This window comes from Ranitomeya imitator, chromosome 1, assembly GCF_032444005.1.
Source record: "Ranitomeya imitator isolate aRanImi1 chromosome 1, aRanImi1.pri, whole genome shotgun sequence".
NCBI classification, from domain to species: Eukaryota; Metazoa; Chordata; class Amphibia; order Anura; family Dendrobatidae; genus Ranitomeya; species Ranitomeya imitator.
The window spans coordinates 1,063,475,194-1,063,619,372 of NC_091282.1; the positions used below are offsets into that span (position 1 = coordinate 1,063,475,194).

The 144,179-nt window shown below is 43.8% G+C and overlaps 1 protein-coding gene across 1 annotated transcript; it reads right to left on the minus strand.

Moving 5' to 3' along the window:
• Window positions 1–20,211: 20,211 nt before the first annotated feature.
• NAF1 (nuclear assembly factor 1 ribonucleoprotein) lies at window positions 20,212–102,278 on the minus strand. Its single transcript, XM_069744173.1, has 9 exons — window positions 102,154–102,278; window positions 97,100–97,542; window positions 75,611–75,749; window positions 66,722–66,815; window positions 61,916–61,998; window positions 51,968–52,128; window positions 25,943–25,994; window positions 21,859–21,961; window positions 20,212–21,135 (listed from the first exon to the last, which is right to left on the minus strand). The coding sequence occupies exons 2-9, from the start codon at window positions 97,534–97,536 to the stop codon at window positions 20,669–20,671; spliced, it is 1,536 nt and encodes a 511-aa protein (XP_069600274.1). The 5' UTR covers window positions 97,537–97,542; window positions 102,154–102,278; the 3' UTR covers window positions 20,212–20,668.
• Window positions 102,279–144,179: the final 41,901 nt, after the last annotated feature.

The window sequence follows — 144,179 nt, forward strand, 5'->3', positions numbered from 1 at the left end:
CATCAGCGTACTCGGGATAAATTGGACAACAACTATTGCAGTCCAATTTCTCCTGTTACCCTTGTGAAAATAAAAACTTGGGGGCTACAATATCTTTTTTGTGGAAAAAAATAATATTTTTTATTTTCACGACTCTGCATTCTAAACTTCTGTGAAGCACTTGGGCATTCAAAGTTCTCACCACACATCTAGATAAGTTCCTTGGGGGGTCTAGTTTCCAAAATGGGGTCACTTGTGGAGGGTTTCTACTGGTTAGGTACATCAGGGGCTCTGCAAACGCAACATAATACCCGCAGACCATTCTATCAAAGTCTGCATTCCAAAACGGCGCTCCTTCCTTCCGAGCTCTGCCGTGCGCCCAAACAGTGGTTTACCCCCACATATGGGGTACCAGCATACTCAGGACAAATTGGACAACAACTTTTGCAGTCCAATTTCTCTTGTTACCCTTGTGAAAATAAAAATTTGGTGGCTAAAAAATCTTTTTTGTGGAAAAAAAAAATATTTTTTATTTTCACGGCTCTGCATTATAAACTTCTGTGAAGCACTTGGGCATTCAAGGTTCTCACCACACATCTAGATAAGTTCCATGGGGGGTCTAGTTTCCAAAATGGGGTCACTTGTGGGGGATTTCTACTGTTTAGGCACATCAGGGGCTCTCCAAACGCGACATGGCGTCCGATCTCAATTCCAGCCAATTCTACATTGAAAAAGTAAAACGGCACTCTTTCTCTTCCAAGCTCTGCGGTGCGCCCAAACAGTGGTTTACCCCCACATATTGGGTATCGACGTACTCAGGAGAAATTGCACAACAACTTTAGTGATCTAATTTCTCCTGTTACCCTTGTGAAAATAAAAATTTGTGGGCAAAAAGATCATTTTTGTAGAAAAAATGTAATTTTTTTTTTCACGGCTCTACGTTATAAACTTCTGTGAAGCACATGGGGGTTCAAAGTGCTCGCCACACATCTAGATAAGTTCCTTAAGGGGTCTAGTTTTCAAAATGGTGTCACTTGTGGGGGGTTTCCACTGTTTAGGCACATCAGGGGCTCTCCAAACGCGACATGGCGTCCAATCTCAATTCCAGCCAATTCTACATTGAAAAAGTAAAACGGCACTCCTTCTCTTCCAAGCTCTGCGGTGCGCCCTAACAGTTGTTTACCCCCACATATTGGGTATCAGCGTACTCAGGAGAAATTGTTCAACAACTTTTGTGGTCTAATTTCTCCTGTTACCCTTGTGAAAATAAGAATTTGTGGGCGAAAAGATCATTTTTATGTAAACAAAAGCGATTTTTTATTTTCACGGCTCTACGTTATAAACTTCTGTGAAGCACTTGGGGGTTCAAAGTGCTCACCACACATCTAGATAAGTTCCTTAAGGGGTCTAGTTTCCAAAATGGTGTCACTTGTGGGGAGTTTCCACTGTTTAGGTACATCAGGGGCTCTCTAAATGTGACATGGTGTCCGATCTCAATTCCAGCCAATTCTGCATTGAAAAAGTCAAACGGCGCTCCTTCACTTCTAAGTTCTGCGGTGCGCCCTAACAGTGGTTTACCCCCACATATGGGGTATTGGCGTATTCAGGAGAAATTGCATAACAAAATTTATGGTTACATTTCTGTTTTTACACTTGTGAAAATAAAAAAAATGGTTCTGAATTAAGATGTTTGCAAAAAAAAGTTAAATGTTCATTTTTTCCTTCCACATTGTTTCAGTTCCTGTGAAGCACGTAAAGGGTTAATAAACTTCTTGAATGTGGTTTTGAGAACCTTGAGGGGTGTAGTTTTTAGAATGGTGTCACACTTCATTATTTTCTATCATATAGACCCCTCAAAATGACTTCAAATGTGATGTGGTCCCTAAAAAAAAATGGTGTTGGAAAAATGAGAAATTGCTGGTCAACTTTTAACCCTTATAACTCCCTAACAAAAAAAAATTTTGTTTCCAAAATTGTGCTGATGTAAAGTAGACATGTGGGAAATGTTATTTATTAACTATTTTTCATGACATATCTCTCTGATTTAAGGGCATAAATATACAAAATTTGAAAATTGCAAAATTTTAAAAATTTTCGCCATATTTCCGTTTTTTTCATAAATAATCGCAAGTAATATCGAAGAAATGTTACCACTAACATGAAGTACAATATGTCATGAAAAAACAATCTCTGAATCAGCGGGATCCGTTGAAGCGTTCCAGAGTTATAACCTCATAAAGTGACAGTGGTCAGAATTGCAAAAATTGGCCTGGTCATTAAGTACCAAATTGGCTCTGTCACTAAGGTGTTAAGGGTCACCAATCTAACCCAAGAAGAGGTGCGAAACCGGCTAAATAAGATTAAAATAGATAAATCTCCGGGTCCGGATGGCATACACCCACGAGTACTAAGAGAACTAAGTAATGTAATAGATAAACCATTATTTCTTATTTTTAGGGACTCTATAGCGACAGGGTCTGTTCCGCAGGACTGGCGCATAGCAAATGTGGTGCCAATATTCAAAAAGGGCTCTAAAAGTGAACCTGGAAATTATAGGCCAGTAAGTCTAACCTCTATTGTTGGTAAAATATTTGAAGGGTTTCTGAGGGATGTTATTCTGGATTATCTCAATGAGAATAACTGTTTAACTCCATATCAGCATGGGTTTATGAGAAATCGCTCCTGTCAAACCAATCTAATCAGTTTTTATGAAGAGGTAAGCTATAGGCTGGACCACGGTGAGTCATTGGACGTGGTATATCTCGATTTTTCCAAAGCGTTTGATACCGTGCCGCACAAGAGGTTGGTACACAAAATGAGAATGCTTGGTCTGGGGGAAAATGTGTGTAAATGGGTTAGTAACTGGCTTAGTGATAGAAAGCAGAGGGTGGTTATAAATGGTATAGTCTCTAACTGGGTCGCTGTGACCAGTGGGGTACCGCAGGGGTCAGTATTGGAACCTGTTCGCTTCAACATATTCATTAATGATCTGGTAGAAGGTTTACACAGTAAAATATCGATATTTGCAGATGATACAAAACTATGTAAAGCAGTTAATACAAGAGAAGATAGTATTCTGCTACAGATGGATCTGGATAAGTTGGAAACTTGGGCTGAAAGGTGGCAGATGAGGTTTAACAATGATAAATGTAAGGTTATACACATGGGAAGAAGGAATCAATATCACCATTACACACTGAACGGGAAACCACTGGGTAAATCTGACAGGGAGAAGGACTTGGGGATCCTAGTTAATGATAAACTTACCTGGAGCAGCCAGTGCCAGGCAGCAGCTGCCAAGGCAAACAGGATCATGGGGTGCATTAAAAGAGGTCTGGATACACATGATGAGAGCATTATACTGCCTCTGTACAAATCCCTAGTTAGACCGCACATGGAGTACTGTGTCCAGTTTTGGGCACCGGTGCTCAGGAAGGATATAATGGAACTAGAGAGAGTACAAAGGAGGGCAACAAAATTAATAAAGGGGATGGGAGAACTACAATACCCAGATAGATTAGCGAAATTAGGATTATTTAGTCTAGAAAAAAGACGACTGAGGGGCGATCTAATAACCATGTATAAGTATATAAGGGGACAATACAAATATCTCGCTGAGGATCTGTTTATACCAAGGAAGGTGACGGGCACAAGGGGGCATTCTTTGCGTCTGGAGGAGAGGTTTTTCCACCAACATAGAAGAGGATTCTTTACTGTTAGGGCAGTGAGAATCTGGAATTGCTTGCCTGAGGAGGTGGTGATGGTGAACTCAGTCGAGGGGTTCAAGAGAGGCCTGGATGTCTTCCTGGAGCAGAACAATATTGTATCATACAATTATTAGGTTCTGTAGAAGGACGTAGATCTGGGGATTTATTATGATGGAATATAGGCTGAACTGGATGGACAAATGTCTTTTTTCGGCCTTACTAACTATGTTACTATGTTACCTCAGTATTTGTAAGCTAAATTGGCAGCCTTATAAATCCCCAGTCAACAGGAAGACCTCCCCCCTGGCAGTATATATTAGCTCACACATACACATAATAGACAGGTCATGTGACTGACAGCTGCCGTATTTCCTATATGGTACATTTGTTGCTCTTGTAGTTTGTCTGCTTATTAATCAGATTTTTATTTTTGAAGAATAATACCAGACTTGTGTGTGTTTTAGGGCGAGTTTCATGTGTCAAGTTGTGTGTGTTGAGTTGCATGTGGCTATATGCATGTAGCGAATTTTGTGAGATGAGTTTTGTGTGGCGACATGCGTGTAGCAACTTTTTGTGTGTTGAGTTGCATGTGACAGGTTAGTGTAGCAAGTTGTGTGCAGCAAGTTTTGCGTATGGCGAGTTTTGCACGTGGCGAGCTTTATGTGTGGTGCGTTTTGAGTATGTGCAAGTTTTGTGTGAGGCAACTTTTACATGTGTTGCAAATTTTTTGTGCATGTGGCAATTTTTCCGCGTGTGCAAGTTTTGCGTGGGGCGAGTTTTCCATAAGGTGAGTTTTGCACGTGTGGCGAGTTTAGCGTGAGCCTAGTTTTGTATGTGGCGAGTTTTGAGCGGCGATTTTTGTGTTTCGACTTTTATATGGCGAGGTTGGTGTATGTGTGGTGAAATGTGTGCTGAGGGTGGTATATGTTTTCAAGCACATGGTAGTGTGTGGTGCATTTTGGGTGTGTGTTCATATCTCCGTGTGTGGTGAGTATCCCATGTCGGGGCCCCACCTTAGCAACTGTACGGTATATACTCTTTGGCGCCATCGCTCTCACTCTTTAAGTCCCCCTTGTTCACATCTGGCAGCTGTCAATTTGCCTCCAACACTTTTCCTTTCACTTTTTCCCCATTATGTAGATAGGGGCAAAATTGTTTGGTGAATTGGAAAGCGCGGGGTTAAAATTTCGCCTCACAACATAGCCTATGACGCTCTCGGGGTCCAGACGTGTGACTGTACAAAATTTTGTGGCTGTAGCAGCGACGGTGCAGATGCCAATCCCGGACATACACACATACACACACACACATTCAGCTTTATATATTACTAGCTGAAGAGCCCGGCGTTGCCTGGGCATAGTAAATATCTGTGGTTAGTTATAGCACGTCACTTCTCTTATTTTCCAATTACGCCTCTCATTTTCCCAATCACATCTTTAATTTTCCCCCTCACATCTCTCATTTTCTCCCTCACACCTCTCATTTTCTCCCTCACTCCTCTCATTCCCGCCTAACACTTGTCATTTTCCGATCACTACACTATTTTCCCTCACTCCTCTCATTTTGCACTCACACCTTTTCATTTTCACCTCACACCTCTCATTTTCACCTCAGTATACACATGTTTGTCATCTCCCTTATATATAGTATACACCTGTATGTCATCTCCTGTATATAGTATATACCTGTATGTCATCTCCCCTGTATATAGTATATACCTGCTGTGTGTCATCTCCCCTGTATATAGTATATACCTGTATGTCATCTCCTCCTATATATAGTATATACCTGTATGTCATCTCCTCCTATATATAGTATATACCTGTATGTCATCTCCTCCTATATATAGTATATACCTGTATGTCATCTCCTTCTATATATAGTATATACCTGTATGTCATCTCCTCCTGTATATAGTATATACCTGTGTGTCATCTCCCCTGTATATAGTATATATCTGTGTGTCATCTCCTCCTGTACATAGTATATACCTGTATGTCATCTTCTATATATAGCATATACCTGTATGTCATCTCCTCCTGTATATAGTATATACCTGTAGGTAATCTGCTCCTGTATATAGTATATACCTGTGTGTCATCTCCTCCTGTATATAGTATATACCTGTATGTCATCTCCTCCTGTATATAGTATGTACCTGTATGTCATCTCCTCCTTTATATAGTATATACCTGTGTGTCATCTCTCCTGTATATGGTATATATCTGTGTGTCATCTCCCCTGTATATAGTATATACCTGTGTGATCTCCTGTATTAGACCTCGTTAACACGTTTACCTCAGTATTTGTAAGATAAATTGGCAGCCTGATAAATCCCTAGCCAACAGGAAGCCCTCCCCCTGGCAGTATATATTAGCTCACACATACACATAATAGACAGGTCATGTGACTGACAGCTGCCGTATTTCCTATATGGTACATTTGTTGCTCTTGTAGTTTGTCTGCTTATTAATCAGAATTTTATTTTTGAAGGCTAATACCAGACTTGTGTGTGTTTTAGGGCGAGTTTCGTTTGTCAAGTTGTGTGTGTTGAGTTGTGTGTGGCGACATGCATGTAGCGACTTTTGTGAGATGAGTTTTGTGTGGCAACATGTGTGTAGCAACTTTTTGTGTGTCGAGTTGCATGTAACAGGTTAGTGTAGCAAGTTGTGTGCAGCAAGTTTTGCGCGTGGCGAGTTTTATGTGTGGTGCCTTTTGAGTATGTGCAAGTTTTGTGTGAGGCAACTTTTGCATGTGTTGCAAATTTTGTGTATGTGGCAATTTTTCCGCATGTGCAAGTTTTGCATGTGGCGAGTTTTCCATGAGGTGAGTTTTGCACTTGTGGCGAGTTTTGCGTGAGCCTAGTGTTTGCATGTGGCGAGTTTTGCGCGTGGCGAGTTTTTAGCGGCGACTTTTGTGTTTCGACTTTTATGTGGCGAGGTTGGTGTATGTGTGGTGAAATGTGTGCTGAGGGTGGTATATGTGTTCAAGCACGTGGTAGTGTGTGGCGCATTTTGTGTGTGGGTTCATATCCCCATGTGTGGTGAGTATCTCATGTCGGGGCCCCACCTTAGCAACTGATCGGTATATACTCTTTTGCGCCATCGCTCTCATTCTTAAAGTCCCCCTTGTTCATATCTGGCAGCTGTCAATTTGCCTCCAACACTTTTCCTTTCACTTTTCCCCATTATGTAGATAGGGGAAAAATAGTTTGGTGAATTCGAAAGCGCGGAGTTAAAATTTCACCTCACAACATAGCCTATGACGCTCTCAGGGTCCAGACGTGTGACTGTGCAATATTTTGTGGCTGTAGCTGCGACGCCTCCAACACTTTTCATTTCACTTTTTCCCCATTATGTAGATAGGGGCAAAATTGTTTGGTGAATTGGAAAGTGCGGGGTTAAAATTTCACCTCCCAACGTAGCCTATGACGCTCTCAGGGTCCAGACGTGTGACTGTGCAAAATTTTGTTGCTGTAGCTGCGACGCTTCCAACACTTTTCCTTTCACTTTTTTCCCCATTATGTAGATAGGGGCAAAATTGTTTGGTGAATTGGAACGCGCGGGGTTAAAATTTCGCCTCACAATATAGCCTATGACGCTCTCGGGGTCCCGACGTGTGACTGTGCAAAATTTTGTGGCTGTAGCTGCGACGGTGCAGATGCCAATCCCAGACATACACACACACATACACACACACACACACACATTCAGCTTTATATAGTAGATATATATATATATATATATATATATATATATATATATATACTGTGGCCTATGGCCTTCATACGCCTCTGTGTGCATTCTAGGGAGCAGAGCACAAGCAGCGCCCCCTAGCTGTAATGGGGACACTTTCAAAGTTTTCACAATTTTTCGGACTGACTGACCTTCATTTCTTAAAGTAATGATGGCCACTCGTTTTTTCTTTACTTAGCTGCTTTTTTCTTGCCATAATACAAATTCTAACAGTCTATTCAGTAGGACTATCAGCTGTGTATCCACCAGACTTCTGCTCAACACAACTGATGGTCCCAGCCCCATTTATAAAGCAAGAAATCCCACTTATTAAACCTGACAGGGCACACCTGTGAAGTGAAAACCATTCCCGGTGTCTACCTTTTGAAGCTCATCAAGAGAATGCCAAGAGTGTGCAAAAGCAGTCATCAAAGCAAAAGGGGCTACATTGAAGAACCTACAATATAAGACATATTTTCAGTTGTTTCACACTTTTTAAGTATATAATTCCACGTGTTAATTCATAGATTTGATGCCTTCAGAGAGAATTTACAATTTTCATAGTCATGAAAAATATTTAAATGAGGTGTGTCCAAACTTTTGTCCTGTACTGTATATATAGTACATTATATATATATATATATAAACACATATATATATATACATATATATATATATATAACACACACACATATATATATATATATATATGTGTGTGTGTGTGTGTGTACATACACATATACGACAGGTGACTTAAGTATTGAAGATGTCACCAATTTTCTGAGTAAATATATTTCTAAAAGTGCCCGTGACGTGAAATTCTCACCAGATGTCGGTAATACACCATGCAATCCACAAAGGCAAACAAATGAATCCATAGATGTCCATAAATTAAAGGGACACTGTCACCTGAATTTGGAGGGAACAATCTTCAGCCATGGAGGCGGGGTTTTGGGGTTTTTGATTCACCCTTTCCTTACCCGCTGGCTGCAATATTGGATTGAAGTTCATTCTCTGTCCTCCGTAGTACACACCTGCACAAGGTAATCTTGCCTTGTGCAGGCATGTACTACGGAGGACAGAGAATGAACTACAATCGAATATTGCAGCCAGCACGCAGCCAGCGGGTAAGGAAAGGGTGAATCAAAAACCCCAAAACCCCGCCTCCATGGCTGAAGATTGTTCCCTCCAAATTCAGGTGACAGTGTCCCTTTAAGTATGGTAATTTGTTGATGACAGCTTCAAGATGCCTCCTGTATGGAGAAATTAGTCTCATACATTGCTCAGGTGTGATTTTGTCCCATTCTTCCAAACGCTCTTCAAAACCTGAAGGTTCCGTGGGCTCTTTATATGAATGCTGAGATTTTGTTTATTCCATACATTTTCTATTGGATTCAGGTCAGCTGATTGGCTGGGCCATTCTAGCAGCTTTGTTTTCTTTCTCTGAAACCAATTGAGAGTTTTCTTCGCTGTGGGTTTGGGATCATTGTCTTGCTGAAATGTCCACCCTCATTTCATCATCATTCTGGTTGATGGCAAAAGATTTATATCAAGAATGTCTTATTTGTCTGATTTGTCCATTCATCCTTCCTTCAAGTATGTGAAGTTTGCCCTTGCCATATGCGGAAAAACAGCAGCACAACCATGATGTTCCCACCTCCAAATTTGACTGTTAGGCTACGTCCACACTAGCGTTTTGCGACGCGTGCGTCGTTTTTTGACCAAAATCGGACGCACAGAAAATGCAACTTGTTGCATTTTCTTGCGTCCGACGCTAGCGTCGGAAACGACGCAAGTGTCGAAAAACGCCACCCTAAAAACGCACGCGTCCCCTATGTTAAACATAGGGGCGCGTCGCCGCTGCGTCGCCGGCGCAACAGCGACGCACATTGGCGGAACGCCAATGTGAACGTAGCCTTAGCATGGTGTGTATTATATCAGCATGTCACAGACTTGTCTAAATGTAAACTATAAACACACTTGAACATGCTTTTTGTTCAGCAATTAAGTCTTCTGTGATGAGCATGCATACAGATGTGGGGGTTGAGTGCATTACTTCTAGTTTTCTTTGAAACAATTTTACCTGCTGAGTCCAGGTCTTTCTGTAGCTTCCTACTGGTGGTCCTTGACAACTCTTCTTATACTTCTTTTTACTCCTGTGTCTGAAATCTTGCGGGGAGCTCCTGTTCATGGTGAAATTATGTTCTTTCTGCTTCTGGATTATCGCCCCAACAGTGCTCACTGAAACCTTCAGTAGTATATAAATTCTTCTTTCAACGCCATCTGTACATTTTCCAGTAATAAAGCTGTTACGGAATTGAGGCAGCTGGATGGTTTTATCCATCAGGAGATGGTCCTTGTGTAATGAGACAACTTTTTATAGGCCATCAGTTAAACCAGCTAATATTATTTTTCACTAAGTGGCAGGATAGCTTTCTAATTACTGATAGATGTCAGATGGTGTCATGGCATTTCATGGCTTTTGGCATCTCTCTTGCTTCATGTGTTCAAAACGTTTTCCTTTTCTTGTTATTACATGCAACTTAATTTATTGACCTGCGGGTTTTCCCTGCCAGTCACTGTAAAGCCATAGCCATCTGGGTAGTGGTATTACTGTAATTGGCTGGCTGCATTAACTCATCAGAGGTTATAAAAGGAACAGTGCCACCATAATTGGCACTCTGACGCCATTACACAGCTTAGGGACAGTTCTAAATGTAAATAGAGAGTAATTGACCATCTGGTCACCTAGCACCTATGGATATGTTTGAAGAAAGCCAGGATTGGGACATGCCGGTCGCCTGGATCCATGGAGATGTTCGGAGAAGCCAGGTTGTGACCTTCCAGTCAACTGGCCTTGTACCTGAATGGACTATTACTTCCTGTGCTTGTAGTAACCTTCTCTCTGTGTGCATGCCACAGGCAAGGTAGTCGACCCTTAAAGCTCTGAAGTAACAGCTGTTATTATCCCGGCAAGTCAGCGGAAGGGTAAGACTCTAATGTGCACCATCTTGAGGTATTTTGCTGGGACTGTTCTATGTGTTACCTGCCTGTTTTGTGGTTCAATAAAGTATTGCCACATTGTTTTACCCTCACCGTGTTGTCTGAGTAGCATTATGCCCACATTAAAGGAAGAGTGGGCGTTTGGCAGGACAATCCCTGGTCCAAAAAAGAGCTTTGCCTGCTGAAGGTGACCAAATTTTTTTGTGAAAAAATTGATTGAATTGTTATCCATACAGTTCAACTTGCTTAATGTTTAAAACACCCTAATTTAACTTAAAGAAAAAAAAACACTTTGCTTGCTGGAGGTGACCATTTTTTTTTTTATAAACAAAAAATTAAATTAATCAAGGAAACTTGGTTTCCAGAGACTTAGCAATTAGAAAATGTGTAAGGCGTGTAGTAAACAATGGAGAAGTGGAAGTTCTGATTATGTTGCAAGCAGACGCAAAGGACGTGAGGCAGGTGCGACTAAGCCTCTTGCTGGAGCACAAGAAACACACCTATCAATAACACAATGCTTCTGTGCTTCATTCATGATTGCCAGCACTACCCAGTCTTCCACAAGGTCAAATCTCACCATTCAAGAGTCTGAATCACTTAATCCTTACACTGATCTTCCTTCCACCCACCATGTCGAGTTCCAGGAGACCAGTGATCCCAACTCTAGGACATTCCAAGAAGCTCCTTACGTCATTTAATTGTGGCCTCTCACCTTGCATATTCCAAGAGGCACTGGAGGACATGCTGTTTAGTTATGCATAAAATTTAAAGCAGCCATGGTAACAAGAAGAGGACAGTGGGAACTGACAAATTTTGTCTAAGGCGGTAGATGACGAGACACAGTTGCCAATTAGAAATGTTAATTCGCCCAGTCCGGAGGACCAGGGTTCAGTGGTGGAAGACGAGGTGGTGGTTCACGAAGTCACTGACCCAACCTGGGAAGCTGCCATGCAAAGGAAGGACTGCAGTGCTGAGTGTGGGATCGGCAGCATCAAAACAGCCAGGAAGAGGCAAAGGTGACCAAAGGGAGAAGGCGGGCAACTATTCCACAGAACAGACACTTGCGAATTTCTATGTCAAAGAGTTAGGTGTTCCCCAGTCTGAGACTTCAGTACAGAGAGTTCTGAGATAAAACAAAATGGTAATTTGCAACCTGTGCCATGCCAAGATCAGCAGGAGCTTGATCACCAACAGCCTAATCACCACCAGCATGATCAGGCAAATATATGTGCACCCAAGTTGGTGGGCCAAAGTCCTGGGTCCACACTTAGCGCCAGCAGGTGACACTACTGCCTCTTCCCCTGTGCTAGGTGCTTGCCAATCACCTGTCCATGAAACTGGTGCATATGCCTTCCATCCTGCACCTGCCCTTGCACATTCTGAGGCACCATCATCAGGCATTTCCAAATCACTGTCCCAGCACAGCATTCAGCTGTCCCTACCCCAGGCCTTGAAATAAAAAAGAAAGTTCCCAGTCATCCACCCACAGGCCCAAATGCTAAACAGGCACATTTCCAGACTACTTGCCAATGAAATGTTACAGTTTAGACACGTGTGGACACGGAGAATTTCTGTTGACTCATGGCGGCAGCTGTCCCTCGGTACTCGGTCCCCTGCTGCCACTATTTCTCCCAGTGTGGCATCCCAGCCTTGTACCAGCACGTGTCCAGGAACATCACCGGGCCCATCCTACACAGTTACTGGGATGGTGCACTTAACAACCCAAACGTGGACAAGCAATTGTGGCCTGGAACAATAGATTTTCCTGATGGCACACTCGGTGAACCTTGTGAAGGATGGGCAGAGTTAGACTCTGGCACGGTACATGTGCTACTGACGCCAAGGATTGACACCCCTACTTATAGTTCCTCCACCTTGTACACCAGATCCTACACCCTCCTCATCCTCCATCTCTGATTTGTCATCTCAGAGCACGTCGTCCACATCACCCGGATGCTCAGCAGCACTGCCTCAGTGAAGCGGCAACAGGCTCGGTAGAAGTTAATTAGTGTAATAGACAAACCATACACTGCGGCAGAGTTGTTGAAAGGAATAACAGACCAGACATATTTGTGGCTATCACCGCTGTATATACAACCATGCATGGTCATGTGTGATAATGCCCATAACCTGGTGGTGGCTGTGAAGCTTGGCAAGCTTACACATGTACCATGCTTGATCCACATGCTCAACTTAGGCTACGTTCACATTTGCGTTGTTGGGCGCAGCGTCGGTGATGCGACGCAACCAACAATACATGTACACAACGCAGCGTTTTGTGACGCATGCGTTGTCATAAGATCCTACAGATCAGGAATTTTGTCGCAGGGAAAACGCTACAAGTAGCGTCCTCTGCGCCCTGTCTTGTGCGTCTATATGACGCATGCGTCGTAAAACGCAGTACAACGCATACCGGCGCATGTCCATGCGCCCCCATTGTTAAAGATAGGGGCGCATGATGCATGCGTCGACGACGCTGCGCCCAACAACGCAAATGTGAACGTAGCCTAAGTGGTGCATAAAAACCTACCCAGATTTACCAGAGCTTCTTGTCAACGTACAATGCAAAAGCACCCATTTTTGCGAGTAAGCTATAGCTGCCACCGCTCGGTAAGTGCCAGTTCACCGACTGGTGTGCAATATCACCACGAGCTGGAACTCCACACTGCACATGCTGGCAAGGCTTTGTGAGCAGCAGAGAGCAGGTGTCAAATACCAGCTCCAACCTGCCTGTCGGAATTCTGGTCAGCCTCCACCATAATAACTGAAGAGTGGGCAAGGATGTCTGACATTTGTGCTGCTCTCCAAGACTCTGGGGACTCCACAAAGATAGAGAGCAGCAACGACCATGCTTCTGTGCTTAAAATCATTGCTCACAATTAGAGGTGAAGCTTTGCATGCAAACCAGATAGAGATGGAAGACATAAGCAAAGAAATACTACTCAGCCTCATTTGATCTGCTTATCTCAGCCTCATCTCATCACCTATTGGAATGAATTTATGTTCTCAGAGACGTTTGGATCTTTGCCATTGGAAAAATTGCCTGGAATCCCCTTGCACGTTGGCCCGATTGTAATTACATAGGATTCCTTTGTGTCCTTACTTAATTGCCCTCTAATATGCCCATGTTAAATATGGCAGCTGATGCTTTTAAATACGATAGGGGCTGTCCCTACCACGTGTAGCGCATGGTGCCAATTCTTTATTATAGCCACCGCCCCGGAAGGTGTCCTCATGGAGCGATGCGCGCCATTGATGTCATCAGAACATTTGTTCCCAACACGCATAGCAACCAGGATACTGGAAGTGACAGACCGGCACCAGAGGTCCCACGGGACAATTTGATGACGATACAGAACACACTGCCCCCCGATGAAGCAAGTGCAAAACGTGTGTTGGGGCTCCAGTGCAACACTTGGGCATTTTTATTAGCAGCTGAGCTGCTGTTTGGGTACGATTGTGGCTACTTTGCCCTCACATGTTTGTGCATGCACGCCTTGACCATATGTTATTATAGTGAGCGCTAACTAAGGAAATACATGTCAATTAGTTTTATACTAAAGGCCGTTTGTGACATTATACAACCCCTGGCAAAAATTATGGAATCACCGGCCTTGAAGGATGTTCATTCAGTTGTTTAATTTTGAAGAAAAAAAAGCAGATCACAGACATGGCACAAAACTAAAGTAATTTCAAATGGCAAATTTCTGGCTTTTAGAAACACTAAAAGAAATCAAGAACAAAAAAGGTGGTAATCAGTAATAGTTTTTTTTAACCAAGCAAAGGAAAAAAATTATGGAGTCACTCAATTCTGAGGAAAAAATTATGGAATCACCCTGTAAATTTTCATACCCAAAAACACCTGCATCAAATTAGATCTGCTCGTTAGTCTGCATCTGATTTTTTTTCTATATTTATGTTTGAAAAAGAAACACTGTTCATTTTCTGACAGAGCTAAATATTATCGTTGAGGACCAGAATAAATTAATGGTGGTGGGGTATTTGGGGATATTGGCTCTCCCCAGCCTAAAAAGAGCAGCCTGCAGCAGACTCCAAAAAGGCGCACCCATTAGGTGCGCCAATTCTGGTGCTATGCCTGGCTCTTCCCACTTGCCCTGGTGTGGGGTAATAGTTGTGGGGTTGATGTCAGCTGTTTTATGGCTGCTGCCATAAAGTCCAGGGGTTAGTAATGGAGAGGCTTCTATAAGATACCCCACATTATTAACCCCGTAGTCCAATGTAATAAAGACAAACACAGGAGTAGAGTGGTTTATTTGAACTAAAAACTCCCAGAACCTTTTATCCATTTATTCCACTAAAATAAAAAAGCAAAAAGTTATACTCACCAGTAATCCATTAATGCCCATGCCCCACGACGATCTGGATGGTTTGGTGTAATCAGTAATGTGACCTCTCACAACATCAGCCAGGAAACGCTGAGCATGAGAACATGGCTGCAGTGAAACCGACGGTGACGTAAGGTTACAAACGGTCACTTTTTATTTTTGTGGAATAAATGGGTAAAAGATGATCAGCAAGGTTTAAATTTCAATTAAAGGTCTGTGTGTTTAATTTAAATAAACTAGGACTTTGTGGTTTTATTACATTTGAATACGGGATTAGTAATAGAAGTGTGTTATAGAAGCCTCTCCATTACTAACCCCTGGGCTTGATGTCAGCGGATAAAAAACAGCTGACATCAAGCCCACAACTAATACCCCAATTGCCACAGCACCAGGGTAAGTGCGAAGAGGGAGGCTAAGCGCCACAATTGGCGCACCTTATGGATGCGCCATTTATGGGGTGGCTGAGAGCTGATGTTTTTAGTCTGGAAGGGGGCCAATATCCATGGCCCATTCGTAGGCTATTAACGCCTTCATGACCCCAGCTTTCTTCAGTTTTGCATTTTTCACTCCCCTTCTGCCTAGAGATAATTTTTTTATTTTTCCATCAATATGGCCATGTGATGGCTTATTTTTTGCGGGTCGAGTTGTACTTTTGAGTGACACCATTGGTTTTACCATGTCGCGTACTAGAAAATGGGAAAAAATTTCCAAGTGCGGTGAAATTGCAAAAAAGTGCAATCCCACACTTGTTTTTTGTTTGGCTTTTTTGCTAGGTTCAATAAATGCTAAAACTAACGTGCCATTATGATTCTCCAGGTCATAAGTTCATAGACATCAAACATGGCTAGATTCTTTTTTTATGTAAGTGGTGAAAAAAAATTCCAAACTAAGCTAAAATTGCGCAATTTTCCGTTATTCACAGCGTCCCCATTTGTTGTGATCTGGGGTCGGTTGAGGGCTTATTTCTGTGTACTGAGCTGACGGTTTTAATCATACCATTTTGGTGCAGATACGTTCTTTTTATCGCCCGTTATTGCATTTTACTGCCATGTCATGGCCACCAAACAAAATGTAATTCTGGCGTTTTGAATTTTTTTCTCGCTGCACCGTTTAGCAATCAGGTTAATTTTTTTTTATTGATCGGGCGATTCTGAAAGCAGCAATACCAAATATGTGCAGGTTTAATTTTCTTTATTGTTTTATTTTGAATTGGGCAAAAGGGGGGCGATTTAAACTTTTTTTTTTTTAAGCTTTTGCCATGCTTCAATAGCCTTCATGGGAGGCTAGAAGCTGGCACAACTCGATCGGCTTTGCTACATATGAGCAATGCATAGCTCCTATGTAGCTGAATTACTGAATTGCTATGAGCGGCGACCACACGTGATGAGGGTCACCAGTGCGCGCATTTCCAGCCCGATGACCGGAAGCGCTTGTTAAATGCCGCTGTCAGAGTTTGACAGCGGCATTTAACTAATAGCAGCGGGTAGATCGCGATTCTACCTGCCGCTATTGCGGACACATGTCAGCTGTACAAAACAGCTGACATGTCCTGGTTTTGATGCGGTCGGGAAGGGGCTAATACAGTCATGGCCAAAAGTATTGACACCCCTGCAATTCTGTCAGATAATACTCATTTTCTTCCTGAAAATGATTGCAATCACAAATTCTTTGGTATTATCTTCATTTAATTTGTCTTAAATGAAAAAAAACAAAAGCGAATGAAGCAAAAAGCAAAACATTGATCATTTCACACAAAACTCCAAAAATGGACCAGACAAAAGTATTGGCACCCTCAGCCTAATATTTGGTTGCACAACCTTTAGCCAAAATAACTGCGACCAACCGCTTCCGGTAACCATCAATGAGTTTCTTACGATGCTCTGCTGGAATTTTAGACCTTTCTTCTTTGGCAAACTGCTCCAGGTCCCTGATATTTGAAGGGTGCCTTCTCCAAACTGCCATTTTTAGATCTCTCCACAGGTGTTCTATGGGATTCAGGTCTGGACTCATTGCTGGCCACCTTAGAAGTCTCCAGTGCTTTCTCTCAAACCATTTTCTAGTGCTTTTTGAAGTGTTTTGGGTCATTGTCCTGCTGGAAGACCCATGGCCTCTGAGGGAGACCCAGCTTTCTCACACTGGGCCCTACATTATGCTGAAAAATTTGTTGGTAGTCTTCAGACTTCATAATGCCATGAGCACACGGTCAAGCAGTCCAGTGCCAGAGGCAGCAAAGCTACCCCAAAACATCAGGGAACCTCTGCCATGTTTGACTGTAGGGACCGTGTTCTGTTCTTTGAATGCCTCTTTTTTCTCCTGTAAACTCTATGTTGATGCCTTTGCAAAAAAGCTTTACTTTTGTCTCATCTGATCAGTGAACATTCTTCCAAAACGTTTTAGGCTTTTTCAGGTAAGTTTTGGCAAACTCCAGCCTGGCTTTTTTATGTCTTGGGGTAAGAAGTGGGGTATTCCTGGGTCTCCTTCAGACGCCGACGGATAGTACGGGTTGACACTGTTGTACCCTCGGACTGCAGGGCAGCTTGAACTTGTTTGGATGTTAATCGAGGTTCTTTATCCAACATCCGCACAATCTTGCGTTGAAATCTCTTGTCAATTTTTCTTTTCCATCCACATCTAGGGAGGTTAGCCACAGTGCCATGGGCTTTAAACTTCTTGATGACACTGCGCACGGTAGACACAGGAACATTCAGGTCTTTGGAGATGACTTGTAGCCTTGAGATTGCTCATGCTTCCTCACAATTTGGTTTATCAAGTCCTCAGACAGTTCTTTGGTCTTCTTTCTTTTCTCCATGCTCAATGTGGTACACACAAGGACACAGGTTGAGTAAACTTTAATCCCTGTCAACTGGCTGCAAGTGTGATTTAGTTATTGCCAACACCTGTGCCACAGGTAAGTTACAGGTGCTGTTAATTACACAAGTTAGAGAAGCATCACATGATTTTTCAAACAGTGCCAATACTTTTGTCCACCTCCTTTTTTATGTTTGGTGTGGAATTATATCCAATTTGGCTTTAGGACAATTCTTTTTGTGTTTTTTTCATTTTCAGGAAGAAAATGAGTTATCTGACTGAATTGCAGGGGTGTCAATACTTTTGGCCATGACTATTAGCTTGCAGCGGTCATATTATTAACCTTTGCTGGTTTGCAAATATAGGGGGGACCCTGAATCATACATAATATAATAACCAGTATAGGCTAATCAAACAGATGGGAGCTGATATTACTGGGAACCTTTATGGCTATTGGCCCCTTGCCAGATCATCATCAGCCCCCAGCCCTTAGATTTCCATTAGCAGGTTATGAAAAAATGAAGGGGGACCCCATGCAGTTTTCATTTTTCTTTTTAACAACAGTAAAATACACATCCAAGGCAACCTTAGTTGACAGCCTTCAGGTGTTCAAGCAGCTGCAAACTCCTTTAAGTGCCCCTCAAAGTTTCCCATGAAGTTTGCAGGTATGGAAGCTGCTGGGAGACTGAGGCTGTGAACTCTGGTAACCTTTCATGTTACCAGGCAACACTTACTATTGACACTGTGCTATGAATGCATTGCTCCTGCACATGTGCAGGGAATGCCCTTTGACTGGCCGGCGATAGCGACTTTCCTGACGATAAGATGTGACGTGATTAATGGATCATACGCATGAGCCGGGTTTGACCTCCGATTGAGTGGCGGCTGACATTTTTCCAGCGTTTTTTTTAACACTGTGCCATGCGTACATGGTGAAAAAATTAGTCTCCACTTTAGAGATTCTCGATCAACTTTTAACCTAGCGTCCATAATATTACATAGCAGTTTCTTAGGGTTTGTTTTTATGAAGTTCATTGTGCGGTATAAATGAGACCAAAACTGATTACAGAACGATTCCATCTGCCTTATTAGGCCGGCATCACACTGGCGTTTTAAACGGCCGAGTGCAATGCGATTTAAAAAAAAAAAAAAAAAAAATTCGCATTGCACTTGGACCAATTTTAAGCTATGGGGCAGCTCCCACCAGCCGACTTTTTGTCGGCCGCTTTCCTCGGTCCGAGACAATTGCAGCATGCCGCGATTTTCTCGGACCAAGGAAAACTCTCGGCTCACTCGCACCCATATAAGCCTATGGGTGCGAGTGAGACAGCGCACACCACTCGGATATCATCTGAGTGCTGTGCGTTATAAGCGGACCCCAGCAATGGAGGAGATGGAGAAATTCATTTCTCCGCCTCCTCCGCAGCTGTGCTCCGATCCTCCCTGTGCGAGAGAATCGGAGCACAGATGCAAGGCACTGCGAGCAGGAGCCGAGTGTCATTAGCATATCGCATCCGATGAGCTCGCATCGGATGCAATACGCCGGTGTGACGCCGGCCTTATAGTGAAAGCCTGTCGGAGGATTGTTATTTCATAGGGAAAACAAGCATTCTCCAAACAAGCAAAGCCAACATTTATCTTTACCATTTGGTGATGGAAAAGCACATACAACATATATATTCGCCTATATATTTGTCTACGGGGACTCCGTCTGTTTGACTGTCTGTCTGTCATGGAAATCCCATGTCGCTGATTTGCCAGGCAAAGTCCAGCCGCGAATCGGCCCCTCCCTACTCCCCTCCAGTCAGTACCCCCTCCATACTCCCCCCCCCCCCCCCAGTCAGCGGCCACATAGGGTTTTTGCAGTCGGTTAAACGGACTGCGTTACACCGCAGCATAATGCAGTCCGTTAACGCTGCCTGTGTGACCAACTTTTTTACTATTGATACTGCCTATGCAGCATCAATAGTAAAAACATGTTAAAAATAATTTTAAAAAATCATTATACGAGTTCTCACCTACCGAGCCAGCCTTTCCCGCTCCTCGCAACGCTCCGGTCCCAAGAATGCATTGTGGCAATCACCGGAGATGACGTAGCAGTCTCGCGAGACCGCTACATCATCACGTTTTATTGCCGTAAAGCATCACTGGAGACGGAGCGTCACCAGGAGCATCGTTAAAGGCCTGGGCTGGGATCTGGGGGCCGCCGGGAGGTGAGTATATAACTTTTTTTTAATTTTTTTTTTTTTTAAACAGGGATATGGAGTGGGCTGTGCTATATACTGCGTGGGCTGTGCTATATACTGCGTGGGCTGTGCTATATACTGCGTGGGCTGTGCTATATACTGCGTGGGCTGTGCTATATACTGCGTGGGCTGTGCTATATACTGCGTGGGCTGTGCTATATACTGCGTGGGCTGTGCTATATACTGCGTGGGCTGTGCTATATACTGCATGGGCTGTGCTATATACTGCGTGGGCTGTGCTATATTCCTACGTGGCTATGCAATAGCCTACGTGGAAATCTTCATAATTAAACTACATACATATTCTAGAATACCCGATGCGTTAGATGGGGGCACTATTCTAGTCAATAATAAAGAGGCTGAAACAACAAAAATGTATACAGAAAAATTTCTTGTTGTACAAAGTTATTTATTTACAATCTTAATACACTGTGCATTATTTTACTATAGCGGATACAATTTAAAGTTTATAGTCATTTCTTAAATATAGCTGATAATCAAAATAATATAAAGATCAGAAAATAAAAAGATTTAGTCACTCTTTTCAGCAAACCACAAGTCAATAATTAAACCTTTAGTTAAAAATACCAACTTTATACAAAAGAAGCTTTGATAGAAAATGGAGACTTCTCAGCCTAAACATAAAAAGTCCTAAAAATCTGTTTACGTCTCACTATAGAAATATTGATACCACTTTACTCAAGTTATTTGCATACAAACATTACCTTTACAATACATTGCAGATTTCAGAAATTGCAATAACATTTTGAATCTATATTGAAAAATAATATTAAAAAAAGAAATATATATTTTTAACCCTGGAAAGGTGGACATATAACTTTTCACTAACCAGACTCTCCAGGATTTGGAGGAGCAGGGGGTGGAGGCGGGGGTGGTGGAGGCGGCAGATTGTACAAGTGCAAATTTTGCATATAAGAATAATGCAAGTTTTGGCCAGGCCAATTCATATCTGGAGGTGGTGGTGGTGGTGGTGGCGGCGGCGGCTGCAAAAATGCTTGCATATTACTATAATGTCCAAAGAAGTTTGGCATATGGGCATGATAACCATTATTTGGCAGTGCCATAGTATATTCTTGAGTATTTGCATTATGATAAGTATATGACGGCTGAATCATATCCTGTCCTGGAAACCCTGAAGGGTAATATGCTTGCTGATGGTGTTGTCCATATGCATTTTCTTGTGAATGTGAACTCCGGCCTTGAGAGAATCGAGGTGCAGAACCATTCCTTGAATAATTTCTTGGAAATGTCTGAGCACCAGAGAACTGATTTGAGACCTGGGCACTTGTAGCTTTAAAGGAAATAAGAAACAAAAGTTAAAAACAAACATTGTAAAGCACTGCCTGCCTCATTACATAGGCATTTTCTCTCATAGCCTACAGCGCATTTACAAATGCAAGGAAAGTAAATGGAGGCATTCAGACTTCTCTTTTTCCCCCCAAAAGCGCATCCAAAACTACTTGAGCATTGCGCAAGCCTAAAATAATACAGCACATTATTTTAATTTCTATGTGCTAGGAGGAACCATGTAGACAGCAATAGTAGCTTGACAAATTAAAAACCCGGGGTAACCTAAGGGTATGTGCACACGCTGCGGATATTGCTGCGGATCCACAGCGTTTCGGCAAGTGCGGAACCGCAGCAGTTTCCCATGCATTTACAGTACCATGGAAAGCAATGGGAAATGAAATCCAAAGTGCACATGCTGCGGAAAAAAACGCGCGGAAACACAGCGGTTTATTTTCCGCAGCATGTCAATTCTTTCTGCGGATTCCGCTGCGGGTTTGCCCCTGCTCCAATAGAAAAACCCGCAGGAAACCGCGGGAAATCCTCTGCGGAAAATTCCACAATGGAATCCGCAGCGTGTGCACCTAGCCTAAGAGTTCTCCACACCTGTAAAATACGTATTATCTCTCTGAACTGCATGTGATGAATTCCATAGCTTTCCTCCTTAGTATTTCTTGTATAGTGTTGATTATGAACGTAACACAGTCAGAAGAAATAACCCACTTACATGGCTTCTTCTGATCACATTTTTGCTTCTTTTTTCCTGAGTTCTGGGCTTTTTTCTTCTGTTTTGCATCCCGTTCCTTCTCATCATCACTGTATTCTACAACCTTTAGATAAAAATTTAAACATTTAATGAAATCAAGAAGTCCTTACAGTTTTAGATTATTAACCCCTTCATGACCCAACCTATTTTGACCTTAAAGACCTTGCCGTTTTTTGCAATTCTGACCAGTGTCCCTTTATGAGGTAATAACTCAGGAACGCTTCAACGGATCCTAGCGGTTCTGAGATTGTTTTTTCGTGACATATTGGGCTTCATGTTAGTGGTAACTTTATGTCAATAAATTCTGCGTTTATTTGTGATAAAAACGGAAATTTGGCGAAAATTTTGAAAATTTCGCAATTTTCACATTTTGAATTTTTATTCTGTTAAACTAGAGAGTTATGTGACAAAAAATAGTTAATAAATAACATTTCCCACATGTATACTTTACATCAGCACAATTTTGGAAACAAAATTTTTTTTTGCTAGGAAGTTATAAGGGTTAAAAATTGACCAGCGATTTCTCATTTTTACAACGAAATTTACAAAACCATTTTTTTAGGGACCACCTCACATTTGAAGTCAGTTTGAGGGGTCTATATGGCTGAAAATACCCAAAAGTGACTCCATTCTAAAAACTGCACCACTCAAGGTACTCAAAACCACATTCAAGAAGTTTATTAACCCTTCAGGTGCTTCATAGCAGCAGAAGCAACATGGAAGGAAAAAAATGAACATTTAACTTTAGTCACAAAAATTATCTTTTAGCAACAATTTTTTCATTTTCCCAATGGTAAAAGGAGAAAATGAACCACGAAAGTTGTTGTCCAATTTGTCCTGAGTACGCTGATACCTCATATGTGGGGGTAAACCACTGTTTGGGCGCACGGCAGGGCTTGGAAGGGAAGGAGCGCCATTTGACTTTTTGAATGAAAAATTGGCTCCACTCTTTAGCGGACACCATGTCACGTTTGGAGAGCCCCCGTGTGCCTAAAAATTGGAGCTTCCCCACAAGTGACCCCATTTTGGAAACTAGACGCCCCAAGGAACTTATCTAGATGCATAGTGAGCACTTTTGAACCCCCAGGTGCTTCACAAATTGATCCGTAAAAATGAAAAAGTACTTTTTTTTTTTCACAAAAAAATTCTTTTAGCCTCAATTTTTTCATTTTCACATGGGTAACAGGATAAAATGGATCCTAAAATTTGTTGGGCAATTTCTCCTGAGTACACCAATGCCTCACATGTGGGGGTAAACCACTGTTTGGGCACATGGTAAGGCTCGGAAGGGAAGGAGCGCCATTTGACTTTTTGAATGAAAAATTATCTCCATCGTTAGCGGACACCATGTCGCGTTTGGAGAGACCCTGTGTGCCTAAACATTGGCGCTCCCCCACAAGTGACCCCATTTTGGAAACTAGACCCCCAAAGGAACTAATCTAGATGTGTTGTGAGGACTTTGAACCCCCAAGTGCTTCACAGAAGTTTATAATGCAGAGCCGTGAAAATAATAAATACGTTTTCTTTCCTCAAAAATAATTATTTAGCCCAGAATTTTTTTAATTTTCCCAAGGGTAACAGGAGAAATTTGACCCCAATATTTGTTTTCCAGTTTCTTCTGAGTACGGTGATACCCCATATGTGGGGGTAAACTACTGTTTGGGCACATGCCGGGGCTCGGAATTGAAGTAGTGACGTTTTGAAATGCAGACTTTGATGGAATGCTCTGTGGGCGTCACGTTGCGTTTGCAGAGCCCCTGATGTGGCTTAACAGTAGAAACCCCCCACAAGTGACCCCATTTTAGAAACTAGACCCCGAAAGGAACTTATCTAGATGTGTGGTGAGCACTTTGAACTCCCAAGTGCTTCATAGAAGTTTATAATGCAGAACCGTGAAAATAATAAATACGTTTTCTTTCCTCAAAAATAATTATTTAGCCCAGAATTTTTTATTTTCCCAAGGGTTACAGGAGAAATTGGACCCCAAAAGTTGTTGTCCAGTTTCTCCTGAGTACGCTGATACCCCCATGTGTGGAGGTAAACCACTGTTTGGGCACACGTCGGGGCTCAGAAGGGAAGTAGTGACTTTTGAAATGCAGAATTTGATGGAATGGTCTGCGGGCGTCACGTTGCGTTTGCAGAGCCCCTGGTGTTCCTAAACAGTAGAAACCCCCCACAAGTGACCCCATTTTAGAAACTAGACCCCCCAAGGAACTTATCTAGATATGTGGTGAACACTTTGAACCCCCAAGTGCTTCACAGACGTTTACAACGCAGAGCCGTGAAAATAAAAAATCATTTTTCTTTCCTCAAAAATGATGTTTTAGCAAGCATTTTTTTATTTTCACAAGGGTAACAGGATAAATTGGACCCCAGTAATTGTTGCGCAGTTTATCCTTAGTATGCTGGTACCCCATATGTGGGGGTAAACCACTGTTTGGGCACACGTCGGGGCTCGGAATTGAGGGAGCACCATTTGACTTTTTCAATACGAGATTGGCTGGAATCAATGGTGGCGCCATGTTGCGTTTGGAGACCCCTGATGTGCCTAAACAGTGGAAACCCCTCAATTCTACCTCCAGCACTAACCCCCCCACACCCCTAACCCTAAATCCCAACTGTAGCCATAACCCTAATCACAACCCTAACCCTAAGGCTATGTGCCCACGTTGCGGATTCGTGTGAGATTTTTCAGCATCATTTTTGAAAAATCCGCGGGTAAAAGGCACTGCGTGTTTTTTGTGCGGATTTCACCTGCGGATTCCTATTGAGGAACAGGTGTAAAACGCTGCGGAATCCGCACAAAGAATTGACATGCTGCGGAAAATACAACGCAGCGTTTCAGCGCGGTATTTTCCGCACCATGGGCACAGCGGATTTGGTTTTCCATAGGTTTACATGGTACTGTAAACCTGATGGAACACTGCTGCGAATCCGCAACGGCCAATCCGCAGTGTGGGCACATAGCCTAATTCTAAAGGTATGTGCACACGCTGCGGAAAACACTGCGGATCCGCAGCAGTTTCCCATGAGTTTACAGTTCAATGCAAACCCATGGGAAACAAAAATCGCTGTACACATGCTGCGGAAAAACTGCACGGAAACGCAGCGGTTTACATTCCGCAGCATGTCACTTCTTTGTGCGGATTCCGCAGCGGTTTTACAACTGCTCCAATAGAAAATCGCAGTTGTAAAACCGCAGTGAAATGCGCAGAAAAAACACGGTAAATCCGCCATAAATCCGCAGCGGTTTAGCACTGCGGATTTATCAAATCCGCAGCGGAAAAATCCGCAGAGGACCAGAATACGTGTGCACATACCGAAACCCTAACCCTACCCCTAACCCTACCCCTAACCCTGTCCTCTGCTTTCGACATAGTTGACCACTGCCTCCTACTACAGATCCTCTCCTCCTTTGGCATCAAAGACCTCGCCCTATCATGGATCTCCTCATACCTTTCCAACCACACATTCAGCGTCTCTCACTATCACACTACCTCCTCATCACACCCTCTCTCTGTTGGACTCCCCCAAGGCTGTTCTAGGACCCATACTCTTCTCAATCTATACACTTGGCTTGGGACAACTCAGTCACATGGATTCTAGTACGACCTTTATGCTGATGACACTCAGATCTACCTTTCTGGCCCAGACGTCATCTCCCTGCTGTCCAGAATCCAGGAGTGTCTATCAGCCATATCCTCCTCCTCTTGCTTCCTCAATGTGGACAAATCTGAACCTGCTGCCTCCTCACCACTACCAAAGCTACCGCCTCACCAACAGCAGAGCTCCTGCAACTCTCAACCTATTGTCTCCATCCCCACCATCCTGTAGAATGTAAGCCCGCAAGGGCAAGGTCCTCGCCCCTCTGTATCAGTCTGTAATTGTTAGTTTGCTTACTGTAAGTGATATCTGTAATTTGTATGTAACCCCTTCTCATGTACAGCACCGTGGAATCAATGGTGCTATATAAATAAATAATAATAATTGAAACAGAAACAGTGACACTACATAATATCAGATTTAATCATAATGAAATGCTTACTTCTGCTGGTGGCTCTTGATCATTTGTCCATGAAGCATCAGAACCTTTTTCTCTATAAACAGAAAATATAGGTTAGAAAACAATGTAAAACAAATATTGTGCAAAAGATTGCATCTTTAATTATTTTTTTTCATTCTGGTGTCTGGTATTAAAGGCTACTAGTCAACTTCTCTTGGTCTTATTATAGATTACTATCTTTACTCTATATAGTTATAAAGTTATGAAACTATTGGTATAAACCGATGCCACTTAAACTAGTAAGCAATCCACCAAATGAGGGGTAAATCCTAGCTTGCATGAGAAAGGTATGATATGATTGAATGGTAGATAAAGGATCCCATCTAGGGATCCAGATCACATTTTGATTGCATTGTACTGTTTAGTGTACATTTAAATTGAGAGATAGAGATATAGATGATATAGATATATATAGATATCTATCTATATATCTCTATCTATATATCTCTATCTATATATCTCTATCTATATATCTCTATCTCTATCTCTATCTCTATCTCTCTATCTCTCTATCTATCTATATCTATATATATCTCCTCTCTCCTCCTGTACCAGTTATGACTTGTATTGTTTAAGATTTTTGCACTCGTTTTTATGATGTATACCCCTCCTTACATGTAAAGCGCCATGGAATAAATAATGCTATAACAATAAATAATAATATCTAAAACTATATATGCTATGTAACACAGATAGCATCTGCCACAAGCTCAGTAGAGTTGGCCTAATACTTTTCTTTGCGACTTTTGAAAATGTGCGTCATATAGGCTATAAAGGCGTTAAAAATACTCTCCATTCTCGAGAATGTGGGGATGTTAAATTTTATGGTATACCGCTTGTTGCATATTTTACTGGCCACTGAAGTATATCAGAGGTGGCTGATTTTCTGGACAAGCAGCATGGACATGAAAGTGCTGCTCTGAATCTGATTGGATCTCTGGACCAGACCAGTTTGAATGACCCTGCTTCTCTGAAGCGCTGGTGCCAAAGCTGCCTTGATAAGAGCGCACAGTTGAAGCCATTAGATCATCCATACAGCTGGTACCAACTGTCAGTTTCATGAGTGCACCAGCAAGCACAAAGTTTGGAGGCAGGGGTGAAGTACGCTTCTAAACAAAGAACATGAGTTACCTCTAACATCATCTGGCTAATATGTGGTTATTTTACTTGTTATATTGCATATAGTAAATGAGCGGAAGCTACATCAGCTAATAAGCTTTATTTTTAAGTGGACTTAGAACATGGTAACAACAGGACATCACCACTCGTAGGTTTTCTCCCCAACTACATGAAGATAAACATTATCAAACAAGCACATAAAATAGAAATGAAAGTGTTAAGTTGTGTATATGAAATATGACCATGAAAATAAGGCCCTTGAGCTTCTTCAAAAGGTTACTATAGACATGTTTCAGACTCTTACATAATGTGAAGAGACAAATGACTAAGCGGTGAGGTACGCCAATAGCAAAACTGAAGAAGCAACCTGTACACATACAAGTCAGGTTTCTGGTAAGTGGGAGGATGAGGAACAATGGAAGATATCAGCTTGCCGCCAGGTCACTACCAAACAATGACCAACATCTTTTATGTGAAAGACTACAGTTATTTGCTAATACATTTCACACAAATAATTATCTGCATTACTTATCACAATGGATTTCACAATGCTCAGTGGTTTATGATTTCATAGCAAAAGTCATTCAATTGTGCGCTGAAGCTACCTGCTACAGATAAGCTTGCAGCTAGGGACGCAATGGCTAAATGAACTGCTGATCTAGCAGAATATTAATCTTTAAGACGGCTCTGGATTATTAAGAAGTGCAAACAAAAGCACCATAGCAGATTAACATTTTCTCATACACAGAGCATGAACTTTATCTTTCATTTTGTTGCAGGGAAATTGGCAAACAATGAAGAAGTCTTTGGGCTGGTGAAGGTCACATTAATGTCAGTTCTTAAAGGGAAGGTGCCATCAAAAAAAATTTTTTTTCAGAAATTGTAAAAATGTAAAGAATTAATGATTACATTTTCTTAAAAAATATTATCATTTGTTTATAATTTAGTAAAATATGAAAAATTATTTGAAAAGTTTTGGAATTTCCACTTTTCAACACTAGGGGGAGCAGCTGCTGAAATTTCAGAAAAACCTAGTGTACAAATAGCTCACATTACTGCACTGCAGTAAATATGGGCGGAGTCTGCTGACGTGTGTGATGTCTCCTCTCCTCCCCTCCTGGGTGTTTGCTAAGGGATTAGAGAGGATGATATTCAGGAACCCAGTGAGCAGCCATTTTGTTGGTGACTGCAGAGTATGGCTGCCGTCACACTAGCAGTATTTGGTCAGTATTTTACCTCAGTATTTGTAGCCAAAACCAGGAGTGGAACAAATAGAGGAAAAGTATAATAGAAACATGTGCACCACTTCTGTATTTATCACCCACTCCTGGTTTTGGCTACAAATACTGAGGTAAAATACTGACCAAATAATGATAGTGTGAAGGCAGCCTTATACTGACAAGTAGACAGTCACCAAGAATGGCAGGCAGCAAGGATTCTGGGAGATATGTGGTGGAGGGAGCAGGGTGACAGCAGCACAGAGTATTTCAGGAGAGCAGTGTGCTGGTCTATGGGGGCCCCCTGTTTGGTGCGCGGAGCAGCCAGGGATTGTACATAGAGCGCTGTCTTTTATACACATGGATGGACCGTCTGCTCCACAGAAATCCAGGAAACATTTCTGCGGATTGATGGCCTGGTCTGATCCAGACTTTGCATGCAGACCCCATTCCCCTCCTCAGATCCTGTCTTCTCCATCCTGTCCTGGCAATGTGTGAAAGCGAGGCGACAGGCGCAGTCCGGGGTGACGCTGGGAAGGAAATGTAGCCATATAGTAACGATAAAAATGAGAAGCCTCTCTTCAGCTGCCTCACCAGCCTTCCCCTGACTGCACCTAACTGGAGGTCATGCTGCCCCCTCTATTACCCCAGACCCGCGTGCAGGTGCTCAGCCAGAACCACCATAGAATGGGTCCGCTTTCTGAAGATAATACTGCCATAGTGTTCTCACATAATACCGCCATATAGATCACACACAATACTATCAAATAGATCACACAATACTGTCATACAGTTCTCACATAATGCCACCATATAGATCACACATAATACCGCCAGTGTTCTCACATACAGCCATATAGATCACACATAATACCGCCAGTGTTCTCACATACCGCCATATAGATCACACATAATACCGCCAGTGTTCTCACATACCGCCATATAGATCACACATAATACCGCCAGTGTTCTCACATACCGCCATATAGATCACACATAATACCGCCAGTGTTCTCACATACCACCATATGCTTCTCACATAATACCGCCATATAGATCACCCATAATGCCGCCACATAGATCTCACATGTATTGTAAATAAAGAATCGGCCAGAATAAAGTCCTTTATTAATCTTTTTTATACCATACCGAACGCATAATCCTCGACTCCCTCATCTCCCACAACAAAAATAATAAACCACAATGGGGAAAGACACGCAGGGGGGAGAGGAGTGCATAGGAGAGGATTAGATACTGACTGCTGAGCCGTGTATCTAATCCTATCTTGTGTGATACTGTACACAGGACAGGATTAGCTACACAAGACTAGATTAGCTACACAGGACAGAGGTAGCAGTGGTAGATGGTATATAGAGGCAGGCAGCAGTGGTAGATGGTATATAGAGGCAGGCAGCAGTGGTAGATGGTATATAGAGGCAGGCAGCAGTGGTAGATGGTATATAGAGGCAGGCAGCAGTGGTAGATGATATATAGAGACAGGCAGCAGTGGTAGATGGTATACAGAGGCAGGTAGCGGTGCTATACAGAGGCAGGTAGCGGTGCTATACAGAGGCAGGTAGCGGTGGTATGCAGAGGCAGGAAGTGGTGGTATACAGAGGCAGGTAGCGGTGGTATATAGGGGCAGGTAGCGGTGGTATATAGGGGCAGGTAGCGGTGGTATATAGGGGCAGGTAGCGGTGGTATATAGGGGCAGGTAGCGGTGGTATATAGGGACAGGTAGCAGTGGTATATAGGGACAGGTAGCAGTGGTATATAAGGGCTGGTAGCAGTGGTATATAGGAGCAGGTAGCAGTGGTATATAGGAGCAGGTAGCAGTGGTAGGTGGTATATATAGGAGCAGGTAGCAGTGGTATATAGGGACAGGTAGCAGTGGTATATAGGAGCAGGTAGCAGTGGTATATAGGAGCAGGTAGCAGTGGTATATAGGAGCAGGTAGCACTGGTATATAGGAGCAGGTAGCAGTGGTATATAGGAGCAGGTAGCAGTGGTATATAGGAGCAGGTAGCAGTGGTATATAGGAGCAGGTAGCAGTGGTAGGTGGTATATATAGGGACAGGTAGCAGTGGTATATAGGAGCAGGTAGCAGTGGTATATAGGAGCAGGTAGCAGTGGTATATAGGAGCAGGTAGCACTGGTATATAGGAGCAGGTAGCAGTGGTATATAGGAGCAGGTAGCAGTGGTAGGTGGTATATATAGGAGCAGGTAGCAGTGGTAGGTGGTATATATAGGAGCAGGTAGCAGTGGTATATAGGAGCAGGTAGCAGTGGTATATAGGAGCAGGTAGCAGTGGTATATAGGAGCAGGTAGCAGTGGTATATAGGAGCAGGTAGCAGTGGTATATAGGAGCAGGTAGCAGTGGTATATAAGGGCTGGTAGCAGTGGTATATAGGGGCAGGTAGCAGTGGTATATAGGGGCTAGTAGCAGTGGTATATAGGGACAGGTAGCAGTGGTATATAGGAGCAGGTAGCAGTGGTATATAGGAGCAGGTAGCAGTGGTATATAGCAGCAGGTAGCAGTGGTAGGTGGTATATATAGGAGCAGGTAGCAGTGGTATATAGGGACAGGTAGCAGTGGTATATAGGGGCAGGTAGCAGTGGTATATAGGGGCTGGTAGCAGTGGTATATAGGGGCTGGTAGCAGTGGTATATGGGGGCAGGCAGCAGTGGTATATAGGGGCAGGCAGCAGTGGTATATAGGAGCAGGTAGCAGTGGTATATAGGGGCTGGTAGCAGTGGTATATAGGGGCAGGCAGCAGTGGTATATAGGGGCAGGCAGCAGTGGTATATAGGGGCTGGTAGCAGTGGTATATAGGGGCAGGTAGCAGTGGTATATAAGGGCAGGTAGCAGTGGTATATAGGAGCAGGTAGCAGTGGTATATAGGGGCAGGTAGCAGTGGTATATAAGGGCTGGTAGCAGTGGTATATAGGGACAGGTAGCAGTGGTATATGGGGGCAGGTAGCAGTGGTATATGGGGGCTGGTAGCAGTGGTATATAGGGACAGGTAGCAGTGGTATATAAGGGCTGGTAGCAGTGGTATATAGGGGCAGGTAGCAGATGCATAAGAAAATAAAAACTCTGTACTTACCTTCAGTCCTCTCCCAGGAAGTGCTGAATCATGTTCAGGGCAGAGCAGTGTGACGATCTCCCTGCTCTGCTCTGAACAGGTCGGCAGTGAGCAGTGATTGCAGCCTGTGCTGTAATACTAAGTACAGGCTGCAATCACAGCTCCTGGCTGCAGATACTCACCCCGAACCTCTCTTCCCAGCAGCAGCTTCTCCCTGGCAGCTCCTGCTATGATCGCACACACTGAGCTGTGTGTGCGATGACAGAGGAAAAAAACAAAATGGCCGCGATCTCCTCTCACAGCTGTGACGTAGCAGCCCAGTGGGCGTGCCCAAGTCACAGCTGAGAGGCAGGAGGAGCGGTCGGAGCCCGACTGTTGGCTCCTATGCCCATGGCTGCCGTAAGTGAGGTGTGCAAGTGTCGTGTCCAGACACTTACACCCACGCGGGAAATGGCCGCGGGAAAATGGCCGCGGGATGCCGCGCATGCGCATTAGAGATCGCGGCGGCCATTTTCCCAAAGCGGAGTTTGCATCTCGGCTTTGGGAAAATGGCCGCCGCGATCTCTAATGCGCACGCGCGACATCCCGCGGCCATTTTCCTGAAGCCCCGTGCAGCAGAGCACTCCATCTGCGCACGCGCGGCCCCAGGAAGATGGCCGCCCCCACCGATGCAAGGGATTACAGCGCAGATCGCGCGCTGTGTCTTCACGTGGGCGCAGGGAAGTCGGAACTCTGGACATGTGCACACCACTACGCCACCAACGGAAAGCTGGGGAAGAAAAGAGCGCTGTGAACACGCCCACCTGACCAGACCAGCCTGATTGACAGGCGAAAACGGCGACTTTGGTAATGTATTTCTCAGCATACATGGGGAATCAGGGTACACTACATACACTATAGTAACGCACAGCGCAGGCCCTATTTAACAGTATTTATAGCTCAATCTCAAAAAACGGGGTGACAGGTTCCCTTTAAGTATGGTACGTCAGTTCCCCTTCCCCCAGGACAACTGTTTAATATGTGCAGCTTAATTACAATGTATTATTATCTTAACTATACAGAATTTTTACATTTGGTAACATTACTTCTTGTTAAAATGTTTTAGCAACTGAGAGCTGCACAAAGAGGTTGGATGATATACCAGTTCCCACCTTTAGCTGTCAATTACCCAAGTGGCTACAGAAAATCTCCAAGCCCAGACTTCATCAGAAGGTCACAGACCAGCATTGTCCCAGCAATGCCCTGATGTAGTACAGGATGAAGAGGAAAATATGAACACATTTTATCTATCTATCTATCTTACAAACAAGGGAAGCCGCAGATGGAGAAAACTTGTGGAAAATTGGACCAGATGACAATTATACAATGTGAAGGAAAAATGACAAAAATGGTACTTATAAATAACAGTAAAATAGGCAAGACAACACAGTGCAAGATGTATAAAAGAAAGAAAATCTAATATGACATAGATAAAAAAACCACACTTGGTATGGGTGAGGAACACAGTTGTTATTAATTAGGCATAATGTTTGAACTGCTCACAAATCCAAAAATAAATAGAGGTAGTAGTAGACAGTGATTACATAGCTTAATAGCTGCCAAGTGAGGTAATTTAAGTAGACAAGAAATCACCCGTGCCAGTAAAGTGCACAGTGCCATATCAAATACCTAGAAAATTCACAAATAAGTAGAACAATTATTACCCAAGTAGGTGCCACTAGTCTGAGCGTCCACCACACCTGATGTACTAATAACTGTATTCCTCACCCATACCCAGAGTTCTCTTATCTGAGATTATATTTTGTTTTATATATTGTGCACTGTGCTGTCTTCTCTACCTATTTTACTGTTATTTATACATACTATTTTTTGTAATTTTCCTTCACATTGTGTAATTGTCATCTGGTCCAGGTTTCCACCAATTTTTCCATCTGCGGCTTCCCTTGAGAGATAGATAGAGAGATAGAGAGAGAATCAAAAAAAGAAAAGCAGCACAAAACAAAATAGAAAAAAGTAGACTTTATTGCCTGAACGGCGTGGCAACGTTTCGGATACAAAATCCTTTTTCAAGCCTTGAAAAAGGATTTTGTATCCGAAACGTTGCCACACCGTTCAGGCAATAAAGTCCACTTTTTTCTATTTTGTTTTGTGCTGTTTTTCTTTTTTTGATACTATCACTGGAGGCTTTTGGACTGCTGGTTGGAAAAGCTTTGCACGAAGTTGAGGTATTATTGGATGCTGTTCCGTTTATTTCGATAGATAGACACACAGTACAGACCAAAAGTTTGGACACACCTCTTTTAAAGATTTTTCTGTATTTTCATGACTATGAAAATTGTAAATTCACACTGATGGCATCAAAACTATGAATTAACACATGTGGAATTATATACTTAACAAAAAAGTGTGAAACAACTGAAAATATGTCTTATATTCTAGGTTCTTCAAAGTAGCCACATTTTGTTTTGATGACTGCTTTGCACACTCTTGGCATTCTCTTGATGAGCTTCAAGAGGTAGTCACCGGGAATGGTTTTCACTTCACAGGTGTGCCCTGTCAGGTTTAATTAGTGGGATTTCTTGCCTTGTAATTGGGGTTGGGACCATCATTTGTGTTGAGCCGAAGTCTGGTGGATTCACAGCTGATAGTCCTACTGAATAGACTGTTAGAATTTGTATTATGGCAAGAAAAAAGCAGTTAAGTAAAGAAAAATGAGTGGCCATCATTACTTTAAGAAATGAAGGTCAGACAGTCGGACAAATTGGGAAAACTTTGAAAGTGTCCCCAAGTGCAGTTGCAAAAACCATCAAGCGCTACAAAAACTGGCTCACATGAGGACCGCCCCAGGAAAGGAAGACCAAGAGTCACCTCTGCTTCTGAGGATAAGTCTGAGTCACCAGCCTCAGAAATCGCAGGTTAAACAGCAGTTCAGATTAGAGACCAGGTCAATGCCACACAGAGTTCTAGCAGCAGACACATCTCCACAACAACTGTTAAGAGGAGACTTTGTGCAGCAGGCCTTCATGGTAAAATAGCTGCTAGGAAACCACTGCTAAGGACAAGCAACAAGCAGAAGAGACTTGTTTGGGCTAAAGAACACAAGGAATGGACATTAGACCAGTGGAAATCTGTGCTTTGATCTGATGAGTCCAAATTTGAGATCTTTGGTTCCAACCACCGTGTCTTTGTCCGATGCAGAAAAGGTGAGTGGATGGACTCTACATGCCTGGTTCCCACCGTGAAGAATGGAGGAGGTGGTGTGATGGTGTGGGGGTGCTTTGATGGTGACAGTGTTGGGGATTTATTCAAAATTGAAGGCATACTGAACCAGCATGGCTACCACAGCATCTTGCAGTGGCATGCTATTCCATCCGGTTTGCGTTTAGTTGGACCATCATTTATTTTTTAACAGGACAATGACCCCAAACACACCTCCAGGCTGTCTAAGGGCTATTTGACAAAGAAGGAGAGTGATGGGGTGCTACGCCAGATGACCTGGCCTCTGCAATCACCAGACCTGAACCCAATCGAGATGGTTTGGGGTGAGCTGGACCGCAGAGCGAAGCCAAAAGGGCCAACAAGTGCTAAGCATCTCAGGGAACTCCTTCAAGATTGTTGGAAGACCACTCCCGGTGACTACGTCTTGAAGCTCATCAAGAGAATACTAAGAGTGTGCAAAGCAATCAAAGCATAATGTGGCTACTTTGAAGAACTTAGAATAGAAGACATAATTTCAGTTGTTTCACACTTTTTTTGTTAAGTATATAATTCCACATGTGTTAATTCATAGTTTTGATGCCTTCTGTGTGAAATGTACAATTTTCATTGTCACGAAAACACAGAAAAATCTTTAAGTGAGAAGCTGTGTCCAAACTTTTGGTCTGTACTGTACATACATACACACACATACAATATACATATATACACATATATGCTGTCCAGAATCCAAGGGTGTCTATCAGCCATAGCCTCCTTCTCCTCCGCTTCGTCGAACTCAATGTGGACAAATCTGAACTCATCATCTTTCCTCCATCCCATAGATCTTCCTTACCTGACCTATCTATCGCAATCAACGACATCATGCTTTCCCCCGTACCTGAAGTCCGCTGCCTCGGAGTTACCTTTGACTCTGTCCTGTCCTTCAAACCGCACATCCAAGCTCTATCCACCTCCTGTGCCTCTAGCTCAAAAATATCTCCAGAATCCGTCCTTTCCTCACCGTAAATCTACTAAAATGCTTGTGCATGCCCTCATCTCCTGCCTTGACTACTGCAACAGCCTCCTCTGTGGCCTCCCTGCTAACACCCTTGCACCTCTCCAGTCCATCCTTAACTCTGCTGCCCGACTAATTCATCTCTCTCTTCGATGCTCCTCCCCTCTGAAAACCCCTTCACTGGCTCCCAATTCCCTCAGCGTATCCAGTTCAAATTACTAATACTGACCTACAAAGCCATCCATAACCTGTCTCCTCCACATATCTTTGAACTAATCTCCTGACATCTTCCCTCACGTAATCTCCGGTCCTCCCAAGACCTCCTTCTCTCCTCCACACTTTCTTCGCTCCTCATCCAACCACCTCCAAGACTTCTCCAGAATATCCCCCATCCTCTGGAATTCTTTGCCCCAACACATACGACTATCAACCATATTCGGATCCTTCAGACGGAACCTGAAAACCTCAAAAAATGATGAAGGACAGCATCCAATTCAGGTGAAAAAAAACTTCTTTTATTGTGCCAAGTGCAACGTTTCAACCATCAAAGGTCTTTTTCAAGCATACAAAATGATTAAAATGGCGGCTTTAAATAGGGAATGGTTGTAAATCCCACCAATCTCTTTACAAGAAACCGCCCATACAATTTACATACAAATATATAATCAAGTGAACAATATATAAAAAACACACATTAATACATCACATCTACCTAAATAAATTTGTCAATTCTTATTTATATGGATAGATTCCTAATAAAAACGCTATAGATGTCACTACTAGCACATGGAGTACATCAAACGTAAATAAACAGAAACATGCTGTTGTGTCTAAACCAATCGTTACATCAAAAGGTGCTTTGGTCACTAATTCACTACCAATAAGATGTAACTTAAAGAGTGGTCAGGTCACATGTCCAGTTTAAACCAATCACAAAAAAAGTTAACAAATCACAGTGTTATCTCTAGCATGGTCTAATACCAGGACTGCCATTGGCTACCAAAAAAATGGTCACATGTCCAGTTTAACCCAATCAGACCTCCAGATATATCAGTAAATCACAGCACTATCCCCAGCATGGTTTAATAAAAGGGCTGCCATTGGTTACCAAAGAGTGGTCACATGTCCAGTTTAACCCAACCAGAGCTCTAAATGTATCAGCAAATCACAGCGCTACCTTCAACATGGTTTACTACAAGGAACCTGAAAACCCATCTCTTCAGGAAAGCCTACATTCTGCACTGACCCCGCTGCCTCCTCATCACTACCGGAGCTACCGCCTCACCAACACCGGAGCTCCTGCAACCCTCAACCTATTGTCCCTTTCCCCATAATCCTGTAGAATGTAAGCCCGCAAGGGCAGGGTCCTCGCCCCTCTGTATCAGTCTGTCATTGTTAGTTTGTTTACTGTAAGTGATATCTGTAACTTGTATGTAACCCCTTCACATGTACAACACCATGGAATCAATGGTGCTATATAAATAATATTATACACACTCATTAATATTTTTATTATATTCAATAAAATGTCATTATATGCGTACTATGGTCCAATTATGAAGTATTTTTTCCTTGTGCTCTTTATATCTGTACTTTAAGACCTTAATTTCTAGAAATCTTTTATAGGTGTATTCAGTATAAAGAGGAGCCAACGTGTGCAGTGATGTATTGAAGGGAAGTGAGAGAAAATACTGCTCCGAGTGCAGAGAGGACATCAATTCAAGATGAGCAACTGCCAAATTAGAGTGCCAAGTTAGAAGTGTTAAATGTTTATCAACAAATTCTAATTTTTCCAACATAATTACCAAAACCAATTTTTTTTTCAGCGACCACATCCCTTTTGAAGGCCCTTTGTGAAAAAAAAAATATCCAAAATTTACACCATTTTAAAAATTAAATCTCATAGTGCTCAAACCCACATTCAAGAAGTCTGACTCTTTAGGGGCTTCACCAGAAATAAAGCAATGTGGTAGGAAATAATGAAAATTTAACTTTTTCCCACAAAAATATTGATTTAGCCTCAAATTTTGTATTTTCAAAATTGTGACAGGACAAAATGGTAACAAGACAAAAGGGATCATATAATTTGTTGTGCAGTTTCTTTTGCGTACACAGATGTGCTGGAAAACGGTTTGATCCATTTGTTTCTATGTACAAGTATACCCTATACATGGTCGAAAACTACGTGGGCACACGCTAGGGCTCGGAAGGACCACCAATTGAATTTCTGGAGTGGAATATTGGTTGGAATACATTGCGGATGCCAGGTCATATTTGATCAGCCCCTGACATGCTAAAACAGCATAAACGCCCACATGTAACCCTATTTTGGAAACTACACCTCTTGTGGAACTAATGTAGGGGTGTAGAGAGCATTTTTAACCCTCAGGCGATTTACAACTGTATAACAATTGGGCTGAGTAAATGGAAAATTACCTTTTTTTTTTCAATAAAATTTTGCTCTAGAAAAGTTTTTAATTTTCAAAAGGGATAATAGGAGAAAATTAACTGTACAGTTTGTTACACAATTACTTGTGAGTTGACCAATACTCCATATGTCATCAAAAGCTACTTTTGAGGCCCAGTGGAAAGCTCAGAAGGGAAGGGGTACCATATTATAGTGCAGATTTTGCTGTTATGGTTGCGGGTGCCATGACCCACTGGAAGAGCCCCTGAGGTGTCAGAACAGCAGAAACCACCAATTAACGTCCCCATTTTACAAACTACACCTCTCAATTCATCAAGGGTGCAGGGATCATATTGACACCATGGGTGCGTCACAGAATTTTAAACCATTGGGCAGTGAAGAAAAGAATCGCATGTTTACCACATTTCCTTTTAGCCCCAAATTTTACATTTTCACATGGGAAAATGAGTAAAACTGGCAACAAAGTATGTTAATTTCGGCTAAACATGGCAATACCCCATATGTGGATGTACTGCTTATCCACACATCGAAATTCTTAAGTGAAAGGGCGCTCCTTGACTCTTTCAGAACAAATGATCGTAGAATACCGTAGTTTGCGGACTCCATATACAGAGCCAGTGCAGGAAGAGCAGAATCCCCCTCAAGTGACCCAATTTTGGAAATTACACTCCTCTGGGAATTTGTCTACAAGTGTAGCGATAATTTTGACTCCACGGGTGTTTTCCAGAAAGAAGCAGCAGTGGATGTTACTTAGTGAAAATTGCAAATCTGCCATTGTCGTGCCCAGTACATTGTTGTGCTCAGATTATGCCAAGCTTGAACTTATGGAAAAATGCACCCGTAAGTTAGGCGGGCTCTCATCTCTACAGAAATGAAAAACTTGTAGGACACCAAATGTGGTTTAGGCACACTCGGCCTCAAAAGGGAGGGGAGCATTAGGACTTGAGAGTGCAGAATTTTTTTTTTTATGGCGACGAGAAGCCATAGCACCTTCTCAGAGTCTTTGTGCTACCAGTAATGTGGAAGCCCCCTCTATTTCCGCTAACAAATGACGGACCCGAGTGGGGACTTGCATTTTTGTGAATGGAGTTGAAGCTTTTATTGGGAACATTTTACATAATGTTTAGAATCACACTGATCAATTCATTATAATGAGGCAGCAGAGTTACAATGGACTCCATATGGCCTTTGTTCAGCGATGGCCTTTTCAGAGGTGAAGAAAATCGTGGCCAACCATGCTTTTATGCACGCCTAAAAAGACGGACATCGCTGGATCGTAGGAAGACCGCATCCGCAGTGTATCCATCTACCTCATTATAGGGAGTCTTCTGTCATTGATTCTGTTTAAATCACGTATTTCAGAGATTTACAAGAAAACCCGATATAAGCGTTCAGAGCAAGAAAAATGTGAGCAGAGCCTTACTGTGATCTTTGGGAGACAGAATGAACAAATCAACAGCAGGTGAATTTGTTTTTATTCTTTCCACCGGTCCTTGTGCAGTATAAGTGATTAGATGACTTTATTCTTCAGGTTGGTGCGATTACAGAGATACCAGATTTATATTGGTATTTTTTTTGTTGTTGTTTGGCTGCTGTTGCACACTCAAAGTTGCTTATTTTTGCATCACCATATTTTGAGAGCTATAATTTTTCTATATTTCTGCTGACACTCACGTGTGGGCTTGTTTTTTGCTCGACTAGTTGATGTTTTTATTGGTACTGTTTTCGGTCATGACGTTTGATAGCTTTCTATTGAAATTTTCAGAAGGCAGAATGAACAAAAAAATAGCAATTTTTTAGGAGTTTTTTTTCGTTTTGGTCCATACAATTGAAGAGATACCACATTTAGATCTTAATTTTTATGTTTTGCCGCTTTTACACGAAACCTATAGAAAAACAAAGCTTGCATTTCTATATTCTGAGAGCTAGAATTTCTTTCTCAGCTGACAGCTTGTTTTTTTTTGTGGGACAAAATGGTGTTTTGAGCGATACCATGTTTATTTACACTGAACTTTTTGATCACATTTTATTCCACTTCTTGCTCAGTGGCATGGAGAAAAAGCTTTTTTTGGCATTTTTTGTTTTTTAAATGGTGTTCACGGAAGAGGTTAACTAGCGTAACCGTTTTATAGATTGGGTTGCTCCAGATACTGCGATATTAAATGTGTACCTTGTTTATTTTATTTTTACATAAAATGTTGTATTAATTGGTATAATTTTTCATTTTTTTTGTTTATTTAGTGATTTTTTTTCTGAACCTTTACGTTGTCCCTTTATGAGACTAACTTTTTTTACTCTGATCGCTGGTATAATGCATTGCAGTGCACAAGCTTTGCAATGTATTATTCCAGTCAGTGCTGCACTGACAGAAGTCTCCTAGACCATGCTCCTCACATGGTCTAACAGGCTTGCTGTGGTTGGCCGACACATGGCAACAATCTGGCCCTATCCGACTATAACATGGGTATGTAAAAAGTTGTGAAGGGGTTAACATTGCAAAGGGCAGAAGCTTTGCAAGTTATTTGTGCACATGTAAAAGAAAAAAAAAAAAAATGATAAAAAAAAAAAAGATACCCGTCCAGTGATGCGTTGGACCTCCTTTGGCTTTCAGTATTGCAGCAATTCATCATGATAATATGATAATTTCAGAACTTTTTCTACATTTCATGTCACCCACAATTCAATTGATTATATATATATATATATATATATATATATATATATATATATATATATATATATATATATATACATATATACATATATATATATACATATATACATACACATACACACACACAGGTCCTAATGTAATGATTACAATTAAACTTTCATATATTATAGATTCATTATCCACCAACTGAAATTTGTCAGGTCTTTTATTGTTTTAATACTGATGATTTTGGCATACAACTCCTGATAACCCAAAAAGCCTGTCTCAATAAATTAGCATATCAAGAAAAGGTTCTCTAAACGACCTATTACCCTAATCTTCTGAATCAACTAATTAACTCTAAACACATGCAAAAGATACCTGAGGCTTTTATGAACTCCCTGCCTGGTTCATTACTCAAAACCCCCATCATGGGTAAGACTAGCGACCTGACAGATGTCAAGAAGGCCATTATTGACACCCTCAAGCAAGAGGGTAAGACCCAGAAAGAAATTTCTCAACAAATAGGCTGTTCCCAGAGTGCTGTATCAAGGCACCTCAATGGTAAGTCTGTTGGAAGGAAACAATGTGGCAGAAAACGCTGTACAACGAGAAGAGGAGACCGGACCCTGAGGAAGATTGTGGAGAAGGACCGATTCCAGACCTTGGGGAACCTGAGGAAGCAGTGGACTGAGTCTGGTGTGGAAACATCCAGAGCCACCGTGCACAGGCGTGTGCAGGAAATGAGCTACAGGTGCCGCATTCCCCAGGTAAAGCCACTTTTGAACCATAAACTGCGGCAGAGGCGCCTGACCTGGGCTACAGAGAAGCAGCACTGGACTGTTGCTAAGTGGTCCCAAGTACTTTTTTCTGATGAAAGCAAATTTTGCATGTCATTCGGAAATCAAGGTGCCAGAGTCTGGAGGAAGACTGGGGAGAAGGAAATGCCAAAATGCCTGAAGTCCAGTGTCAAGTACCCACAGTCAGTGATGGTGTGGGGTGCCATGTCAGCTGCTGGTGTTGGTCCACTGTGTTTCATCAAGGGCAGGGTCAATGCAGCTAGCTATCAGGAGATTTTGGAGCACTTCATGCTTCCATCGGCTGAAATGCTTTATGGAGATGAAGATTTCATTTTTCAGCACGACCTGGCACCTGCTCACAGTGCCAAAACCACTGGTAAATGGTTTACTGACCATGGTATTACTGTGCTCAATTGGCCTGCCAACTCTCCTGACCTGAACCCCATAGAGAATCTGTGGGATATTGTGAAGAGAAAGTTGAGAGACGCAAGACCCAACACTCTGGATGAGCTTAAGGCCGCTATTGAAGCATCCTGGGCCTCCATAACATCTCAGCAGTGTCACAGGCTGATTGCCTCCATGCCACACCGCATTGAAGCAGTCATTTCTGCCAAAGGATTCCCGACCAAGTATTGAGTGCATAACTGAACATTATTATTTGATGGTTTTTTTGTTTGTTATTAAAAAACACTTTTATTTGATTGGATGGGTGAAATATGCTAATTTATTGAGACAGGTTTTTTGGGTTATCAGGAGTTGTATGCCAAAATCATCAGTATTAAAACAATAAAAGACCTGACAAATTTCAGTTGGTGGATAATGAATCTATAATATATGAAAGTTTAATTGTAATCATTACATTATGGTAAATAATGAAATTTAACGCTATATGCTAATTTTTTGAGAAGGACCTATATATATATATATATATATATATATATATATATATATATATATATATATATATATATATATATACACACACACACACATATATACATATATATATATATATATGCACATACATATATATACACCTATATACAGTTAGGGCCAGAAATATTTGGACAGTGACACAATTTTCGCGAGTTGGGCTCTGCATGCCACCACATTGGATTTGAAATGAAACCTCTACAACAGAATTCAAGTGCAGATTGTAACGTTTAATTTGAAGGGTTGAACAAAAATATCTGATAGTAAATGTAGGAATTGTACACATTTCTTTACAAACACTCCACATTTTAGGAGGTCAAAAGTTATTGGACAAATAAACATAACCCAAACAAAATATTTTCTCCAGTCACCTTCCACGACAGCGGTACTGGAGGATGTCTCCCCGCCCTAATAGGGGACAGGAAACACAGAGGTTAAATACCCTCCCCTTCCTGCCACCTCCAGTGTTTTTCCTGTCCCCTTTTGGGGCATGAAGAGGTCCTGCGGTAGTGCTGCCGTGGCCAGCGATCGGAGCACTCGCATCTTACCTAGCCGGGCAGCCTGGGTCGGGATGTATCTCCTCCCTGTAGCGCTGCTTCCGTCTCCCCACATGGTGCGGACTCTGGACTTTTCTCCGCTCCTCCCGCGCTCCTTCGGGAGTAAAGCGGAGCGGTGTGGTGTGGTGCAGTCGGGGTCCCCGCGCGGCTCCCCGGCATTTTCCTCCTCGCTTCTTGGCCGGAAGCAGTGAACGCGCGAACCGGAAGTACCCGAACTTCCGGTTCTCGGCATGTGCGTTCCAGCGGTGGAACGCACGCGCGTCAGGCTGCAGTTTCTGTTGGCGGCATAGCGGTCTTTCCCCTATGCCTGGGACCGGGAGGAGGAGCACAACATCGGACGCAACTGCCACGGTATTTAACCCTGGTAGTCACCTCCAGGTAAGGCCCCCTGTCTGACTGACTGGACTTCAGTACTGACTGACCATGGAAGGTGACAGGTCTATCTCTGCTTCTGCCGAGCCCTGCGTCCTCCCTCCTACCGTGAGTAGTGGGTTAAGGTCCCTCTATCCTTGTATTCCTTAGGGTGCCATATACTTAGTCCCCCTTCTCTCTCTTTTCTAGGGAGACAAGGCCTCTGCCCCTAGGAAGGACAGATCTTCCAAGACAAAAACGGAAGATCGTAAATGCAGGATGAGATGTTCGGTGGGTTGAAACCTAAAAAATTAAAGGGGTTCCCTATACATGAGAATGTACAGAGTCTCATCCTTCATGAATGGGAATCTCCTGAAAAAGGTCTTTCTGTTCCTTCTGAGCTAAAAAAATCGCTTTTCCCTAGATGGAGATGTCTCTCTGTGGGATACACCTAAAGTAGACGTGCAGGTCTCTAGAGTGTCCAAAAAGACAACCCTCCCTTTCGAGGATTCGTCCCAACTCAGAGACCCTATGGACCGCAAAATGGAGAGTTTGCTAAGAAGATCGTGGGAGACTTCTACCAATCTCCTGAAAACAAACATTGCGTCCACCTGCGTGGCTAGATCCCTATTTCGTTGGCTCCGCACGCTGGAAGACCACCTTACCCAGGGAACATCTAGGGAGATAATATTAGATTCTCTTCCGCTTCTCCAGAAAGCTACGGGCTTCCTGGCCGATGCTTCGGCAGAGTCCGTAAGAGTGGCTGCCAAATCAGCAGTGCTCTCTAACTCAGCCAGGAGAGCTCTATGGCTCAAGTCCTGGAGTGGGGATATAACGTCTAAAACAAAACTATGTGCCATTCCCTTTCAGGGCCGCTATCTATTCGGGCAGGCCCTGGATGATATTCTGGATAAGGCAACGGACAAAAAGAAAGCGCTTCCGGAACAGAGAAATCCGAAGAAACGTTTTTTTCGTCCCTCAAAAGGAGCAACCCTTCCAACGGGAATTCAAAGGGAAAGGCAAAACAGGACGCTGGAGCTATCCTAAAGGAGGGAAAGGTAGGAACATCCTGGTTCCCCAGTCCCAGCAGACCCCGGACAAACAGCGACTACGCCCAGGGCGTCGGGGGGCGTCTCTCGAGCTTCATCAACCAGTGGAGGTCCATTTCGTCGAACCAGTGGGTACTCGACACTATCCAAAATGGACTGAAAATAGAGTTCGAGAGCCCTCCCCCTCATCACTTAAGGATAACCTCGTTACAGAGTCTCAGTCCTCAGGGCGCATTCCTTTCCGGCCTCCAGAACTTACTCCAGGAGGGAGTAATTTCCCCAGTACCTCAGCAAGAAATTGGCAGAGGACATTATTCCCACCTGTTTCTGATCAAGAAACCTTCGGGGAAGCACCGAATTATAATCAACCTGAAACCCCTGAATCAAGTAATAACTTACAGGAGGTTCAAGATGGAGTCGGTCAAAACAGCGATCCCTCTGATAGAACAGGACTGGGAGATGGCTACAGTGGATCTGAGGGACGCTTATCACGTCCCAATCCATCCAGAGTTCCGAAAGTACCTAAGATTCGCAATATCTCAGGATCGGGAGATAGTACACTACCAGTTCAACTCCCTTCCCTTCGGAATCGCCTCAGCTCCCAGAGTCTTTACAAAGATCATGACAGAAGCCATTATATTCATCCGTCTCCAAGGGATCTGCATAGTACCCTATCTGGACGATCTACTCATTGTCGCTCCCTCAGTTTCCCGCCTCAGAGCCGACTTAAAAGATCTCTGGAAATCCTAAAATCATTGGGTTGGATCCCAAATCTAGAGAAGTCGGACCTTCGTCCCTCCAGGAGGAAGAAATTCCTAGGAGTCCTTCTGGACTCAGAGTCGAGGAGTTCCTTTCTGCCCAGAGAACGTCAACTCGATCTGGTACAGAAGATTTCGGCATTCAAAACCCTGAAGGCTCCTACTCTACGACATTCTATGTCGGTGCTGGGATCTCTAACATCTTGTATCCAGATGGTACCTTGGGCACAAGCCCACTCGAGAGCTCTCCAGACTCATGTCCTATCATCCTGGAACGGTCAGCAGAGTTCTCTCTCCAAGAGAGTTTGCCTTCCCAATCATGTCAAGACATCCCTGACATGGTGGCTACAGGTTCGAAACCTAAAAAAGGGGGTCAGTTGGGATCAGATCCCACTAAAGACACTAACATCGGATGCCAGTCAAAGGGGATGGGGAGCTATAGTCGAGGGATCCCATTTCCAGGGCACCTGGGGCCCAGACATCAGAGCAAGCTCCTCAAACTTCAGAGAACTGAAAGCGGTAGAAGAAGCATTAAGAGCTGCATCCTCCCTTGTTCAAGGACACCATGTCAGAATATATTCCGACAACATGACCACGGTAGCATACCTGCGTCATCAAGGAGGCACAAGATTCAAGAAACTAAAGATTGTAGCCTCAAACATTTTTTTCTGGGCAGAGAGAAATGTTCTCTCTATCTCAGCAATTCACCTGAAGGGGTCAGCCAATACCCAAGCAGATTTTTTGAGCAGAAGGGATGTTCATCCAGGAGAATGGTGTCTGGACCAGGAGGTCTTTCTCTCCCTGATTTCCAGATGGGGGATCCCAGAGGTGGACCTTTTTGCCAACGGTCAGAATGCCAAGCTAAGATCTTATTTCTCGGTAAATATGACAGACAGAGCACTGGGCATGGATGCGTTCTCTCACCCGTGGAGGTTCAACCTTGTTTATGCATTCCCTCCGATCCCATTGATATCGAAGACTCTACAGAAGATCAGATCGGAACGAGTTACGGCAATTTTGATTGCGCCAACATGGCCAGGAAGGAGTTGGTACAGCGCCCTGTTAGACATGGCTCAGGAAGATCCAGTGTATCTACCCCAGAAGGAAAATCTTCGTCAGGGTCCATTGCTGCATCCAAACCTTCACAGATTGAATCTTTCGGCATGGCTTCTGAGGCCGAGATACTAAAGGCAAGAGGTCTCTCGGATGGAGTAATTCATACTCTCCAGAACAGTAGAAAACCCATAACAAATGCTATTTATGCCAAAATCTGGAAGAGGTTTTCATCTTGGTATCTTCCAGATATTCCTGACCCTTTTCATCCAAACATTGCCAAAATTCTGGACTTTTTGCAAAAGGGTCTGGAGTTGGGTCTTAAGCCTAACACTTTAAAGGTACAAATTTCTGCACTTAGCTCCTATTTCGATCAGGATCTAGCCAAACATCGGTGGATCAGGCGCTTTGTTACTTCAGCAACTAGAATCCGTCCCAGAGTTCTCAACAATACTCCTCCTTGGGACCTTAATCTGGTCCTTAAAAGTCTAACTCAAGATCCTTTTGAACCTTTATCTCAGATTTCATTAAAGGTTCTTACCCTAAAAACGGTCTTTTTAGTGGCTATTACTTCTGCCAGACGGATAGGGGAACTACATGCTCTATCCATACAAGAGCCTTATTTGAGGGTAACATCTGATAGTATTATCCTGCGTCTAGACCCTACTTTCCTACTTAAAGTTACATCAGACTTTCATAGAGGTCAGGACATAGTGTTGCCCTCATTCTACCCGGATCCTTCTAATGTGAAGGAGGAGTCCTTCCACACTCTGGATGTCCGCAGAGTGGTTTTACATTATCTCTCACAAACAGAGTTGGAGGATTGACCAAAATCTCTTTATTCAACTCTCCGGGAAGAACAAAGGCAAAAAGGCTACGAAAAATACTATCGCCAACTGGATTAAACAAGCCATATCTCTGGCATACTCATCCCAGAATCTACCACCTCCTCCATCACTGAAGGCCCATTCTACACGGTCGGTGTCAACATCATGGGCAGAGAGAGGTGACGCTTCTACGGAGCAGATTTGCAGAGCTGCCACCTGGTCATCAGTACATACGTTCACCAGGCATTACAGGCTTGATTTCAACCGGGATTTAACTTTCGGCAGAACAGTTCTGCAGGCGGTTGTCCCCCCCTAGAAATTATTTGTTGGTACTACTCCAGTACCGCTGTCGTGGAAGGTGACTGGAGAAAATAGAATTATTCTTACCGTTAATTCGGTTTCTAGGAACCTTCCACGACAGCACTAATTTCCCTCCCTATCTGATGATTTATTGGATGATTCCTGCACTTAAGTGGTAACTATACATACTACTGTGTCCATAAAAAACACTGGAGGTGGCAGGAAGGGGAGGGTATTTAACCTCTTTGTGTTTCCTGTCCCCTATTAGGGCGGGGAGACATCCTCCAGTACCGCTGTCGTGGAAGGTTCCTAGAAACCGAATTAACGGTAAGAATAATTCTATTTTTATTTTCAATATTTTGTTGCATATCCATTGGAGGCAATCACTGCCTTAAGTCTGGAACCCATGGACATCACCAAACGCTGGGTTTCCTCCTTCTTAATGCTTTGCCAGGCCTTTACAGCCGCAGCCTTCAGGTCTTGCTTGTTTGTGGGTCTTTCCGTCTTAAGTCTGGATTTGAGCAAGTGAAATGCATGCTCAATTGGGTTTAGATCTGGAGATTGACTTGGCCATTGCAGAATGTGCCACTTTTTGGCACTCATGAACTCCTGGGTAGCTTTGGCTGTATGCTTGGGGTCATTGTCCATCTGTACTATGAAGCCCCGTCCAATCAACTTTGCAGCATTTGGCTGAATCTGGGCTGAAAGTATATCCCGGTACACTTCAGAATTCATCCGGCTACTCTTGTCTGCTCTTATGTCATCAATAAACACAAGTGACCCAGTGCCATTGAAAGCCATGCATGCCCATGCCATCACGTTGCCTCCACCATGTTTTACAGAGGATGTGGTGTGCCTTGGATCATGTGCCGTTCCCTTTCTTCTCCAAACTTTTTTCTTCCCATCATTCTGGTACAGGTTGATCTTTGTCTCATCTGTCCATAGAATACTTTTCCAGAACTGAGCTGGCTTCTTGAGGTGTTTTTCTGCAAATTTAACTCTGGCCTGTCTATTTTTGGTATTGATGAATGGTTTGCATCTAGATGTGAACCCTTTGTATTTACTGTCATGGAGTCTTCTCTTTACTGTTGACTTAGAGACAGATACACCTACTTCACTGAGAGTGTTCTGGACTTCAGTTGATGTTGTGAACGGGTTCTTCTTCACCAAATTAAGTATGCGGCGATCATCCACCACTGTTGTCATCCGTGGACGCCCAGGCCTTTTTGAGTTCCCAAGCTCACCAGTCAATTCCTTTTTTCTCAGAATGTACCCAACTGTTGATTTTGCTACTCCAAGCATGTCTGCTATCTCTCTGATGGATTTTTTCTTTTTTTTTCAGCCTCAGGATGTTCTGCTTCACCTCAATTGAGAGTTCCTTTGACTGCATGTTGTCTGCTCACAGCAACAGCTTCCAAATGCAAAACCACACACCTGGAATCCACCCCTGACCTTTTAACTACTTCATTGATTACAGGTTAACGAGGGAGACGCCTTCAGAGTTAATTGCAGCCCTTAGAGTCCATTGTCCAATTACTTTTGGTCCCTTGAAAAAGAGGACGCTATGCATTACAGAGCTATGATTCCCAAACCCTTTCTCCGATTTGGATGTGGAAACTATCATATTGCAGCTGGGAGTGTGCACTTTCAGCCCATATTATATATATAATTGTATTTCTGAACATGTTTTTGTAAACAGCTAAAATAACAAAACTTGTGTCACTGTCCAAATATTTCTGGCCCAAACTGTATATATAGTAACATAGTAACATAGTTAGTAAGGCCGAAAAAAGACATTTGTCCATCCAGTTCAGCCTATATTCCATCATAATAAGTCCCCAGATCTACATATAATATAAATATAAATATATATATATATATATATATATATATATATATATATATATATATATATATATATATATATATATATGTCTTTTGAGGAGGAAAAGTCAAACGCAAAACTTTTGCTCATTTTGAACACAAACAAATACCCATTTCTCTCACACTTTTGCAATCACAATTATAGCTTTCCTATTTTTATTTCCCCCTCAAATTGATTTCAGCTTCTTTAAGGACTAGTATATATTATCGGCGACATTAAAAGGTGGGAAAAATTCAGAAATTATTTTTCTAGGTATGACTTACATGACAAACCTGAATTGTGCTAAAAGTAGCGATTGATCACTCTTCCTTCAGATCGCACAGAAGTTATCTACAAATTAGATGTTTGGGATAAATCTCTACGGATATTAAATTCTGAACAATATGGGTGTCTTATATGTAAGAAACGTTACACAAGCTGAAACCTTCAGCAACTAAGTGAACAGCGCAAAGAACATTGCTTTAGGCCAAGAAAACCTTTTAGAGACAGATTATACAGCGAAGACTATAGTCAACTGCGTGCTAATTGGAGAGAGTCTAATAGACTAGAGTGTTCTTCTTTCACCTGGCGTCGGCTGTATGAACATTACCATGATTCAAGGCTCTTATATGGCACAGATGAAGAGCAAGTATAAAATGGAAATACGAAAAGGCAATTTAGTGTTCCACCAAGCAGTGGCACTTGATTTACTAGAGTGCTGCTTTACGCTTCTTCTACATTCACACTCAGAAAGAGAAGTGTTCTGCACATTATTATGGGAAATGGTTTTAACCCCTTCTCGCCACAGCTGGTTTTGACCTTCTCGACAGTCCATTTGTCAAATATGATACCGTATTTTCTGGTGTATAAGACGACTGGGCATATAAGACGACCCCCAACTTTTCCGTATAAAATATGGAATTTGGGATATACCCGCCGTATAAGACGGGGGTCATCTTATACGCCCAGTCATCTTATACGGCGTGTGGTTACCAGGGTCTGGAGGAGAGGAGACTCCTTCAGGCCCTGGGATCCATATTCATGTAAAAATAAAAATATGGATATACTCACCCCTCCGCCGGACCCTGACTCTCAGCGCTGCAAGCGTCTGCCTCCGTTCCTAAGAATGCAGTGCAGTGAGTGAAGGACCTTCGATGACGTCGCGGTCACGTGAGCTGTCAGGTGATTCATGTATTTTTTACATGAATATGGATCCCAGGGCCTGAAGGAGAGACTCCTCTCCTTCAGACCCTGGGAACCATCCAGGATCGCTCCCTGCAGCCGTACTCGGCGTATAAGTCGACCCCCGACTTTTGGGACGATTTTTAGGGGTTAAAAAGTCATCTTATATGCCGGAAAATACGGTATGTGTCACTTGGACATGTAGAAGCATTCCAAAATTGTCAAAGTGATTTAGCCCCTTAAAAACAGCCATGCTGCAAAAAACTGTTCATATGTCAACCTTCCAAGAATAGCTGCAAATACCAAGTCCTTACCTATTTAGGTATTTTGCCGTTTTGGCAAAAATTAGCAAAGTTTTCAAACCTTAAGGGTATGTGCACTCGTTGCGGAATGTAGTGCGGATTTTTCTGCACCGATTTTGGTAAATCCGCAGGAAATCCGCACTGCTGATCGCAGAATCGCAGCGGCCAATCCGCAACGTGTGCACATACCCTTAAGGGGAAAAAAGGTAGTCATATCACACAAAATAGTTAAAAAGCAGTATTTTCAATGTTTCTATTTTAAGTTGTCGACATTTTTCAATCTTTTTAAATGCTATAAATTTAGTAGCAATCTTATTTATCTCTTTTAAAAAAAAGTTGCAAACTCTTCAGTTTTAAAGTGACAGAGGGGTCTGTGCATTAGGAAACTCCTAAAAAGATACCATTTTAAAAACAGCACCCCTCCAAGCATTGAAAACCACATTCAGGAAGTTTATCTCTTCATAGGAATAAATCAAGTGGAAAGAAAAGAAATACATTCAACTATTACTCATAATTAAAATGTTGCTCTAGCCTCAAAATTTCCCATTTTCACCAGGCTTATTGAGAGGAAATGAACAACAAATGGTGGTTGGAAGCTACTGTTGGGAAATATGCGTGGGGCACAGAAGTGAAGGAGCGCCATTTGACTTTTGAAATGCAAATTTGGCCGAGACTGGACGCCGTGTCATGTTTGAAGATCCTTTCACGTAACAAAACAGCAAACCCTCCTCACCAGCAAAATTACCTAATTTTGGAAAATTCACTTAAGGAATTCAGTTAGGGGTGCACACCTTTCATGCACAACATGGCATGAAAGGTGTGCACCTGACTGGATTGTGGAGGTCATGCCACATTTGCAGAGTCCTTGAAATGCCAAAGCAGCAGGAAACCTCACAAGTGACCATAATTTGGAAACTACAACTCTCAAGGAACTAATCTGGGAGATGATAATTTTCAACATGTTGATTAATCACAAATTTTAAAATGCTAGGACTTGGAAATTAAAAAAAAAACAAAACGTTTCATTTTCATAAGGCTTAACAGGAGAAAATGGACATCAAAATTTGGAAAGCAATTTCTCAGAAAGGTGGCAATACCCAATATGTGGTTGAAAATTACTGTTTGGGCACAAGGCAGAGAAGAGAAGCGTTATTTGTGTGGTCAATGCATCAGACAACTAGCACCTTAACTGATGGGATGCACTTCATCACCAAGCCAAGTTAGGTTTCTATCAGTCTGCAAAGAAGTACAAGCTGTGAAACCATATACAACAAGTTACAAACAAGGGCTCTTTTGACAGTCATGATCACATACCTTTTCAGTACATCAGGAATTATATACTGTGTAAAGTCCTCCACAGATGGAGCAAAACACATGGTATCTTTTATCTTGATTCCGCAGGACTCAATGTGATCTTTCGAATTAAAACGAACCACGTAAAATGGATGTGGAACGGGTCCAAATATCTCAAATATCTGCAAAACATATGAAAAATATGATTCAGTAGCTGATTGTAAAACAAGTTCCCAAATAAAATGTAATAAATCCATAATACAGGTGTCACTAGTGTGAAGAGCAGAAAAAAAATGATTACCTCAATGAACAAAAAAAAAAAGAATTTGTGATAAATATTGACCTGTCCATTCAAGGACATTTTAGCTATAGTATGAAATCCTGTTTTTCTTGTCTGTGGAATTGCCTTTGTACTGTTTGTTGTGAAACTGCCGCCCACGAAACTGTTTTCTTTTCTTTTCTTTCTTTCCTGTTTTGTCTCTTTGTTTAAACATGCAAAACTTGTATAACCACTAAACCTACTGAAACAACTATATAAAGAAGGGATAGCACCTTGAAGGCAGGCGTGCTTCAGAGACTTCCCAGTGATACACTATACAAGACGTGTCTTGTGTATTATTTCTGGTGATTCCCCACTTCCAAAGGCTCTTCCGACTGAGTGTGATCCCGACATTTCCTGGGACCCGAGGTCTGTGTATTCCTTCAAGAACACCGGCAGAATACGAACGAAAAGAGAATCTGGGATAATGGACGGCAGATGAACAAAAACCTGGCCAGGTAAGAGACACTGTTAGATCTCTTATATCTGCCCTGCACTGTCCGTAAGATTTTCTGTGTCGTGTTCTTTAGCGGGTAGTTCTAGTAGAGGAGGATACCTATAGCTCGGGTTCTTGAACTATTTAGGAATTGATCACCTCACGGAGTACGGCATTGAATGAGAGTGAATGTGAATAGAAGGTGTGTGGAAGTTGGGAATAGCCCTATAAGCCGCCCAGGGGGTTGAAACAGAAGAAGTGACTGTCCCACTGGGCAACGTGGTTGCGTCCTTTCGGGGAGACCTCCGCGCCTATGTTCAATCTCTGATCCTGTCTTTGACAAAAACCTGGTGACGGATAAGTGTATGATAGTATGAGCCCAGGACAGATAAATTAGCCTGGGACAAGAATACGTTGTATGTGATAGTATAAGCCCAGGACAGATAAATTAGCCTGGGACAAGATACGTTGTATGTTCTTTTTCTTTTTCTGTCTGGTTGCATTTGTGTTGTTTGCTACAGGTGTAGGAATCAGGATTTTCTTACATCAACACAGTTTAAACATCCTAGCTCCTTAGGAAGAAGGTAACGAGGTATTCTCATACCCAAACGCCACCTAGGGCAAGAAAAAGACATCCTAGCTCCTTAGGAAGAAGGTAACGAGGTATTCTCATACCCAAACGCCACCTAGGGCAAGAAAGCTCAGGATAAGAAAATGGGGAATAAGCAAACAAAGTCGGAACCAGAAGAATTAGATATCTATACTATCATAAAGGAGAGAAGTGGTGAAGATGCCACTAAGGGGCTGAAAAAGATTTTTAGTAAGTTTGGAGTTACTAGGGCAGAAGCTTTTAGTAGAAAACTATGGGAAGGAATTCAGGAAAGGAAAAAAGGCATAATCAGAGACAAGAAATGGATAGATCAGATCCAAGCATTGATTGATGTCTCTAGGGTAGCAGAAAATGAGGGAGAGACAGAGGCAGAGAGGAACAACGGGAGTGGTGGCTCAGAAATCTGGACAATCAGTAGACGAATATTATCTAAGTGTAGAAAATAATTTCAGAGATGAAGGCATGGATCTAACCGCTCCAGGAATGATGAGGTTAGTTAAAAAAACCTTTATAGATGGATTGTCTCCAAAAGTGAAGGAAAAGCTTAAGGCCGCAACCCCTGATTGGAGAACCTTGGAAGACCCACACCTGGCTAGACAGAAAGCTGTAGGGATAGAAATGGACTTAAGAGAAAATTCTAAGCCAGTAAGAATTGCACAGGCTAATACTGGCTCTGCTAATCAAAAGTTTACTTGTCATTACTGTAAGAAGCCAGGACATTTCCAAAGGGAATGTAGGAAGAGAAAAACAGATATAGATTCAGGAACCTTTGTACCCAAAAATAGGATAAATAACCCAGTGCCTGATCAAACAGACAGCTCAGAATGACTGAAAGTTATGCAGGTCTCTCTTCCTTCTAGAAGACCAATAATACAAGTTGAAGTTGAGGGTAAAAATGTACCTTTTCTGATAGATACGGGAGCAACATCCTCCATTTTAAATCAGGACTTTTTACCATATCCTGACAATATATCCTCAAAGGTTACATATGCAGAAGGGTATGATGGTAAAATTCAGGCGTTGCCCTTTACAAAACCTTTAAATGTGAGCTTTGGCCCTAAAACTTTTGTATCCAAATTTTTATTTGCTAAAGGTGCACCTACCTGCTTGTTGGGTACTGATGTCTTAAGTAAAATGCATGCAAACATCCATTTTAGAGAAGATGGCACAGTTATGCTGACCATCCCTGAAGATGCAGAAACTCTGGAACCATATGTTAGAATACAGGCAATGGAGGATTTTCCCGAAATTTACACTCAACAAGCAAAAATTGACTTGTCTCGGGTTCCTGACAGCCTATGGGCAAAAGGAGACACTGATGTAGGATTTTTATCAGTAGCTCCTATACGGTTAGAAACTGCCCCGGGAACCATATTACCTCAGCTTAGGCAATTCCACATGCAGCTGAGATATCCTTACATGCTACAGGGGTGCTCACACAAAAACATGGAAACAAACAGAGACCTGTGGCATACATATCAGCTCATCTGGACCCTGTAGCTAGAGGCGCACCTTCTTGTGTAAGAGTAGTAGCCGCAATTTCACTGTTATTAGATAAAGCTTCTGAGATTGTTCTTGATCACCCACTTCTAGTTCAGACCACTCATGATGTACATGGCATTCTTAACCAGGTCCAACCTAAACATATTTCAATGGCCAGACACCTCCGTCTCCAATGTTCCCTACTACTGCCGCCCAACATTTCCTTTGCCAGGATTCAGACTCTTAATCTCGCGTCTTTGCTCCCTTTAGAGTCTGAGGGGGGTACCATACCTGAGGAAACCGCACTCTCCAACTCCTTTGAAACTGCACTCTCCAACTCCTTTGACCCATCAAAGTCAATGCATGATTGTGTACAATTAATGGAACAAGAGACTCAGGGCTTATGTAATGTACGTGACAAGCCACTCTGTAATGCTACATTTGAACTTTTCATAGATGGCAGTAGATATGCAGATATGAATGGACAATTTCATACAGGTTATGCGGTAGTAACTCAGCATGAAGTGCTGAAAGCAGAACCTCTCCCTGCTAATCAGTCTGCACAAGAAGCAGAACTTACGGCATTAGTTGAAGCTCTAAAAATAGCCAAAGATCAGACAGCAAACATATACACTGATTCTAGATATGCACATGGCATTATTTTCGATTTTGGCGTAATATGGAGAGCCAGAGGTTATATGACTGCTTCAGGCCAACCTGTTAAACATGCCTCCCTCATTAGACAGATTCTGGGGGCAGCACAAGAAACTAAAGAAATAGCGGTGATAAAGGTAGCTGCACATGTGAGACTCGACACCGAGGAAGCCAGGGGTAACGATAAAGCCGATAAGGCAGCAAAACAGGCAGCACGTAAACCCTTACATCATGCCCACACACTAGATAGCTCTGAAGATGATGAGGAAAGATTGAAGGAAGCTCAGAAACAGGTAGACGACGAAGAACGAGGGCAGTGGCAGAAAAAAGGGGCAGAAGATCAGCAAGGATTATGGAAAAAAGGAACTTTGTTGTGTTTACCCAGAGCCTGGTACCCCGCAGTGGCAAGTGACCTCCACCTACCCACGCATGTGTCGGCAAATGGTATGACGCTCAAGGTAAAAGAAAGGTGGTTGGCTCCAGGCTTTGGTAATTTTGCTCGGAAAATGTGTGCTGCATGCGCTATATGCCTGGCACACAATCCAGGTCAGGCCATTAAAACCCCAACCAAGCATCATGTAAGACCACTGTATCCCTTTCAAAGACTCCAGATCGACTACATCCAACTTCCTAGGTACAATGGATACGAATATGTGCTTGTGTGTGTGGACATGTTCTCAGGGTGGCCAGAGGCTTATCCAGTTCGTAAAGCCTCAGCAAAAACTACTGCCATTAAAATAGCACATGAACTGATACCCCGTTACGGCATGCCTGAGGTGATCGAGTCAGATAGGGGTACCCATTTTACTGGGGAAATATTCCAGAATGTTATGAAAATGTTGGGAGTAGAAAACCAGTTTCACACTCCATATCCACAGAGTTCAGGTAAAGTGGAAAGATTAAATGGGACAATAAAATTAAAAATCCAGAAGGCCATGGCAGAAACAGGAAAGCCTTGGACCGAGTGTCTACCACTTGCCCTGTATTCCATCCGAAACACCCCAAGGGGGAAGGCTAAGCTGTCACCACATGAGATTCTTTTTGGTAGAGCAGCAAATTTGGGTTGTTATTTTCCACAACAACTGATGTTGAATACTGAGACTTTAACTGCTTATGTACAAGAATTACAAAAACGTTTAACTAAAGTGCATTCGCAAGTTTTTGCTTCCCTTCCAGATCCAGAAAATCTCGAAGGAGGCCACAAGTTGGAACCTGGTGATCAAGTCTACGTGAAAAGACACACCAGAAAGACTCTGGAACCGAGATTTGACGGACCTTTCCAAGTCCTGTTAACAACTCCAACAGCAGTCAAGCTTGAAGGAAAGGCATCATGGATACATGCAAGCCATTGCAAAAAAGCAGTATAAGACTCATGATATTGATGTTAATAATGTTAACCTCAACGGAGGCATGGGAAAGACTGAATTCTCTAGCCCCTTTGAACAATAGATTCGTACAACATCATAGAAAATTAGTGCATGACTTGTTAAATAATACGCAACCCCTGGCAGATTGTTGGATCTGTACCCATTCACCAGTATCTGCCACAAGTATACCTTTTCTAGCAGTTCCCGTGTCAGCTGAAGAAATATTCGCTTGGCCTAATTGTTCAGACAACCTGGCCAACAACCAACCTGGCAATACTAGACTATGGAATACTACAATCGCCATACCAATTGTGGGATGGGTAGAATTTCCTTGGTGGCAGGGCAATCTTACAGGAAAAATAGACAACTTACAATATTTAGCATTCAAGGGAGGAAAATGGGTACCTAGGAATAAGACTGGATTAACTGATTTAGGACAGGTCCCCACTGAAAATCTACAGCTCAGTTTCAGTACAACCACCCCTTCCTCTGATGCTTTCAAACCTACAGTATTGGAAAGATACATACATAATAGAAAATGGGAACATTCTGAGTTGTTCCCCCAAGGTGATGCAGACAGTTGTACAAGTAAGCCGGGGAACCTGGTTTGTAATGAATCCAATGAGTATGTCAACGGAATGCATGTATGTGGGAATCCCGCAGCCGGGTACTGTAGCCCCTTGGGACAAAAACCCTCTTGGTGTATGCTTCAGAATGTATCTAGTTTTGTGGATTTGGCTCACAGATTGGTATTGCAGCACTCAGCTTTGTGGGATCTGCCTGAGGGTACATTTTGGATATGCGGAGAAGGAGCATATAAATGGCTTCCCGTAGGTATAAAGGGTACTTGTACATTAGGACGCCTAACCCCGGCTACTTTCATAATTTCAAATACACAAGTGAATATGCAAGCCGTGCCCAAGCACACACTGTATAAAAGAGCTGCAGATAACTCACCACGTCCCTCGGGGAGGCCGCATATAGTACAAATGGGAATTCCCAACAAAATTGCTAGTACCATTTTTATTTATCCTATGTTAACACAAATGTGGGATAAATTAGTTAGAGCCACGGATTATCTAGATGATCAGATTTGGGATATATTGGACATATTAAATACTAGTATAGCTGTACAGAATCAGCTTATAATAGTCACTAACCAACATACCCTGGTATTGGATTACCTAACTGCGTCACAAGGGGGTATGTGTCAAATCATCGGACCCACCTGCTGTCATTATATAGACCCGAATAGTACTATGAGTATGAGATTTAAATTAAAAGACGTACAACGACTCAGGGATCAGTATGACAAAGACAATGACCAAAATAAGGATAGCTGGTGGTCAGATACCTTTTCTTTTCTTAACCCGGCCAATTGGTTCAGAGGGATCGGTGGGTGGGTTACCGGGATTATGCAAAGCCTAATACATACAGTTATGGTTATTGTAATTATATATGTATTATTCAAGGTTGTACTCAAGGGTATCTCGGTATGCACAAATAAATTTTGTGTAATGGATGCGAGAATATAAAGTTTTTTTTTGTAATATCACAAAAAGAATGACTAAAATGATCGACAAGGTTTTGAATGGAATATGTCAAAGGGGGGATTGTGAAGAGCAGAACAAAAATGATTACCTCAATGAACAAAAAAAAAAAGAATTTGTGATACATATTGACCTGTCCATTCAAGGACATTTTAGCTATAGTATGAAATCCTGTTTTTCTTGTCTGTGGAATTGCCTTTGTACTGTTTGTTGTGAAACTGCCGCCCACGAAACTGTTTTCTTTTCTTTTCTTTTTTTCCTGTTTTGTCTCTTTGTTTAAACATGCAAAACTTGTATAACCACTAAACCTACTGAAACAACTATATAAAGAAGGGATAGCACCTTGAAGGCAGGCGTGCTTCAGAGACTTCCCAGTGATACACTATACAAGACGTGTCTTGTGTATTATTTCTGGTGATTCCCCACTTCCAAAGGCTGCTCCGACTGAGTGTGATCCCGACACTAGACTCAGTCAATTTTGCAGGTGAGAGTTCATTTATTCTACAGTAAACTCTCCAAATGCCCATAAAAATACCAGCCAGTGTTAAATCCCTTTCTTTCATAAGGAAAAATGTAATACCCCCTCAGCAAAATATAGACAAATGGAATAAATATACCGTATGTACTCGAGTATAAGCCGAGATTTTCAGCCCAAATTTTTGGGTTGAAAGTGCCCCTCTCTGCTTATACTCGAGTCATGGTCAGCGGGTGAGGGGGAGAGAGGACTGTCGCATACTAACCTGCTCCTGGCACTGTCCCCTGCCTGTCCCATGGTCTTCGGGTGCCGCAGCTCTTCCTCTGTTCAGCGGTCACGTGGTACCGCTCATTAAAGTAATGAATATGGACTCCACTCCCATAGGGGTGGAGCCGCATATTCATTCCTGTAATGACTGCTGACAGAGGAAGAAACTGCAGTGCCCGGAGACCATCTGTCCGGGAGAAGGAGCCAGGGACCGTGCCGGAGCAGGTGAGTATTTCATATTTACCGGTCCTCGTTCCACCCGCCGGGCACCGCTCCGTCTTCCGGTCCTCTTGCTGTGATTGTTCAGGTCAGAGGGCGTGATGACGTATTAGTGTGCGCACCACCCTCTGCCTGAACAGTCACTGCGGAGAGACGGGATGCTGAGGAGCAGCAGGCAGTGACGAGAGGCGAGTATGTCATTTTTTTTTTATTGCAGCAGCATTATATGTGGCACAGCTTTATATGGAGCATCTATGGGGCAATAATGAACGGTATGGAGCATTAAATGTGGCACAGTTTTATATGGAGCATCTATGGGGCCATAATGAACTGTATGGAGCATTATATGGGGCATCTATAGGGCCATAAAGAACTGCATGGAGCATTATATGGGGCATCTATGGGGCCATAATGAACTGCATGGAGCATTATATGGGGCATTTATGGGGCCATAAAGAACTGTATGGAGCATTATATGGGGCATCTATGGGGCCATAATGAACTGCATGGAACATTATATGGGGCATGTATGGGGCCATAAAGAACTGCATGGAACAATATATGGGGCCATAAATAACAGCATGGAGCATTATATGGGGCATATTTGTATATGGAGCATCTTATGGGGCCATAAAGAACTGTATGAAGCATTATATGGGGCATATTTTAATATGGAGCATTTATGGGGCCATAATGAACTGTATGGAGCATTATATGGGGCTCCTGATTCAATATGGATATTCAAAAACACTTAACCTACTGATGTCTCAATTAATTTTACTCTTATTGGTATCTATTTTTATTTTTGGCATTTACCGGTAGCTAATGCATTTTGCACCCTAGGCTTATACTCGAGTCAATTTTTCCCAGTTTTTTGTTGCAAAAGTAAGGGGGTCGGCTTATACTCGTGTATATACGGTACATCCCAAACACATTGATACCTTCCACCAGTGGGTGGCCTAAATAATCCAGGAGTAAAGGAGGATTCACACACAGAACAAGTGTGGCAATTCCAGACCAAACATTTCTAAAGACACTCAGGAAAAACATCTCCAAAAACCATCACCACTCCACTACCAACCCAGGAGAAATTGTGCAATAAGATACCAGCTGACGTAAGCCCCATTAAGCTAATAATCTAGGGGAATGGTTAAACTGCATATACAAACTCTACATTGTCCACAAAGTTGTGGTCAAAAGTTTTGAGACTGACAAACTTTGGTTTTCACAAAGTTAGCCGCTTCGTTGTTTAGATTTTTTGTCAGATGTTTCTACGGTTAAGTATCATAATAAACTTTTCCTACATTTTTATACACTTATAGTTATATACATCAAATTTATGTACAGACATAATATTTACAGCATTGACCATTCTTTTTTTTAAAAAAACTTCTGCCCTTGGTCCTGGCAGCTGGATATCAGTCTGGGCCAAATCCTGACTGATGACGACTCATTCTTGCCTTCTTGTGCTTGGAGTTTATCACAATGTCAGGTTTTTGTTTCGCCACCTGATTTTGAGGATTGACATACATCTCTCAATGGGATTGAAATATGGGGGGGGATACATGGCCATGTAGCCAAAATTCCAGTGTTTTGTTTGTTAAGCCACTTCATTATCCATTTTGCCTTGTGATATGATGATTCACGATGCTGGGAAAATCATTACATCAAATTTCTCTTTGATCATTTGGGAGAAATTGCTTTTAGGGGAGGTTTAAATACCATTCTTTATTCACTGCAGAGTTGTTAGGCAAAATTGCGAGTGAGCTCCAAATACTATTTTCTAATGAGGGTGAAATAGCGAGTTTTTGCGCATGCATGTGAATCAACACGAGTAAAAGTAGTGCAGATCAGATATATGTGTATATATTCACGACTCAGACACGCAAAAATACTTTATCAGTAGAGGTATGTGAACACAGACCTCCACCGAATGCTAAAAATACACTCTTGCGCAGAAGTATGCACGTCTCCAGAAACCGCAGTAGATTGCAATTTATGTCTGTGTCACTTCTATAGTCTGTCTCTCTTCACTAGAGCAACACCGCTAAATTAGCCACAACTATGCGCAGGTATAAAAAGATCCAACACTGCTTTATTACCTTGTCTGCTCTCAAACAAACGTGCATATTTTTTTGATGTCAGGACATTTTGCACGATTGATGTCCTGCTTTGTTCAGGGCAAACATTTTCCATGTATGGTGTTATTTCAACTCCGAGAATTGCAGCTCAACATTCATCTGAAGATAACACTTTCTGAGAGATATGTTTTTCTAGTACACACAAAAGGATTGCTCTTCAGTAAGACACGTCTCAAAGAAACTCTCCGGAATAACAAACATTTTACATAATCAAGGGCATGACCATAAAATACATTTGGTGCCTTCCTTTTCTTTTATTGTGGTGCTGGAGCTGTGGACTCCTCTTGGCAGGAGGGCTTGTCATACCACCTAGCAACATACAAGTACCATGGAGGGTTCAAGGAACTGTATGGATCACAGGCAGAATATTAATCCATAAAATGAGGAGTGATGAGAACCTGTGATAGCCTCCAACTCAGAACACTTCTTTGATGATTCAAAATCCTTACCTTACCAACGGTGCTTCGATCCTCCTTAAAGACAATAGTGTCTTCATTTAATGGCAATATGTCCCGTAAAGATTCAATAATTACTGAAAAAGAAAAAAGGTAAATCATTTGTTATGCAAGCCCTTAAAAAAGTGGTCACTGTGAGAAATACATGCTCTGAGCAAGGCTTCTGGAGGCCAGCTAGTTGTAAAAAGCCCTACCGCCAGAAGCCCCAGTAATCTGCGGGTTACACAGCCATACACTTTCTTCCCACACTACTAGGGTGATATGACAAGTTTACAGTGGACTGATCTTTTCAATAAAATTGGGAAGCTACTGCTCAAACAATACAAAACTATTAAAGGGAGCTTGTCAGTGCAGAATGACTGTTCAACCAAGTACAGGCGCTCAGCACATCATGGCAGCACCAAACATTTTAGGGCACCTTCCCAACTATCAGAACCAAATACTATACTATCTATAGGTCAAAGGAATTTAAAAGTGTAAACAAATAACCTATAATCCTTAAATATATATATAACAATACCTTTATTACATATTATTAAACCATAAACACAGCCACAAGCATAACACAACAAACAACCGTGCTCTCTAGATATACCCTATCAAGGGACCCTTAATGATCACTACCTATCAGCGGAGGTTGGCACCCTACACAAAATCGAGATTGGCGCCCCCACTCAACGTCGGCTGACCCTAAATCTCCTGTTGCTGCCCTATACAGGTGTCACACTTAGGCTCACAGATACTCAACAGGAAATGATTGGATAGAAATAAACTTAAGCCGATATTGCCTATTATTTTGCCAGGCACAAAAACTTAGTTATTGATAGGGTGAGAGACACAGACATACAAAGTGCAAAACAGTGCAAAATAAAGTGCTAACGTGAACATAAAATAGCCTTGCTATACTGCTCCCTATTATGTCAATTCCTGCCTTGCTGTGGGGGTTGGCACCCTACTGTACAGCGGAAATGGTACGCCTCAACGCGTTTCACCTTCACGGATCATCAGGAGGCCATGATGTATGGATGCGTCATACATCATGGCCTCCTGATGATCTGTGAAGGTGAAACGCGTTGAGGCGTACTATGACATCTTCTGAATGATGAGTATTTTTCCTTGCTCACTGCTACACCTTATCAATACCTATGTACAATGACAGACAAATGTGGTTGAATTTGTAAAGGTTATACTGATTGACTATATGTCACTTATGGAAATAATCACTAATGTGGCTTCTAATCTTATGTAAAATTGAAGCATTATTAATCATTTAGGTACATCATGATATCCTTTGAATAATTTATATATTCTCTTGTCTGTCGATACATTTTTAGTGTACATTGGTAGATAGTTTTGGATTTAGTGCTATACCTGTTGTCTGTTTGTAATTTGGTTTTCTACATCATGACATATCAATTTGTCAACAAGGTATATCTTTCCTGCCATTCCTGTAGCTACTCATAGGGAATCCAAGGGATAGCCGACGTGGAGTGGGGGCGCCATTTCCGCTGTACAGTAGGGTGCCAACCCCCACAGCAAGGCAGGAATTGACATAATAGGGAGCAGTGTAGCAAGGCTATTTTATGCTCACGTTAGCACTTTATTTTGCACTGTTTTGCACTTTGTATGTCTGTGTCTCTCACCCTATCAATAACTAAGTTTGTGTGCCTGGCAAAATAATAGGCAATATCGGCTTAAGTTTATTTCTATCCAATCATTTCCTGTTGAGTATCTGTGAGCCTAAGTGTGACACCTGTATAGGGCAGCAACAGGAGATTTAGGGTCAGCCGACGTTGAGTGGGGGCGCCAATCTCGATTTTGTGTAGGGTGCCAACCTCCGCTGATAGGTAGTGATCATTAAGGGTCCCTTGATAGGGTATATCTAGAGAGCACGGTTGTTTGTTGTGTTATGCTTGTGGCAGTGTTTATGGTTTAATAATATATAATAAAGGTATTGTTTTAAATATATTTAAGGATTATAGGTTATTTGTTGACACACCTTCCCAACTACTAATTTTACAACTATATCCATCTTTCTTTGGCTCAATGAATCCCAAGCTGCCAAAGAGGGGGGTGGAGGTAGATGGAAAACAAGCAGCAGTGAAGGTGTATATAAATGATTGGCCATGACATGATGCATCGGCGGTGGGACTTCATTTGAACAGTCATTCTCTACTGACAGAGTCCTTTTAAAGAAATATCTTTGCAGAACGCTTTTTAGACTGTCCTCATGTTAAACCCTGACATGGCTTTGTGTTCTAGCTGAAGATTAAGTACCAAGACCTAGATCTGATCCAGTCATAGTCAGGGTTGTTATTCCAAAATAAAATAAAAAACAAAACTCCAATCCGGTTCTTGACATTAAATACATGATGACTACAAAGAGCCGTATTACAGCTGTCTGAGTGCAACCTATTAACCGTAGCACCTTGGCACAAATGTGGGCCGCTGGCTCGAATCAGAACACAATTAGGCAGCTCTGAAGACTTTAGCACAAAATAAAGTCAACACGCGGGACTTCGACTGGCCTGTTCCAAGTCATTATTGCCACCTATAATTAATACTTGAAGCTCTGAAATACGAGTAAATTTAGAAGGCTTTTATGTAAATGATTCTGAAGATTTTCAGCTTGAAGAGCTTGGCTAAAGGAATAATTATGGGATGATTTAAAAAAAAAAAAAAAAAAGTATAACAAAAGGCAGGGACATGGGGTCCTGATCACATGGGGTTTACAGGCTGCATCAAACGTATGTTAAAAACAAACCAAATCAGGTATGTGGACAGAGGTGGGGAAGGTTCACTGGGAAAGCTGCATCGTTCTGAGCATTGTTGCTAAGTAACAGCTGCGAGGGTTAAACCGATGTAATCTGACGAAAAAAAACCAGACCTTTAACAAATTACCTTCCCTCCTCTGTACAAAGTCATCCATGCAGGTATACACAAGGCTACTTCACAGATCTCAAAAGGGTCCGTTTTCAGAAAATGTACCCCAGGAGTAGTTTTTTTTTTCTTTTTATAAAATAAAAAATAAATAAAACTTTGCCTTGCTTACCCTCCTCAGTTTAACTAGTCTCCGCTGTTACTCCGTGTGTGTAATTGTCTGAGCCACTCAATTCGTTTATTATCTGCAGCACTGCAGACAAACAGGCAAAAAGGAGCAGCGGAGGAGACTAAGGAAAAATATGAGCTTGGGGGAAAAAGGGTTTGTACAACCTGAGAGAGGGGCATTCAGGTTAGATCAAAATGTGGAGTTCAAATTTGGGTCTCATCTCAACAGACTACATTCTCCCAGTATTTCACAGGATTGTCTAAATGTTATTGGAACAAACTTGGTAATGAGACATTTTTATAGGATGGTTTTATTTTTGATTATGTGGCAGGATTGCTTTCTAATTAATGAGATTTCAGCTGGTGTCATGGACTTTCCGTGGCTTTTTGCACCTCTTCCTTCATGTGTTCAACACGTTTTACCTTTGTAATTTCTCATTACTACACTGAATTTACAGATAGCTAGGGCTTGAGGGAAAAAAAAACAGACACAAAAACAAAATACCCTCCCACCCCCCGAAAAAAAAAAAGCTATAATTTATATTATTTTAACAACAATATAAAATAGACCTTATGAGTTTGGCCTGAATGAACGCAGTAAAAATAAAAGAAAAATGTAAACTACATCCCAAAATATAACATTTCCCGCTGCAAGAATTTTTTTCTTTTTGAGGTATTTTTTTCCTGCATTTTTGCTAGAGTAGTCCTTTACTTTTTAATTTTTTGTCTACATACTCATATGAAGGCTTGCCTACGGCACGCAAGTTGTAGTTTTAAAAGACATCATTTGTTTTTACGGTGTTCAACGTGCATGGAAAATATGCAATTACAATAAAGTACAATATTGTTTTGATGCCATCAGCAGGTGCTCAGGCAGGAGACAGGAAGGTAGCACACATTTAACCATAAAGAAATACTGTCTATATCTTCTCACAGTCTTCATCAAATACTGGTCACAGACATTCAGCCCAAAGGTACCGTTACACTAAACGATTTACCAACGATCACGACCAGCGATACGACCTGGCCGTGATCGTTGGTAAGTCGTTGTGTGGTCGCTGGGGAGCTGTCACACAGACAGCTCTCCAGCGAACAACGATGCTGAAGTCCCCGGGTAACCAGGGTAAACATCGGGTTACTAAGCGCAGGGCCGCGCTTAGTAACCCGATGTTTACCCTGGTAACCATTTTAAATGTAAAAAAAAAAAAACACTACATACATTCCGGTGTCTGTCATATCCCCCGCCGTCACCTTCCCGCACTGACTGTCAGCGCCGGCCGTAAAGCAGAGCACAGCGGTGACGTCATGATGTCACCGCTGTGCTCTGCTTTACGGCCGGCCGGCGCTGACACAGTGCAGGGAAGCTGACGGCGGGGGACGTGACAGACACCAGAATGGGAGTACCGTATGTTGTTTTTTTTTACATTTACAATGGTAACCAGGGTAAATATCGGGTTACTAAGCGCGGCCCTGCGCTTAGTAACCCGATGTTTACCCTTGTTACAAGTGAACACATCGCTGGATCGGCGTCACACACGCCGATCCAGCGATGACAGCGGTTGATCCAGCGACTAAATAAAGTTCTGGACTTCTAGCTCCGACCAGCGATGTCACAGCAGGATCCTGATCACTGCTGCGTGTCAAACACAATGAGATCGCAAACCAGGACGCTGCAACGTCACGGATCGCTATCGTTCAAAAGTTGCTCAGTGTGAAGGTACCTTTAGTTACCAGACAATCCCTAAATCATACCTAATTGCTCAATGATGCTGGAAACTGTTCCAAATGGCTTTAATTCAACATGGTCTGGAAGATTAATGGACAGCTCTTCAACTTCGGGTAACTCCTACAGAAGGAAAACAAAAGTGTAACTGGCATAAAATGCAAACATCTCCCAAATCTAAAACTTGTGGTCAACCATAAACTGAAAATAATCCCAGCTACTGGATGATTACCATATATGTATCAGGATAATCTTCCAGATTAGAGGCTATGGGTAAAGCAATTGCATAAGCAGCTTCACATTATCGTTTTCTATTCTAGTGGATTTTATGAACATCGAGAACTCCGAGGTCAAACTCTTCTGGCAAAAAATGGAAAGGTCAGATCCTTATTTGTAGCAAGTGCGAGAATGCGAGACCGGAGGATTTAGCAGGCTCACGATTGTGCTAATGTTAGAAAATGTCAGCTAATTTCTATTGGCACTATAGACAAATTCATGCAAGCCAACTGCTTTCCGCAAAACCATTAGACGCACGTTCTAACATGTCGGCAGGCCTACCAATACTGGATCAAGCGAGAAGCCATTAGAAACACAGCATGAAATTTCCTGCCAGACACAAAACTGCAGGATGTAGTGAAGCAAATCAAGAGAAATCAGTGAAGTAAAAGAATTTTAAACTGTACAACATTAAATAAGTTCTATGGGAATATTAAAAAAAAAAAAAAAAAAAAAAAAAATACAAATGAAATTTCAAAAGACCTTTAGCAAAATCACAACCATTTTATTTAGAGATATAATGAATGTAATACATCAAAAGAATCACCAACTTCTTACAATACCAGAACCCTGTGCTAGAAATGTTACTTGGACAGGTGTCGGTGAGCAGTAAGAAGCTCTGCTGAGGTAACATACAGACACTTATACCACCTAATGTCAAGCTGCTGCTCAATATTCAGAAAGGCATAGAGGATAGCAGTGTAAGGCCTCTTTCACACTTCCGTCTTTTGTCTAACGTCGAAATTCGTGGATTTTTTGAAAATGCAGGATCCTGCATTTTCCCCATAGACTTGTATTAGTGATGGATTGTGACAGATGGCCATCCGTTTCGCACTGGATCCCTCCCAGCGTGCGTGGGCGATCGTGATGACGTAATGATCCGTCCCTGGTCAAACAGGCCCAGGGCATATGGACGGATCATTACGTCCATTGTCAGAAAAGAGACATTAGCTTATTCTACTAGTTTATGCATGAAAAACTGTGCACTCCATAAAAATCAGGAAATATATGGACACAAACATGAACCATAAATACACGTTAAATTAATAACCTGAAAATGCAACACTCAATGTAATTGCGGCAGAATGATAGCCCTTCTCCACTAAGCAGAGGAGGCAAATGTTCTCCGCTTTAGTTATTCGTTTCTGTGCTATAACTATGGACTCTGCAATTACTCAAACAACTGTTGTAAACAGTTTAATTACATAATTAAGTGATAATGGCAGAATAATGGTTTCATTATTTTCATACAAATACTACAATTTAGTAGATTAATGATAAACACAGATGTTTGGGGTTTTTAATCCTGATCTTATGTTCACTTAAAAAATACATCATCAAAAAGGACATAATTGCAACATGATTGGAATCAACTCATACAAGCATACTAACTACTCGTACTTTACTGAAGTGGAATCGGCAGCAATAAAGCAAAATATTGCAGATAAACTTAAAGGGAATCTGTCCCCAGGTAAATGCTTCCCAACCCGGGCAGCATAAAATAGGGACAGATATCAGCAGACTCATTTACCGGGCTATGCTCATTTACACCATCTGCGGAGCTCGGCTAGTCCAGTCAACCATGAGATTAGGATTACTCCGTCAATGTCACCGACTAAAAATCCTATGCCTACACTGAGCATAGATAAAAAGCTATGTTCACACGTTGCGTTTTTTTTTTCCTGCAGGCTACACCTGGTCTAATTTCAGTAAGAAACTTGCTTTAACCCCTTTACCCCCAAGGGTGGTTTACACGTCAATGACCAGGCCAATTTTTACAATTCTGACCACTGTCCCTTTATGAGGTTATAACTCCGAAACGCTTCAACGGATCCTGGTGATTCTGACATTGTTTTCTCGTGACATATTGTACTTCATGATAGTGGTAAAATTTCTTTGATAGTACCGGCGTTTATTTGTGAAAAAAACGGAAATTTGGCGAAAATTTCAAACTTTGAATTTTTATGCAATTAAATCACAGAGATATGTCACACAAAATACTTAATAAGTAACATTTCCCACATGTCTCCTTTACATCAGCATAATTTTGGAACCAAATTTTTTTTTTGTTAGGGAGTTATAAGGGTTAAAAGTTGACCAGCAATTTCTCATTTTTACAACACCATTTTTTTTTTAGGGACCACGTCTCATTTGAAGTCATTTTGAGGGGTCTATATGATAGAAAATGCCCAAGTGTGACACCATTCTAAAAACTGCACCCCTCAAGGTGCTCAAAACCACATTCAAGAAGTTTATTAACCCTTCAGGTGTTTAATAGGAATTTTTTGAATGTTTAAATAAAAATGAACATTTAACTTTTTTACACAAAAAATTTACTTCAGCTCCAATTTGTTTTATTTTACCAAGGGTAACAGGAGAAAATGGACCCCAAAAGTTGTTGTCCAATTTGTCCTGAGTACGCTGATACCCCATATGTGGCAGTAAACCACTGTTTGGGCGCATGGGAGAGCTCGGAAGGGAAGGAGCGCCGTTTGACTTTTCAATGCAAAATTGACAGGAATTGAGATGGGACGCCATGTTGCGTTTGGAGAGCCACTGATGTGCCTAAACATTGAAACCCCCCACAAGTGACACCATTTTGGAAAGTAGACCCCCTAAGGAACTTATCTGGATGTGTGGTGAGCACTTTGACCCACCAAGGGCTTCACAGAAGTTTATAATGCAGAGCCATAAAAATAAAACAAAATTTTTTTCCCACAAAAATTATTTTTTAGCCCCCAGTTTTGTATTTTCCCTAGGGTAACAGGAGAAATTGGACCCCAAAAGTTGTTGTCCAATTTGTCCCGAGTACGCTGATACCCCATATGTGAGGGGGAACCACCGTTTGGGCGCATGGGAGGGCTCGGAAGGGAAGGAGCGCCATTTGGAATGCAGACTTAGATGGAATGGTCTGCAGGCGTCACATTGCGTTTGCAGAGCCCCTAATGTACCTAAACAGTAGAAACCCCCCACAAGTGACACCATTTTGGAAAGTAGACCCCCTAAGGATCTCATCTTGATGTGTTGTGAGAGCTTTGAACCCCCAAGTATTTCACTACAGTTTATAACGCAGAGCCGTGAAAATAAAAAATCTTTTTGTTTTCCCACAAAAATTATTTTTAGCCCCCAGTTTTGTATTTTCCCAAGGGTAACAGGAGAAATTGGTCCACAAAAGTTGTTGTCCAATTTGTCCTGAGTACGCTGATACCCCATATGTGAGGGTAAACCCCTGTTTGGGCACACGGGAGAGCTCGGAAGGGAAGGAGCACTGTTTTACTTTTTCAACGCAGAATTGGCTGGAATTGAGATCGGACGCCATGTCGTGTTTGGAGAGCCCCTGATGTGCCGAAACAGTGGAAACCCCCCAATTATAACTGAAACCCTAATCTAAACACACCCCTAACCCTAATTCCAACGGTAACCCTAACCACACCTCTAACCCTGACACACCCCTAACCCTAATCCCAACCCTATTCCCAACTGTAAATGTAATCTAAACCCTAACCCTAACTTTAGCCCCAACCCTAACTGTAGCCCCAACCCTAACCCTAACCCTAGCCCTAACCCTAGCCCTAACCCTAACGGGAAAATGGAAATAAATACATTTTTTTTTATTTTTCCCTAACTAAGGGGGTGATGAAGGGGGGTTTGATTTACTTTTATAGCGAGTTTTTTAGCGGATTTTTATGATTGGCAGCCGTCACACACTGAAAGACGCTTTTTATTGCAAAAAATATTTTTTGCAATACCACATTTTGAGAGCTATAATTTTTCCATATTTTGGTCCACAGAGTCATGTGAGGTCTTGTTTTTTGCGGGACGAGTTGACGTTTTTAATGAAAACATTTTCGGGCACGTGACATTTTTTGATCGCTTTTTATTCCGATTTTTGTGAGGAAGAATGACCAAAAACCAGCTATTCATGAATTTCTATTGGTGGAGGCGTTTATACCGTTCTGCGTTTGGTAAAATTGATAAATCAGTTTTATTCTTCGGGTCAGTACGATTACAGCGATACCTCATTTACATCATTTTTTTATGGTTTGGCGCTTTTATACGATAAAAACTATTTTACAGAAAAAATAATTATTTTTGCAGCGCTTTATTCTCAGGACGATAACTTTTTTATTTTTTTGCTGATGATGCTGTATGGCGGCTCGTTTTTTGCGGGACAATATGACGCTTTCAGCGGTACCATGGTTATTTATATCTGTCCTTTTGATCGCGTGTTATTCCACTTTTTGTTCGGCGGTATGATAATAAAGCGTTGTTTTTTGCCTCTTTTTTTTTTTTCTTCCTTACGGTGTTTACTGAAGGGGTTAACTAGTGGGACAGTTTTATAGGTCGGGTCGTTACGGACGCGGCGATACTAAATATGTGTACTTTTATTGGGTTTTTTTTTTTTAGATGAAGAAATGTATTTATGGGAATAATATTTTTTTATTTTTTTCATTATTTTGGAAAAAATTTTTTTTACTTTTTTACTTTGTCCCAGGGGGGGACATCACAGATCGGTGATCTGACAGTTTGCACAGCACTCTGTCAGATCACTAATCTGACATGCAGCGCTGCAGCCTTCACAGTGCCTGCTCTGAGCAGGCTCTGTGAAGCCACCTCCCTCCCTGCAGGACCCGGATCCGCGGCCATCTTGGATCCGGGGCTGGAGGGAGCAGGGAGGTAGGTGAGACCCTCGCAGCAACGCGATCACATCGCGTTGCTGCGGGGGGCTCAGGGAAGCCCGCAGGGAGCCCCCTCCCGGCGCGGTGCTTCCCTGCATCGCCGGCACATCGCGATCATGTTTGATCGCGGTGTGCCAGGGGTTAATGTGCCGGGGGCGGTCCGTGACTGCTCCTGGCACATAGTGCCGGATGTCAGCTGCGATAAGCAGCTGACACCCGGCCGCGATCCCCCCGTGAGCGCGGCCGATCGGCTATGACGTACTATCCCGTCCAGGGTCAGATAAGCCCAGGGCACCTCGACGGGATAGTACGTCTAAGGTCACAGAGGGGTTAAAAAAAAAAAAAAGGTTTTATTATTGCGTTTTTGTTAAGTTTTTCCCTGAATTTGTGTCAGGGTACATTTGTCTCTTGTACATGCTGATAAAGTTTAGTTTAACCCCTTAAGCCCCGAGGGTGGTTTGCACGTTAATGATCAGGCCAATTTTCACAATTCTGACCACTGTCCCTTTATGAGGTTATAACTCTGGAACGCTTCAACGGATCCCGTTGATTCTGACACTGTTTTCTCGTGACATATTGTACTTCATGCTAGTGGTAACATTTACTTGATATTACCTGCGTTTATTTGTGAAAAAAAACGGAAATTTGGTGAAAATTTTGAAAATTTTGCAATTTTCCAACTTTGAATTTTTATGCAATTAAGTCACAGAGATATGTCACACAAAATACTTAATAAGTAACAATTCCCACATGTCTACTTTACATCAGCACAATTTTGGAAACCAAATTTTTTTTGTTAGGGAGTTATAAGGGTTAAAATTGACCAGCAATTTCTCATTTTTACAACACCATTTTTTTTTTTTTTTAGGGACCACATCACATTTGAAGTCATTTTTATAAGTCTATATGATAGAAAATACCCAAGTGTGACACCATTCTAAAAATTGCACCCCTCAAGGTGCTCAAAACCACATTCAAGAAGTTTATTAACCCTTCAGGTGTTTTACAAGAATTTTTGGAATGTTTAATTAAAAATGAACATTTAACTTTTTTTCACAAAAAATTTACTTCAGCTCCAATTTGTTTTATTTTACCAAGGGTAACAGGAGAAAAAGGACCCAAAAAGTTGTTGTACAATTTGTCCTGAGTACCCTCATACCCCATATGTGGGGGTAAACCACTGTTTGGGCGCATAGCAGAGCTCGGAAGGGAAGGAGCGCCGTTTGACTTTTCAATGCAAAATTGACTGGCATTAAGATGGGACGCCATGTTGCGTTTGGAGAGCCCCTGATGTGCCTAAACATTGAAACCCCCCACAAGTGACACCATTTTGGAAAGTAGACCCCTTAAGGAACTTATCTAGATGTGTGGTGAGCACTTTGACCCAACAAGTGCTTCACAGAAGTTTATAATGCAGAGCCGTAAAAATAAAAATCATATTTTTTCACAAAAATGATTTATTAGCCACCAGTTTTGTATTTTCACAAGGGTAACAGGATAAATTGGACCCCAAAAGTTGTTGTACAATTTGTCCTTAGTACGCAGATACCCCATATGTGGGGGGAACCACTGTTTGGGCGCATGGCAGAGCTCAGAAGGGAAGGAGCGCCATTTGGAATGCAGACTTAGATGGATTGGTCTGCAGGCATCACGTTGCATTTGCAGAGCCCCTGATGTACCCAAACAGTAGAAACCCCCCACAAGTGACCCCATATTGGAAACTAGACCCCCCAAGGAACTTATCTAGATGTGTTGTGAGAACTTTGAACCCCCAAGTGTTTCACTACAGTTTACAATGCAGAGCCATGAAAATAAAAAAAAAATTTTTTCCCACAAAAATGATTTTTAGCCCCTTAAATTTTTATTTTCCCAAGGGTAACAAGAGAACTTGTACCCCAAAAGTTGTTGTCCAATTTGTCCTGAGTATGCTGATACTCCATATGTTGGGGTAAATCCCTGTTTGGGCGCACGGGAGAGCTCAGAAGGGAAGGAGCACCGTTTTACTTTTTCAACGCAGAATTAGCTGGAATTGAGATCGGACGCCATGTCGCGTTTGGAGAGCCCCTGATGTGCCTAAACAGTGGAAATTCCCCAATTATAACTGAAACCCTAATCCAAACACACCCCTAACCCTAATCCCAACAGTAACCCTAACCACACCCCTAACTCTAATCCAAACACTAATCCCAACCGTAAATGTAATCCTAACCCTAACTTTAGCCCCAACCCTAACTGTAGCCTTAACCCTAACCCTAACTTTAGCTCCAACCCTAACCCTAGCGGGAAAATGGAAATAAATACATTTTTTTTTATTTTATTATTTTTCCCTAACTAAGGGGGTGATGAAGGGGGGTTTGATTTACTTTTATAGCATTTTTTATAGCGGATTTTTATGGTTGGCAGCTGTCACACACTAAAAGACGCTTTTTATAGCAAAAAAGTTTTTGCGTCTCCACATTTTGAGAGCTATAATTTTTCCATATTTTGGTACACAGAGTCATGTGAGGTCTTGTTTTTTGCGGGACGAGTTGACATTTTTATTGGTAACATTTTTTGCTGATGCTGCTGTATAGCGGCTCGTTTTTTATATGTCTTTTTGATCGCGTGTTATTGCACTTTTTGTTCGGCGGTATGATAATAAAGCGTTGTTTTTTGCCTCTTTTTCTTACGTGTTTACTGAAGGGGTTAACTAGTGGGACAGTTTTATAGGTTGGGTCGTTACAGACGCGGCGATACTAAACATGTGTACTTTTATTGTTTGTTTTTATTTAGATAAAGAAATGTATTTATGGGAATAATATTTTTTTTTTCTTTATTTAAGAATTTTTTTTTTTTTTTTACACATGTGGAAATTTTTTTTTTAACTTTTTTACTTTGTCCCGGGGAGGGGGGGAGGGAGGGACGACATCACAGATCGCTGATCTGACAGTTTGCACAGCACTCTGTCAGATCAGCGATCTTACTTACAGGGCTGCAGGCTTACCAAGCGCTTGCTCTGATCAGGCACTTGGTAAGCCACCTCCCTCCCTGCAGGACCCGGATGCCGTGGCCATTTTGGATCCGGGCCTGCTGCAGGAAGGAGAGGTAAGAGACCCTCGCAGCAACACGATCACATCGCGTTGCTGCGGGGGTCTCAGGGAAGCACGCAGGGAGTCCCCTTCCTGCGCAATGCTTCCCTGTACCGCCGGCACACTGCGATCATGTTTGATAGCGGTGTGCCGGGGGTTAGTGTGCCAGGAGCGGTCCGTGACCGCTCCTGGCACATAGTGCCGGGTGTCAGCTGCGATAGGCAGCTGACACCCGGCCGCGCTTCCCCTGTGAGCGCAGACGATCGCGTATGACGTACTATCCCGTCACTGGGAATTAAGTCCCATGTCACCTTGATGGGATAATACGTCATATGGGATTAAGGGGTTAAAAATTTGATTCTACTTCAGGTTTTGGCACCAAAAAGGCAGAAAAAACTTAATTGCATTTTTTCAGCATTTTTTTTTTGCGCCACCCAAGGCTTTCAATGGGTGAAAAAACGTAGTGACATGCTGCTGTATTTTGCAAAAAAACAAAGGTATTGCACAAAATATGGAGGACAAAAAAAAACAAAAAACAAGCTGTGTGCATGAGACGTCTGAGATCTCAGACTTCTCTGGCACTGTAAAACGCCGCTGAAAATGTGCCTAAAAAAGAAAAAAAAGCATAAAAAAAAAACACAACTTGTGAACATAGCCTAACCCGAGCTCTACAAAATCTAGTACTTTATGGCAAAAGCTGACAAAGAGGACCAGCAGATAAAACTATTTATCAAAGCAACAAGCCCTGTGACAAAGCGATGGAATCAGGGTCTCGGTCTCATGTTGCTCTCAGAAAGGTTAAACGGAAACGTTGGTTTTAATCTTTTTTAAATAAATGTGTGAAACTAACAGAAAACTGTCAAGACTGTAAAATATTGTGAAAGTATTTACTCACAGCCACCAGTAGCTCATCTTTAGTTTTCAAAGGCACATCATTGTTTTCTTGTGGTTTATCAAGTTGGATTATTGAAGACAGAGAAGATGAAGATGATGATGTAGAAGAGGAGGAGGAGGATGAATCGGAGTCAGTGTCGCTGAAAACAAAAACTGACTATTAGGACAGAATACAATCTTGGGACATTCCATATCAAGTGATCCAAATATGAATATTTTTTTTACCTTACGTCTTTAGATTTTTTTTATTTTTTGTTTTTATGAAGTACAACTTTAGTTAATTACAAATTAAAAGTTTAGAATTTTTTTCTTCATCAGTTAATTTTTTACAGATTTTTAAAGTTTTGAAAAAGCGTGGATTTTGGCCTGGTATGGCTTTACATTTTTTATCATATCTCGGGCTAGAATTAAGATATAGAGGTGGGAGAGGCATCATTTTTCTCAGAACGGTACCAACTTTCATTTGATAGGTCACAAGACTATGTTTCTTTATATTTTGTTTTGGAGAAATCAAATTAAAAATTTTGACGCGCAATTCTGAAAAAAACGTATGTTTTAAAATTGTGAAAACATGCATGTGTGTTACTCGTGTCCTTGTTTATATTTGTACAGGGATTCAACTTGGGATCTATCAAATTTGTATTTTTTTTAAGCTTTGAATCATCTGATTTTATGTTTGTGTGAGTTTCTTCCTTTTTTCTTTTCAAATTACAAGTTATTGCATTCAACATTTATATGTAACAATAAAGAAACACAAAAAACAAATACCGAAGTGCCAGAATAAAGGTACCGTCACATTAAGCGACGCTGCAGCGATATAGACAACGATGCCGATCGGTGCAGCGTCGCTGTTTAGTCATTGTGTGGTTGCTGGAGAGCTGTCACACAGACAGCTCTCCAGCGACCAACGATGCCGAAGTCCCCGGGTAACCAGGGTAAACATCGGGTTACTAAGCGCAGGGCCGCGCTTAGTACCCCGATGTTTACCCTGGTTACCATTGTAAATGGTTACCATTGTAAAGGCAGAGCACAGCGGTGACGTCACCGCTGTGCTCTGCTTTACGGCCGGCGCTCACCGTCAGTGCGGGAAGCTGACGGCGAGGGACGCGACAGACACTGGAATGTACCGTATTTTTTGGAGTATAAGACGCACCGGACCATAAGACGCACCCCAAATTTGGGGTGAAAATTGCAGAAAAAAAGATTTTTTATAACATGGGGGTCCGTCTTATTGTCCGAATTTACAGTATCTTATGGCGGTGGCAGAGCAGGGTCACAGGAGGCAAGGTGGGGTGATGCTGGGATGAGGAGGTGCTGGGATGAGAAGGTGCTGGGATGAGAAGGTGCTGGGATGAGAAGGTGCTGGGATGAGAAGGTGCTGGGATGAGAAGGTGCTGGGATCAGGAGGTGCTGGGATCAGGAGGTGCTGGGATCAGGAGGTGCTGGGATCAGGAGGTGCTGGGATCAGGAGGTGCTGGGATCAGGAGGTGCTGGGATCAGGAGGTGCTGGGATCAGGAGGTGCTGGGATGAGAAGGTGCTGGGATCAGGAGGTGCTGGGATCAGGAGGTGCTGGGATCAGGAGGTGCTGGGATCAGGAGGTGCAGTGAGAGGTATGGCGTGAGAGGGGTCCCTGGCGTACCATGCAGGCTTACCTAGGTGGCAGAGGTGCGGTGGCAGAGGTCCGGTGGCAGAGGTGCGGTGGCAGAGGAGGCGCAGGAAGCGGGGTCCCTTTCCCCGGTATGGTGATGCAGCAGGCCCGGTATGCAGCAGAGCCGGGTGAATCCTCTTGTTATCGGTGGGCGCGGCCATCTTCCTGAGGCCGCGCGTGTGCAGATGAAGCGCTCTGCTCCCGGGGCTTCAGGAAAATGGCCGCGGGAGGCCGCGCGTGCGCAGATGGAGATCGCGGCGGCCATTTTCCTGAAGCCCCGGGAAGCAGAGCGCTCCATCTGCGCACGCGCGGCCTCCGGAAAATGGCCGCCACCACCGATAACAAGAGGATTCACCCGGCTCTGCTGCATACCGGGCCTGCTGCATCACCATACCGGGGAAAGGGACCCCGCTTACTGCGCCTCCTCTGCCGCCACACCCCCGCAACCGCACCTCTGCCACCGCACCTCTGCCACCTAGGTAAGCCTGCATTGCGACTATTAGACGCACCCCCCATTTTCCCCCCTTTTTTTGGGGGGAAAAAGTGCGTCTTTTAGTCCGAAAAATACGGTAAGTATGTAGTGTTTGGTTTTTTTTTTACATTTACAATGATAACCAGGGTAAATATCGGGTTACTAAGCGCGGCCCTGCGCTTAGTAACCCGATGTTTACCCTGGTTACCAGTGAAGACATCGCTGGATCAGCGTCACACACGCCAATTCAGCGATGTCAGCGGGTGATCCAGGGACAAAATAAGGTGCTGGCCTTCTAGCTCCGACCAGCGATGTCACAGCAGGATTCTGATCGGTGCTGCGTGTCAAACACAACGATATCGCTATCCAGGATGCTGCAACGTCACAGATTGCTATCGTTATCGTTGTTAAGTTGTTCAGTGTGAAGGTACCTTAACCCCTTCATGACCCAGCCTATTTTGACCTTAAAGACCTTGCCGTTTCTTGCAATTCTGACCAGTGTCCCTTTATGAGGTAATAACTCAGGAACGCTTCAACGGATCCTAGCGGTTCTGAGATTGTTTTTTCGTGACATATTGGGCTTCATGTTAGTGGTAAATTTAGGTCAATAAATTCTGCGTTTATTTGTGATAAAAACGGAAATTTGGCGAAAATTTTGAAAATTTCGCAATTTTCACATTTTGAATTTTTATTCTGTTAAACCAGAGAGTTATGTGACACAAAATAGTTAATAAATAACATTTCCCACACGTCTACTTTACATCAGCACAATTTTGGAAACAACATTTTTTTTTGCTAGGAAGTTAAGGGTTAAAATTTGACCAGCGATTTCTCATTTTTACAACGAAATTTACAAAACCATTTTTTTTAGGGAGCACCTCACATTTGAAGTCAGATTGAGGGGTCTATATGGCTGAAAATACCCAAAAGTGACACCATTCTAAAAACTGCACCCCTCAAGGTACTCAAAACCACATTCCAGAAGTTTATTAACCCTTCAGGTGCTTCACAGCAGCAGAAGCAACATGGAAGGAAAAAATGAACATTTAACTTTTTAGTCACAAAAAGTATCTTTTAGCAACAATTTTTTTATTTTCCCCAATAGTAAAAGTTTAAACTGAACCACGAAAGTTGTTGTCCAATTTGTCCTGAGTACGCTGATACCTCAAATGTGGGGGTAAACCACTGTTTGGGCGCACGGCAGGGCTTGGAAGGGAAGGAGCGCCATTTGACTTTTTGAATCAAAAATTGGCTCCACTCTTTAGCGGACACCATGTCACGTTTGGAGAACTCCCGTGTGCCTAAAAATTGGAGCTCCCCCACAAGTGACCCCATTTTGGAAACTAAACGCCCCAAGGAACTTATCTAGATGAATATTGAGCACTTTAAACCCCCAGGTGCTTCACAGAAGTTTAACGCAGAGCCATGAAAATAAAAAATAATTTTTCTTTCCTCAAAAATGATTTTTTAGCCTGGAATTTCCTATTTTGCCAAGGGTAATAGGAGAAATTGGACCTCAAATGTTGTTGTCCAGTTTGTCCTGAGTACGCCGATACCCCATATGTGGGGGTAAACCACTGTTTGGGCGCACGGCATGGCTCGGAAGGGAAGGCACGCCATTTGGCTTTTTAAATGGAAAAGTAGCTCCAATCATTAGCGGACACCATGTCACGTTTGGAGAGCCCCTGTGTGCCTAAACATTAGAGATCCCCCAGAAATGACCCCATTTTGGAAACTAGTCCACCAAAGGAACTGATCTAGATGTGTGGTGAGGACTTTGAACCCCCAAGTGCTTCACAGAAGTTTATAACGCAGAGCCATGAAAATTAAAAAAAAAATATATTTTCTCAAAAATGATCTTTTAGCCTGCAATTTTTTATTTTCCCAAGGGTAACAGGAGAAATTTGACCCCAAAAGTTGTTGTCCAGTTTCTCCTGAGTACGCTGATACCCCATGTGTGGGGGTAAACCACTGTTTGGGCACACGTCGGGGCTCAGAAGGGAAGTAGTGACTTTTGAAATGCAGACTTTGATGGAATGCTCTGTGGGCGTCACGTTGCGTTTGCAGAGCCCCTGGTGAGCCTAAACAGTAGAAACCCCCCACAAGTGACCCCATTTTAGAAACTAGACCCCCCAAGGAACTTATCTAGATATGTGGTGAGCACTTTGAACCCCAAGTGCTTCACAGACGTTTACAACGCAGAGCCGTGAAAATAAAAAATCATTTTTCTTTCCTCAAAAAAGATGTTTTAGCAAGCATTTTCTTATTTTCACAAGGGTAACAGGAGAAATTGGACCCCAGTAATTGTTGCGCAGTTTATCCTGAGTATGCTGGTACCCCATATGTGGGGGTAAACCACTGTTTGGGCACACATCAGGGCTCGGAATTGAGGGAGCACTATTTGACTTTTTGAATACGAGATTGGCTGGAATCAATGGTGGCGCCATGTTGCGTTTGGAGACCCCTGATGTGGAAACCCCTCAATTCTACCTCCAGCACTAACCCCCCCACACCCCTAACCCTAATCCCAACTGTAGCCATAACCCTAATCACAACCCTAACCCTAAGGCTATGTGCCCACGTTGCGCATTCGTGTGAGATTTTTCAGCATCATTTTTGAAAAATCCGCGGGTAAAAGGCACTGAATTTTACCTGCGGATTTTCCGCGGATTTCCAGTGTTTTTTGTGCGGATTTCACCTGCGGATTCCTATTGAGGAACAGGTGTAAAACGCTGCGGAATCCGCACAAAGAATTGACATGCTGCGGAAAATACAACGCAGCGTTTCCGCGCGGTATTTTCCACACCATGGGCACAGCGGATTTGGTTTCCATATGTTTACATGGTACTGTAAACCTGATGGAACACTGCTGCGAATCCACAGCCAAATCCGCACCGTGTGCACATGGCCTAATTCTAAAGGTATGTGCACACGCTGCGGAAAACGCTGCGGATCCGCAGCAGTTTCCCATGAGTTTACAGTTCAATGTAAACCTATGGGAAACAAAAATCGCTGTACTCATGCTGCGGAAAAACTGCACGGAAACGCAGCGGTTTACATTCCGCAGCATGTCACTTCTTTCTGCGGTTTTACAACTGCTCCAATAGAAAATCGCAGTTGTAAAACCGCAGTGAAATGCACAGAAAAACCGCGGTAAATCTGAGATAAATCCACAGCGGTTTAGCACTGCGGATTTATCAAATCCTCTGCGGAAAAATCCGCAGAGGACCAGAATACGTGTGCACATTCCTAACCCTACCCCTACCCCTACCCCAACATTAGTGGAACAAAAAAAAAAAAAAAATTTTTTATTTTTTTATTGTCTCTACCTATGGGGGTGACAAAGGGGGGGGGGTCATTTACTCTTTTTTTTATTTTGATCACCGAGATATAACCTATCTCAGTGATCAAAACTCACTTTGGAACGAATCTGCCAGCCGGCAGATTCGGCGGGCGCACTGCACATGCGCCCGCCATTTTGGAAGATGGCGGCGCCCAGCAAAGAAGACGGACGGACCCCGGGAGGCTAGGTAAGTATAAGGGGGGGAGCACGGGGGGGTGGATCGGAACACGGGAGGGTGAATTGGAGCACAGGGGGGTGGATCGGAACACGGGGTGTGGGATTGGAGCATGGGGTGGGGGATCGCTGTGCGGGGGGGGGGTGGATCGGAGCACGGGGGGAGGATCGCTGTGCGGGGGGGGGGGGATCGGAGTGCGGGGGGGTTTGATTGGAGCACGGGGGGTGTGATTGGAGCATGGGGGGAGCGGACAGGAGGATGGGGGAGCGGAGCACAGGACGGAGGGGAGCAGACCACAGATCGGGGGGCTGGGGGGGGCCATCGGTGGGGTGGGGTGGGTGCACATTAGCGTTTCCAGCCATGGCCGATGATATTGCAGCATCGGCCATGGCTGGATTGTAATATTTCACCAGTTTTTTAGGTGAAATATTACAAATCGCTGATTGGCAGTTTCACTTTCAACAGCCAATCAGAGCGATCGTAGCCACGAGGGGGTGAAGCCACCCCCCCTGGGCTAAACTACCACTCCCCCTGTCCCTGCAGGCCGGGTGAAATGGGAGTTAACCCTTTCACCCGATCTGCAGGGACGCAATCTTTCTGTGACACAGCATATGCGTCACAGGTCGGATTGGCACCGACTTTCATGACGCATACGCTGTGTCACAGGTCGGGAATGGGTTAAATCCATCTTAATCATCATAACAACTTGCTCAGCATTTTCAACCTGAATCCTTTGAACAAGCCAAAAGATAAAAGGTGATCATATCCTCAAGTGTGGTTTTCTAAGTACAGTCTGATCCTAATTATATGTTAAAAACAAGATTAAAAGAACCAATATTTTTACCACCCATTTAGACATGGAACAATTTTTTTCTACTATATCACTAAACATGTCATTTCTGAAGTGTTTAACAAGAATAGTACAGTAGTTAAATCCTCGTTCTATAAAATATGAACTAATCAAACAATCATTAGTAGGTTTGTAAACTGCCTTTTATCATCAATGTGTCCCTTCTAGTGGGTGAAATGTCATCTTGTCCATAAGGGCTCACTAGCAATGGCCGTTTCCTTCTGTGTCAGAGTATGTGCGGCCTGTCATGGTGTTCGGCTCCACCTGAGTTATATCTGATTTTTGTTCACTTTTACAATGTCTGATTTTCTTGGATACACAAAGGACGGCGCTGGACCAGAAAGTGCAGAAAAGTCACTTCTACGTCTTCATTTTCACAATCTTTGGAGAGTCCAGTAGCCGCCAGCACCGATCATATTCACAGGTCACATAGCCAGTTGTGTCATCCATTGCCGATCTTGTGCCGCCGTCTACCACTTCATGGTCGTCACTGTCTGTATTTCCACTACATGGGATGACAGTCTGGTATTGCTGAGTCCCTGCGATTCGTTCTGCTTTCTGTAACTGATGTTATAACAAACTCTCCTCTCCTCTTCGTAGTCCTGGTTTGTACAATACATGAACTGGATGTTAAGAATATTTTTCTCCCTCCATTTGAGGAGTTTCCTGGGTGATAAGATCTGGTGTGAATACGGTCTGTGGAGGCGCGAGCTGCCGGCCGGTCATCTGCTCTGCAGTCACCGTCTACCCCTGGTCATTCTCAGCCCTAACAAAGCTTCTCCTCTGTCCTCTCCTGCTTCTAAGTGGTAACATAATAAAATAATACAGTAATATCTAGCTATCATGGATTATTTGGTAAATCTAGACCCCACACTGTTAGACCACAGGCTGAACAGATCTGAAATCAAGATTTTTGAACTGACACTAATAGTTTTATTTTTTAAAATATGATCCCATCACGATCTCAGCTTGTATTTTGGCACAGATGTGGATAGGAGCATAGCAGGCACATGGGCAGTTTTTTAATTTTTTAAATTAAACGTTTTTTTCAGAAATGCGTTTTAAAGTTTTGCGCTTGCGTTCGCATAGGTAAAATATTATCAAAGATACTCTTGTGACATATCTGGTGAAAGCCTGGACAGTTCTGAATAGGATGGTGTTTATTTTGTTTCTCTCTTTTCTAGCCTGAGTTATGGGGAGAAATGTAAAGGCAGGCAACACCGAAATTCGCACTTTTTCCGAACTTTGAAAATCAATAAAAAATAAAAAACACGAAAGTTACTTACTGGTAGCCGGTTTTTCCGGAACCCATGACGGCACACCTGAGAGAGGGGATCCGCCCAGCCAGGACAGGAAACCCTACTGAGAATAAAAGGGCGGTACCTCTCGGTCGCTTCAGTTGGTTTTCAGAGCATGAGAGGCCCCCCTGGTTAGTACACATGGCAATCCAACACCACATCATATTAACTAAAAGCACCCAAAACAATAGTGCACACCGAAAGGGTGATAAAGGGGAAGAAAATACGGGTGCCGTCATGGGTTCCGGGAAAAACGGCTACCAGTAAGTAACCTTGGTGTTTTCCCTTCCCCCATGACGGCACACCTGAGAGACTTTTGTAGAATGAAACCTTAGGGAGGGACCACCGCTTGTAGTACCCTTCTACCAAAGGTTAGGTCAGCAGAGGAAGAAAGATCTAGCCGGTAGTGCTTGAAAAAAGTTGAGGGTGAGGACCAGGTAGCAGCCTTGCAAATTTGATCAATTGATACCTCAGCCTTTTCCGCCCAGGAGGTAGCCACAGCTCTGGCAGAGTGAGCCTTGATGCCTTCAGGAACCTGAGTGCCACCCGCAGAGTAGGATAAACTAATGGCCTCCCTAATCCATCTAGCAATAGTACTTTTAGCTACCCCACACCCTCTTTTGCTACCCTGAAAGGCTATGAATAGGGTTTGGTCTTTCCTCCACTGACTAGTCATAGATATATATTGTAACATAGATCTTCTCACATCTAGCATGTGGAACTTTTGTTCCCCTGGATTTTTGGGATTACTACAGAAAGATGGTAAGGTAATCTCTTGACTCCTATGGAACTTTTGAACCACCTTGGGGAGATAAGCCGAGTCTGGTCTTAGAACGATCCGGTCATCAAAAACCTGAGTATAAGGAGGGGATATTGACAGGGCTTGCAAATCACTTACCCTACGTGCCGATGTTAAGGCTACTAGAAGAACTGTTTTAAGACTAAGTAACTTAGGTGATAACTCCTGTAAGGGCTCAAAAGGGTGTTTAGTTAGAGCTTCTAAGACCAAATTTAGATCCCAAGGAGGGATTTTTGGGATAACGACCAGCCGAGATCTACTGCAAGATTTTATAAATCGTGAAACCCATCTATTTGAGGCAAGATTACAGTTATATAGGGCCCCCCAAGGCTGAAACCTGAACTTTAAGGGTGCTGGTTGCTAACCCAAGATGTAATCCTGCTTGCAGAAATTCTAGGATAGGACCCACTGGAGCCACCTCCCCCAATGGTTCACCCAGGAAGTCAAGAAATTTTTTCCATGTCCTACCATAGATTCTAGAAGTTATGGGTTTTCTGCTTTTCAACAGGGTGGAGATTAAACCTGGTGAGAACCCTTGGCGACTTAGTAACGCCCTCTCAAATTCCAGGCTGCCAGATGGAAGCCCTTCACCTGAGAGTGGGTTACTGGGCCCTGGGTTAGTAGGTCCGGAATTTCTGGGAAAATCCATGGATCTGTTACCGACATCTGCCTTAGAAGGGAGAACCATGGTCTCCTTGGCCAAAATGGAGCTATGAGGATAATTTTCGCCTGATCCTCTCTGATCTTCCGGATCACAGCTGGGATAATCACTATCGGGGGGAATGCGTAGGCCAGAGAGAACTTCCAAGGTATTAGTAGGGCATCTACTGCGAAGGGATGTTCTCTTGGATTTAAGGAGCAGAATTTTCTGACTTTTTTGTTGCTTGAGTTGGCAAACAAGTCTATTTCTGGTGAGCCCCAGGCTTGGACTATTTGTTGAAATATCTGGGGGTTTAGGGACCATTCCCCCTGTCTTAAGCCTCTGCGACTCAGGAAGTCTGCTTGAGTGTTTTCTATGCCCCTGATGTGTAGTGCCGACCGAGATAACAGGTGTTGTTCTGCCAATTGGAAGAGTAGTTTTGATGCATTCATGAGGCCTTTGGACCTCGTCCCCCCCTGATGATTGACATACGCCACCACTGCTCGATTGTCTGTCAGGATTAGAGTATGGCGACCCTGGAGTAAAGGGAGAAAATGTCTTAGGGCTTTCTCCACTGCCCATAGCTCTTTTTCGTTTGACCCATAGTTTTTTTCTCGTATGGACCAGGTACCTTGTACAGAGTGAGACCTCAGATGAGCTCCCCAACCTGTACCACTTGCGTCGGTCGTGATGATGTCTTTGAGCGGATTTTTCCACCGGACCCCCATTGTCAGGTGGTGTTCTACCGTCCACCAAACTAGGGAATCCCTTACGCCCAGGGAGAGACATAGATTTCCTTCTAAATGCCCTCTTAATAGTCTTTGAGCTGAGAGAACTTCCCACTGTAGTTGTCTTAGGTGGAATTGTGCCCACTCTACTGCCGGAATACACGATGTTAACGAGCCTAGAAGGGACATCGCCTTTCTGAGAGTCATTGCGGGTTGACGTATTGCTGTACTGGCCAGGTTTATTATCTTGTCCACTTTGTTTTCTGGAAGGAGGCAGAGCTGACGCTCGGAGTCCAGTATTAACCCCAGGAAGGACTGTATTTTTACTGGCAGTAGTCTGGACTTGGGGATGTTTATTATCCAACCCAGCTCCACTAGAGTTGATGTTACCACTGAAACTTGATGAGTGCAGTGGGACTCTGACCTCCCTATTACCAGGAAATCGTCCAGATATGGGACAATTACTACATCCCGGGATCGGAGGTATGACATTACTTCCACCATCACTTTGGTGAAAACTCTGGGGGCTGTAGACAGGCCGAATGGAAGGGCTGTATACTGATAATGCTTTACCTGATTCTGAATATAGAGAGCTACTCAAGTATTTCCGATATTTCTGATGTATTGTTATATGGCAGTATGCATCCTTTAAGTCTATTACTGCCATGAAACAGAGTTGGAAGAGAAGTTTTATGGTCGTGTTTATAGACTCCATCTTGAAAGTGTAGTTCTCTATAGATTGATTGAGCTTCCTTAGATTTATAATAGTTCGCCAAGAACCATCCGGTTTTTGGATCAAGAAGAGGGGGGAGTAAAACCCGTCTCCCTCCTCCTGAACCGGGACCTCCTGAAGAACCTTTTTGTGGATAAGTCCCAAGATCTCGGTTTCTAGGGCAGATTGTTCCTGCTGGGACTTCCGTCGGGAAGTTATTATAAAGTTTCGTCTGGGTGGACAGACAAATTTTATTTTTAGGCCGTCTTTGATGATGTTCATGACCCAGATACTGGGGGAGATATTTACCCAGGCCGGAAAGAAGAGGGAGAGTCTTCATCCCACTTCTGGCGTAATGTCATTGGGGGGATTTTTTTGCCGCTGTGGAGGGCCCTTTAAACATATAGCCCGATCCTCTCTCATCTCTAAAGTCTCAATTTTTTCTCTCCCCGGGGGGGCGACCTCTATTATATCTTCTCCTCCGAAAAAAAGGTTTTTTAGAATCTTTAGGGATGTTGGGAAAAACCTTCTTTTTATCTCCTGCATGTTCCAGGAGGTCTTCAAGTTTTTTCCCGAAGAGAAGTTGGCCGTCACATGGAATAGAACACAGCTTGTGTTTAGATGGCAAATCCCCCGGGCAACCTTTGAGCCAAAGGGCTCTTCTTGCCGTGTTGGACAAGCCTGCTGCTCTTGCTGTTAGTCTTGCGGAATCCGCAGAAGAGTCTGCCAAAAAAGCTGCTGCTCCTTGCACTAAAGATATATTTGCAAGGATGTCAGTTCTGGGTACTTTGTTTCTTAGCTGATCCTCTATCTGTTGTAGCCAGACTATTAGAGCACGGGCCGTACATGTTCCAGCAATTGCCGGCTTTAGGCCCCCCGCTGAGGCTTCCCAGATGTGTCTCAGAAAACTATCTGCTTTTTTGTCAAGCGGGTCTTTGAGAACACCAGAGTCTTCTAACGGAAGGGATGATCTTTTTAAACATTTGGCTACTGCCCCGTCAATCTTAGGGATCTTCTCCCAGGACTCAGTCTTTATCCTCAAAAGGATATCTCCTTTTGGATGAAGAGGGCAAAGAACCCATTTTTTCAGGCTTTTTCCACTCTTTCTCAATTAATGCTTTTATTTTTGCATTAACCGGAAACGTGCGTTTCCTTTTCTCTTCTAAGCCACCAAACGACATCTTCTAGTGACCTAGGTGTCTTCTCCTCTTTAAGCCCCATTGCAGATCTAACTGCTTTAACCAATTTATCTACGTCCTCAGTTGGGAAACATGGACGACCTCCTGAATCACTGTCCGAGGAGGAATCTGAAGACTGGACAGAGGCCGAGGAGGTAGAGGGAGACCGGGATGTTTTATGACTCCCCTGTCTCAGAGGCATCTGGCTCTGTGGACGCCTTACGGCTTCTCCTTCTTGGTTCGCTAAGGGCCAATTTCAAGGAGTCTTTTATTTCAGCCTGTATTATGGCTTTTAGGCTAGTGGCAAAATTAGGTGTCTCTTCTTGTATAGTTTTACTAATGCAGTCAGCACAGAGATTCTTCTGCCACTGAACTGCAAGCGGGTTTTTACAAAGGGCACACTCTCGGTTCTTTGTTTTACCACCAGCTTTCCTGGACCCCTAGTGATCAAAACAGACAAAAATGGACCCTGTTACCATAAGGGTGACATTCACGTAGATCACTCACCACCACCGACAATCAAGGGTACCGATTTTGGAGGCTGGACAGATGCACGTGAAGCGTCCCTCCTGGACGCCGACGAATCTTGCCGGACAGGACGACTGCTGTTCCTACCACTTGAGCGGCTGCTCCTGGTATGCTGGTGGCTCGGCAAGGCCTCTGGTGAGAGCCCCCTTTGCTGCTGCTGCCGGAGGACCCGCGGACGGCGCATCCAGGACCAACTCCGACGCACAGGCGCTGCCTGTTCTTCCACGCCGGGACGGGACCTGGGTAAGTGAAACCGCCGTGTTCAGCACAAGGGTCCCTGTCAGGACAGGAAACCCAACTGAAGCGACCGAGAGGTACCGCCCTTTTATTTTCAGTAGGGTTTCCTGTCCTGGCTGGGCGGATCCCCTCTCTCAGGTGTGCCGTCATGGGGGAAGGGAAAAAAATATATCTAGAATTTTTTCTTCTTCACATTTTGCATTCTCTGACACACTGTTACCAAATAACAAAATCTCAAAAGAATTAAAAATATAGTGGTAAAAATCATTGGTTCACTTGACATGGAATGACCCTCATGTTTGCAATCAGACAAAAAAAAAAAAATAGCAAAAAAAAAAGTTTGACATTTTGTAGTATTTGGTAATACATGAACATTACAGCTTCTTTAGGACTTCTCTGAAATGCGTGCTGAAAGGCTGCAGTACAGGCCAAGCTTCTACATTTTGTCATTTTGACCAGCCTTCGTGGAGCCCTCATGAATACAGAGATCACTCTGCAATATGCTGCTCTTTCAGGACAGAGTCAGGGCTTCCTCCTGAATAACTTGATTAAGACGTCCCCTGATAAAGCGTTACATTATTGTATCTGGCAAAAAAAACCAGACACTACCAGGAAGGAGATGAAGCGAAATGTAAAGTTTCAGATTTTGCACTGGAGACAAAGAGACAAGGGGGTCCCTATAGAAGAACTGGTATTTGGCCCACTACTTAAAGGGAATCTAACAGAATAAACCTCACAATCAACTGGACCATGACAGGGAGAAGCCATCTGGGAGCCCCGCCGGTCTAGTCAGGTCTCATCCGATAGTCTTCTTTTCAACTTAATATTTGCTCTGAAACGCAGCAGCTTTTTAGGGTTTTCCATACTTTGCTGCAATTCTACACCCGGTCTCATTCATAGTGCCAGTGATAAAAGGTAGCATGAATCTAGTGAACGGTTCTCTAAGTAACATACATCACCACTACCCTGTTGTAGACACATCACAGATCACACATTTAACATCACGCAAACAAGACCGCGCACGTGATACACAAACACTGCACACATCAGACAAGCCCAGGATAGGAACTTTTTACATACATAAAATAAACACCAGCAGCATGAGCACTGTTAACGATGCACAAGTCACGCTATAAACATATTAGTAACAAGTCAATCACACTGATAAACACTTCCTAGATACAGTGCTCACCAACAATATCAACCCTACGAATTCAAGGCTCCATCTCCCATTATTAAGCGCCTCCCATCAATGTCACTAAACACACTTGAATGGCCCGAAACGCCCCAGGTATCTATAGGCTATGTTACGCCTTGGACAGAGCCCAGGTATTCCTTATGGAAGTGTAGTTTGGACGGCTCCCCATCCTATCTGTGCACTATCGGCTGAAAATACACACCTGTTTTGAAAGATGTTAGTCTTGCTAAACTTTATGAAGCATTCGCATTAACTTTTTTCCCCCTAAATCTGTGTATATACTGTAGTGTCAGTGTATTAACCCCTTTACCCCCAAGGGTGGTTTGCACGTTAATGACCATACCAATTTTTACAATTCTGACCACCGTCCCTTTATGAGGTTATAACTCTGGAACGCTTCAACGGATCCCACTGATTCTGAGACTGTTTCTTCATGACATATTGTACTTCATGTTAGTGGTAACATTTCTTTGATATGACTTGTGTTTATTTATGAAAAAAACAAACTTGGCAAATTTTGAAAATTTTGCAATTTTCAAACTTAATTTTTGTACCCTTAAAATCAGAGTGGTGTCACACAAAATAGTTAATATAAATAACATTTCCTACATGTCAACTTTATATCAGCACAATTTTGGAAACATTTTTTTTTTGTTAGGAAGTTATAAGGGTTTTAAGTTCACAAGCGATTTCTAATTTTTCCAATAAAATTTACAAAACCATTTTTTTGGGGACCATCTCACATTTGAAGTGAGTATAGGAGGGGTCAATATAACAGAAAATACCCCAAAGTGACACCACTCTAAAAACTGCACCCACCCCTAAAGGTGCGCAAAAATACATTCATGAAGTTTAGTGACCCTTCAGGTGTTTCACGAGAACTAAAGCAATGTGGAAAGGAAAAAAAAAATGAACATTTTACTTATTTCACAAAAAAAAGACTTGGGAGCCAAATTTTTTATTTTTATTTTCCCAAGGGTATCAGGAGAAAATGAACCACAAAATGTGTTGTGCAAGGTCTCCTGTGTAAGCAGATAGCCCATATGTGGGGGGAAAACTACTGTTTGGGTGCATGGTAGGGCTTAGAAGGGAGGGAGCACAGTTTGACTTTATGAAAGCAAAATTGGCTGGAATCAAAGGTGGGCTCCATGTCACGTTTGGAGACCACATGATGTACCTAAACAGTAACAACCCCCAATTCTAACTCCAACCCTAACACACCCCTAACCTTAATCCCAACCCTAACAGTAACCGTAACCACAACCCTAACTGTAACCGTAACCCCAACCATAAACACAACCTTAGCCCCAACCACTAACCCTAGCCCCAACCCTAGCTCTATAGCCCCAACCCCTATCCTTAGCATAAAAAAACGGAAGTAATAAAGGGGGTTTTGATTTACTATTTTTTTTATTTTGATCACTGTGATAGACCCTATCGCAGTGATCAAAATTAATCAATAGGAAAAAGTTTCTCTGCAGGCACATTTTCTTCCCGGAAGAAGACACCGCCGGCCAGGGGACATCACGGGGGGATGCAGGAGGGCCTAGTGACAGAGATACTGGGAGAAGGGGGTTATGGGGAGATCGGGTGACCCCATTTCTCTCTCCTTTGATGTGAGATTAAATGGGAAATCAGACTTTTTTTTGCGGTCACCGTTATTCCGTGAATAACTGATTGCAACACTGGGGTCGGTAAAAAATACAACCCAAATCATGTTCTCTGGGGTCTCAGCTAACCCCAGTAGCTGAGACCCTGGAGAACTTCCGACGATGGGGGGCACTATCCACTTATATCTCAGCGCCGTTAAAAAGCGGCACTGAGGCATAAGTATCCTTTAACTGCCGCCATGAAAAGGTGTATCGGCGGTCATTAAGAGGTTAAGGGACCAAAGGTATCCTAGCAGTCCCAAAACAATTGAGGGCTGGAAATGATATTAAAAAGATATCCAAGATTGAAACCAAGTGGAATTTCACTTAACAGCCTAGCCCCAGATGACTCAACCACAGAATTGAACATTATGCCTTATAGCCATTGTTCCACTACTGTCAACCTTTTTAAATAAAAAAAAAATTAAAAAATGTCAAACTGTATAGGCATACGTGGCTAGAGACGGTATTTCACTGTGGTCATATGTATTATGCTCTTGCATTGGTATTAACACAAGGCACTGACAGTTCATACTAATACAGGACTACAAGAAAAAGCTTAAGGCTATGTGCACACATTGCGGAATGGGGTGCAGAATTTTCTGCACAAAATCCGCATCTCCTGGCAGAAACCACAGGTGCAGATTTGCCGCGGATTTTGTGCTTTTTTTTTTATGTGGAATTGATGCAGATTTTACCACTACGGATTTCTATAATGGAAGGGTGCAGGAACACTGCAGATCCGCACAAAAGAAGTGACATGCACTTCTTTTAAATCCGCAGCGTTTCCGCACGGATTTTTCCGCACCATCGGCACAGCTTTTTTTTTTTTTTCTTTTTTTTTTCACATTGATTTACATTGTACTGTAAATCATAATGCGGTCCTGCAGCGATTCTGCGCAGAAAAATCCGCTGCTGATCTGCACTAAATCAGCATCGTGTGCACATAGCTTTATTGTTTTGTTTTTTTTACCAATGTCACAAGTGTGTTTATCCTATTCCTTTGCAAGATCAGCTAGTGCTTGACCATGTTTTAAATAGTGGCCTCCATTAGCGTGGTAGTGGGTCTACGCACAGAACATCTCCATGCAATGTATTCAGAGAACTGGTATACAAATGGAGCCACTCTAGCTTTATTCACCTTGATTAAATGACTAAAAGCCAATCCTTAAAAGATATCAAGTCTGTGACGCATGAAAGAAACCATAATTACACTTTTGTTACCAAAAATAGAGGTTACTCTTTACGTCTAAAATGTTTCTGACATGCTTTTATTGCAGTGAAATAGAGATATAAAGGAAATAGAGCATAACTGAAAGGCGGCTTGTGCTCCACACTCCGCTAGTTAGGAGTTTATGGGAAATGATTGTCTGCAGAGACTTTCAGCTTCAATTGTACACTGCTAGTTTCTACATGGAAAATTCAGAACTGCATGTAGGGGGGAGAGATCTTTCAGATTGATGGCAGACAAGGGTGAGGAGGATTAGCGAGTTTGAGACATTAAAAAGTTTTATTTTATTTTATGTATTACACTGAGCAGCATGTTTTTTGATTTATTTCTGGAAAAATCTCAGGATATTAGTGAGATTGTCCCGATTATGCTGCACCGTAAGCTCTGGGAATGCCCGCAGCCTAAAAGGATAGGGCACCAACCAGATTTAACAATACAAACTGCTTAGAATTTAGAGCCAATGAGGATGATGTAACAGATGACACAGAACATCCATGTCAAAATGGCTGCCTATGGATTTAGCTTTCTCTGGAGTCACGTTGGCGTAAAAACAAGTTTTGATCACTTAAATGCTTTGGTGGAGGAATGGTAATATATTATATCCAGTACAGACCAAAAGTTTGGACACCTCATTTAAAGATTTTTCTGTATTTTCATGACTATGAAAATTGTACATTCACACGGATTCATAAAACTATGAATTAACACATGTGGAATTATATACTTAAAGTGTGAAACAACTTAAATTATGTCTTATATTTTAGGTTCTTCAAAGTAGACACCTTTTGCTTTGATGCCTGCTTTGCACACTCTTGGCATTCTCTTGATGAGCTTCAAGAGGTAGACACCGGGAATGGTTTTCACTTAACAGGTGTGCCCTGTCAGGTTTAATAGGTGGAATTTCTTGCCTTATAAATAAGGTTGGGACTATCAGTTGTGTTGTGCAGAAGTCTGGTGGATACACAGCTGATAGTCTTACTGAATAGACTGTTAGAATTTGCATTATGGCAAGAAAAAAGCAGCTAAGTAAAGAAAAACGAGTGGCCATCATTACTTTAAGAAATGAAGGTCAGTCAGTCTAAAAAAATTGGGAAAATTTTGAAAGTGTCCCCAAGTGCAGTTGCAAAAACCATCAAGCGCTACTAAGAAACTGGCTCACATGAGGACCGCCCTAGGAAAGGAACACCAAGAGTCACCTCCGCTTCTGAGGATAAGTTCATCTAAGTCACCAGCCTCAGAAATCGCAGGTTAACAGCAGCTCAGATTAGAGACCAGGTCAATGCCACTCAGAGTTCTAGCAGCAGATACATCTCTACAACAACTGTTAAGAGGAGACTTTGTGCAGCAGGCCTTCATGGTTCAATAGCTGCTAGGAAACCACTGCTAAGGACAGGTAACAAGCAGAAGAGACTTGTTTGGGCTAAGGAACACAAGGAATGGACATTAGACCAGTGGAAATCTGTGCTTTGCTCTGACGAGTCCAAATTTGAGTTCTTTGGTTCCAACCACCGTGTCTTTGTGCGACGCAGAAAAGGTGAACGGATGGACTCTGCATGCCTGGTTCCCACCGTGAAGCATAGAGGAGGAGGTGTGATTGTGTGGGGGTGCTTTGCTGGTGACACTGTTGGGGATTTATTCAAAATTGAAGGCATACTGAACCAGCATGGCTACCACAGCATCTTGCAGAGACATGCTATTCCATCCAGTTTGCGTTTAGTTGGACCATCATTTATTTTTCAACAGGACAATGACCCCAAACACAAGTCCAGGCTGTGTAAGGGCTTTTTGACCAAGAAGGAGAGTGATGGGGTGCTACGCCAGATGACCTGGCCTCCACAGTCACCAGACCTGAACCAATCGAGATGTTTTGGGGTGAGCTGGACCGCAGAGTGAAGGCAAAAGGGCCAACAAGTGCTAAGCATCTCTGGGAACTTCTTCAAGATTGTTGGAAGACCATTCCCGGTGACTACCTCTTGAAGCTCATCAAGTGAATGCCAACAGTGTGCAAACCAGTCAAAGCAAAAGGTGGCTACTTTGAAGAACCTAGAATGTAAGACAATTTCAGTTTCACACTTTTTTGTTAGGTATATAATTCCACATGTGTTAGTTCATAGTTTTGATGCCTTCAGTGTGAATGTACAATTTTCATAGTCATGAAAATACAGAAAAAAAATCTTTAAATGATAAGGTGTGTCCAAACTTTTGATCTGTACTGTATATTGCCGATGTTACTGGCTTCCTACTTTTTCTTTTTATGGTTGTTATGACAGAATCAGAAAGGCCTTTGGATCTCAAGATCAGCTGCTCAGCATCCAGGCAGACAGACAATTGTAAGAGCTTCGCATTGGGATGGTGTATTGGCCCTTGAAACCATAGATCGTGTCTTTCTGGAAAAATAATGGGATCTTCTATGGACATCCTTCTCAGCAAGGGCAACCAGCTTCTCCTGGGCCAAAATAGTAATATTATGATTACCTTCGCTTGATCCTCCTGTATCTTCCTTAGCACTGCTGGAATTAGAGACAATGAAGGAAACACATACACCAGGTCCATATCCTATTTCTGAGATTAAGCGTCTACCCTTATCAGCCTGTCTTCCGATTGAGGGAAAAAATTTGTTGCTGTTTTTGCATTTTTCCTGGTGACGAGAAGGTCCACCTGGGGGCACCCCAACGGAGTATTATGTGATGAAATTCCTCTCAGTTCAGCTACCACTCTGCCTGTTGAACTGTTTTCCAACTAAGAAAGTCTGCTACAAATTTCTGAGACCCCTTCAGATGTATTGCTGTCACAGATCGCACAGTCTCCTCAGCCCATAGGAAGATCTTCCGTGGTACCGCCTGTAGATGGTGGTGTCTTGGTCCCTTGGTCTCCTCAGCCTGATGTCTGAGGGAGGCTACTGTCGTGATATTCTCAGTCAGGATTCTGATGCTTTGGTTCCTTAAGGTACCTTCACACATAACGATATCGTTAACGATATCGTTGCTTTTTGTGACGTAGCAACGATATCTTTAAGGAAATCGTTATGTGTGACAGCGACCAACGATCAGGCCTCTGCTGGGAGATCGTTGGTCGCTGAACAAAGTCCAGAACTTTATTTCGTCGCTGGATCTCCCGTGGACATCGCTGGATCGGCGTGTGTGACACCGATCCAGCGATGTCTTCACTGGTAACCAGGGTAAACATCGGGTAACTAAGCGCAGGGCCGCGCTTAGTAACCCGATGTTTACCCTGGTTACCAGCGTAAAAGTAAAAAAAAAAACACTACATACTTACCTACCGCTGTCTGTCCCCGGCGCTGTGCTCTGCACTCCTCCTGTACTGGCTGTGAGCGTCGGTCAGCCGGAAAGCAGAGCGGTGACGTCACCGGCATGGGGCAGTATGAGCCGAGAGCCCTGAGGAGGAAGCGCTTCAACTCAGGAGCCATAGCTCGACTAGACAGGCTGAGTGACCCCTTGATCAGCGGTGTGTCAGCCCCTGGACTTCCCGCAGGAGGAAGGAGAGAGATGCGAGGACCTTATTCCGATCCTCCTGCACCCGGCATCAGAAGCTCCCGCTCGACTGGAAAATGCGGGTACACCTCTTCTGCGTCTGACCCCAATAGGGACAGGAAAAAAAACAGGGGTGGTGGAGGGAGTGGCCTTTTAAGGCTGCCGTCACACTAGCAATATTTGGTCAGTATTTTACATCAGTATTTGTAAGCCAAAACCAGGAGTGGAACAATCAGAGGAAAACTATAATAGAAACATATGCACCACTTCTGCATTTATCACCCACTCCTGGTTTTGGCTTACAAATACTGATGTAAAATACTGACCAAATACTGCTAGTGTGACGGCAGCCTAACCTTGTGTATTCCTGTCCCTATCAAGTATATGAAGCAAAACCTCCTGATAGTACTGTCAGGAGGGACATCCTGGAAAACATAAATTCTGGATGTTTTGGTTTTATTTGCGTTACATTTTTCCTATATGAATAATTTACAATTTAAATCGATTTTATATTGAAGCCAATTACTTTTTTACGTCCATTTTTAAAGAGAATTTGAATCCACAAGTGCCACAATATTGCAGCACAGAGCTAAAATCTCTGTCTCCTATGAAGCCTTTACTTTGGCAGGGTTTCACAGGATTCTTCTCCGATGCCAGGAGCAGGTGGTCATGTGACCACAAGTATGAGATTTGCATACTTCTAGTCAAATTCCAACTAGACACGTCTGACCACGCTCAACATGCTTACATTGAACGAGGTAATGCTTAGCTAGTCAGAACATATGCAAATAACATGCTTACAGTCATGCACCTTCAGCCCCCTGTGCTGGCACCGGAGGATCTTCACATTGAACGATGTGAGGAGTCACAAGTCTGCAGTCACAAAGTGACTGCAAACTTGTACCCCAAGACCGGACAATGCCTTTAAAAGATGCAGTCATAGATTGACAGTGGCATTTCAGGGGATTAACAGTAGCCGCTGGTTACTGTTACAAGCAAAATGCCAGCTTAATTACACAACCACCATCTGAACAGCAGGCTCAGCTCCAGAGCCTGCTCTATAGTGCGTGCTGTACATGGGCATCACATGCTGAGAAGAGGTTAAAGGGTCTATGTCACATGATCCTAAAAAGCTGACGTCGACGAATATGCTGCCTGTAATCAGGAACATTCACACTGAACATAAGAGGCAGTACAGCAGGTAGAGCAAACTATACATGGTACAACAAGAATGAGAGGGTTCAAATAAGAAAATTACAAACTTGATACTCTAAAAATGTAAAACAAAATGACAAAAAAGGACATATCATACCTGTCTGATGAGGAGTCCTCTGAGGAACTCGCTCCATCCTCTATTTTAACATAATCCAGAGGACAATCATTTACAACACCGGCATTGTGGTCACTTATTGTCTGATTTCTGAAATGTAAGCCTTCCAGCTGTTCGGCTACCTCCATATCTTCCTGTGGCTCCACGATACAAGGCAAAGATTGAATCGGTATATTCTCTTCAGTGACTGCAACTGCTGTGGGCGAAACCTGTACTCCACCATCATGGGAAGAGGCTTCTGCTATGGGTACAGCTTGGAGTTCTTCATGTACGATATCATTACACTCGGGCAGTGGCGCGTTGTCAGACGTACATGTCTCGGTTATAGAAGGCAATAGATGTTCTCCTCCGGGAAGGTGATTGTTTGGCAATAAATTTGTAGGTTCTGCAGGTACAGACATTTCCTCCAGTGATTCCATGTTATGCTGGAATCCACAATGAAGAGCAGTTAATACACAAATTACGAGGGAACAAGTAATAAAGCTTTGAAATGTCGACCTTATCGGAGCTGTCTGAAACATATAACAATTTAAGATTTTTTGTTTATTTTTCTTATAAAATGTAAAATAAATTATTTAAATACTTGATATTTTAAGCAATAAAGGGGAGCAGCTGCTGACATTTTCCATGATCATCAGGGGTGGTACTAGCTCGTATTAAGACTGCAGTAAATGTGGGCATGACCTGCTATCATTCCATTGAAGCTATAGTCTCCCTTAATAAAACAAAAAGAAAAAACAACCATATCCCTCACCTGTTCGACGTTCTGTCCCACACGGTAATCCATTTCTGGGGATAAACAGTTTTCAACCTGGATGGTGCCATGGTGCCAAGATGCGACCACCCGTGCTGAGAACCACTGAGGAATGAGCTGATGCGAGCGCGAGTCAGTAACATCATCGGGGTAACCGTCGGTCACTGAGGTTGCGTTCCCAGCCGGGCTGAACTGCGGTAAAATCAGCACCATGAGAAAAAGTCCGAGTTCACCATGAGAATTTCTCACGGTGAATTGCTGTGAACTCACTGACTTTCTCACGGTGCTGAGGTCACTGCAGTTCAGCCTGGCTGGGAAGGCAGCATCAGTGACCCACGGTAACCTTGATGAGGTCACCGGGGCTCATTGATGCTGCGCTCACAGCAGCTCATTCCTCAGTGGTTCTGAGCCTGGACGGTCACATCTTGGCACCGTCCAGGTTGAAAACTGTTTATCCTGAGACAAGGATTACGACGTGGAACAGAACAACGGACAGGTGAGGGATATGGTGTTTTTTATTTTTGTTTTATTACAGGAGCCCATGGCTTCAATGGAATGGGCATTGCGTGAGTATAACGGTTTGCTATTTTTAAATAAAAAAGGATAAGTGTGTTTTGTTTTTATTTCAAATAAAGGACTTTATTATGCATTTACAATATAGCTATAGGATTAGTAATGGATAGGTGTTTTATAGATGCCTCTCCATTACTAGCCTGTGGGCTTGATGTCACCAGACAATACAAAGGTAACAGTAACCCCACAGATATTACCCCACTTGCCACTGGGCAAGTGGTAAGAGTCGGGCAAAGCACCAGAACTGGCACATCTAGTAGATGTGCTATTTTCTTGGGTGGCAATATCCATGGCCCCTTACCAACCGGAGAATACCAGCACCTAGCTGTCTGCTTTAGCTTGGCTGTTGTAAAAAAAAAATAAAAAAAATAAAAAATACAGCATGGGGACCCCTCTATTCTTGATAACTAGCGTTGCTGTCAGTTTTGCCTGGCTGGTTATCAACAATACATGGGAACCCCACGTCATTTATTTATAGCACAGGCAAAAGCTGATGAATACTCTCATAAGCCACCTGCTCTTGCTGTTATCAGCTGTATACAACTCTTAACACCCTCTCCTACTAGCACTGATCACAGCACAAGCAGGGGAGAATGATGAGAGTTGCCTTCAGCACACGGCGCAAGGGAACAACTCTAAGGCCATGTTCACACAATCCTTTTCTTAAATTTTGCCGCTGCGGGTCCGCAGCTGTTTTCCATGCAGGGTACATTACAATGTACCCTATGGAAAACAGGAACTGCTGTGCCCACATTGCGGAAAATCGCTAAAAAAGCCGCGCTGAATAGCTGCGGTAAAAAAAGAAGTACCATGTCACTTCTTTTTGTGGAACTGCAGCGGTTCTGCACCCATAGACCTCAATTGTGAGGTCAAACCCGCAGTAAAACCCGCAGACGAAAAAAATATCTGCGGGTTTTCTGCGGTTTGTGGTGCAGAACCGCTGCAGCAGGAAGTGCGTGGGCGGAGTTGGGCTGCCCCCCCGTGCTCCAATCCCACCCCCCCATGCTCCGATGCCACTTCCCCCCCCCCCCCCGTGCCCTAATCTCCCCCCTTTATACTTACCGGGCCTCCCGGTGTCCGTCCGGCCGTCTTCTCCCTGGGCGCCGCCATCTTCCAAAATGGCGGGCGCATGCGCAGTGCGCCCGCCGAATCTGCCGGCCGGCAGATTCGTTCCAGGCACATTTTGATCACTGTGATAACCTCACAGTGATCAAAATAAAAAAAAGGTAAATGCCCCCCCCCCCCTTTATCACCCCCATAGGTAGTAACAATAATAAAATAAATATTTTTTTTTTTTTTCCGGGTAGGGTTAGGGGTAGGGTTACGGGTAGGGTATTCTCAGCCATTTTAACCCTAAAAAAACTTCCTAGAAAACACACAGAAACTGCACTAAAAACCGCATCAAAAAACGCATCAAAAAACGCATAAAAAAAAAACGCATCAAAAAACGCACCTGCGTTTTCTGCCAAGAGCTGCGGTTTTTAGTGCAGAAAGAAAAGCAGGGAAATCAGGAACGTGTGAACATGGCCTAAAGGTACCGTCACATTAAGCGACGCTGCAGCGATATAGGCAACGATGCCGATCGCTGCAGCGTCGCTATTTCGTCGCTGTGTGGTTGCTGGAGATCTGTCACACAGACAGCTCTCCAGCGACCAACGATGCCGAAGTCCCCTGGTAACCAGGGTAAACATCGGGTTACTAAGCGCAGGGCCGCGCTTAGTAACCCGATGTTTACCCTGGTTACCATTGTAAATGTAAAAAAACAAACAAACACTACATACTTACATTCCGGTGTCTGTCCCCCGGCCTCAGCTTCCCTGCACTGTCAGCGCCGGCCGGCCGTAAAGCAGTCAGTGCAGGGAAGCTGAGGCCGGGGGACAGACACCGGAATGTAAGTATGTAGTGTTTGTTTGTTTTTTTACATTTACAATGGTAACCAGGGTAAACATCGGGTTACTAAGCGCGGCCCTGCGCTTAGTAACCCGATGTTTACCCTGGTTACCAGTGAAAACATCGCTGAATCGGCGTCACACACGCCGATTCAGCGATGTCTGCGGGTGATCCAGCGACGAAATAAAGTTCTGGACTTTCTGCTCCGACCAGCGATCTCACAGCAGGATCCAGATCGCTGCTGCGTGTCAAACACAACAATATCGCTATCAGGACGCTGCAACGTCACGGATCGCTATCGTTCTAAAGTCGCTCAGTGTGAAGGTACCTTTAGAGTACCTCCGATTTCCAGGTGCAGGTACGTGTCACACTGATGTTATCCGTGTGTCATCAGTGTGCACGTGTGTGGGACATTTTGTGGCCTGTGCTGCTTACACACTGGGTCAACGTGTGTAAGTGTCTCCGGTACATGTGAATATCATCATCACACATACCAGACACACCGATGTCTGAAAGTGCACATAAATAGGTGTCTATCAGCCCAAAAACTCAAAATAAACCTCTTACTCATAGTGGGGACTTAGCAGTTACAAAATCAAACCTGTAGTACAGACTTCACTCATTTTACTTAAACATTTTTACTGGCTAACTAAATAAGTGCAAGAACAAGACTATTTTCTACAAGCATTATTGAGTGCCAAGCTTTTTGATGCAGTTAACTAAATAAGTGCATCATTCTGTCCCCTTCAATTACAATCCTCGGCACCTTCTTTTATATTGTTTGATCGCATTCGCTTTGGAGGACATATTGACAATGCAGAAGACGAGCACGGACACGGTGTCAGAGCGTGCGTGCTCTCATCCCCCCTCCCCCATCTGCACAGGCCCACACAGACAGCCTGCCCCTGCAGACAGGAGAGATGGATGACAGCAAGCCCACACTAACACAAGTGCGCTGCGCTCCCGCATGGCTAGGGATTCAATTCAAACAGCGCTCCAAAGCCAGCGTCATAGAGGAAGGTTCAGAGGATGTTATCTAAGGGGGGGCACAATGCAGCGCTGAGCCCGGGGGGCATCCAGGTCTCCTCATTTACTTATCCAATAAAACTGTTTCTTGTGGAACATAAAGTTGGTGAAATATGAATTACAGGTATGATTTTTAGAGAGGCCAAGTTCCCTATATGAAAGTAGTTTACTTGGGGTTTGGGGCCATTACCAACATTTCCGATGTCATAGAGGTACGAGCAGGACCCACACCGGGGACCTATTCTCAAAAGAGGCCCCATGATGTATCTCCAGGAAGACAACAGCGGCCATCATATATGCGCATCTCTCAGATCAAAAACAGGAGCAAGTGGACAAGCTGGCACCGGACGTCAGACAGTTATGGTGCAGAAGTTCTCCTGTGGTGCTCCTGGGTGGTGGGTGCACGTCATATTAGAGCGCTGGGGTCTCCCCTATAGAAGGCGCAGGGGAGTGACATCACCGTGTGCACAGCCCCAGCAGGGCTCTAGAGCCGCTCCTCATACCGCACAGCTGGAAGGAGCATGCACTGCTATCACAGCAGGTGACAATATCGGGACTATGTCCCATCACTGGGGAGTCGTGAGGCGCAGGAAGCCATCGCGACAACATGCTGAATTGCTTCTGTGCACGACAGTGTGTGACGTCAGCAAGCATGGAACACACCGCTGCGGCCACTCGGTCATGGCCATCCGAACTATTACAGTGAAACTGGACTTCAGACGCACAGTCCGAGAATGGAGGCCACTACCGGCGCAGTATTCCGGGCGTGTACATCAGTCAGCCGCTCACTTACCGCCTCCCGCCCGGCAGCAGCGCTCACTGCTCCAGCATAGCTCTAGTCAGTAGTCACTACACGCGTGAACCACACGCTGCCCAGCTTTGCGTTCCAAGCCTCGATATGAGCCGCATTCGTTGCTGTTCAGTGATTGGTTGTAGAATTCACCGCCCGCCACCAAACTTCTTTCTGATTGGGGCGCCTTCCTATAGAGGCGTAGTTAGGGCTGGACTGCAAACTTCGAGTGTCGTCACTCGTCACTTGAAAGTAAGGCGCTCCGGGCTTCACCTCAGCATGTACGTTTCTCTGTATCACTGTGTGTGGACTTCTGCCAGAGCTTAGGAAATCTAAGGTTGTGGGACTGACAATCACCAGTCTGGGCCGCCATTATGATCTAGTCAGAGTTTGGAGCCTCTGGTGAGTAATCAGGGCCGGCTCCAGGTTTTTGAGGGCCCCGGGCGAAAGAGTCTCAGTGGGCCCCCCTTTAACACATACCACGATCCATGATCGCATATAAACACAGCCATGTAGTATATATAACACAGTCCACATAGTATATAGCACTCCACGTAGCATATAACACAGCCATGTAGTATATAACAGCCCACGTAGCATATAACAGCCCATATAGTATATAGCACAGCCACATAGTATATAACACGGCCCACGTAGTTTATAGAACAGCCATCTAGTATATAGCACAGCCCACGTAGCATATAACAAGGCCCACGTAGTATATAGAACTGCCATGCAGTATATAGAACAGCCATGTAGTATATAGCACAGACATGTAGTATACAGCACAGCCCCCCTCCCCCCAAGAATGGCCCTATAGTCCAGTACTCACTGTTAGTTACAGAAAAAAAAACACTCCTCACCTCCCAACGTTCCCACGTTTGATTTTGGCCCCATAAGATGCTCCATAAAGATATTTGCCCCATATAGTGCTGCACAAACGTTAATTATGGCCCCATAAGATGCTTCATACAAACATTTGCCCCATATAGAGCTAGACCAACGTTATTGCCCCATAAGATGCTCTATACAGACACTTGCCCCATATAGTGCTGCACAAACGTTATTGCCCCATATGATGCTCCATACAAACACGTGTGTTAGGGTTGGCGGAACGCACCAAATATATAGTTTATTAGATGGAATTGGTGCGTTCGCAACCCGGGATCCACCGTGCAGGAAAATACCTGCTGCTAAGTATGACGGACTATATGGCGGTACTATAAGTATACATACAAGGGTTAACTTCACCCTGCGTGAAGGAAGCGGATCTGTTGCGTCACAGGACCGCGGTACCGCACGTAGAGCGCGAGCAATAAGTCAGCGAACACAACCCCAACTAGGATTGAAGTCCGATTAGACCACTGCTGGCACAATACCGCAACTGGGTGTGTAAGGAAACTATCGAAATAGTAAATAAAGGCACAAGAATGCGTGCGGTGCCGCACAAACGGACACCGCTAACCACCCAGGCTTGGGTAAGGAAAGCGCACGGCGCCGTACAGGCGGTCACAGCAACTAGACGCTGTTATGTGTGTTTTGTGCTGATGGCTAGTCGGGCGCTAGATAGCTACCATCATCCGCAAACAGTCAACAACACTAGGAAGGGATATTTAGGAGCTTTCATCCTTCGACATACATCCATCTACACACACACACATATTTTCAAGACAATACTAGCGCATGGCCGTGCGGTCATGCGCAGTTTATATAGTTGCAGCACAGGAAGCTGCTACTGAAGTTTTTGCCCTTTCAGGACCTTCCAGAAGGACCAATGGAAAGTGCTGCAGTACCTGAGCATGTTTTGCCCTTTCAGGACCTTCCAGGAGGACCAATGGAATGTACTGCAGCACCTGAGCATGTGAGCGAACATGTGGCCCTCGACCTCCAATGGGAGACCCTGCCCTGGGCATGCTCAGTGTGAGTAAACAAGGACTTAGTCCCAGAGAGGCTCGCTCGCCGCAGATCAGTGCAGGGTACCATAGGAAAGCCAGAAAAGGCAGTAGTGACCCTAAGCACCGAATCAGCCTCAGCGAGACGCTGGGAGCGACGTCTCCGCTGAGCAGAGCCCACTGCGGCCGATAACGAATGGGAGACCGCAGCAGACACGGATCGAGATTCCCCCTGTGCAGCAGAGGAAACTCGACTCCTAACATTACCCCCCTCCTAGGCCCCCCCCCCCCCCCTTGAGCCTCACTACGCTCAAAAGCTGCGATAAGCAGCGGAGCCCGAATGTGCTCCACAGGCTCCCAGGTTCTATCCTCTGGGCCGTGACCCTTCCAGTCCACCAGATAAAATTTCTTGCCACCCCACAATAGCATTCACCTCAAACTCATCCGTGGATGAACCCGATGTCCCAGCAGATGACTCAGAAAACCGGGACAAATGAACGGGCTGTAAGAGGGAAACGTGGAAAGTATCGGTGATACCAAGGCGTGGAGGAATAGCCAAACGGTAGACCACAGGGTTGACCTGTTCCAGAACCTTAAACGGGCCAATGTAGCGAGGAGTAAACTTAGTGGACTCAACTCGCAGCCTGATGTTACGGGCGGAGAGCCACACTAAGTCGCCAGGAGCAAAGACCGGAGCGGGGCGGTGGTGTGTATCAGCCGAAACCCTCATTCTCTCCTTGGAGGCCCGGATGGCATCCTGTGTGCGGTCCCAGATGTCACGTGCCTCCACCGCCCAGTCTGCCACCCTAGAATTGGTGGATGACACGGGCATGGGCACAGGGACACGCGGATGCTGGCCGTAATTAAGGAGAAAAGGAGTTTGACCAGTGGAATCGGCTACGGCGTTGTTCAAGGCAAATTCCGCCCAAGGTAGCAAAGATGCCCAGTCATCCTGCCTAGCAGAGACGAAATGTCGCAAATATGTCATCAGAGTCTGGTTGGTTCTCTCCACCAACCCATTCGTCTCGGGATGGTATGCAGAGGAGAGGTTTAACTCTATGCTGAGTAAATGGCAGAGCTCTCTCCAAAACCGAGATGCGAACTGGGGACCCCGATCGCTGACAATCTTATCAGGCATACCATGCAATCGGAAAACGTGTTTAATGAACAACACCGCCAAGGCCCGTGCTGAGGGTAACCGAGGAAGCGGCACCAAATGCACCATCTTGGAGAAATGATCGGTGACAACCCAAATAATGGAGCAGCCACGCGACTTGGGTAGACCCACCACAAAGTCCATCCCGACCATCTCCCAGGGCCTGTCTGCCACCAGTAGAGGGTAAAGCAACCCAGCAGGCCGTTGCCGAGGAGACCGATTCTGGGCGCAAGAAACGCACGCCTTAATATAGTCCTTGACATCTCGGGCCATATGCGGCCACCAGTATGTTCTCGCCAGAAGCTCAGATGTCCTCTTGGTCCCAAAATGCCCACCCACTCTGGAGGAGTGAGCCCAAGAGAGAACCTCTGGTCGCAAGTTAGCTGGTACGAAAGTCTTGCCCGGGGGCACAGACTCTAGCGAAACCGGAGCTAAAGTTCTCAGGCTCTCAGAAGGGACAATAAGCCGAGGCTCCTCCGATGACACCACGGAGCGGGAGAGAGCGTCAGCACGAACGTTCTTCTCCCCGGAGAGGAAATGGAGAGTAAAATTGAACCGGGAGAAGAACAGGGACCATCTAGCCTGGCGAGAATTCAGCCGCTGGGCCGTTTGCAGATACACCAAGTTCTTGTGGTCAGTGAAGACTTGGAAGGGAAAGCGAGCTCCCTCCAAGAGATGTCTCCACTCCGAAAAAGCCAACTTCATGGCCACCAACTCCCTGTCCCCAATGGAATAATTCCTCTCCGCTGGTGTGAAGGTCTTGGAGAAGAAGAAGCAAGGATGCTTCCGACCTTGAGCATCCTTTTGGAAAAGGACTGCTCCAGCACCAACGGATGAGGCATCCACCTCCAAGATAAATGGCTTATCAACATCGGGGCGATGTAGGATGGGAGCGCTAGCGAAGTGTGACTTGATCGAGAGAAAGGCTTTGGAGACCTCCTCTGACCACAACTTGGAATTTGCTCCCTTCTTGGTGAGGGCAACCAAGGGAGCTACCAAAGTTGAGAAGTGTGGGATGAACTGGCGATAATAATTAATGAACCCCATAAAGCGCTGCACCGCTTTAAGAGAAAGGGGTTCCTGCCAGTCCATTACAGCCTGTAGCTTGGCAGGATCCATAGCCAAACCCTGGGCAGAGATGATATAACCAAGGAAAGGCAAGGACTCCTGCTCAGACACACACTTCTCCAACTTGGCGTAGAGGGAGTTTGCCCGTAGGAGGTCAAAGACTTTGCGAACATCTCTCCGATGGGAGTCAATATCTGGAGAGAAGATGAGAATATCATCCAGATAGACTACGACCGAGGTGGTGAGCATATCCCGGAAGATGTCGTTCAGAAAGTCTTGGAAAACGGCTGGGGCATTACAGAGCCCAAAGGGCATCACCAGATATTCATAGTGCCCATCCCTGGTGTTAAAAGCCGTCTTCCATTCATCCCCCTCACGGATGCGAATCAGGTTGTAGGCACCCCGCAGATCTAACTCCGTAAATACCCTCGCTCCCCGTAGCCTATCAAACAGCTCAGATATCAGGGGTAATGGGTACTTGTTCTTAACGGTGATGGCGTTAAGACCCCTGTAGTCTATGCATGGACGTAAGTCTCCAGTCTTCTTCTGTACGAAGAAGAACCCAGCCCCTGCCGGTGACACTGACTTCCTAATGAATCCTCTTGCCAGATTCTCTTGGATGTACTGAGACATTGCCTCCGTCTCCGGGAGAGATAACGGATAGACTCGACCCCGGGGAGGCTCAGCACCAGGCAAGAGGTCAATAGGACAGTCATAGGGGCGGTGAGGCGGAAGGGTCTCCGCAGCTCTTTTGGAGAACACGTCTGCATAGGGCCAATAGTGCTTGGGGAGAGAGGAAAGATCTGCGGGTACCTGTGTAGTAGCAACCTGAACGCACTCCCTCTGACATCTACCCTCGCAGGATTTACTCCATCCCAAAATTCTCCCAGAGGACCACTCAATATGAGGAGAATGGTAGCGAAGCCATGGTATCCCCAACAGGACCTCATCAATTCCCTCAGGAATGACTAATAGGGAGATTATCTCCTGATGTGATGGAGACACAGATAGCGTGAAAGGAATGGTTTGGTGGGTAATCTGTGAGGGTAGTGTTGACCCATTTACCACTCGAACGGTCACAGGCTTGGCGAGTATCACCAAGGGTATTGCGTGACGCTGGGCAAAAGAGGAAGACATAAAATTGCCCTCTGCCCCAGAATCCACGCATAGCTCGACCATAAGAGTGGATGGGCCTATGGTAATTGTCCCCTTGAAGGACAACTTTGAGGCAAATGTCGCCGTGTCTAGTGTACCTCCTCCAACTGCCACTAAACGCTGACGTTTCCCCGACCGCTGAGGACCCTTGGAGGCAAGATGTCCTGACTGCCGGTAAACATGACGGACCTTATGTGCACGGGCGGACTGAGACTTGGATCCCGCTCGTGTCACCTCTAAGGCCTCATGTGACTCGGACGCCTGGACTGGAGATTCCAAAGGTTTGGCGAAGGTGGGAGCCAGCCGAAACCTCTGCCGACACTGGGCTCGCTCCAACCTTCGCTTGTGAAAACGAAGGTCTATGCGAGTAGATATGGCTATGAGCTTCTCCAGTGTGGCGGGAATCTCCCTAGTGGCCAAAGCGTCTTTCACATGGTCAGCCAGCCCACTCCAAAATACGGGAATGAGAGTTTTATCTGACCATTCCAACTCAGACGCTAATGTCCGGAAGAGAACAGCAAAATGGCTGACCATGGTTGAACCCTGAGTCAAAGCCAGCAGCTGGAGCGCTGTATCATGGGTGACCTGAGGTCCTAAAAAGACCTGTTTCAGAGAGTCCAGAAACCGAGGAACACTCCGCACCACATGATCGTTGCGCTCCCACAGCGGCGTAGCCCACTCCAACGCTCTGTCCGACAAGAGGGAGATTATGAATCCCACCTTTGCCCGCTCAGTAGGGAAACGTGCAGCCAGGAGCTCGAGGTGTATACCACATTGGCTCACGAAACCCCTACAGGACTTACTGTCCCCAGAGTATCTCTCAGGCAAAGGAAGGTGAGATAGGGTCGGAACAGAGGTGGCAGTGGGTAAAGCTGCTGCAGCCACGCTAGCAGCCTGAACAGCTATTGCGGTGACATCCACCGCCGAGGTTGCACGCTCAAGAGACGCCAACCGGCCCTCCAGCAGCTGGATGTACCCCTGCAATCGCTGTTCATCCGCCATTACTTAGCCAGATCCTGGCGCTAGTATTCTGTTAGGGTTGGCGGAACGCACCAAATATATAGTTTATTAGATGGAATTGGTGCGTTCGCAACCCGGGATCCACCGTGCAGGAAAATACCTGCTGCTAAGTAAGACGGACTATATGGCGGTACTATAAGTATACATACAAGGGTTAACTTCACCCTGCGTGAAGGAAGCGATCCTGTTGCGTCACAGGACCGCGGTACCGCACATAGAGCGCGAGCAATAAGTCAGCGAACACGACCCCAACTAGGATTGAAGTCCGATTAGACCACTGCTGGCACAACACCGCAACTGGGTGTGTAAGGAAACTATCAAAATAGTAAATAAAGGCACAAGAGTGCGTGCGGTGCCGCACAAACGGACGCCGCTAACCACCCAGGCTTGGGTAAGGAAAGCGCACGGCGCCGTACAGGCGTTCACAGCAACTAGACGCTGTTATGTGTGTTTTGTGCTGATGGCTAGTCGGGCGCTAGATAGCTACCATCATCCGCAAACAGTCAACAACACTAGGAAGGGATATTTAGGAGCTTTCATCCTTCGACATACATCCATCTACACACACACATATTTTCAAGACAATACTAGCGCATGGCCGTGCGGTCATGCGCAGTTTATATAGTTGCAGCACAGGAAGCTGCTACTGAAGTTTTTGCCCTTTCAGGACCTTCCAGAAGGACCAATGGAAAGTGCTGCAGTACCTGAGCATGTTTTGCCCTTTCAGGACCTTCCAGGAGGACCAATGGAATGTACTGCAGCACCTGAGCATGTGAGCGAACATGTGGCCCTCGACCTCCAATGGGAGACCCTGCCCTGGGCATGCTCAGTGTGAGTAAACAAGGACTTAGTCCCAGAGAGGCTCGCTCGCCGCAGATCAGTGCTGGGTACCATAGGAAAGCCAGAAAAGGCAGTAGTGACCCTAAGCACCGAATCAACCTCAGCGAGATGCTGGGAGCGACGTCTCCGCTGAGCAGAGCCCACTGCGGCCGATACCGAATGGGAGACCGCAGCAGACACAGATCGAGATTCCCCCTGTGCAGCAGAGGAAACTCGACTCCTAACAACGTGCCCCATATAATGCTGCACAAACGTTATGGCCCCATAATATGCTCTACGCAGACACTTGCCCCGTTATAGTGCTGCACAAACTTTATGGCCCCATAGGATGCTCTATACAGACATTGCCCCATATAATGCTGCACAAACGTTATTGCCCCAGCCCCCATATGATGCTCCATACAGACACTTGCCCCATTTGCTGTTGCTGCGATAAAAAAAAATCACATACCTCTCCGTCGCTCGGGCCCCCGGCACTTTCAATATTCACCTTTCCTCATTCCAGCCGCCGCTCCATCTTCTTCAGCGTCTTCTGCATTGACGTTCAGGCAGAGGGTGTGCACTAACGACGTCACTGCGCCCTCTGACCTCAGCGTCCCTGCAGAAGATGGAGCGGCTGTTGGAACGAGGAGCAGGTAAATATCGCGCAGCGCTCCCCTCCCTGTTATACTCACCTGCTCCTGGCGCTGTGCAGTCCCTGCAGGTCCCCGACGCTGGCAGCTTCTTCCTGTATTGAGCGGTCACCGTTACCGCTCTTTACAGTAATGAATATGCGGCTCCACCCCTATTTGAGGTGGAGCCGCATATTCATTACTGTAATGAGCGGTACCATGTGACCGCTCAATACAGGAAGAAGCTGGGGAGTCGAGGACCTGCAGGGATCGCGCCGGCTGCCGGGAGAAGGTGAGTATAATTAGACAGCCCTGGCTGCCCCCCCTGGATACGCCACTGAATCCCTGCCTCACAGGGGCCCCATAGCAGCTGCGTGATGTGCCGCTAGCTGAGGGCCCCTGGGGGAGCGGTGGTCCTCCTAGGCACTGGCAGCTGTCTGCCCCTAACGCCGGCATTAAATGGGCTCCCCTGTCTCGCCAGGGCCCCGGCACTTGCCCGGGTACGCCAGGTGCTGACGCCGGCCCTGGGTCAGTTGTCTATAAGAATGAGCAGAAACTTCAATAATGTCCCCCAAAAGGGCCTGACTTTCTAGTAAAAGCCTGAGTGGGCGCTAGGATCCCAGCATGCACAGCGAGATCACACTATACTCCGCTACTGTTCTGTGAGTGAGATCTCGCTCTTCGCAGTAACCCGGCGCTGCCGTTCCTTACACGGCTGTGAACGCTCCAGTGCTCTCACCGCTCAGCACACGCTGCGGCAGCAGTGCAGGGGCAAGACCTCCTGATAAGGTTGTGAGATCCCACTCTACGTGCCGGGATCATCCAGTACTAGTGCCCGCAGTCACAGAAAACCCTTGTGTTCCTCTCTAAGGCTAAGATTACATTAGCGTATCTGTGCGCAGTGTATCATCTCCGTGCGTTTGTATGCGTTTTTGCATGCGTTTGCGTCGTTTATGCGCATGCGTTCGATATTTCCCGGGGAAAACGGTTATGTGGACAATTCTTTTCCCATAGAATTTCCTTCACACAAGGCACGAAAGGCATGTCTCATGGGATTTCTATACATAGACCCTGCACAGATGAAATCCTCGTCTTTTGCTGCTGTATCCAGATGCAAGATGGATCTTAGCGTGGAGAGTTTCAGTCTTAATCGTGATTTGTTATTGAATTTGACTTTTGCATTTGCTGTGGCTTGTGAAGAAGAAAGACGGAGAAGATGTCGTTGCTATTTGCAACACCCCATTGTTGAATTCCAAGAGAGTCGTGAAGCCTACCACTCATGTTCGTGAAAACCCGCTTAAGTTTTTGACTACACAAGGATGTAGGAACAGAGCTTCATTGGCTTACTATGTGTCCAAGGATCCCTCACTAGGCAGGACACACAACTACGTCGAGCAATTCCTGCTGAGGAACGTCTGTTGGTAACCCTGAGGTACATAATTTTGAAAAAGAAACACATGTCATTAGTATTTTTGTTATAAAAGCCATGTACTGATTTTTTTTTCCATTTTATGATTGGCAGATTCCTGGCTACCAGAGAGATCTTAAGAGTTGCAGACAACTGCCGTGCTTTATGTGACGTTCTGCTTGGAGAATTCCTCCCCCAACCCACAATTGAACTCTGGCTGGAAAATGCTGCAAAATTCGAGGACATACACAGAACCAAAAAAGAAGAAAATATAGAGTGCATCCACTCAATTATATATCACTTAAAATTATGATGCACAACTACAATACATATAGAAAATCATAATTTATTAAATCAGAAAAATGTATGACAAATAATACAGGGGAAAGCAGAAAGGGTCAAAATAAATGCAGGATGTCACAGGATATGTACAAATTACCACACAGCTAACAATAGTACAGCAAAAATTCAAACCATGTAGGTAAATTCCAAAAATTATTATTGTGTGGACAATAAAACATATACATTATATCTCATGTTAAGTACCCACATTACATGATCCCCAAGACCTATGATAAGGTAATGGCATATAGGGTGATTATTATTAAAAATTATTGTACATGCCAAAGTCCAATATCAGGAAAGATGCAGTGCATACTAGAATAAATAAACCAATAATGTCACCCAATTATAAACAAATGTTGCAAGCATAAAGGTATACTATAGAGACAAAGTGTCATAGTGCCATAAAGTGCAAAGAGGAGATCAAGTGGAATACTAACCAGTGGGAAGAACCCGTGGCAGCCCGCACCTGCCCGACGTGCGGTTTGCCTGAGCTTTGACGAGGGAAAGCAATAAATAATAATTTTTGGAATTTACCTACATGGTTTGAATTTTTGCTGTACTATTGTTAGCTGTGTGGTAATCTGTACATATCCTGTGATATCCTGCATTTATTTCCACCCTTTCTGTTTTCCCCTGTATTATTTATTTGTCATATATTTTTCTGATTTAATAAATTATGATTTTCTATATGTATTAAAATTCCAGGACATTTGTAATTTTCCAAACTGGTGGCTGTGGACAGCAAACATTCGGATTATGAAACCTGCTGGAAGTGGATCGAAGTATTTCAATCTCAAAAAATATTTTTGGATTGTTCTCATGGCGATTGCAGATGCTGACTGTCGATTTGTTGCCGTGGACGTTGGCTCATTTGGATGAGGAAATGACTCTCAGACTTTCAAAGACTCTGACAATGGCCAACGTTTGTATGGGAATAATTGCAATTTTCCAACACCACGACCTCTTCCGAACATTGAAGGACTGCCAATGTCGTTTGCTGTGGTTGGGGATGAGGCATTTCAAATGTGTGCCAACCTCATAAAGCCGTACTCAATTTGGGACTTGAATCACACCAAAAGGATTTACAACTACCGACTGACAAGGGCACAAAGAACTGAGGAGTGTGCCTTTGGTTTACTTGCATCTAAATGGCTCATTTTGGGAACAGCCATCAATCTAAAAATTGAGACAATTGAGGTTGTCAAGGCGTGTGTTGTTGTGCATAATTACATCCTGGCAAAAGAGCGACACCACTACGAACTTGAGGAACCTGTTGTTCGCACATTGCGAACAAGATTGCCCTCTGAGGACAACTGTGGAAGTTGTTCAAATGAGGGATAACTTTGCTGCTTACTTTGTTTCTGATATTGGACATGTGGCATGGCAAGACAAAATGGCTTAATCCACTGAACTACCCGTAATGTTTGCGGATAGGGTTGAGGGACTTTTAGTTTTTCATGTTCGAGTCGGGTTTCACGAAACCCGACTTTCTCAAACGTCGGGTCGAGTGAAATCGGCCGATCCTATTGAAAAGTCGGGGTCGGGGATCGGCCGAAACTCGAAACCCAATGTAAGTCTATGGGGTTTTTTTTTTTTTTTTTACATTTCCTTCAGGGCGATATAGCAGAAAAGCCGGTAATTCAGTTACCGGCTTTTCATTTCTCCTGCCAAAACCCGACATGATATGAGACATGGTTTACATACAGTAAACCATGTCATATCCCCCTTTTTTTTGCATATTCCACACTACTAATGTTAGCGGTGATGCGCCCCCTGCTGGATGTCCCAGGCTCGAGGTCATATGAGGACATCCAGCAGGGGGCACATCACCGCAAATGAAGGTAACTATAGGTCATTGACCTACATTACCTTCATTCGCTGGGGTGTACAGCCACAAGCACAGCTGCATTAGCAGAGCTTATGTCTGTAAAATATTTTAACCCCTTCAGATGGATTTACAACGTGGGACGTTACAGATCTATGGAAGGTATGTATATTGTTGGTTTATTATTTTTTATTTGTTACAGAGTGAGGGTCTTCAGCGAGTGGATTGAGCGTACAATAAAATATTAAAACAACCTGTGTTTTTATTTCATTAAAATACTTTTTAATAATGTGTGTGTTTTTTTTAACCATTTAATGCAAATGGATTAATAATGGATAGGTGTCAGAATTTACGCCTCTCCATTATTAATCTGGCTTAATGTCACCTTACAATAGCAAGGTGACATTAACCCTTCATTACCCCATATCCCACCGCTACACGGGAATGGGAAGAGAGTGGCCAAGTGCCAGAATAGGCGCATCTTCCAGATGTGCCTTTTCTGGGGTGGTTGGGGACAGATGTTTTTAGCCAGGGGGGGGGGGCAAAAACCGTGGACCCTCTCTAGGCTATTAATATCTGCCCTCAGTCACTGGCTTTACTACTCTGGCGGAGAAAATTGCGCGGGAGCCCACAACAATTTTTTCAGCGATTTAACCCTTAAATTGCCTTTAACCCATAAATTTAATAGCTTTCAGCAATTTAAGGGTTAAATCGCTGAAAAAATTGGTGTGGGCTCCCACGCAATTTTCTCCGCCAGAGTAGTAAAGCCAGTGACTGAGGGCAGATTTTAATAGCCTAGAGAGGGTCCACGGTTTTTGCCCCCCCTGGCTAAAAACATCTGCCCCCAGCCACCCCAAAAAAGGCACATCTGGAAGATGCGCCTATTCTGGTACTTGGCCACTCTCTTCCCAATCCTGTGTAGCGGTGGGATATGGGGTAATGAAGGGTTAATGTCACCTTGCTATTGTAAGGTGACATTAAGCCAGATTAATAATGGAGAGGCGTCAATTCTGACATCTATCCATTATTAATCCATTTGCATTAAATGGTTAAAAAAACACATTATTAAAAAGTATTTTAATGAACTAAAAACAGGTTGTTTTAATATTTTATTGTTCGCTCAATCCACTCACTGAAGACCCTCGCTCTGTAACAAATAAAAAATAATAAACCAACAATATCCATACCTTCCGTAGATCTGTAACGTCCCACGTTGTAAATCCATCTGAAGGGGTTAAAATATTTTACAGCCACAAGCTCTGCTAATGCAGCTGTGCTTGTGGCTGTAAACCCCAGCGAATGAAGGTAATGTAGGTCAATGACCTATAGTTACCTTCATTCGCAGTGATGCGCCCCCTGCTGGATGTCCTCATATGACCTCAAGCCTGGGAACTTTTCCCACGCTCCAGGGACATCCAGCAGGGGGCGCATCACCGCTCTCTACTCAGGATCACACTATCCACTACCTCAGCTCAAGGTAAGGCCACCCATGTCACGTTCCTCTGCTGGTTAGACCTTAGGTCTGCTTCTGTGACACGCTGAGCCCTATATATTGTCGTGATGGTCTCTTCACCTTAGCCCCTCCCACTCTAGTCCAGTCCCAAATATGAACCCTGACATTCTGTACTGTCAAGTAGAACCCAATACTATCTGCAGCAACGCATGTCACATTGCAATAATACGGGTGTCTTCAATGGGGAACGTGGTCAGTATGTCCGTTCCATTACACATCTTCATTGATCTGACAGCTGACTTGTAGCACAGCTCTGTTGTTCCAACAGGAGGGAGCATTATCATGCTTTGAAGATACCACTTATTGCAGATGCACCTAATGATCCTGTCTAATTAATGAAAAACATGTACTTTTGTTAATGAAACATCCCCCTGACACTCTTGCAGTATCCTCATTGCCCAGACAGCTGGAGGACACCTTAGCTATGCTACGCAGGTATTGGTGAGCCTGACTATGATCTGAAGATCTCCATGCACCACCAATAAAATATGGAGCTTGTAAATAGTAATGAATATGTTCGAATAGTGGGCCACAGTCACTACATTCAATTCTAACAGTGGTCATCTCATCCATAGAAGTATAAATTACCCGTATTTTTATTTTCTTTTACTGTTTACAGAAGGAACAGGGACATCCAAAGGCACATTGTTAGAAAATGTGAATATAATGTTTGTTCAACCGATTAGGCTGTGTGCACACTGTGCATTTTTTATGCATTTTCACTGCGTTTTTTTCAGTGCAGGAATGGGCCAAAACGCTATGGAATCCTTATGCAAGCTAATTCAATGACAATCCTGAAGTGTTGGGCACATGATCAGTAAATTTCTTTGAATATTTGCAATGCGTTTATCTGCAGCATGTTAATTCTTTGTGCGTTTCTGCAGCTTTTTTCACCCATTGACTTCAATTGAGTCAGTCAAATCCGCATCAAAAATACAGGTTTAAAAATGTTTGCAAATTTGCTGAGTTTTTTATTGCGTTTTTACCAGCTTCCTATGGTGTTTCCAATGCTGTCATCTGTGTGATAGCAAAAACGAAGAACCAATGGAGTTATAGTCCAAAAACAAGTTTTATTCTCAGCAATACTTGGCAACCATAGCCAGAAATATACAAAAAACATGATTTAATTAAACATAACATATGACTAAAAAGGGAAGTGAATGGTAGCAATAGATGTAATTAAACACCACGTAGGTGATCCTGGTACCAATAAAGTATTAATAAAGTGCATAGTGCCATATAATAATTGGGAACAAGGTCCAAATAGAAAATTGGTATCCCTATAAATCTTTGCTTCACGGCTCTATTTACATATAGGTAGCCCTGCGCATAAGCTACGTGACCACTATGTCCGGTCATTCACCACCAGCCAAAGAGAAGCCAAAAAGGAAAACACCATACAGATTAATCATTAAACCTTACCCAGAGTTGGTAACCAGGATGACCCACGTGGTGGCCCCAACGCGCGTTTCGCGTCGGCTTCGTCAGGGGGCGGTGTCATAGTGTGGGAAACACTGGCGCAGTTGTTCTTATAGGCAGTAATGCTGCCACCGGTAAGACCATCTGTCAGAGCGCTGCGGGGTCATGATGTCAGATATCAGCGTGACCCGCAGCTTTGACACGCGGTAATGCTACCGCTTTTAAGACTGTCGGTGCTAACGCCGGTAAGACTGTCGGTCAGAGCACTGTGGGGTAACTCTGTCAGATGTCACCGTGACTGCTCTCAAAGTCATCAGGATCATCGTGGGACATTATGTAGTAGCTTCTCTACAGACAGGTGAGGAATATTGTTTTATTTTTGTTGCAGGAGACATTTGCTTCAGTGGATAAGGCGTTTGGTGAGTATGGTTTAATTAAGATTCATTAAAGGAGTCTGTTTCTTTATTTCGAATAAAGGACTTTATTCTGGGTGTCTGTGTTTTTATACAATATCACTATGGGGTTACTAATAGGGGCTTGATGTCAACTGACAATACAAACATGACATCAACCCCACAAATATGAACCCCACTTGCCACCGTTACAGGGCAAGTGGGAAGAGCAAGGCTAGGTGCGAGATTTGGCACATCTTATATAAACGCCTTTTCTGGGTTGTCTGAGAGCTGATGTTTTTAGCTTGAAGGGGGGCAATATCCATGGCTCCTTCCTAGGCTATTAATATCAGTCCGCAGCTATCTGCCTAGCCTTTGCTGTTTAGATTTTATAGGGAACCCTATGTCAATTTTTTCTGAGGTCCCCTGTAAACTTGTAAGGGCTAAGAAGACCATATAACCGTTCTGCTGCTGTTATGGAAATTTGGTTTGGATAAATCTACCCCTGTGTGTGCTGCGGCCGTTCCCAATTAGACTGAGTATTTTGAGCGCTCATCAAGAATGACACTGTACACCTAAGTGACAGAATAACATTCCACCAATACTGATGCTTTATTGTACATACATGGTTTTATAACTGCATATACAAAGGGGGTGGTTAGTTAATTACCATATTGTCAAGCTCCTCTGTTATTGGTTATCTAAATATATATGGAATATTGTGATTAATGCACATATGAATGCTGATTAAACAACTAAAGTGTAACTGTCGCATTTTCTGCAACTAGGATAAAGTTGAGATGTCTGTTCATCACTTAGTACTTCTAGTGTTGTTCTGCTTTGCCTGGAAAGCCCCAAACAGTCTGGCTTATATCAGTTTATGTCAGCCATTTTATGCAATTGATTATAGTGTATATATTAGCTGGGAGTATATATGAGTATATATGCAAGTGAGATCTATATGAAATATATATATATATATATATATCCATCACAATCCCCTTAGATATCACTTGCCCTAATCCTAACCTCCTATCCCATAGCGCTGGAACTCTTTTATGCTGCCGGTGAGCTGACACATGCCTGCTGCATGCACCCCCTCATACAGATTTTCGCAAATGGGTGGTCAGGAGATCTGTCCCTAACGGGGTTCATGGCATTGTAATCATAGTCTCTTAGTCAACAGCATGTATAGTCAGCGGTGTGTATTCTTTATCAAGTAGGTCATCTATCCGGTCAGGCAGGGCATCTACAACATCATTCTGGCCTGGGTGTATCTTCTGGTATGGGAACTTTCTTGCAATGCGTTGCATGGATCCAAGTAGGTTTTCCCTCCAGTTTCACAGAGGTTGGTGTCATCAGCAGCACTTGGAAAGGACCATCAAATCTGGGATCAAGTGGTGTTCTCCTAACAAACTTTTTCACCGGATACTGAATCTGGATCTGGCAATGAAGAAAAAACTTGAGAATGGATATTAGCAAGCTTCTTGGTGAGCTCAATTACGTAAGCAGACAAAGTATCATATTGCATAGTCAGCTGCTGAGGGAAGAATACTCTTAACCTGGGACTAGACCCAAACAAAATTTCATATTGTGACAGCTTTTCTGGGCCTCTGGGAGTGTGCCTTACACTATATAGTGTGATTGGGAGTGTCTCATGCCCTGGTTTGTTTGTCTCTTGGGCAACTTTCAACATCCTGTTCTTGAGTGTCCCATTTAGTCTTTCCACTTTCCCATGATTTTGGGGATGATAGGGAGTGTGTAGACCTAAATCTGACCCTACTGCTGACCAGATCTCTTGTGTTAGGTTTGCTGTGAATTCAGGTCCTTGATTACTCTCTCACTTCTGGAAACCCAGTTCTGCACACTATCTCTGAAAGTGGCTTCTTTGCAGTAGGCTTTGCAGACTGGTTTCTCACTGGGAAAGCTTCTGGCCATCCTGAGAACACGACCACGAAGGCATATTCAAATCCTCCTCTTTGCAGCATCTTGATGTGGTCTATCTGGATCCTCTGGAAAGGGTACAGTGGTCTGGCCAGATGATGTGTAGGAACTTTCTCCACTCATCCAGGGTTGCATTTGCCGCAGGTCAAACAGCTGCTAGTGAATTTGGCTGTTAGGGTGGAAATCCCTGGAGTGAACCAGTAAGCACCAATCAGATCACTCATCTGTGTCTTCGATCTGTGTTTGGGCCCATGTGCCCATTGAACCACCATAGGATACATGCTTCGGGGCAAAAAGGGTTTGTAGTCCATTGCATATACCCTTCCTTCTTCATGAGTTGCTCCCTTTTCATCCAGCTTTCCTTCTCCTTCTTTGGAGCCTGGTCCTACAACTTCTTGAATAAATCCCAGGATGTAATTTTGTCAGGTTTCTTGTCTTCAGTCATCATGTAGTAGCCGTCCGGCTCTACGACCTCTCCCACTCCTCCATATTGTCTTCCTTTGGCTGCCATATCTGCCATGATATTGCCCCGTGCCCTACTGTGTTCAGTTTTCCATGTGCTTTGATTTTTAATATTGCCACCATTTTTGGAAGTTGGAGTGCATACAGCAGGTCTCTGGTGGCTCCATGATGCTTCAAGGTTGTTCTGCTTGCTGTGATGAAGTGCCTCGCAGCCCAGATGGGTCCAAAGTCGTGTGCTATGCCATGCACATACCTTGAATCATTATGTTCACAGTTTTGCCTTTCACAATCTGGCAGGCCTTCGTCAGCGCTATCAGTTCTGCTTCCTGGGCTGACAGGCTAGGCGGCAGAATTCTGGACCATAGGATTTCTTGATTGCTGGTCACTGCACATCCCGTGTGAAATCTTCCTTCATCATCTGCAAATCTGGAGCCATCTACGTAGAGGATCAACTCTGGGATAGTCAGTGGCTCATCCGCCACATTGGGTAATCCTGCTGTTTCCTGTTGCATGATGCTGAAGAAATCATGGTTGTCAGTCAGGAGCAAATCCAGATCTTTGTGAAAGGTATTATGCATATTTTGATCTTAAGTGTCCATATCCGCATCCCCCTTGAGAGTGGGAGTAGAGTGGCCGGGTTGAGGATCGTGCATCTGGAGATGGTGACATTGTCAGACAAGAGCAGAGAGCACTGAAGGCGAAGATGTCTGGTGGTGCAGAGATGTTTTGGCTGGGTTTGAATAAGAATTGCTGAGATGTCATGGGGAGCCAGGATCTTCAGTGGATGTCCGCGAATGATGTCAGCAGTCTTATCCAGGAGGGTATCTGCTGCAAATACTGCCCTCATACAGGAGGGGGCTGGATCCAACTGGTTCCAGGTGAGCTGAGAAATAGCCTAAAGGTCTCTGTTTAAATTTGTCAGGACTCCAGTAGCATGACCTTTTTCCATCAGGTAGAGACGGAATGGCTTTTCATAGTCAGGCAGGCCTAGTGCTGGTGCTGAGGCTGCAGCGTCTTTCAACTTCTTGAACGAGTTGAAGGTTGCATCTGACAGGAGGAACAGGGTTGCATTGATGCAATTGTACAGAGGCTGCATTGAGACCAAGGCATCAGGGATCCAGGTCCTGCAATATGAAACTAGACCAAGGAGGGTCTGTAGCATCTTTGGAGTTGTTGGGGCAGCCATCTTCTCCACTTTGGTCTTCTGGTCATCTGTCAGGTGTTTTGTCCAGTGAGCAATACAGTGTTCCAGGACCACACTGGACCACCCCTGGGTGAGTATAATCTAACTTGTTTTTCTTATCTTTCAGGTTACATGGGGGGGGCTTATCTACATTATCTACAGCATTACAGAATGCCAGTGGCCTAAAGGTACCTTCACACTGAGCAACTTTAGAACGAGAACAACAGCGATCTGTGACGTTGCAGCATCCTGGATAGCGATCTCGTTGTGTTTGACATGCAGCAGCGATCAGGATCCCACTGTGACATCGCTGGTCGGAGCTAGAAGTCCGGAACTTTATTTGGTCGTCAGGTCGGCGTGATTCGTCATGTTTGACAGCAAAAGCAATGATGCCTGCAATGTTTTTTCATGGAGCTAACAACCAGCGAGAACGAAAAGTACGTCACTGAATCGCTCCTGCATCGTTCTGCTGTTGCCGTGTTTGACGTCTCCTAGCGACCTAAACAGTGACGCTGCAGCGATCGGCTCTTTGTCTATATCTCTGCAGCGTCGCTTAATGTGATGGTACCTTTAGCTTATAGGCAAATCTTGGGGTGACAGACTCCCTTTAGCACTCCTACATAGGCTGGTGACAATGTGTGTGTAGGTTTGTGTGTGTTCGTGTTTACTTGTCGGCTTAGTAATAAGGGTTTCGGGCTGATACCTTTTCATTACTAAGCCTATGGCTAGGTGTCAGTGACAGGTACTGACACCAATCCCTAATCCCATTACCCTGAAGGCACTGCATCAGTATGAAAAAGGTGGTGTTGAACCAAGAAATTACATCACAAAACTTTTTTTTAAATTTCATTATTTAGTTCAAAAAAGCCTTCATTGCTGTACGAAAACGCATGCAAAAAAACACATCTAAAAACGCACCTTTTTCTTGCCAAGAGATGCAGAAACCTAGCAGAAATTTTTGCAAGCAAATACTCAAAGTGCACACATAGCCTAGTCTGATTACTTATCACATTGAGTTGGGAATATATAATTTTAAGAAATGTAATCTACGAGTGATAACCTAGTACTAGTCTTTTACATAGCTTCTTACTGTTTTCTATTTTCTCTCTCAAGAATTAATGGTGCTATATCAGCAAGTAAGATAAATATATATATACACAGTGCTCAGCATAAATGAGTACACCCCAACATATTAGCCAGAATATCTTTAGATTCCTTTCAGAATGGTACTTCAAGATACTCCCACAAATGTGGATCATTGATTGCAAACAAGATTTGTCATTTTGTACACCCAAAGTAATTTTCATAACAAATTAATTCAAGACCAAGTTGCAAAAATGAGTAAACCCTAATGAAAGATTTTAGATCAAAGCTCAAGTTTAGAAAAGAAAATTGGGATCTAAGGAGTAATGTCTGTTCTTGTAGAGAGTGACATGCCAGTGAATGGAGACTTGTAGGCCCCTGCAATGCTCATCTCGGAAGTTAAATATGCAAATTGCTTCTTTAGAGACAAAGAGGACTAGAACTCTAGTTCCACCTATTGGTAGTGGCAATCCTAAAAGTCAATATCAAGCCTTAAAGGAACCTTGTGTTTTATCCTAAGTCATATAACAAGACTTGTTAAATATTAACATTTAGAACTGTTTCTTCCTATAGGTGGTGCTAGATTTCTAGTCCTCTTCCTCTCTGAAGAGGCAATTTGCTGACCAGAAAATTGTAATTAACAAGATTTGAATCGGTGTGGTGCACACGCTGTAGGAATTCAGAAGTCTTCAGTCACAAAGAGTGACTGCAGACTTTCATCCCAAACATGAACTATCCCTTTAACTGTGCACTGAAGCAAATACAAAAGTAAAAAAAAAACTTATTTACAAAGAGTTGCGTAAACTCTAAAACCCCAGCATTACAGGAGTAAGAAAAACATTCAATCTGAAGTGTTTTGAGCACCACTTGTGCTCTTAGTCCTAATATAATCTGAGCTAAATGTGTGTTGCTTAAGCGTGGTCAGTTCCACTAATTAGTTGATACTTATGAGACATGTGTGGATGCAAGAAAAAAAACATAGCACTCAAAACATTATGAAAGGGGAAAGATACTTATTGGGAGAAATCAATATTGAAAAGGGTTCATATAAGACTAATAGTGAAGTGTAAGAACTTGGCATTTATTTAGCACTAGATGGTGGCCCGATTCTAACGCATCGGGTATTCTAGAATATGTATGCGTAGTGTATAGCACAGCCCACGCAGTACAATGCATAGCCCACGAAGTACATTGCGCAGCCCACACAGTACACGTATATTGCCCAGCCCGCATAGTATATTGCGCAGCCCACGTTGCATATTGCGCAGCCCACGTAGTATATTGCGCAGCCCACGTAGTATATTGCGCAGCCCACGAAGTACATTGCACAGCCCTAGTGTCTTCTCTGGTTAGCATTCCTGAGTCCGTACAGTCGGTGCCTGTTTCAGTATCTGAGTCCAGCTCTGCCTGTGACTCCGTGTCAGTATCTGTCCTGCCCACTGATCCAGAACCTGTGCTGTCTGAACAGTGTCCCAGTCCTGTACTGGTAGTTACTTTAAGCCTGTGTCCATGTCAGTGAACCTTAGGGCAGCAGCTGCGCTGCCGGAGACTGCCCAAGAGTGGTGCATGGCTACCACCTGCTCAAGTCTAACTTCATCCTCAGGACCTCTAGTGAAAACCAGGTAGTCACTTACCTCTGCCCCTCTTAGGTAAACTGGGATCTTGGCAAAGTGATCCACGATCCATGTGTGCTATGGAGAACATCAGATTGGCATATGTGAGTTATGTAGAGTACATCAGGTTGGCATATATGGGTTGTGTAGAGTACATCAGGTTGGTATATATGAGTTGTGTACATCAAGTCGTGCAATAAATTAGAGTAATTCAGAATTAAATTTAGTAATCCGTGGATGAATGGTACACTTTGGAACTTTTATGTCTTTTATGCACAGGCCAGGTTTGTCGGGCAGGTTTCACACTGAAAAATAGTGTACTTTCTTATCCTTCTTCTTTAACACACTTTGCACCATTTTTGTGACCTTCTCTTTGCAGTTTGAGAGACCTCACCTGGGAAATGTTGCCCTGGTACTATACGGGCACTTTCAGTTCCAGAAGTACTGGGCCCTTCCACTTCCTGACTTCCAAATTTTAGGGCCTTGATCACTACTCCTGAAACTGAAGGAATGTGCTAGTCTTGCCTGTACATCCTAATAGCATGTAAGCTTTGTGCATTCCATCTGTACGATGTGCATGGCCAGCTTTTCGTACCACCCCTTAGATTTCCACATGGGTCTGGTGGACTTGAGTAGAGAGATCAACTGCTGTTCTTATTGTGTCCCGGGACACACTCTGGTTTTGGAATCTGTGTAGCTGTACCTTGCTCAGCGGTTGGGGTGCTGTCATTACCATATATTGTGGACAAGAAAAGGACATCCCTCTTGTGCTGCTTGACGACCAGTATGTTGTCACTACATTGGGCTTTGCTCTCACGCTTTCTAAGCCGCTGCCCAAATAGTGACCTTGGGAGGCTTCTCTGTTTTTGCGCACATTAATGCATTCTGCAGTAGGTCTGGCAGAGAGGGATTTGATGAGTGGCATGCTGCTGTATAGTTTTCTACATAGATGTGATAAGCCTGATACAGCAGTCAGTGCAGCAAATACTACACAATTTTCCCATTCACTTCCAGAATGGGGGGTGGGGCATTCAGGGGGTTTAATTTGGGTGTCCTTCTGTTCATAAACCTTAAGGCTATGTGCACATGATGCATTTTTTATGTGTTTTCACTTTTACACACATAAATGCTCCAAAAACGCAATGGAATACTAAAGCAAGGTAATTCAATGACAATCCTGAAGTGTTGTGCACATGGTCAGTAAATTTCCATCCGTATTTGCATCGTTTTATTTTCTGCAGCATGTCAATTCATTTTGCGTTTTTGCAGCGTTTTTGACTCATTGACTTCAATTGAGTCAGTCAAATCTGCAGCAAAAATGCAGGTGTAAAATGGTTTGTGTATTTGCTGCTGATTTGCTCCTAAACACGCTGCGATTTGTCAAAGGGAAATGATGTCAGAATGTGGAAGAGTGTGTTGGCGGACTGAGCCGCCGTGAGAGTTCACCGGAGTTCATCAGCTGATCAGTTCCGGTGCTCTCACTTATGGCACCGCTGCATGGGAAAGTTCTCACACAGCGGTATTGCCATAATTGAGAGCACCAGAACTGATGAACTCCGGTGAACTCTCACAGCGGCTATACACTGCAGGAGCGATTACCTCCTGTCAGAGTATCACCAGAGGCCAGGTAGAACAATGACATCTCCTGATGTAACTGTTCTTCACTTGAGATCGCCATTGGATACTCAGTATTAAATGGACTACATCGGACAGGATAGTATTATATGTTGGTTTATTATTTTTTGATTGTTTGCAGGAGACGAGGGTGTTGGGGATTAGGCGTTCAGTAACTATGGTAAATTTAGATTCAATAAAGGAGTATGTGTGATTACTTCAAATAAAGGACTTTATTCTGGCTGTGTCTTTATCTACCATGTAACTATAGGATTGGTAATGGATAGGTGTCTTATAGACGCCTCTCCATTACTAACCTGTGGGCTTGATGTCATCTGACAATACAAAGGTGACATCAACCCCTCTTGCAACTGCTACAGGGCAAGTGGGAAAAGCCATTTCTGGGGGGGCTGAGAGCTGATGTTTTTAGCTTGGGGGATGGCAATATCCATAGCCCCTTCCCAGGCTATTAATATCAGCCTGCAGCTGTCTGCCTAGCCTTTCCTGGTTTGATTTTATCCCCACGTCAATTTTTCTGTGGGGTTCCCCTGTAAACTTGCCAGTAAAGGCTAAGCAAACAGCTGTGAGCTGATATTAATAACCTGGGAAACTTTGACAATTTTCTCCTTCCCATAATATTAACATCAGCCGTCGACTTTCCCTCTGCTGGTTATTAAAATTATGTGGGAGCCCATGATATTTTTTAAATTATTTTTTTTATAATAAACAGATATTGCATTTCACGCAGATATCTGTTGCTTTTTTGTTACAGCATATGTAGGTTAATTATGTTAATGCTCCTACATAGGCTGGTGTGTGTGTCTTTATTTAATATTAATGAGGGTATCTGGCTAAAGAGGTTGAACAAGGAAATTACATCACAATTCTTTTTTTTAATAATATATCTTTATTTAGCTTTATGGATTTACAAAAATGCTTGAAAAAACGCATGCAAAAATGCATAAAAACACCCATATTTTCAGCTGCATTTTTCTGCCAAGAGATGCAGAATCCTTGCAGAAATTTCTACAAGCAAATATGCAAGATGTACATAGCCTAAATCTGTAGGTGAAATACTCTAAAACAGCTTGTACAATTTTATTCCCTACCTGGCCCTCTTACTGGGTAAACATTGCTGTAATTTAAGCCTCCCCTTGAAGTGTATTAGAGACTCATCCATACAGATGTTCCTTTGGGGAATCTACACCTCGGCAAATTTGTTTCTGAAATGATCAATGACTGGCCGAATTTTGAAAAGTCAATGAAAGTTGCGGTCATCTTAAGGTGAACACTGTGCATTATAGTTGAAACACAAACATTTGTGGGTGGCTTGAAAGTGTTTCCAGGTCATAGCCATGCATAAAACTGGAGTTTTATATAAAATATCAGTACTCCAATATTGTCCGACTTCTGACTTCTTTACTATCCCCATGTGAAGGACAAGGCCCTAAAATATCATAATTTCTACTGCGTCTATGAAGGTCCAATTAACCTGTGAAAGTAAATAAGATCGGGGCGAATGGGGAGAATAGCAGAAGAGGGTTGGAAGGGAAAAGAGATGATGAAAAGAAAAACTTCCAGGGTAAGCCCGGCTCATGGCACAGTGGGTCCACACCCACCAGCATTACAGTAAGTTCAGGCCATGGACCCCGCTGATAATTCGACCCAGAGACCTCAAGTCTAGCGTACAACTGCTGTAAGAGGAGATCCGTTTTCAGCAAGAACGTCAAAGACAAGCTGATGCAGGCTATCAATGTGGTTGTAACGAAATTGCAGGATCTGACCACGGTAATGTCCTCCCTGTCCACTGCCTCTACCATATATGAACATCTATGACCATCTTTCTACAGGAAAGGCTGCCTTTCCAAGGGATTTGCCAGTAGCTTCAGTTTCTGCTCACTTCCCACTATGGTGGAGATCACGAGAGTTGCAGCTTCATTAACCAGTGCCAGATACACTTCTCTCTCCATGACCACCTGTTTCTAACAGACCATACCAAGATAGCATTTATGGTCTCTGCTGTCTGGACAAGTCCTGGCTTGGGCAAATAACATCTGAGAGCATGAAGCTCCGGAGACCCGCAACTTAGGGAGGTCCCTGGAGTAGTTCTGAGCTGTGTTTGAGGTATCTGAGATGAGTCACGGATGCCGTGGCACAGTATGCTGCACGCCTCTGTACCCTGATTGTGGAGCTAGCCATGAACCAAGCAGCCATGGTGGCAACCTGGTAAGACCTGTCTTGTTGATTTAAGTATGAATTGGCAGGCAAGGTTCTACCAAGTTCCCTACATGCTCTTATACATCTGTCTTCAAAGATTGATCTCGGCTTTCACGAACGTGCTTAGGAACAGGTCTAAATATCATACTGTGCCAGAGACACCCACCCCATCTGCTGCAAATCATACCTCTGTGGTGGAGCAAGCCAAACTTTATGTGCAGGAGCATCAGCAAAGGTATAGTGTGAACAAATGCTTGTATTGCAGAGGCAAAGGGCATTATGTTTGCCAGGGCCCAGTGAAGCCGGGAATCTCCAGCACCTAGGGTTGGTTGGAAAAATGACTTTTGACGAGAAAGATTACTCTCCGAAACTAGTGAGCAATGTCACACTGCTCTGGGGTGAGAAGTCTCTCCACGACAGGCCATATTGATTCTGGTTCGGCTGCTAATTTAATCTGTCAGAACCAGGCTCTTGAACTTCAACTTCCGACACTGCAGCTGGATCAACTTCTGGCTATTGCTTCCGTGGATCAACAACTCTTGGCTGAACCTATCCAACTCATTACACAGCCCATCACATTGCGGATTGGAACCCCACATTCCAAAAGGATTTCCTTCTACTGGCTGTTAAAATTTGTGTACCTACAAACTGTTCTTCTCTGCCCACCTATTGTCACGCCTTTGCAGACTTCTTCTGTGAGAAGGCTGAGGTTTTGCTGTCTGGACCTTACTATTGTCCCATCGACCTTCAGCCTGGCACTTTTCCTCCCTATGGCCAGCTTTACCCCTTATCCCTGCTAGAGACTTAGGCCATGCCGGAATATATCCAAGGGAACCTTGCCAAGGGATTCTTTCATAAGTCCTGTTCTCCTGCCGGTGCCGGTTTCTTTGTGACAAAGAATGATGGTTTCCTATGCCTCTGTATTGACTATCGGGGCCTTTACAAAATAAAAAAAACAAGTACCCACCTCCCTTGATTTCTGAACTTTTTGACTAAATTTTTCACCAAATTAGATCTAAGTGGCGATTATAATTTGATCTGGATCTGCAAATGGAAGACTGTCACTATGAGTATGTTGTCATGCCTTTTGGTCTGTGCAGTGCACCTGTCCTTTTCCAAGAGTTTATGAATTACTTCTTCAATGATCTTCTCTATTTTTCCATGGACGTGTATTTGGATAACAGTGAAGTATATCGTGGCACAACTGTGTCGGTGCTCAAGAGAGGTTTCCCACACCAGTATATATAGTAAATAAATAACTTGGCACTCAACTTAGTGGGTAGTGAAAATAAACAGAAAATCTTTTATTACTTGAATTGCAGCCCAGCATAAACGTTTCGGTTTTACATTTAAACCTTCAGTAAACCGACTGCTGGCGTAATGGTGAATATGGGGCACAGATGTATGTAGAGAGGGTCCTATGATGTAGATAAAGAGTGGTATCCAAATAGATTACCTGGAATAATGTATTCTGGCCGAAGTAGAGATATATTACACCGGACGAACGGATGATAATCTAATGCACAAATTTTCATGGAGAAGATTCCATAGTGGAGATGTGAGGCAGGTCTACTCCGGTATATAGTGAGCAAGAGGTGTGCATCAACGCGGTGTCCGCCGCTAGTTGAAATTGATTTGGATACCACTCTTTATCTTGAACCTTGGCATTACTCCAGCACCTTTTATAGGTCTAGTTATTCGTACTAGCTAGTTACTCTACCAGCCCATTCTGGATGAAAATATACATACGTATCTCATTTATCTGGATACCTACCTATAACATTGAGGTCCAACAAATTACTACATCATAGGACCCTCTCTACATACATCTGTGCCCCATATTCACCATTACGCCAGCAGTCGGTTTACTGAAGAAGGTTTAAATGTAAAACCGAAACGTTTATGCTGGGCTGCAATTCAAGTAATAAAAGATTTTCTGTTTATTTTCACTACCCACTAAGTTGAGTGCCAAGTTATTTATTTACTGTGTATTTGGATAACATCCTGATATTGTCTCTGGGTCTACCTACCCATAGAAGGCACGTCTGTCAGGTCCTGCAACGCCTGTGGGAGAAAAATTTATTTGCCAAGTTTTCCATATGTGTCTTTGAAAAGTTTTCTTTGCCTTTTCTCAGTTACATTGTTTCCAGACAGGTTCTCAATATGGATCCTGAAAAGGTTTCTGTAGTTCTCTCCTGGCCTTACCCACTAGGCCATTCAATGCTTGGGGTTTTCCAACTTCTACAGGCAGTTTATTTTTCACTTCTCTTCCCTCATTGTACCCATCTCTGCTCTAACTAAGAAGGGGGCGAATGCCAGGATCTGGCCTGAGTCTGCAGTATCGTTCTTTCTGCACTTGAAAGAGGCCATCCTGATAGCTCATGCTGCATCACTTGGTCCCTAACAAATAGTTACTTTTAGAACTGTCTCCTCTATCGGTGCTGGGGAAATTTTTCTGCAAAGAACTTCTCGTGGGTAATCTATCTCCTATGGGTTATTTTCTAAACTGTTCTCACCAGCTGAGCATACTCTTGTGGATTGCGAACTTCTGGCCATTAAGATGGGGTCATCTGCTGGAAGGCACCAGCTCTCCAGTAATATCCACTGATCATAAGAAATTAACCTTTCTGCACTCCACGCAATGGTTAAATCCTCATGAAGCCAGGTGGGCACTCTTCACTCAATTTGATTTTGAGCTACACTTCTGTCCAGCGGAGAAGAATGTTAAAGCAGATGCCCTGTCTCTATATTTTGATGTGAATGATTCTATAGAGGAGACTCAGCACATCTTAGACCGCGCCAGGATTGTTGAAGCAGCCCCTGTCCTCCTGAAAGACATTCCTCTTGGAATTGTTTTCTTACTGCTAAGAGAAGGAAAATGCCAACCATGTGGGTGTACACCAGCTCATTGCTTGCCGCGTTTGTTGGCCCTATCTGGCCAAGAATGTTCAGGACTTTGTTACTGCTCGTCTGCATTGCACCAGGAACAAGTCTCCCAGAAAAAAGTATGCTGGTCTCTTTCAGCCTCTGCTGGTTCCTTCCACCCCCTGACAAGATATTGTAATAGATTTCATCATGTACCTGCCCCTCTCCGAGGGTTGCAAAACCATCTGGCTTGTGGTGGACCAGTTCTCTAAGATGGCTCACTTTATCCCTTTGGTCAGTCTGCTTTCCCCTCTGAAGTTTGCCACAGTTTTTCCAGCATGTATTTTGTCTTCATGGTCTCCCTCTCCACATTCTCTGACCGTGGAACTAAGTTTACATCTACATTTTGAAGGGCTCTTTCAAGCTGCTGAATGTCCAGCTGGATATCTCTTCTGCATGCCATCCACCGATCATTGAGCAAGTGGAACGTGTTAGCCAGACACTCGACAAATATCTTCTCCACTTTATTTCTGCCCATCAGGATGATTGGGTACAACTGCATGAAGACACATGCTGACAAAAAGAGAGTTTTGCCACCTCAGTTTCTTCCAGGAGATAAAGTATGGCTCTCACCCCAAAATATTTGCCTGAAGGTGCCTTCACTCAAGTTCGCCCACCCAGTACTTTAGTCCGTACAAAACCATCAGGCAACTTAATTGAGTAACCTACAATCTTCAGCGCCTGTCATGTGTCCCTTCTGAAGCCAATGATTTTGAATCGCTTCTCCAAGGTCCATATTCCTTTCTTTATTTTCATTCCTGAGGAAACTTCAGATATTATCGAGGTCTAAGACATTCTGGATTCCAAGAGAGTTGAAGTGAAGAAATTCTATTTAATCAATTGGAGGGGTTTTGGTCCAGAAGAGAGGTAATGGGAGCCTGTAGACAACATCTGCACCCTTACAAACCTTGAGAGATATCTCTGTTGGTCTGGCCAAAAAAGGTGGGGGCATAAAGATTGATGCTGTTAAGCCAACCACTTTCACGCCTTCTAAGCTACCCTCAACTCACCATGTGCTTTGCTCAGGTCCAACCAGAAGCCCTTACCATCGATCTTAAGTGCCTTGTGCTATCTTCCAGCTTGGTTGGTTGTGAGTCATAGGGGCACTGCCGAACTCTGCAGGAATTTGTATCCTCTTTGCCCTGCAAACATTTGCTTCCCAAGCCTATTATTAGATCTTGGAAGATAGAAACCCGAGAAGTGGACCCTCTGGGTCACGGCTACAGAGCCTTCGAGGATGAGTGGACCAGATAGAGCCACCCCATATACAGGCAGTGTTTGGAACAGGCCCAAGGAGGATGAAGCCACAACTGCCGGAGCCAAAGGGGCGCCTAAAGACTAGACCTAGAAAGAGGTGAAGCCGGGAAGAAGTCAGGGCCTCAAACAGCAGAGGCGCAGGACCGACAGGGACGACAGAGAACACAGGTGGCAGGAGCGACCGAGACACCGGACTGACTGGTACAGCAGAGACACAGGATGGCCTGGGATGGCAGAAACATGTGGACTGGCAGGGACAGTCAGAAACACAGGACGGGCAGGGGCGGCTGAGACACTAGACTGGCGGGAACGGCTGGAACACAGGGACCAGCAGGGACGGTAGAGACACAGGGACTGGCAGGAACGACAGAGACACAGGACTGGCAGGGACGGTAGAGACACAGGGACTGGCAGGAATGGAAGAGACACAGGACTGGCAGGGACGGTAGTGACACAGGAACTGGCAGGAACGGTAGTGACAGGACTGGCAAGGACGGTAGTGACACGGGACTGGCAGGGATGGTAGAGACAGGAACTGGCAGGAACGGTAGTGACACAGGAACTGGCAGGAACGGTAGTGACACAGGACTGGCAGGGATGGTAGAGACACGGGCTGAAAATAAAGGCAGACAATGAGTAACGAACCAAGGCAGGGACACAGCGGAGAAAACAGACAGATAAGCCAAAGGAAGCGCAAGCCAAAACCAGCGTCGACAATAGACACTAAGGCGTCTTACCTGGGAAGATGCAGGGAAGAAGTACCCAAGGGGTGCCGCCATATTGGGGGTGGAGCCATTGGGTCATGACCTCTCAGATGCCCCAGCAGTAAGAGGAGCACGTCTCTGCATGTGTGGACCGCCGAAGGGATGAGCACTGGAGAATTCGGATGAGGGGAGCGAGGAGGAGAGTCGGGAGTGCGCCGGCTGGAAAGGTAAGTATTAGGCGGCGTAACACCTCTCACATGTCAGGTGACTACCCTTCCTTACTTAACTGAACTTAGCCTCCTAGTAGCTTGTCTCTAGATCCTCTTTGTGCATATTGGTTCTGTCTCCCCTGTTATTGACCTGGCTCATTTACCATTCATCTTGAACTCTCCGCTTCTGACTTTGGGTACATATATTGATCCTGTGCTGCCTGCCCTGACCTTGGACCGTATGACTTCACTTTCGCCTCGCCAACTTGTACCCGAGCCTCTGTTCTTCCGGTTAGCTGCTGCTGTTCCGGAGACTGCCTTGGAGTGGTACCTATTGTATACCGGAGGCCCAGCCTATCTTCACCATCAGGGGCTCTAGTACAGAGGCTCTAGTATACGGCCCGAGATATCATCTGCTGTGTCCCGCAGCAACTTTGCCTGTTCCGGGCCTGTTAATTCTGCAGAGGTGCATGCGAACGGCCGTTCTGTGGCCCAGCGCCACCCCATCGCTCAATCAACTTATCGGCATCATAGACGCCGATACAGTTGAAAGCAGTGATGGAGGAGAGAGCATCAGATGCTCTTTCTCCCATCACTCCCTCTCTGCTTGTGACTCAGCGGACGCGCGATGATGTCACTTTGTCCTTCACCATGCTGTGCCAGCAGTGGGGCCGATGAGAGTAGAGCAGAGCCTGGAGCATCGTGGGGATACTGTCTGAGGGGGAGCTGCACTATACTGTGTATTGGAGCTGCACCTGCAATATACTGTGTGTTGGTGGAAGCTGCACTGTACTGTGTGTTGGAGGAGCTGCACTATACTGTGTGTGTGGGGGAACTGCACTATACTGTGTATTGGGTGAGCTGTGCCTGCACTGTACTGTGTGTTGTAGGAGCTGCACTATACTGTGTGTGTGGGGGGAGCTGCACTATACTGTGTGGGGGATCTGCAATATGCTGTGTGCGGGAGAATTTGCACTATACTGTGTGAGGGTGGGAACTGCACTTTACTGTGTGTGTGGGGGGGTGGGAGCTGCACTATACTGTGAGGGATAGCTGCGCTATATTGTGTGGGAGCTGCACTTGACTGTGTGTGGGGGAGCTGCACTATATTGTGTGTGGGGGGAGCTGCACTCTACTGTGGGGGGGTGGAAGCTGCACTATACCATGTGGGGGTGGGAGCTGCACTATACCATGTGTGGGGGTGGGAGCTGCGTTATATTGTGTGCAGGGGTAGCTGCACTATACCGTGTGTGGGGTGGGAGCTGCACTATGCCATATGTGGGGGTGGGATATGCACTATACTGTGTGTGGGAGTGGGAGCTGTGCTATACTGTGTGTAGGGGGAGCTGAACTATTCTGTGTGTGGAGGGGAGCTGCTCTATACTGTGTGTAGGTGGGAGCTGCAATTTATTTAAATCTTTTAATCAATACAGTTTGTTGGTTTTTAAAGGGAACCTGTCACCTGATTTTGGCGGAACCGGTTTTCGGTCATATGGGCGGAGTTTTCGGGTGTTTGATTCACCCTTTCCTTACCCGCTGGCTGCATGCTGGCCGCAATATTGGATTGAAGTTCATTCTGTGTCCTCCGTAGTACACGCCTGCGCAAGGCAAGATTTATAGAATTTGACTAACTCCCTAATATGGCCCCCATGACCAAATTGGGGGTTGAAGGCATCTGAATCTTACAAACTACAGAAAACAGAACCACTTCTGGCAAAAATGCCATAAGAGAACCAGCAAACAGGCAGTGGTAAGCAGTCCCATGAAAAAAGATGGAAAAAATGACCAATATGGAGATAGTGAAAACACTACCTTTTTTGGTCAAAAAGTCACCAGCAGAATCGCCAAAGATACTCCAGGGGAAATTACAGTAGTATAATCAGGGGTTAAGTCATGCAGGAAAGCACATCCAAGCAGGCCAAGACATGAATGGAGGATAAGTGACACTGTAAATTGTATAGGTGAGCTTCAGGTAATTTGGCATTTGGGATAAAATTAATAGCCCAATCATAAGGACGATGGTGAGCTAATATCTCTGCCTTTTTTTTTACAAGACCACATTTCCTAAGTCTTTCAGGTATCGGCAGACACTCCAGACTAGCAGAGCAAATTTTTCCAGAACTAAGACATCTCTTATGACAGTTGGGGCTCCACTTAACGATATCCCTCCAATCAATAACAGGATTGTGCATAAGCAGCCATGGAAACCCCAATACCAACCCAGCAGGTATACACTGTGTGCAGAATTATTAGGCAAGTTGTATTTTAGAGGATTATTTTTTATTATTGATCAACAACTATGTTCTCAATCAACTCAAAAGACTCATAAATATCAAAGCTTAATATTTTTGGAAGTTGGAGTGTTTTTTTTTAGATTTGGCTATCTTAGGAGGATATCGGTTTGTTCAGGTAACTTTTACTGTGCAGAATTATTAGGCAATTTAATAAAAACCAAATATATTCCCATCTCCCTTGTTTATTTTCACCAGGTAAACCAATATAACTGCACAAAATTTAGAAATAAACATTTCTGACATGCAAAAGCAAAACCCAAAAAATTAGTGACCAATACAGCCACCTTTCTTTATGATGACACTCAACAGCCTTCAATCCATAGATTCTGTGAGTTGCTTGATCTGTTTACAATCAACATTGCATGCAGCAGCCACCACAGCCTCCCATTTTATGAGGGACCACAGGTTCTCTATGGGGTTCAGATCAGGTGAACAAGGGAGCCATGTCATTATTTTTTCTTCTTTGAGACCTTTATTGGCCAGCCACGCTGTGGAGTAGTTGGAGGCATGTGATGGAGCATTGTCCTGCATGAAAATCATGTTTTTCTTGAACGATACCGACTTCTTCCTGTACCACTGCTTGAAGTTGTCTTCCAGAAACTGGCAGCAGGTCTGGGAGTTCATCTTTGATGATACCAGCCCATACCAGTACCCCACCTCCACCTTGCTGGCTTCTGAGTCGGAGTGGAGCTCTCTGCCCTTTATTGATCCAGCCTCTGGCCCATCCATCTGGCCCATCAAGAGTCACTCTCATTTCATCAGTCCATAAAACCTTTGAAAATCAGTCTTAAGATATTTGTTAGCCCAGTCTTGACGTTTTATCTTATGTTTCTTGTTCAAAGGTGGTTGCTATTCAGCCTTCCTTACCTTAGCCATGTCCCTGAATATCGCACACCTTGTGCTTTTTGTTCCTCCAGTAACGTTGCAGCTCTAAAATATGGCAAAACTGGTGGCAAATGGCATCTTGGCAGCTTCACGCTTGATTTTCCTCAATTCATGGGCAGTTATTTCGCGTTTTTTTGCCCAACACGCTTCTTGCGACCCTGTTGGCTATTTGCCATGAAACGCTTGATTGTTCTGTGATCACGCTTCAAAAGTTTGGTTATTTCAAGACTTCTGCATCCCTCTGCAAGACATCTCACAATTTTGGACTTTTCAGAGCCTGTCAAATCTCTCTTCTGACCCATTTTGCCAAAGGAAAGGAAGTTGCCTAATAATTAAGCACACCTTATATAGGGTTTTGATGTCATTAGACTACACCCCTCCTCATTACAAAGATGCACATCACCTGATTTACTTAATTGGTAGTTGGCTCTCAAGCCTGAATGACTTGGAGTAGGACATGTACAGTTTAAAAAGTATCATGTGATCAAAATACAACTTGCCTAATAATTCTGCATACAGTGTATTATCCAAAACAAGCAATAGTGAAGTGCTCCCACTCTAACTCTAACCCACTGTGAACTCTACCGTTACCATCTAGACAAGATTCTGAAGTAACTCTGTCCTGTCAGTATAAAAAATGTGATTGTTTCTTTTCATCCTAACTGTCCCTAATGCTAATTTAATTTCAGAACCAGTACTTAGTTGATTAAGTTGGCTGCAGACCCACAATCAATGAAGGCTAATGCAGAAAACAACTTTTTCTGGAAAAGTAGTTCCATGTTTAGCAGTACTTTACCTAAGAAGTAAAAAGGTACCTGGAAGTCTGGGCGACCTACTCAACAATCACCCAGACTCAGGCATTTCCCAACATCTTGCTTGCTTAAGGGCGTATCAAGCAGTCCTTAAGAAAATGTCCAGCTCGATTACAGTAGAGGCCGAGAGTCTTGCCGACGTCTCCTGTCAACTGAGAGCTGACATCTCCAACTTTCATCAGTTCCCATTCAGGTAAGTGGACAGATTCGGGAAGAATGACTGAAATGTCTTTTTGCTCATCATGCCTCTCCCAAATCCTGCACTCCAACCGAATGGCCTGGGTCATGTCCTCTCCCAAGGAGCAAGGTGAAGTATGCAGAGACAGAGCATCCTTAAGTGTATGAGAGATTGTGGCTTCTGCGGAACTGGCACCTGAGAGCTGCATCATTCCACTGAATTTTTTGTAAACCATTGCTGGAAATCGGTACTATGCACCTCAGTGATGTGGCTCCCCTAGTTCAGGTTCATGATCTTTACCTACACGACCTGGATTCAGTCAGGTTTATCCTAAATCAACCATAAGGCATCTGAAAACGTTTCTGGGGACAGATAACATTCTCAAGTCTGAGGGCCCCCTTGCAGTAGGGACATGATTATTCCTACCCCCCTTGAACTCCTCTCCTAATGACCAGGGTCACAGGGTAAAAAAAACACAGGTCTCCCTGAACACCCTAAACTATTTTTTCAACCTCAAAAAGTTATCAGGAAGAACCATTACTGGTTACAGAGAGACCGACTTCACATCAGAAGGTACAGTCGTCAAAGCTACTACTTGCAGCGGAAGCTTCTGGTAAGCACCCATCATACCAGAAAACTGACCCTGCAGCTGGGACTGCGACGCTCTTAGTTTCCAATGCTTCATGGCCAGGTCCTGAACCACTTGGGTTCGATTTGCCATCTAATTGCAGAGTGTACAAATTGAATCGATACTAGTGGGAAAAAAGTGTAAGGCCAGTTGTAATGTGATGCTAGTCATTACTCATGGACAAGCCATGAAGCTGGGTATTCAAGAGGTCCGGGGTAAGATACTAAGAGGGTTAATCATAAACAAAAGTCCCAAGTCAAAGGCGTACTCAGATCGCAGTCCGAAGGGAGAATTTCAGGACAGTAGCGAATCAAGTGGCTAGGTAACCGGATTGTCAGATTCAAGTTCCAGGATCAGTCAGCACTAGAACAGAGACAGAACATTGAAGAACAATGCAAGCATGCACCACTGAGCTAAGGCTACAGCTGACAGTAATCTGAGGCAGACAGCCAGCTAAATAATCAGGGAATCATTCAGAACAGGAGACACTTGTAAAAAACCCATCACCAGAGTGTGAGAGCTTTGGAGATCTCATACTAATGTTTGTGTGGGAACCTGACAAAGTATTTGATGTCTACCTTCTGGGTTTACATTTGTGCCAGAGCATGCTTGTTTTGTGTTAAATTCCTTCCGGGGTTTATGGAGCTAATAAACCTTCCCTTGTTGGACTAAAAACATTGCATGTGTGAACGTTGCCTAATGGCAATCTCATGCACTACCTGAGCGAATCCCTGTATATTTAAAGTGGCACATTCCATTTGAACATTGATCTTTTATCTACCTGTGATCTTCCACATTAGCCTCTGACTTACTGCTACTTAGCCTGAGTCATGCTTAGCAGGGCAGGCCAGGACCTGCAAGGCATAGAGAACCAGTTCATGCCATGTCCAGCCACTCCATGTCCAGCTTGGATACCCAATAATTAAAAGGCACAGAGGAATCACGGAGGACGTGTGTACGATCAGCAAGGTACTCCCTCAGCATCTTCCCAAACATTGCACTTCTTGTGACAGCACCCCTTGCCTCTGCGCTGGCACGATGGGAGGGTCTGAGAAAACTGTACCAGAACTTTGCCATTGTTCTCCTGCCTGAGCTGGATTGCACTTCTGTCTCTCTCGCTTGGACTCCGTGGTTGTGCATCAAACTCTGACATCTGCTACCAGCATTCTCAGATGGGAATTTTTTAAGTAATTCCGGTACAAGGGCCCTCTGGTACTGCAAAATTTTAGTACACCTGTCTGCCTCTGGAAGAAGAGATTAAAAGTTCTCCATGTAGCATAGGTCTAGAAGTGTCACCAACCAGTAATGAGTGTAACCGAAAATTTTAATAATGCGAGGGCCACGGGAAATGCAGTGCAACATAAAGACAGCCATGCGTGCTAGACTGCTAACAGGCAAGACTTCTGTGTCCTCACCAACAGGACAACTGACCAGGCTGTCCGCCTCATCCTTCTCCTCCCTGTCCTCAAGCCATGGTTCCTTGCTCCATGTCCTCGTGCTTCACCTGCAATGCATCATCTTTAATTGTGAGCAGAGAGGTTTCCAGAATGCATAGAAGCGGGATGGTGACACTAATTATAGCGTCATCAGCACTCACCATCTTGGTTCAGTCCTCAAAGTTTTGTAGGATGGTACATTTCTCTGACATCCATGTCCACTCCTGAGGTCTTATGTGTGGAGTCTGAACTGAATAACAGCTGACTTGTTGATGCTGGTAGTCAACAACTGCCCTCTTTTGCTCACAAATCTGTTGTGATCTGATGGCCTTGGAGCAGCATGAGACGTACTCTGGAGAAGGTGGCACCTGTACTGACCGCAAACCCTTAACTTAACAGCGCAACTAGAAGTAGCCATGGGGGGTACCTAACACTCCCCAGACCCCTCGACACAGCCTAAGAACTAACTACCCCTAAAGACAGAAACAGGAAACCTATCTTGCCTCAGAGAAAATCCCCAAAGGATAGGCAGCCCCCCACAAATATTGACTGTGAGAGGAGAGGGAAATAACATACGCAGAAATGAAATCAGGATTTAGCATAGGAGGCCATACTAGCTAAAAAGAAAGAATAGAACAGAGTACTATGCGGTCAGTATTAAAACACCCCAAAAAATATCCACCACAGAAAATACAAAACACATCTGACTAAAGACATGGAGGGTATATCTGCATCTCCAGAGAAAAAGCTAGGCTGCAAAAAATCCTTCACAGACAAAGCTGGACAAGACAAAAACATGAAAATGCACAGAACTATAAGGTCCACAGCAGGTGGACAGCAAAAACAAAGCCAGGACTTATCTTTGAAGAAAAGCACAGCAAACAGGAGAGACCAGAAGGGATGTGAATCCTCCAAAAACAATGGACAACTGGCACTGACTAAAGGATCAAGCAAGGCTATATAGCCCAGCCCAAATTGCAAAAAATAGATACACCTGATAAATGCTGCGATCCAACTACCGCAGCACTACCACTCATAACCACCGGAGGGAGCCCAAGAGCAGAATTCACAACACAAATCCTTTCCAACTTATGCAGTGTAGAGTTCCAATGAGTGGGAACATTACACATCAGTCGGTGAGCCGGAAGCTGCAAATGCTGCTGAAGCACGGCAAGGGCACCGGAAGCTGTAGCTGACTTTCTAAAATGTGCAGACAGATGGTGTACTTTCACAAACAGATCCGGCAGCTCCTAGTAGCTTTGGAGAAAACGTTGAACGACAAGGTTAAGCACATGGGCCAGGCAAGGTACATGTGTGAGCTCACCTTGCCTCAGAGCCGCCACCAGGTTCCGGCCATTGTCGCACACGACCCTGCCTTTCTGTAGGTTCAGCGGTGTCATCCAAAAATCTCACTGCTCTTTCAGCACTGTCCACAACTCTTCAGAATTGTGCGGTATGTCACTTAAGCAGATTATCTTCAGCACAGTCTGTTGCCGCTTATCTGAGGCAGTGCTGCAGTGCTTCCAGCTTCTAAGTGATGTGCTCATTTCAGAGATGGAGGCTGAAGAGGAGGAGGAGGTGCAGGAGCGGGAGACTGGGGCAACACTGATTGACGTAGAGCCCACAATCCTCAGTGTGAGGAGGATATGTTCCATCCCTAGGTCCGACTGGGTCCCGGCTTCAACTATGTTAACCCAGTGTGCCTTCAGTGATTTGTACCGTCCCTGCCCACAAGCACTTGTCCACGTGTCCGTAGTTAGGTGGACTTTCCCAGTAACAGCATTATTGAGGACATAGGTAATGTGTGGGACTTGTGCTGTTGTAATGCCGGTACGGCACATCGAGAGAAATAGTGGCGACTGGGGACCGAGTACCTTGGGACGGTCACCACCATCAGGTTGCGGAAAGATTCCATCTCAATGAGCCTAAAAGGCAACATTTGGAGCGCAAGCAGATAAGAAATGTTTGAATATAATACTGTGGCCTATGGGGCGTTGGCTGGGTATTTCCGCTTGCGTTCCAGTGACTGGGGTATAGACAACAGAAGGCTGCGCAGGGACAAGGGCTTGGACACGCTTGATGTTGGTGCTGGTTGACTGTGGTCAACAACAGGTGTAGGCCACGAGGCATCTTCACATGCACGGTGAACTGGGGATTGGTTTCTACTCAAAACAGTGGAAGAAGCAGTGGTGTCACCTGCAGACAGTGTTCCTGGAGCCTGGGATTCAACCCACAAAGTCGGGTGCTTTGCTGCCATGTGCCTGATCATGTTGGTGGTGGTCAGGCTGGTAGTTTTGCTACCCCTGCTGATGCGGGCTTGGCAGGTGCCGCAAATGGCCTGTTTGGCGTTATCGGCAGAGTCTTTAAAAAATAACCAGACTCGGGAAGATCTTCCGTCATGTTGGTATTATGGGGAACAGATGCACGCCTTCTGTCTGCAGCCACAACACTGCTTCTTCCTGCCTGTTGGGGTGATATGCCTTCTTTTCCATGTGTGCTGCTGTCCTCGCTCTGCATGTCCTCCTGCCAGGTTCAATCAGTTAATATGTCATCTACCAACTCGTCTTTCACATCCGCACCCTGCTCCTCCTCCTGACTTTCTAGCAATTGTGTCTCATCATCGTCCACCTCTTGTGACATTTTCCCACCATCGCCTTTGTGTGACCGTGGCTGTTCAAATCTTGGGGCATCGCTACACACGATCTCATCTGGCCCCACTTGAAGTTGACCGCCCAAGATTCCGGAATCTTTACAGGGAAAACTGAACAGCTCTTTGGAGTGTCCAAGTGTGGGATCAGTTATCTCAGGGCACTCGGCATAACATAGTAACATAGTTATTAAGGTTGAAGGAAGACTTTAAGTCCATGAAGTTCAACCCATAGCCTAACCTAACATGCCGTAACATGTTGATCCAGAGGAAGGCAAAAAAAAACCATGTGGCAAAGAGTAAGCTCCACCCTGGGGAAAAACATTATTTCCTGACTCCACATACGACAATCAGACTAGTTCCCTGGATCAACACCCCAACAAGGAATCTAGTATATATACCCTGTAACATACTTTTCAAGAAAGGCATCCAATCCCCTCTTAAATGTAAGTAATGAATCACTCATTACAACATCATACGGCAGAGAGTTCCATAGTCTCACTGCTCTTACAGTAAAGAATCTGCGTCTGTTATTATGCTTAAACCTTCTTTCCTCCAGACGTAGAGGATGCCCCCTTGTCCCTGTCTCAGGTCTATGATTAAAAAGATCATCAGAAAGGTCTTTGTACTGTCCCCTCATATATTTATACATTAACATAAGATCACCCCTTAGCCTTCGTTTTTCCAAACTTAATAGCCCCAAGTGTAATAACCTATCTTGGTATTTGCAGACCCCCAAGTCCTCTAATAACCTTGGTCGCTCTTCTCTGCACCCGCTCCAGTTCAGCTATGTCTTTCTTATACACCGGAGACCAGCACTGTACACAGCATGGTGGGAGGAAAGAGGATCAGCGTGAGTAATATGCAGTCCACACTCACGGCTACTCAGACTTGACCATGTGGAAGATGTTGTGGTGGCTAAGTGACTGGAAGCATTATCCGCTATCCAACCAACAACCATTTAACACTGCTCTGGATTCAATAGTGGTGTGCTACAGTCCCCTAGAAACTGGGACATGTAGGTCAAGCAAGAAGATGTGGGTCTTTGTTGTGGCCCACTTTCAGCTTGGCCACGGACTCGTCCTCTGCATGCACCATGAGCATCACATCCACTTCCCTGTCCCTTGCCTTGCCCAGTTTAAATGGACTACTGAAATATTTTAAAAGTTCAATAGAAATGGATTAATTTGGAGAAAACTTATATGTGATCAATATGGCTGAAAAGCAAGTATTTAAAGACCACAGATACACCAGGCGTCTGACCGAGATAACAGACTGTTTAAATGTGTGTTTTTTTTTTAATTTAACCGCTAAGTAAAGAGTAGACCAAGGCTAGCAGATAAAACAATGCAACATATGCCTCCTAAGCGAGGATTTTGACACCACAGAAACTCCAGGAAATAACAGACTGATCAAAATGTGGCCTTGTTTTTTTGAGGCCCACCAAAATTGTGTCAATAAGTAGACTATGACACGACAAAAAAAAATTGGACCACGAAATTGTAAGATATTTTGCACAATGATATGCGATGTGTGTGGCGTACAAATTACAGTGATAAATATAAGAACTGTAGCTAAATATTTTTGGGCCAGCTACAGATTTTTGGGCAGCAAAATGGGGTCCTAAAATGTTGGAAGACACTCCAAAAAATAATATATTACAAAAAAAAAGGCCAGCTTTTTCTGTGCACTCACATCTGATGCCTGGGACAAAAAAAATGGTTAGATTTTCACGCTCTTGTATTGCAATATATACTCACATACTTTGCCTGCAGGCCTTGCACTGATGTGTATATGTGCACATAGACTCCCCTGCCTACCTAGTGCTGCAATCTATGTACCCCTGAATTAGCCCTAAAAAGGACTGTTGGTTTATCAGGATTTGTGGATTCTCTGATGGTAGACCCACACTAACTAATAAATCTGAGAATTTGACCCTATCTCAGCAGCAGCTCTCCTTACACTAGCTGAGTCCGGAGCAGAATGCGGCAAGCAGTGCGGCGCCTGGTCTCTTATAGACCTGATGATGCTGTAATGCCAGCCAATCACTGTAATACCACAACAAAGATGGCTGCGGTATTACAGTGCATGGCAGACAATCCCTGCATACTGATTGGTTCTCTAAAAAGCACCAAAACTAAATGGAGGAGACCCGAGCTCCCTCTGAATTATCTTGGAAATACTCGGTGCTCGCCGAGTACACCGAGCATAGTGATACTCGTTCAAGTACCAAGTAGTGGTGACCACATTCGCTCATCACTACTTACAATGCAAAGTCAAACCCAATCTGAGCATTCAATGTACTGGAATACTTTATTTTAATATATTTATAGGGTCTTGTGGATTATACTGTTAACCCTTATTTCATGTTAACTTAAAACTTGTTCAAAAAGATGGGTCCAACAAAGCAAAAGAAATAGTGCAGGGAAATTACCATATGCATGCTTGCTGTTCCGATTTTTGAAGTGGAGTTCAGTAATTTATTATATATTTTTTTGTTGCTTCTGAACAAGAAAATAATTAATCCTTACTAAAGATGATCAATTGGGGAAAACTTAATTCTTGAAAGTAAAGGAGGCTGTCTTATTGAAACAGTCTCCTTTAACCCTTCCATGACCTTTGACATACATGTACGTCAAACATCATGTCTCTGCTTTTGATGTGAGCTCGCATGCTGAGCCCTCATCTTTCCTGACAGTTGACAGCTGATTTAATCAACCATGTGCCTTTAACAGTCGTGGGTTGAGTGGAGCTGCACCTGCAGCTGTTATCCTGTAAAATGCCCCTGTCAAATGCTGACAGGTGCATTTAACACTCACCGATGGGTGGGTGAATGACAGGTATTAAATTCGTGGGGCACTGATGGCTTGCCATGACATCTAGGGATCTGCTGATGACCCCATGCCTGTCATCATGATACTCCTGTGTAAGCCAGCGTTTAACGGATACTCATGTAAGATCATGATTTTATCTATACTTAGCAGTGCTGAGACCCTGCTGTACAGTTGTGTGAAAAAGTGTTTGCCCCTATCCTGATTCCCTGTTCTTTTGCATGTTTGTCATACTTAAAAGTCATCAAATAAATGTAAATATTAGATAAAGATAACACAAGTAAACACAAAATGCAGTTTTCAAGTTCAGTTTTGAAGGTCTTTTTTTATTAGAAAAGCAAATCCAAACTTATAGGGCCCTGTATGAAAAAGTAATTGCCCACTAAAGCTAATAACTAGTTGGGCCACCTTCAACAGCCACAACTGCAATCAAGCATTTGCTATAACTGGCAATGAGTCATTT

Coding starts and splice junctions, on each gene's coding strand:
- NAF1 (XM_069744173.1), bottom strand. CDS start 97,536: ATGGAATCACTGGAGGAAATGTCTGTACCTGCAGAACCTACAAATTTA. Junction 66,816..75,610: donor AAGATGAGCTACTGGTGGCT/GTGAGTAAATAC, acceptor TTCCTTCTGTAG/GAGTTACCCGAAGTTGAAGA. Junction 21,136..21,858: donor ATGTGATCAGAAGAAGCCAT/GTAAGTGGGTTA, acceptor TTTCCTTTAAAG/CTACAAGTGCCCAGGTCTCA.